Source organism: Artibeus jamaicensis, unplaced genomic scaffold, assembly GCF_021234435.1.
Source record: "Artibeus jamaicensis isolate MK-2021 breed Jamaican fruit bat unplaced genomic scaffold, CSHL_Jam_final contig_585, whole genome shotgun sequence".
Lineage (NCBI taxonomy): Eukaryota > Metazoa > Chordata > Mammalia > Chiroptera > Phyllostomidae > Artibeus > Artibeus jamaicensis.
In genome coordinates, this window is record NW_026521894.1 from 1,528,215 (window position 1) to 1,636,323 (window position 108,109).

Below are 108,109 nucleotides of genomic sequence, written 5' to 3' on the forward strand. Positions count from 1 at the left end.
GACTACCTCAGGCTTTGCTCTACAGATCATTTATTAAAACTTTCTTTTTCAAAAGATTATATTGTATTTTGAAGGTATAGTTGATGGACTGAGATATACCCTATCTTTCACAAGTAGTCCTGTACATATCTTGACCCATCTTTTGACATGCCTTCTTTATTAAAGTTGGACCGTTGGGAAATACATGGTTGTTTTAAAGACCTAAATGAAAATTTAACTGTACTTTGATTTAGGAAGGCTCAAATACAGTTTTTAGGAAGATTTTTAAATTAAAAATAAATAAATAAATAATCACCTTCTATTCTCTTCTCCAAGTTGACATAATTTACAGAGCTCATTTCAGGCTCTTCCTCCCCAGAATTCTGCCTTCAAGACACCCACCTACAGTCAGGGCAGCAGCTTGTTTGATTAGCATGGCCCTTTGACAAAGAGGTTTCTATCTTGGTATAGAATAACGTGAAACTATGCACGAGAAGCAAGCTTTTCGCTCTTCCTTCCCCCTCTAAAGGAAGTGGCATTTACCTCAAAGGAAGGTCCAGGGATTGTAGGCTGGCAAGGAAGCCGGTCTTTAGGAGAATCAAGGTCTAAGGCAGGGGGAGAATTTAAAGAAGGTCAGAATCCTATATAAGTGTGTCTAATAGAATGTTGGAGGGAAAGGAAAAGATTTCTTCTTGCAAAACTGGTCTAATGGGTCAGACTGCCTTGTTTGGTATAAACTTGTTAGCAGGTGCGTTGTGTGTGAATCAAAGGTAAAGTCCTCACAGCTCTTTTTGGGAGGGAGCAGCCACCCAAAGTGCCCAGATCAAAACACGTCTGTCCCTTGCTGCACCCAAAGGGCGGGCTCATTTTTTTTGCTTGTTTGGGTTTTGTTTTTTTGCCAGTAGCCGCTTCACATTGCTGCAGCTACTAAGAAGAAATCTGTCACTTACACTGCGGAAGGACAAACAGGAAGACCAGACAGGAGACTGTGAAACAGGAAAAAAAAAGCAAGACCAGCAGAGAAGCACCTGAAGCAAAAAATCTGTTTCTCGGGAGGTTAAGTTGCATGAACGAGATTTCAGAAATTGGATCCAATAAATGTTCTTGACTTATGTCCTCTTCAGCTCTGGGGACCAAGTGTGGTTAAAAAAAAAAAAAAAGTTCTGCTTCCAGTTCTGTGTGCCCCTCCCCCGAGGGCTCAGGGCCTCCTTGTGACTCAGCAGCCTAGCTTACAATGAAACTCGTGTGAGCCCCTCCCCTAGAGTATCTGCTTTGTGAAAAAAAGATAATTCCTGGAAAATATACAGGAATGAGTCTCCAACAGCAGACATTCAAGTACCCTGGCCAGCCAAGGGGGCAGAAAAGACACTTCTTGGGGTGAGTGGGCTGAGCAGCCCTGGTCAGATGCTAGTGCCCGGGCAGCTGTGCTCTAGCCCTGAGGCCCTGGAGGCTGGCTAACTCCTTCCCCAAACATCTGCTCACTGTCAGGTTAGGAAAGCCACACCTGCTTTCCACTCTCTCTCAAAGATGTTGAGAGGCTACATGAAGGGCTGTAATGAGGGAACTGGGAGATTCTTGACACAGATATGGTTTAATAGCTTAAGCTGTGTCTGAGTAAGCTCAGATGTGGAGAACTGACAATTGCCCGGGGTACCAGCCAAGGTCCTGGGTGGCAAAGGGCAGGCCCCAGATGAGGTCCCGTCCACCTCTGCCACTCTGCAGTGTGATGGACATTGAACTCCAGCCATCCTTATGTTAGCCTGGTTATGAGCAGAAGCAGGCAGAAGGAATGATTCTCAGACTTTGTGACCACGACCTCCCAAGACTCCTCACAGAGGAGAAGGCGTGTTAACGGGAGGCAAGGATTGATATCAACCTATGCCTATTACCCTTGTTTCATTTGCTCAGTATAGTAAGTTAAGGCTGGATAATTCAGTTTGGCAGTTGACATTTTTAGTTTTTCTGAATTGTTTCTTCCATTGATGGCTCACTTATTTATGTGGCAGCCAAAATCTATTTGTAAAACACTTTATGTTCTTTAGCTTCAGATGGCTCTAGAGTTCTAACAGTATCCAACTTGGATACAGTTAAACTTTAGGGACCCCCCAAAATGCAATAACTCAAGCAAAATACTTTATTTCTTCTTCATGTAAAGAGACTGGCTTGATAGGCCATTCTCCTCCCTGCAATTGTTCAGGGATCAGGTTCTCTCCATCTTGTTCAGTTTTGAGTGGGCATGTCATCTGGGTGCACCCAGTGGGAAGGGGAAAGCATATGGCCCCTCCTAGTCTCAAGACACCAGGATGGAGTGGAATGTCACTCTCGTCACACCTCACTGGAGAGAACTGGCTCATGTTGTCTGCACAGAAGGTGGTGAAAGGTAGTACAGCTGGTCAGCCCTGTGCCTTGCCACATTTCTATTCCTGTAGGAGAAAGGAAGAATGAAAGCCAGCAGGTCGGTATTAGTTCCCTTTCCACAGACAAAGAAACAAATTAAGAGAGAGAAATGGACTTTCTCAAAGACACACAGCATGGTAGAGGGTAGCACTGGAGCAGTAGCAGTGAGAGTTTGGCACCTCAGCTCTTTCCTTTCTCCTGACCAGACCAAAGTGCCCCTCTGGAAAAGCTAGGATGTATCACTGACATAAATATACGAAGCCAACAGTGCTAGATAGTGACGTAACTGTGTCCAACACTTCTGCCTTTCTCCCTACTCCTGGTCACAAAGTCGGAGATCGTAACTCCTCCGCCTGCTGCTCTTGCAGCCTGTGGACAGTGAATGTGCCAGACACACAGATCGGACAGAGACCGTGCTAACACTCTCTTTGCCCCTTTTTAAGGCATCTGTCTCTGCCACAAACATTTTCTATGACCATTCCAGTTTCTGATGGCTTCTATTGTTCTAGAATTCTACATACTCTTGACTGCTTGCTTCCCCAGTACAATCAGTCTATAAAGAGTAAGAATTCAAGGGGCAAGAGACCCAGATTGAAACAACTAGGTTCGGTCACCTGCATTGGGCTGTCTATGACCACCACCACCACGCAGCCGCACCCCTCCCACCTTCCACAGGAACTTGGTGATTTATGGTGAGGTGACTAGGTCTCTTCAAGCATCGCCAGCCTGTGGGCTCAGGCTTGGGGTTCCTTAAGATTCACACTTAAATCTTGTTAATTCTTGCTTTGATGACTCATAATTAATTCTGGTTCCTTATAAAATCCCATCTCCAAAGCTCTTCTGGGAGTTTGGGGTGAGGGGGATCTTACACGTGTTCAGGTTTGGGGTCCACTTTCTCTGGCCTCTATCGCTCCTCATGCACCCACTGTGCGGGCCCCTGACCGGCCAAGGCAAAGATACTCAGTCCCCACCGCCCCGGTCCTCTGTGCCTCAAGCCCTCTGATGTGCTTCACGCTGGACCAGAGAAAACCTTCCTCCACCTGTTTCACACATTTAGGGGACAACCATGTCAGGGTTGTGGCTGAGTCCAGTGAGGCGGCTCTTCAGTTACACTCACTTCCCACAGTGTGTGTGTTCCCCCAGGATGACTGGCCCTGGTAAGTCCAAGAGCCGAGGATGGCGCTACCTGCCCATCATTGATGGTGAGCATATGTTCTCTCCCCCGTGGTGCATTTTAGTGCTCTATCCTCTCTGTAAGTTGGCTCCCTTACAGTGTCCTCCCACCCCCAGTTTGTCAGACAATTCAGTGTGTATCTGACCCCTGGCACTGACATGGTATGAGCTCCTTCACCCCAAGAGGGACCTATCAGTAGAGCCTGAGCAATGAAGTGAGGCTGCAGAACCTTATTCAAAGCTGAGTACAAGTCTCAGCTCCAGTCTGTCACATCATCAGTGCCATCCCACAGGTTGCTTAGATGAATGATTTCTTTTATTAATCTATAATTAAAAGGCCAACCTTGGCTGGTGTGGCTCAGTGGATTGAGCACCAGCCTGTGAAGCAAAGGGTTGCTGGTTCGATTCCCAGTCGGGGCACATGCGTGGGTTTTGGGCCAGGTCCTCAGTACGAGGTGCACAAGAGGCAACCACACACTGATGTTTCTCTTCCTCTCCTTGTCCTTCTCTTCCCTTCTCTCTAAAAACAAAGAGTGAAATAAACAAAATCTTTTAAAAAATAAGTCCAAAATGAGAGACAACAAGAATTTATTCCAGATCCAAAATAATAGCTATTCAAGAAGCACTGATTCAGGCCTAGGTAGTGTTTTGGTAACAGACAAAGTCAAGAATTATTTATGACAGAGGGAAAAGGAACAATTATATCAGCGAAGGGGACAGATTACATCAATGAAGGAAGGCGTCTCTACAGGTGCAGATAAGCTAACACAAGGATGCTAATTCTAAAGATTTAACCTTCGGTCATAATATCTGCCATCTTGTCATTGTCAATGGTTGTTTGGGATACAATGTTGCTTTGGGCCCAGTGCAAAGTTCAGTTTTCTCAGTTTTTTTTAAAGGCCAATTTTGAGATTTTATTTATTTATCTTCAGAGGGGAAGGGAAGGAGAGAGGGAGAGAAACATCAATGTATGGTTGCCTCTCGTGGGTCCCCTGCTAGGAACAGGCCTGCAACCCAGGCATGTGCCCTGAGTGGGAATCAAACCTTGATCCTTTGGTTCGCAGGCCCAAGCTCAATCCACTGAGCTACACCAGCCAGGGCCAATTTTCTCAGTTTTAACATTCCAAAGGTTTGAGGCATAAGACATGCAAGGCAGTTCCTCTGGGGTAGTATCTCTATCTCCATTGAAAAGTGGCTTGGTGTATATTATTTTTTGCACCTTTAAACTAATGCTTTACTAGTGTGTTACATGCATGGCATTTCAATCACAGCTGTTGCTTTATTTCTAGGCCCCATCCTTAGATACATCAGGAGATAAAGGAAGTATTCATGCACAAACTGTATGGCTACAGAAATATCTCTCTTTATGGAAAATTATTGAATTATTCTGTCAATCCCCAAGAAGACCACCAGAAAAAACTTTTGATCAAGCAAAGCAAGATTTTTTAAATAATTATATTTTTTAACTTTTATTTATTTATCTTTAGAAGGGAAGGGAAGGGAGGGAAAGAGGGAGAGAAATATCAATGTATGGTTGCTTCTCATGCATCCCCTGCTGGGAACTGGCCCTTGCTGGGAACTGGCCTGCAACCCAGGCATGTGCCCTGACTGGGAATCGAACCATGATCTTTTGGTTCACAGGCCCATGCTCAATCCACTGAGCTACACCAGCCAGGGCCAAAGCAAGATTTATTAGACTCACTTCAATAAAGGAAGGTATCGTATTTACATTCTTAGTATCTCAGATGGGGGAAATCAGAGAAAGACAGTTTTTAGTATTTTAGGGACAGGGCTAGGTGGTTTAAAGCAAGTGTTTTGAGACTGAGAACTGATTAGGATAGAGCAGAGTTAATGACAGGAGAGCTTTGGGTGATGCACACAAAGCAAGAGTCTTAGTATGTCAACAAGCAAGCTATTATTCTTAACAAGTGAGCTATTTTTATGTCTTACAGTGCCAACTTGCAGAATCAAGTTTAAAAAAGAAAAGGAAGAAAGAAATAACAGGCCAAAATTGGAGTCACTTTTGCTAAGTCACATCACCAAACCAAAACTTACTAACAGAATTGCAGTTTCAGCCTCTCTCAGGAGTGGAATTTTAATACAAGCAGTCTGGAATTTTCTGACCAACTCCAGAGAGGTAATGTAGCCTTAGGAAGAGACTCGTAGTCCCACCTTCTTCCTGCCTATAAGAACCTTTCATTTTGTACAACTCATCTGAGTGCCCTTCTAGTTGCTAGATGAGATGCTACTCATTTCATGAATCACTTAATAGAGCCAATTAGATGTTCAAATTTTATTCTTTAACACCTGGAACAAGTAGCAAAGTTACTTTTGCTTCATCCGGCTCTATTACAGCACAGAAACTAGTAAGTAATTTCAGTTCCAAAATTTTTGACACATTTATATCACGCATATAAATATAAATTGTCTCACATCTTTTAAAAAAGATTTTATTTATTTTTAGAGAGTAAGGGAAGGAGAAAGAGAGGGAGGGAGGGAGACATCAATGTGTGGTTCCCTCCCATGCGCTTCCTCACTAGGGACCTAGCCGAAATCCAGTCATGTGCCCTAGACTGAGTGTCAAACCTACAACCCCTACTCAATCCACTGAGCTATACCAGCCAGGGTGTAAACTGTGTTGTATCTTTTATTTCAGGCATGTTTGTCTATCTCCTTGACTGAATTCAGAGCTTCTTCAGGATAGGAGCCATAGCTTGCCTTAGGTAATTTGATAGTATACAGCACAGCACTGAGCATAAATATCACATTTAAAAAATGTCAACTTCTCCACCCACAAGTTCTCAGTTATTTTACAGGGCTTTGTTCACCCCACTGTTTTGGTGCATGTTATCTGTGGCAAGACAGAGCTTTCTTCCCTCTTTCTTCTTGTATAATTTCTTGGGAGGCGTGGGTCTTTGGGAAAAGAGTAAAGAGACAAGGATGTGTTAATGCAATAATTCACAGTTAAACCTTGAGACACAGTTATACCAGGGAGAGAAAAGTGGTGTATTTATTTATGAGTGTGAAAGAACTAAACTCTCTCTGGCAATTCCAAAGCATTTAGGATTGATGTTGTCCTCCAGATGAAGCTGAGTTGTGGGGAAAAATTAGAGAAATAAAATAAAATCAAGGATATTGCAGGGAAGAAGGGCGAGGAGACTAGAGAAAGGAAGGTCATCCTGACAGGCTACTGATGGGTGACTCAATGGGTAAAGCAGAGAAATATTCTGCTTCATCCTTTGGAACTACATACAATTAACCTGTGTGCCTGCCTGTTCCTTTGCTAGATTATGAGATCTAAGAAGGTAAGCCAGGGCTATGGCTTCTTAGTTTTCATATCCCTACTGCCTACCAAGGCAACATCTCTTCACAATAAGTTTTGAACAGAACTGATGGTAAGGCTGAATTCCTTCATTCACGGAGGGAGAATCTGCCTTCCTGTCAACTGCATCACAATTAGATATATTTGTTGTTTAGCTGTCTAAAAGTTTGCAAAAATGACTGTACCTACTCCATTATATCTATCTTTGTGTTCTAAATTTGCCAGTCATGTATATTAGCCACCCTGTAATCCAACTCTCTTATCTCCTTCATTAAGTGTCTCTTCAAAATGGCTTTGGAAGTGCAGCATCATTATATCACTTTTTTACTGATACTTGTCTCAGGACCAGTTTTCCCTCTGGCAGTTTCCTTAATTGATGATTTGGCAACATTGTTTTTTTTTCCAACCTGCCAGTTGCCTTCATTGAAAGCAAATTCTGTCAAATGAATAGGTGCCCATAGCACAATTAGCAAGCACAAAACGAAACTGCAAATATGCATTAGCTTACCAGGGTAGTGCCTAGTATATTAAAAAGAAAGAGCCAAGCATCTGAGATTGACAAGAGAATGGAGCGCTACATTTTTCTATTCTGTTTTATTGCTGCAATATCCCATTTGATGGCCTCCAGCCTTCAGAGCATCAGCTTCCTGCAATGACACTAATGAAGAAATGCTGCTTTTTGTTCATCCCTTAACCAACTGTGTTGCTCTTTAATGGGAATACGGCACTTCCCCCTCCCCCCACCTTCATGCAGAGCTATGAACAGTTGAGTCTCTAGGGCACCTCTAATGTGCACAGCACTCTTTTCCCTTTAGATTTTCTCTGATTAGATGGTAACTACACTCTCTATCAATAAATTTAGTGTTCTAGATATTTTAAATTATGGACAGAAACATGGATATTTTTTTCCAGCTGAGCAAAAATGTAAAAGCTCAAGGGGGAAGAGTGATCATTTGATTTTTCATCAGATTTCTCTGCTTTCTGGGATATACTGTTTTAATTATTTCTTAATTATTTTCCTCAGCCTGTTCCTCATGATGGCAACCACATTATAACCATCTTGGTTAATCATTGGCTCATCACTGACTTCTAAATAGTTTCTCATTTAAGCAGAAAGTTATTCTGTCCCTTTGCCAGAATGTCCATCCAGTACGGTTTGATTTCCCATGGTGCTCATTTAGTTTCTTCTCTGTTTCCTTCTTTAGGTTCCTACCACTTGCCCAGAAGTATAGAATTTGATCTTTTATCAGTTCTCAGAGACTCCAAAATAAATGAAGTCTGGGTTTGAGCTGCCAGCACTGTGAAGGCAGCTAGCGGGGTGCAGTATTTTCAACTCAGCCTGATCCCATACCAGGAAATGTAACTGAATCCAAGGTTAGGTCTAAACTGCCTGGGACATAACCTAAAATCACTAACAGAGCAGACCAGCTTCAAGATCCAGGAACAAAGGGAACATCACCTGGAGAGTAGGAAACAGAGCAGATGCCCCACCCCCCTTTGGGAGCATTTTATTTCTAAGAATAAGGATTTTGATGTTACCAGACAATAGTGAGTATTACACAGTGCACCAAGTGGAACAGAAATGACTAGATGTTTTAAATGTAGCTTCTTGTATTATGTTAAAATACTTAACAAGATTAAGAAATTACTTTTCAGTTGTGAGAAAAGAAAAACTGATGTAATGTTTTAAAATAAAAGACCTTATTTTAAATATTACTAAAACTGTTGAGTATTAATGCCTAGCAAAAGTTTCCTAACATTATTATTGTGATTACTATTGCTGTTGTTAGCAATTCAAATTGATTTATTGAGGCACTATTATAAAAGATGAGAGGAAAATAGACAACAAAATTAAGTGACATAGTTCTTGAATTTAGTGGCCGGTAAGATCATGTAAATGGCTATTTATAAAGCAGGGTGAAATGACCTGAGTTCTAAAGAGGCACCCAGAAGAAGGAGCAGGTAGTTCTGACCTTAGGTGTATTGGTGAAAGAGGCCACTGCTATGCTTGGCATTGAGGTGTGTGAAGGGTTTGGAACAGTGAAAAATTCTTAGATTTTTAGATTGAAGGCACTGCATCATCAAAGCACTAAGGGCTGGAAAGTGAATCCACATGTTCAGGGGTGATGAGTAGCCAGCCTGGTGCCCCTGGAGCAGAGGTTGTAGAGGAATATACAGGAAACAGGCTGGAGACATAGCTTTGGGTTGGCCTGAGTGCCATTCCAGCACATTGTGTTTTAGGGAGATGCCATGATGTGCTACAAGGAGTGTAGCAGAGTGGGTAAGACTTTAAACCTTTTTCTGACATTTCATAGCTTCATGAACTTGGGCACCAATTTCTTGACCCATAACTGAAGATAATATTAGTACAGATGCTCTTTGTCTTACAATAGGGTTACATCCCAATAAACACATTGGAAGTTGAAAATCCCATAAGTCAAAATTGCGTAATATACCTAACCTAGTGATGATCATAGTTTAGTCTAGTCTACCTTAAATGTGCTCAGAACATAATATCCTAAAAACACTAGCAACACATACTGTGGAGTATTGATTAGTTACCCTCCTGATCACGTGCCCAGCTTGGAGCTGCTGATCACAACCTCTGCCCAGCACCATAACAGATGCTGGGCAGCATCTGTATCACATTATGTATTGCACTACATATTGCTAGCCTAAGGAAAGATCAAAATTTAAAGTACAGTTTCTACTGATGCATGTTACTTTTGCACAATTGTAAAGTAAAAAAAAAAAAAAACTGTAGGTCAAACCAATATAAGTTGGGGACCATCTGAAATTACCACCTAAATTTGTGAAAATCAAATACATATTGAAAGAACCTAGCACATTCCTAGGCACAGAGTGAGTTCCCAATAAAGGGTAGCTCATATATTATAAGTACTTTAGTAATATGACAGGTCATCGTAGCAGATATTAAGAATAAACCAAAAATAAGCCCTGGTTGCTGTGGCTCAGTGGATTGAGCACCAGCCTGCAAACCAGAGTCACCAGTGGTATTCCCAGTCAGGGTGCATGCCTTGGTTGTAGGCCAGGTCCCCAGTAAAGGGTGCATGAGAGGCAACCACACATTGATGTTTCTCTCCCTCTCTTTCTCCCTCCTTTCCCCTCTGTTTAAAATTAAAATAAAAATCTCTAAAATAAAAATAAAAGAGTAAAAAAAGAATAAACTGAAAATATAGAAAAGGTGAAGAAAAACAATTGCTCTAGCAGTTGTTGTAATGGCCAAGATGTTATAGGGAATCTTGGATAGATAGAGTTAACACAACTTGGTAGTTTATAGGATGTGAAGGGTGAAAAAGACTATAAAATAAATCCAAGTTTTTAGCCTGTATGATTAAAAAGCCTGCATGCAGACTGTAATGCTATTGTTTGAAAAAAAGAACTTAGGAGAAGCAAGTTAGGGTTTTTGGTGAGGAAAGGGGACGTTCAGTTGGGTTTTGAATATGAGTGTGTTCATTTCTTAGAGTTTCTGTAAAAAATACCACAAACTAGATGGCTTAAAACAACAGAAATGTGTTGTCTCATACTTCTGGGTACCAGAAGTCCAAAATCAAAATGGCAGCAGGCCCATGCTCCATCTGATATTTGTTTGGGAAAATCCTTCCTGGGCTCTTCTAGCTCTTGTTGTTTGTCAAAAATTCTAGGTGTACCTCGGCTTGCATGGTCATCATGCTAATTTTCAACTCCATTGTCACATGGCTGTCTTCTCCCTGTGCGTGTGTGTCTTTTTTCCTCTTTTAAGGAAAATGTACTATTGGGTAAAGGGCCCACCCCACTCCAATAGGACCTCATCTTAACTAATTATATCTACAATGATGCTATTTCCAAAAAAGGTCACAGTTACATGCACTGTTGGGTTTTGTGGAAACATGATGTAACCCATAACAGCGAGTTTCTGATATCTACAGCCCATCAGGTTAGAGCTGTCCAATGGGAAGTTGAGATATGCTGGCTGGAGCTCAGGAGAGAGGGCAGAGCGATAGAGGAATGGTTGAAGAATCATTACCTTAAATTGACAGTTGGAACAGGTGAGTGACTGTATGAAATTGGTCAGGGAAAGAGTATAGCATGAAAAGAAGGGGAAGGGTACAACCGTGCATAATTTCTCTCAAAATTAACACCAGCTTCTGTTCAAGGCCAAGGATTACTGAGGGTGGATTTGATGGTGGGTAGTTGTTGAGTAAGGACTGAGCCAGCATTGGCACAGGATAAGGGTTGACAGCAGGAATAAGCTCTTAGTGATCTACCTAAGTGGTCAATCCTATGATTGAATGTGGCATTCAGTTTTCTGGGTAATAGCAAAATCATATGAGATAGAAAACTGTGTGTACAACAGAAAGTCAGTTTCTGCTTCCTGGAAAGGGCTGAGATAGATGGTTATCCAGAGCAGTGTTTCTCTGTTTCTCACGGTGGGTCGGTCCCCTGCAGTTGCAGCAGCAGCACCTGGATGGTCGTTGGTGTTAGAAATGCACATTCTCAGGCCCCACCTCAGAGCCAAGGATTGAGAAACTGAGGCCAGGGCCCAGCAACCCGAGTTCATTAAGCTCTGCAGGTGATCATGATGAGCACTAAAATTTGAAAACCAGTGGAGAGTGTTAATCACCAGATCACAAACTAAGAAATTAAAAGTGGGAGGAGTACTGCTGGGTAGAACATTTTACAACAAATGCTGCCCAGAGGTAAAGTCCAGAGTCTTGAGGATTTTTCTCTTTAAGTCCAGGAGACAGAAGCAGAGTTTTAAGTCAAGATGATTAATAACAGCTGAGCATTAGTGCAATGGCTTCTAACTATATCTTTGTATTCCAACTTATTTTCATATAAAGACAATCATAGATATTATAGTTTAGTCTTTATTATGGTTTCAGTATAACCAAGACAATATTTTATTAGGGACATAGCATTTTATAATTGGGACAGATGGTTATTCCTTTAGACGAGCACAGGTGGCATATTCCAGGAAGTGTGTAAGATCATCCATTAGGGAGAAAATATGTTAGGACTTACAGATCTCAAAAATAATTAACTAATCCTTAATGTACAAATCAATTCTGGTGCTGTCAGTTACTCCACCTGTCAGGTGAATGCATTTCTCTGGGTTTCCTTGAGGGGAAGTGGAAATTCCATAAGGCCAGGGGTTCGACAATGGAGCCATCATCCATTCAGTCCCATCATTCTGTTGCAATGTACTGCAGCTTACACATGCCTGGTTAAATGGATTTTTGGATGTTACCTAGTTTTATCACACCCAAAATAGGTAAGCAAATTTCAGGTATTTCTGAAAATAAAGTGTGGACTGAAGTTAAATTCTAATAGTGAAATAATAATAGAATATCAAAAAAGTGGGAGAGGCAGGTTAGTTCAGAAGACAAAAACAAGAATTTTGGAGTCAGAGGTTGTCACTTAATGGCAGTTACCTAACCTCTCTGTGCTAGTTTTCAAATGTTTAAAAAGGGGACAATAACAAGGCCCCCGCTGGGTAGCTCAGTTGGTTAGAGCATCATCCCAATATATCAAGATTGTTGGTTTGATCCCAGGTCAGGACACATATAAGAATCAACAAATGAATTCATACATAAGTAGAACTACTACCGCTCTCTCTCTCCCTCTCTCCCTCTCTGTCTAAAAAGAGAGAGAGAGAGGATTAAAAAAGGAATAATAACATTATCCATTCCATGGGGCTTTTATAAAAATTGAATAAGTTAATACTTTTGAAATACTTAGGACAGTGCCTAGCATAGAGCAAATAATGAGTGTTAAAAATAAAATCAAAAATCTATTTAGGTATAATAAAAAGTTAGAAAAAACTTTTTAATGATTAAGAACACTGTTTGATTAATGGATTTAAATCCACTGTCACTAATTGTGAGCCTAGCCTTACAGTATACGAAGTCTGTCCAGAAAGTATTCAGTAATGTAATATAAAAAGCAGCTGGTCTCTCTTCCTCAAGGATACTGGGATGATCGTGCTGCACCTGCCTGTGTTTCCCAGAGAATGGTATTTTGGGTGAGAAGGAACTCCGGGCACAGCCTTGGATCAGGCTGGCTTGGAAGAAGGTAGCAGGGTTATTCTTTGGTATTGTAGAGGGACAGACTCAGGGGCAGACTCAAATGCAGAAGCCAAAATTGTGTGGCTTCTGTATTCTATATTGTTTTAGTTTGTAAACTAACCCAAAATTGTTTCAAAATTGTGTAGCTTTTGTATGCTATGTTGTTTTAGTTATTTCACTAAGCCTATAGAAATAAGATAATTACAAACTAAAAGAGCCCACTTCTGGCCACAATGGAGCTGTAGGTAGATGTACTTTGTTTCCTCACACAACCAAAAGAAGGACAATGAATTTAAAAGCAAAAAATAACCAAAACTGTCAGAGAATCAAAGTGTATGGGAGTCCAACAACCAAGGAGTAAAAGAAGAAACATTCATCCAGACTGGTTGCAGGAGCAGAGATGGACAGTTAGGGTGGAGAGGACTCACAGCAATGTAATGGCTGAAGGACTGGATGGTCCAATATTTGCATGTGGATAAACTAGGAGGAACAACTGGGGAGCTAGACAGACTGTGCAACCCAGGGTTCCCGTATGGGGAAACAAAGCCTCAAAACCTCTGACTGAAAAAATCTCTGGGTGTTGAGGTGGTGGGAGCTATTCCAAATCTCACAGGAGAATCCACTGGAGAGACCCACAGGATCCTAGAACATACACAAACTCTGCCACCCAGAAATCAGCACAAAAGGGCTCAATTTGCTTGTGGGTTGTGGAGGCAGTGACTGAAAGATGGTGGAGAGCTGAGCATGGGGCATGCTTCCTTCTCTGTCACCTCCCCCACATACAGCAGCAAGTGGGTTGCCCCACTCTGGTGAATATATAAGGCTCCACTCCTTACAACATAACAGATGTTCTGAAGACAAAAAATGTAGCCCAAATGAAAGAACAGGTTAAAACTCCAAAAATAGAACTAAGCAATGAAGAGATAGCCAACCTATCAGATGCACAGTTAGAACACTGGTAATCAGGATGCTCACAGAAATGGTTGAGTATGGTTGCAAAATACATGGAAAGGTGAAGGCTATTCGAAGTGAAATAAAGAAAAATGTATAGGGAACCAACAGGGAAGGGAAGGAAACCAGGACTCAAATCAATGGTTTGGATCAGAAGGAAGAAATAAAGTCAACCAGAACAGAACGAAGAAACAAGAATTCAAAAATACAAGGAGAGGCTTAGGAACCTCTGGGACAACTTTAAACATTCCAACATCTGAATCATAGGGGTACCAGAAGGAGAAGAGCAAGAGCAAGAAATTGAAAACTTATTTGAACAAATAATGAAGAAGAACTGCCCCAATCTGGCAAAGGAAATAGACTTCCGAGAATCCAGGAAGCTTAGAGAGTCCCAAAGAAGTTGGACCCAAGGAAGCATACACCAAGGCACATCATAATTACATTAGCCAAGATTAAAGATAAGGAGAGAATCTTAAAAGCAGCAAGAGAAACGGAGACAGTTACATACAAAGGAGTTCCCAGAAGACTAGCAGCTGATTTCTCAAAAGAAACCTTACAGGCAAAAAGGGGCTGGAAAGAAGTATTCAAAGTCATGAAAGGCAAGGACCTACATCCAAGATGACTCTATCCAGTGAAGCTATTATTTGGAATGGAAAGGCAGGTAAACTGCTTCCCAGATGCACTTTACCTTGAGTGCTTCTCAACTTAAAGGAGTTCATCATCACCCAGCCCTTATTATATGAAATGTTAAAGGGACTTATCTGAGAAAAAGAAGATGATCAAAACTCTGAACAGTAAAGTGACAATAAACACACAACCAACCACCACTGAATATACAAAAAATAAAACAAATTAAGCAAACAACTAAGAGAGGGACAGAATCACAGAAAAAGAGATCACATGGAAGGTTATCAGCAGAGAGGGGAAGGGAGGAGAATGGGGAACAGGTACAGGGAATAAGAAGCATAAATGGGAGATAGAAAATAGACAGGGGGAGATTAAGAATAGTATGGGAAATGGAGAAGCCAAAGAACTTGCATGTACAACCCATGGAAATGAACTAATGGGAAAGGGTAGGCAGGGCAGAAAAGAATGAAAGGGAGAAAAAAATGGGACAACTGTAATAGCCTATTAAAGTAAATATAGTTAAAAAATAAACTAACAGGGGGATTGATAGGAGAGCTCAGGTGTTAAAGAGTTTTAGCCTTCACAGATAGGTTTAAGTGATTAAAGCTCTAAGAGAGAGTCAAAAAGTTTAGCTTTAATTTATAGGCTTAAGTGACTAATGCACGTGGAAAGCTGTTATTCCAAAATTATGTACAGGAAAGGAATAAAGACTCCTTTCTTTTATCAACCCCCCCAATAGAGACATTTATTGAAGAAGATATTCGGTACAAAAAACACTATACATAGAATGATGATGCCTCAGTACCCTTCAAAGTAGGCATCTTGGGACCTCACACAGTTCTCACAATTGCCACCAACTGCCCTACCATCTTTTACTGAATCTCATCAATGGTCTGAAATCTCCTCCCTTTCAAAGGTGATTTTAATTTTGGGGAAGAGCCAGAAGTTGCAGGGCACCCAACCTGGAGGGGGGCTGAATCACCTGGGTGATTTGATGTTTCACCGAAAAACTCTGCATGAGATGTGATGCATGGTGCATGAGCAGGTGCATTGTCATGATGAAGCTGCCAATCACCAGTTTCCCATAGCTGTGGCCTTCTTACTCATCTGAATGGTTTCCACAGAGGAATGTTCAAGCTTAACACAAAATTTGATGCAGATTCATTGCTTTACTTGCTCGGTCATTTTTAATGTGATGGCCACACAGTACATATGCTCACTCAAAGGTTTCTACTGCTCCCACAGAGTACTACAGTGAAGTCATCATTCTTCACTTGTCACATTCCAGTCCACTCTCCTTGGCTGCTGTGGTTACATCAATGTGCACAACCATTTTTGCTATATTAACAATGGCTGGACTTTTTCCAGACAGACCTTGTTGTATGTTGTACTTTAGATCTTGGGTAATGACAGTATGAGGCCATCATAATTAAAACTACACTTGAAAGCATTATTGCATCTGTATTTCATTTTTAAAAGTCCTATTTATATGTATGTTTACACAATACCCTTGTATATACATTTATACATAAGTAAACATATATTGGGGGTATGTATTTAAAAGTGTATTTATGTATTTAAACATATATTGGGGGTACACATTTATGTGTTTATGTTTTGTTTTGTTTAAATCGATAGGATTCACAATCAAAAAATTTAAGAATAACTCCTGTAGATCAGGTGTTGGCACACTACACCTTATGGACCAATTCCAGCCCACAGCCTATTTCTGTAAATTAATAGAATAAAATTAATTGTAACACAACCACACTTATTCATTGTTTATAGCCATTTTTGCACACCAATGACAGAATTGAGTAGTCCCACGAAGCTGAAAATATTTACCATCTGGCCCTTTGCAGAAAAATTTTCTAACTCCTGGTCTAGGCTAGTCTTTGCCCGCTGGCAACTTAGCTGAATTGTAGACATAATAGCCGTGATGAATCAGATAACCTCAGAAAATCAAGCTTTGCAAGGACAAACCTGCAAACTAGTGGCAGATATCACATCCACCAGACATCAAGGCCGTGGTAGAGAACACAAACATCACTTTTCCCCCACCACCAGCTTCTCCATGAGGAGGAGAGCTATTCTCTCTGGTCAGTCGCAAAGAGAGCTCTGCACCATCCCGGGCTTTTCCCTGGGGCTGGGAAGGTCCTCCATAAAGATTACTTTCATAGTTGGCCTTCAGGCTGTCAGCCATAGTATAGTGATCTGCTTGGACCACACAAGAAAGTGCTCGAGTAGATGTGGTATGTTGAAAAAAGGTTTGTCCCTATTGTTATTATGGTACCTGAGGCACCAGACTAGAAAAACATGTCTAATCCTTTGAGTCACTTATTAACAGAACAGTTCACATCACAAATCAAGTGTTCTACCATTGCTTATGGATGAATAAAAATAAACTGGAATGATAGGAAGTGAAATTTTTGGCTATGTCTATGTGTATTTCAGGGACTCTACTGTTTTACAGTCACTTTTGTTTTATCAGTGGCCAAAGAAATCAATCAAGCACACAGCAAATCTGAATTAGTTGGTAAAAAGTTATTGGCAATTCAGTTAATTGATGTGCCAGGCAATGTGACCTTGGGGTGACTGGAAATATGAATCGGCAGAAGGACTTGATTCACTGATGTAATATCCACACTATAATTTCTCAGAAGTTGATTTTTTAACATCAGATAAATAAAACCACAGAAAATTCTCTTCAGAAAGTAACCACTATTGAAATTATTCTTAATCCCATCCTTCAAATGTTAGCGATAAAGGAGTTTGATTTTTATGGTCAAAATCCATCACTTATTAGACAACAGATCTACAACAGATTATTTTTTAATACACATGTCCCTTTTTAAGTTTAGCTGTGTAAACTGAAATGTTGAGAACCAAGACTTTACTTAGTCTCAGGATACTGCAGACAAGATTGTCTATGACATAAATGACAACTCAATACAGCTAATAAAGCATGAAAAATGAAAACTCTGGGACTTCCTGGGTACTGGCAGTGACAAGGATACAGTTTGTGAATCTTATAAACAACTATATCTCCTTTTCCACTATTATGGGGGCTACTTGTCTAAACACAGGAGAATACACCAGAGCTAGTGTGAGAAAAAGCTTAAATATCAGGCTTTTAACAATACCTAGAAGGAGCTCCATTCCTGTCAGCTCAGGGAATGAGCCTTGCTTCTGAGAAAAGCTGTTTGCTGTTGGTTCCTAATGATGGTTAATGTAGGAGCAAACCAAACTCCCAGAGCTCTGACCAATATCATCAATGATGCTGGTACACCAACAAAGATAGTAATGAAGCAGAGCCTTGTGGCTCAGGCTTTGAACACATGGGAAGAATTTGGCTACATGAAGACATTTTTAGGAGCAGTAGATAAAAGGGCAGTGCTAGAACTAAACAAATGCTGAAAACAATTGTATATTTAAATTCCCTTCACCCTGTGTGGCAGGAAAATTTTACTCATTTCCCCCTCTGACATGTCAAAACAAAAGCTTTCATGTGTTTAGGGCCTCTGTTCTCTGGTGAAATAATAAGAGGCCAGATGTCCATGGGGGCATTTAGCACCAGGTAATGGACAGGTGGGACATTCAGCAAAGAGCTTTGTTGCTTATCTTTCCTTTGTCCAAGGGCTGATCTCATATGTCACCTGTGCCTGTCTCTCCTCTTGGCTTCCTGAGTGTCCCACAGTATTGCTGCTTCAGTGGCTCACTCTGCCCAAAGACCATTAATGTTCTAGGGCTTCAGAGATGGAGCTGTCCTATGGGGGCAAGGGAAGGGGGCAGGGAAGCACAAATTGCTGCATGCTTTGCCACCCTCAGGAAAATGGCTGTCCCTAATTACACAAAATGATAAAGCAATTGACTGAAACCACCATAAATGACAGTTATTTCTCTGAATAGTCCAAAAGCATAGGTCACCCAAGCTAATACACTAACAGCATTCTTTTCTGTATATGCAATTTCCATCTCATTCTCTAAGTGCTTGCAAGCTGACTGACACCTGCACTGAGTAGGGGAAACAACTTTTTGTCTTTCTATGAAAACTTCTAGTAATGCATTTATGTATGAACTTCATGACTGGATCTTGTAAGTCACATGCCAATAGTAGGAAGACAGAAGACAGTTTTGAGTTAGATATGAGGGACTTAGGGGCAACATTGCTGTGTCCACCTACCAAAACCTAAAGAGTTAAGAAGGAGAAGATAAGCATCTTCTCTCTGAGTTGGTGCTCCATGTACAAGACGGCCTGGACCTGTCATTAACTGTTGGTTCCCCTCTGTCCTCAAGTGTTTCAGCTCCCCTCGTTTTCATATACTGGACAAGCAAGTAAAATTTGTATGGAAAAGCAAGTCATTGACTGAAACAAACATAGGTTATCATCTTATCTACAAATGCCTCACTGGTCCAAGTTACTACATGTGCTACTACTAGACCAGAACTTGGCTATAACTGAACAAAATCCAGTTCTGTCTCAGAAAAATGCAATTGAGGTGGGGTTTGGGAACCTCACCTCTTGTTCTCTTTAGGTCAGTGGCTCCATCTTCAGGAGTAGCCATGTTGGTCAGTCTGTGGGCACATAAGCCACCTTTGTCCCTGGGGTCAGAGGGCTTCAGTGAGGGAGCAACCTCCTCTGTCCTTAGAGCAGTTGTCACAGAATCCAATCTTGAGTACATCTGCTGCTCTTTAGGGTTGCACACAGGATTTTGCAGTAATGTTTATTATAGGCCAACCAGTTCAGCAAATGTGTCAGGCATCTGTTATAAACTAGGAATGGTAAGGGATTAAACAGTAAGTGTATTCTTTATATAGTGTTTTTCAAGTGGTATAAAGGAGGGCATATCCCACACACTCTCAAAATGCTGTTCTGTTCAGAAAGTGATACCTGTTCCCACTTCCAAGGTATGTGTTCCACTGTGTGGAGGATAGCAAAGAGTACACAGTACCTGCCAGCAGGAGCAGCAGTCCTATATGTCAATCCACCACATGGTTTGCAGGTGTCAGAGTTGCCAAGAAAGACATGACTCAGGCACTGGGTAGAACAACAGTTTACTCACATATAGAAGAGGAAGAGCAAGATCAGATTCAATAGTATTAGTCCCCCATGGCCAGCAGATTTCATCCCACAGCCAATGCAGGGAGATGGAGATGTGCATCCCTCTTGTGCTTCAGGTAAAAATCTTGTTTTCTCTCGTCAAGAACAAGTACAACAGGTTGCCCGAGTGCCATGTAAAGCATACACTTAAGCAGAACAAAGGAGTACACATCAAGCCCAGAATAGAAAAGATTCTCCCAAGCAAGGCAATATGCCCAGTATAGGCTATGACCAGTCCTCATCTCCAAGTAAGGAAATGTTTCAGGCCCCGGGCACATTCTGACACAACCATGCCAAGTAAAGCAAGCTGCATGACTGCCTTTCCCAACATTCTCCACATACCAAAAAGTAGTAGGTTGGCGGGGTAGGATATATGTGAAAAAGTACCTATTGTTTTTGCAATATAAACAACAGAGAGTAAACTTCAATATTAGCATCTCAGCTGGTGAGGATGTAAACAAAGTGCAGTGATTTTCAAAGGTGGTAGTGTATATGAAGCTGGAAATGTAGAAATGAAATAAAGCAAGAGAAGGCAAATTGAGATGAGTGTCAGAACTTACCTCAGGAAAATCTTATAATGAAGTATCAAGAAGTTGCCTTTTCCAATGGGTGATAACAGTGAATTTTCCAACAGTGACACTCATCATGGACTTCTAATCAAGATGGTGGTGGAGGTAAACATGGCTCACCTCCTCAACAAGCACATCAAAATTGCAACTAAAATATAGAACAACCATCACTCTTAACCATCAGAAATAGAGTTGAATGGATGTCTGACAACTACAGAATTAAAGAAACCACATTCATCTAGACTGGTAGGAGGGGCAGAGATGCAGAATGGGCTGCTCCAATATCCACATGTGGTAGACTAAAATTCAGGAGGAATACCTCAGGAGCAAAGGAGTCTCAACCCCACACCAGGATGCCCAGCCCAAGGTACCTGTGCTCCAGTGTCAGGAAGATAAATCCTCATGACTTCTGGCTGCAAAAACTAGTGGGGATTAAGACAGTGGAAGAAACTGTTGGAGCCCCAAGCAGTTACCTTTAAAGAACTGAAACACGGACTTACTCAGACTCCCTCCCTCTGAGCTCTGGCACTGGGGTAGCAGATTGAAAGTTACAGTGGCATATAGGGAGGAACTGAAGTATTTGGCATCAAGATGAGAGTTGCAGAACAGCTTTTTCCGAGACAGAGAGGTGGGCAGAGGTCCTTGTCCCCTCTCTGAGTCTTTCCCACAAGAACCACAGAGCCAACAGGTGGGTGCCATACCTGAGATTCCATCAAGCTGGCTAACACTGTTTGCCCCTCCCTGGAAAGCCCCTGAGGCTCTGTTCCACCTAATCTATGGGCCCACACAAGCTGTTAATAGTGACTTGTCCATAAGAATGGCTGATCTTGGCTCATGCTACACAACTTACTAAATCCTATCATACAGCCTACAGCTGGGGTTTGTAAGCCCCCAGTTCCCTATCTTGTTAAGTGGCTCCAGGCCTGACACTAGCAGCAGCCAGCCTAGATTCACAGCTTGACTTTGTTTGGGAATCTCCAAGCCCAGCACAAGTAGCAGCTATCTCAGATTTCTTTATAGCTCAGGCAGGGTGGCTCAGGGCAGAACATAGGTGGGGGTTGACCTGGCCCTGCACCATGCAGGAAAGCCAAGAGACTACACACCCAGTGGAAAGCTACAGACCACATCAGAGCACAACCGTCTTGACCCTGCACAGCTGATCCTCCATGGACAGCAGAGATTGGTGGTCAGTGGTCACAGTCAGTCCTTGCAGATGACTAGCCTGGGAAAATCCCTCCCATTGACCTGCCAACAGCGACCAAGAGGAGGGTATACTCAGCCCACTCAAAGGGCACCCTTCAAGTACCCAGCTTGGGTGACAGGGAAGACTGTGCCACTGGACTCTAAAGGATACTTACTACATTGGGCCGTGCTACCAAGAGAATGAGTCATAGCAGCTCTACCTAATACATAGAAACAAACACAGGGAGGATGACAAAATGAGGAGACAAAGAAACATGGCCCAAATGAAAGAAAAGACCAACATTCCAGAAAAAATAACTAAACAAAATGGAGATAAGTATCTATCAGATTCAGTGTTCAAAACAGTAGTTATAAGGCTGCTCAGGAAACTTAGTAAGGATCTCAACAGCATAAAAAATATCCAGTGAGAAATGAAGAATGCACAAATTGAAATAAAAACAATTCACGGGGAAACAACAGTAGAGTTAATGAAGCTGAGAATCAAATCAATTATTTGGGACATAAGAAAGCAAAAAACATCCAATCAGAAAAGCAAGAAAGAAAAAAGAATTAAAAAAAAACAACAAGGATAGTGTAAGCAGCCTCTGGGAATTTTCCAGATTTACCAACATCCTTCTCTAGAAGGAGAGAAGGAACAACAATAAATTGAATACCTATTTGAAAAAGTAATGAAAAAATTTCTCTAATTTGGCAAAGGAAATAGACATTCAAGTCTAGGAAGCACAGAGTCACAAAGAAGATGGCTACAAAGAGGGCCACTCAAAGACACATCATAATTAAAATGCCAAAAGTTAAAGATAAAGAGAGAATCTTAGAAACAGTAAGAGAATAGCAGTTAGTCACCTGCCGGGGATTTCTCATAAGACTGATAGCTGATCTCTCAAAAGAAACTTTGCAAGCTAGAAGGGATTGTTAAGAATTCAAAGTCATAAAAAGCAGGGACCTACAGCCAAGATTGCTCTATTCAGCAAAGATATTATCATTTAGAATCAAAAGACAGATAAAGAGCTACTCAGACAAGAAAAAAAAGTAAAGAAGTTTATCACCACAAAATCATTATTATGTGAAATGTCTTGTATTTTCCCCATTTGCCCCCCAACACCCAGCTCCCCACATGTTGGGGACCGCCTCTGCCTGGTTTCAGGAGTTGTAACAGCCTCCCATGGCTAAGACTGAATGAATGACCTCCAGAATGTGAGCCACAAGGAGATAAACCTTGTCTCTGCTTCCTCCCCTGCCCCCAAAGCTTGGTTTGTTAGTCAGAGATGGGTACGACTCCTCAGAGGAGGATCAACCTAAGCCAGACACGATCACTTGGGTTGCCATCATGGAAGGACTCAGGGGGCTGAAACAAAGAGGGAGTGATGGACCATTGCCCCACAGCCATCCTGACATAGCCCAGGTCCCCCATCCTCTGGAAGAAGCACTTCCTGGCTCTAATCCCCTTAAACCTGAAAACCTGTGATTGGGGAGGCAGTGCAGCCTCTTGCTGGCTAGAGCAGGATCTGGGGTGATTGGGCATAAGGAAGAATTTCTAAAAGTCCTGTGAAGCCTGCTTGGCTAAGAGTGCTTTCATTCATATGAAAAAGGTTTGAGCAGGAAATGAGTATGTCTCCCAAAGTTTCTTCAACCCCTTTTCCTGACAAACACTGACTCAGACTAAGCCCTCAGATTTCCTTGAAATGTTATCTACTGTTTGATCCTTACCGCCTGTATTCCTGTGCATTACAACCCAATAAAAGCCATTGAGGAAGGGGCTTCTGGCCCTTTTCCTCTGAGAGATTGGCCACCTCTCCTCCCCAAGCAGATCATGTCTTGGTAGTTTTACTTTCATCTGTGGTGAACGTGAGGACTTGCTGGCAAAGTTGCCCCCTCACCCACAACTCCTTCAGGCAATTCCCACACCATTGTCCATGTCCATGGGTCACACATATATTCCTTATGCTCTACTTTACATCTCCATAACTTTTCTTTAGCTACCATTTTGTACCTCTAATCCCTTCACCTTTCTCACCCATCCCCCCAAACCCACCTAATTTGGAAACCAACAAAACGTTCTCTGTATTTACAATTCTGTTTCTGTTCTGCTTATTCATTTATTTTGTATTTAGATTCAATTATTGATAGATACATATTTATTGCCACTTTATTGTTTATATATTTTATCTTTTCCTAAAAGAAGACCCTTTAACATTTCATACAATAAATACTGTTTTGGTGATAACTCCTTTAGCTTTTTCTTGTCTGCTAAGTTTTTATCTGTTCTTTGACTCTAAATGCTAACTTTGTTGGGTATAGTAATCTTGGTTGTAGGTCCTTGCTTTTCTTCGCTGAATATTTCTTGCTGGTCTCTTCTGGTATACAGAGTTGTTGTGTTTGTTTGTTTGTTTGTTTTTAGAAATAAGCTGACAGTCATAAGACAACTCCTTTGTAGATAACTAACTGCTTTTCTCTTGCTGCTAAGATTCTCTCCTTGTCTTTAACCTTTGGCATTTTAAATATAATGTTTCTTAGTTGGGCTTTTTTGCATTCATCTTGTTTGGGACTCTCTGCACCTACTGGACTTGTCTGTCTATGTACTTCACCAAGTTAGGGAAGTTTTCTGTCATTATTTTTCAAATAGGTTTTCAATTTCAATTTCTTGCTCTTTCTCTTGTCCTTTCGACATTCATGATGTAAATGTTGGTGTGCCTGAAGTTGTCTCAGAGACTTCCTACACTGTCTTCATTGTATTTGGACACTTTTTCTTTCTTGCTGTTCTGATTGGGTGTTTTTTGCTTCTTTATATTCCAAACCTCTGATTTGTTTCCTCGTAAGTTATTCATTTCAATTAGTATATTCCTTCTTTCCTGGCTGTATCTTTTTTATGCTATTGAGGTCCTCACTAAGTTCCTTGAGTATCCTTATAACCAGTGTTTTGAACTCTGCATCTAGGAGATTGATTGTCCTCATTTGTTTAGTTCTTTTTCTGTAATTTTGTTCTGTTCTTTCATTTGGGCCATGTTTCTTTGTCTCCTCATTTTGTCATCCCCCCTGTGTTTGTTCCTATGTATTAGGTAGATGTGCTACATCTCCCAAGCTTGATAGAATGGCCTATGTTATGGGTGTCCTGCAGGGTCCATTAGCACAGCATCCCCTATCACCCAAGCTGAGGTGTGCCCACCATGTGGGCTGTGTATGCCCTCTTGTAGTTGAGTCTTGATTGCTGTTGGTACATCTTAGTTTATTCACCTTCCGTGTTCTCTCTGGGGCTACCCAGGATAAGCTACAGAGTGGTTGCTACTTGTGCTGGCAGTGGAGTGGCCCAGGTAAGGCCCATCTTTAATCCAAGGCCGGTTGCTGTTAGTGCTGGGCTGGAGCCACTTATTGAGAAGTGTGGGCCTCATGAGGCCAGATGCTGCTTTTTTGAGAGAATTTAGAAAACATGTGAAGCATGAGCCAAGACAAGGCATTTATATGGATAAGCCACTGTAAACATCTTAAGTGGGCTGGAAAGATGGGTGGAGCAGAGCCTCAGGGAATCACCAGGGTGGGGCAAAAAGGGTGGCCCACCAGGGTGGGCCAAAGCCCTGGGTGGTGTAGCTCAGTGGATTGAGCACAGGCCTGTGAACCAGAAATTGCGGTTCAATTCCCAGTCAGGGCACTTGCCTGGGTTGCAGGCCAGTTCCCTACAGGCCAGTTCCCAGCAGGGGGTGCACAAAAGGCAACCCATTGATGTTTCTCTTCCTCTCTCCTTCCCCTCTAAAGATAAATAAAAATTTTAAAAAGTGTAAAAAAAAAGTGTGAGCCAGGTTGGATTCTCAAATATAGCTTCCACCTGCCAGCTCTGTGTGGGGAGGGCTCAGCAAAGGAAGAATGGCTTCTGCCAGCACTTCCTTCTGAGGGAATGTTGACACCCAGCTCTTGCCCTGATGCCAGATAATTCTCTTCCTCCCTGCATGTCTCTGGTGCCTTTCAAGCTGCTGCCTCTGCACTGGAACTCAGAGAGAGTGAGTATGAGTAAGTCCTTGCATGGACCCTTTAAGAGAAACTGCCTGAGACTCCAGAAGTTTCTGTTTTCCTCAGCCTCAATCCCCATTGGTGTGTACAGCCAGAAGTTATGAGGACTTATCTTCCTAGCACTAGAACTCTGGGCTGGGGGGCCTGGTATGGGGCTGGAACTCCTCACTCCTGAGATAACCCAATTCTTATTCACCACATGTGGATGGGGGACTAGGCTATTCCCCATTTCCACCCCTCTGACCAATCTTGATATGGTTTCTATTTTAATTCCATAGTTGTAGAACTTCCATTCAGCTCAATTTCTGTACATTCTAAATTGTGGTTGTTCTAAAATTTAGTTGTGATTTTGGTGTGGTTGTGGGAGAGGTGAGCTGTGTTCACCTACACTGTCATTGTGACCAGGAGTCTCCTCTGTAATTTAGTTTTAAGAAAAAACAGAAACCTCTAGGACTTTCACATCAGATCAAATTTCTGGGGAACTCTCACTAGAAGAAAAGGAAATAAAAATGAAAGGAAGAACATACCTTGTCAATGGTATTTGAATTCACAATTAGTTTCTGTGTGGTATCCAGTACTTTCTCTGATTCCAGAGATTTTTTTTACCTTTGATTCTGTCAAGTACTTCAGTATCCTTCCAATAAATTCCATTTGGGTCTTAAGCTACTTTGCATTCAATTTCTTTCTTTAAAACAAAACGTCCTTTGCCCTGGCTGGTGTGGCTCAGTGGATTGAGTGCCAACTTGCAATCTGAAAGGTTGCCAATTTGATTCTTAGTCAAGGCACATGCCTAGGTTGCAGGCCAGGTACCCAGTTAGGTGCATGTGAGAGGCAACTGATTAATATATCTCTTGCACATCGATGTTTCTCTCTCTCTCTTTATCCTTCTCTTCCCTCTCTCTAAAGATAAATAAATAAAATATTTAAAAATAAAAAAACATGCTTCATAACAGTACATTTTTATAGATAAGACTTTTAATTCTGGACTCAGACTGAAGACATTCAAATTCTAGTTCTATGCTCCTTCTCAGTTGTAGATCCTTGTAAGTCACCCAACATCTCTGTCAAAGTTTATTGCCTGAGAAGGAGTCCTCTCAGTTTCTTATAGATTTATAACTCTATCATCAGGAAGCCTTATGTACATATTCAGTTAAGAAATTCTGACTTTCTAGGATGGACCATTTGGAGGCCAATTTGCATAAGGACCTAATGTAGACTCAGTGAGAAAGTATCAAGAGGGCCTTGTGAAAGATGGTTAGGCCACTTAGATTAAAACTGTAAACGACAAGGTAGCTCTGAGCCAAAACTATTTTTATAATTCAATTTTCTTGGCTATCCTCCTTAGATTACTATAGTTTGAGAAAGTAAGGGCTATAATTTTTAATTTTTTTATTACAGAAAGTATAAGACATATACATATTAAACAAAAGAGTATAATAAACCCTCATTTAACCATCATTCAGCTTCAGCAATTACTATTTTGCCATTCTTATTTTATCTATATTGCTAAACAATTCTCATCCACAGTTAAATAATATAATTTCTATGTTTATTTTTAAAGTAAAATTTACATACATTGAAATGCATACATCTTACCTATACAATTTTGACAAAAGGATGCACCTGTGTAACCCTACACCTGTAACACAATTTGAGCCTTCCCAGAAGTTCCACTTGTGCTTCTTCTCAATCATTAACCTCCTAAAATCAGCAGCAATTATGTTGTTTTTATCTCCACAGGTTAATTTATTTTTTCTGTTCTAGAGTATTATACACATGGAATCAAACAACATGTACTCCTTTGTGACTGGTTCCTTTCATTCAACATAAGGTCTATGAGAGTCAACCACACTCTTGTGCTCACCAGCAGTTCACTTCCTTTCATTGTCATGTAGGAATTGCTTGTAGAACACAGCCCACTTTGTTTACCCATTCACTGTCAACGCACATTTGTGTCATTTCCACTTACTGACTAGTGTGAATTAAGTTGCTATGAACACATCACTTTGAACACATATATTTCATTTCTCTTGGGTAAAGAGGAGTAGAATTGCCAGCTTAAGAGGTACACGTATATGTCAAAACTTTTCTGTTGTTCATTCCCACAAGCAATATGTGAGAGTTTTGGTTACTCCATTTCATTCCCACATTTAGTATTGTCAGTCTCTTTAACTGTAGTCACTCTAATGGATATGTACTGCTATCTAATTGTAGCTTTAATTTGCAATTCTTTGCATAGTTTGATGACTAGTGATATTGGACACCTTTTTGTGTGTTTATTGGCCCATATACTTTTTTTTCAAAGTGTCAGCTTTACTCTTCTGTCCACTTAAAAATTTGAGCTGTTTTATACTTTGCCTCAGTTTTATTGGACTGTAATCGGCATACAGCACTATGTAAGTTTAAGGTGTTAGCATAATGACTTACATATATTTTGAAATGATGACCATAAAGTTTAGTTAACATCCATCATCTCATATAGTTACCACAAAAAAAAAAAAGAAATGAAGAGGAAAAAAAGCTTTTTTTTTTCTTGTGATGAGAAGTCTTAGGTTCTAACGACTTTTAAATATACCATATAGCAGTTTCAACAATAGTCATCATGATGTGTATTATAGCACTACTACTTATTTATCTCACAACTGGAAGTTTGCATCTTTTGCCCAACTTCCTCCAATTTCCCCACTCCCTGTTAACTTTGTTATTACATGTTATCCTTTATGCATATTATCAGATTTGATGTGTTACTATTTTGTTGAGAAATTTTTGCATTTATTCATGAGAAGTTTTAATCTACACTTTTTTCTTGTAATAAAGGCTATATTTTTATGAATAAGTAATATGAAAATGACTGGGCATATGGGGGAGTATATTGAAGTTGGTGGGTTTTTTGGTGACTCTCCAATTGTATGAGGAGATAATCAGCCCCTCTACTTCAAGACACATTTTATGTATATGGTTTTCTTAAACATTGCTTTGAAAATATAGTTGGTAAAGTATCTTAGGTGATTTCATTGACTCAATCCAATTGATTACACAGCAGATTTGATAAACTGGATGTAAAAAAATTATTAAATTAGCAAAAGAAAGGATTCAGACATATGTAATATATTCAGATAGATGGATAGATGATAAATAGATAGATAGAAGATAGATGATAGATAGATAGATAGATAGATAGATAGATAGATAGATAGATAGATAGGAGAGGGAAAAGAGAACAAGAAAATAGTTTTTTTCATTTCATTTTTATCTTCTTACATTTAGATCTGTAAATTTCAAAATGAAAAAATTCAACTTACTGGGATTTGAAGACAGAGTTTTCGGGTCATCTCAGTCATCTTTATGCAGAGAAACATCTTAAAAAGCAGTAAAATCTGGCTGGCAGGGCCTTATTAATGACAAATTTGGATGGAGTTTTTTTTGTTTTTTTAATTTTATTTAGTTATTTTTCAAGTACAGTTTTTTGTCTATTTCTCCCATCCCAGCCCCTCCCTGCCCCATCCCCCCACCTCCCTCCCATTTCCTCCCCCACCCCCAGTCCTCATTCCTGTGTCTTTCATACTTGTTCCTCAAAATCCCTCCCCATTTTTCCCCTTAAATTCCCTTCCCTCTCCCCCCTGGTCACTGCCCACTTGTTCTCTATTTCAGTGTCTTTGTTTTTATTCTGTTTGCTTGTTTGTTTTGTTGTTTAGCTTCCTGTTAAAGGTGAGATCATATGGTATTTGTCTTTCAATGCCTGGCCTATTTCACTCAGCATAATGCTTTCCAGTTCCATCCATGTTGTTGCAAAGGGTAGTAGCTCCTTCTTTCTCTCTGCTGTATAGAATTCCATTGTGTATATGTACCACAATTTTTTGATCCATTCATTTACTGATGGGCACCTAGGTTGCTTCCAACTCTTGGCTATTGTAAATTGTGCTGCTATGAACATTGGGGTGCATAGGTTCTTTGAAATTGATGTTTTAGGATTCTTGGGATATAATCCTAGCAGTGGAATTGCTGGGTCAAAAGGCAGGTCGATTTTTATTTTTCTGAGAAAATTCCATACTGTTTTCCATAATGGTTGTACCAATCTGCAATCCCACCAACAGTGAACTAGGGTCCCCTTTTCCCCACACCCTCTCCAACATTTGTTGTTTGTTGCTTTGTTTATTATAGCCATCCTGACTGGTGTAAAGTGGTATCTCATGGTGGTTTTAGTTTGCATCTCTCTGATAGCTAACGATATTGAGCATCTCTTCATGTGTCTCTGGATATTCTGTATGTCCTCCTTGGAGAAGTGTCTGTTCAAGTCCTTTTCCCATTTTTTAATTGGGTTAGATGTCTTCCTAGAGTGGAGTTGTGTAAGTTCTTTGTATATTTTGGAGATTAAACCTTTGTCTGAGGTATCAGTGATGGAGTTTTTTGAACAGTTCTTTGGCCTAGTTTTCATTTGAGGGCTTCTTTTGAAAATCCACTGTCCCACATGACTATCCTAACTGGGAAGGGGGGGGGAGATCCTTATATCTGATAAGAACTAGAAGGATAAAAGTGAACAAATTGAGGGAAAAGAGACAAGATAAGTGTTTCACATTGTTTTCAGATGTGAAGACAGGGGAAGAAAATGGCACTAATGTGTTAAAAACACGTGTTTCGACAAAACTGACACGAAGTCTTTGAAGTGGGCTGCCTCCTGAGACAAAAAGTGTCCTTGTCCTTACTAAAGAAGGACAAGTTTGAAACCAGAGATACAGAGGAAGACATATGTTCAAGACTGTGCTTTAAGAATGTAATTTTAATAGTAAAATCTCTAGTAATAATGGAACTGTTAAAAATCATAGAATGTATATAATGCAAATACTGAAAATCATATTCAGTAAGTATATGCAATGTCATAGGAAATGCTATGTCAAAATGTAACAATAAGTCCATATACATGCATCCAAATACTGTGAATCAAAGAAAAGTAGTTAATTAAAAATAATTAAAAATAAGAACCTTTAGACACTAGGTATATATGCATAGAATAAATTCTCAAAGGAAATTACTAAACTAATAGGTAATAGGTTTTGTCTCTGTGTGACAAGTATATATGTAATTTTGTCTTTTCAGAGTTTTCTGTTCTTTTGAATTATTTTTTAAAACTTGTATTATTTTTCTAATAATATTTTTTATTTGGCCTGGGAAATGTGTCACATGATAGAAGGGAATACTTTTTCACTGGACCTTAAATATGTACTTGTGAAATAGCCAGGTATTTAAAGTCAAGGGCTAGCTGTGTTTTAGTTCAGACAATGTACTTGGCCTCTTAGTGTTTTGGTGAAAGTTCCCATGAGCCAAGTTTGGGTTTTAAAGGGAGTTTCAGGCAGCCACATCCTAACAGCTTGACCACTCTCATCTCTGGCATGGAGGGCTGCCAGCTGCCTCACTCCCACTACTCTGAACACTGCAGGCTGTAAGTTTCCCAGTCACCCTGCTCTGTTGGTGGCTTCATAAGCAGGCTGTTGTGTAGTAGACCTTTGGCTCTGATAAACACTGGGTACTGTTTTGCACACAAGCCAGATATACTCTAGACAATCAACTCATTCTGAAGCCAGCATATACTCATTCAATCCTGCTATTTAGACCTACGTAGAGAGGAAAATACTGGGCGCTCTGCTGCAGAAGACCTGGGTGTGAGTCTGTGCTTGACACTGGGAAGATCTCTGACTACCTGTGGACTTCCATAGCTCATCTATGAACAGGTAAATCAAATAACCTTTTCCATACCTCTGCATCAATTGTTGTGAATTTCAAAAAGTGTATGTGTTATCAACAAACCAATTTTAAGTTCTATATAAAAAGGCAAAAAACTCAGAATAGCCAACACAAAATTGAAGAAGAACAAAGTCAGAGCACTGAACTATGCAATTTTAAGACTTACTATAAAACTAAGTAATCAAGACAGTGTGGTATCGGTAAAAGAACAGACAAATAAATCAATGGAACAAGAAAGTCCAGAAATACACCCACACAAATATAGTTAACTGATTTTTGACAAAGGTGCAAAGGCAATACAATAGAAAAGAGTCTTTTTAACAAATGATGCTGGAACAACTGGAAATCCACATACCAAAAAAAAAAGAGAGAGAGAAGAAAGAAAAAAAAGGAATCCCAACACTGACATTACACCCTTTACAAAAATTAACTTAAAGTAAATCATATACCTAAATGTAAAATGTAAAACCATAAAATTCCTAGATAAGAACATGGGAGAAAATCTAGGTTAGCTTGGGTTTGGCGATGACAAAAGCACAATTCATGAAAGAAAAAATCAGTAAATTCAACTTCATAAAAATTAAAAACAATGCTTTGTAAAAAACATTGTTAAGAAAAGAGCCAGCCAAGATGGAGGCATAGGTAGACACACTGTGACTCATCACACAACCAAAAGAAGGACAATAAATTTAAAAACCAAAAAAACAACCAGAACTGATTTAAAATGAAACTGAATGAAAATCGAACAACCAGGGAGTTAAAGAAAAAACATTCATCCAGACTGGTAGGAGGGGCAGAGACCAGCAGCCATTGTGGAGAGGAGTTGTGGCAAGGTGGTGGCTGGTGGACCTGGTGAGGCAGTGGATTGTGGACTGGGTAGTTCCACATTCACTTGAAGATAAACCAAGAGGAACAAATGGGGAGGAAGATGGACTGTGCAACCCTGAGTTTCAGCATGGGGAAATAAAGCCTCAAACCTCTGACTGAGAACACCTATGGGGGTTAAGGCAGCAGCAGGAGAAACTCCCAGCCTCACAGGAGAGTTTGTTGGAGAGACCCACACAATCCTAGAATGTACACAAACCCACCCACCTGCGAATCAGCACCAGAAGGGCCCAATTTGATTGTGGGTGGTGGGGGAAGTAACTGAAAACAAGCAGTGCGAAGCAAGCTGCATTGTTCCCTTTCAGACCCCTCCCCCACATACAGCATCACAAAGCAATGACCTGGGTTGTCCCACCCTGGTCAATACCTAAAGTTCCACCCTGTACTATGTAACAGGGACACATAGAAAAAAAATGGCCCAAATGAAAGAACACATCAAAGCTCCAGAAAAATACAACTAAGTAATGAAGAATTATCCAACCTATCAGATGTAGAGTTCAATACACTGGTAACCAGGATGCTCACGGAATTGTTTGAAGATGGTCACAAATTAGATGAAAAAATGAAGGCTATGCCAAGTGAAGTAAAGGAAAATGTACAGGGAACCTGTGGGGGTGACTTTGCCCACAAGTCCCCCCATCCACCACAGATGAAAGTAACACTACCAAGACATGACCTGCTTGGGGAAAAGAAGTGGCCAATCTCTCAGAGGAGAAAGGCCAGAAGCCCCTTCCTCAATGGCTTTTTATTGGGTTGTAATGCACAGGAATACAGGCAGTAAGGATCAAACAGTAGATAACATTTCAAGGAAATCTGAGGGCTTAGTCTGAGTCAGTGTTTGTCAGGAAAAGGGGTTGAAGAAACTTTGGGAGACATACTCATTTCCTGCTCAAACCTTTTTCATATGAATGAAAGCACTCTTAGCCAAGCAGGCTTCACAGGACTTTTAGAAATTCTTCCTTATGCCCAATCACCCCAGATCCTGCTCTAGCCAGCAAGAGGCTGCACTGCCTCCCCAATCACAGGTTTTCAGGTTTAAGGGGATTAGAGCCAGGAAGTGCTTCTTCCAGAGGATGGGGGACCTGGGCTATGTCAGGATGGCTGTGGGGCAATGGTCCATCACTCCCTCTTTGTTTCAGCCCCCTGAGTCCTTCCATGATGGCAACCCAAGTGATCATGTCTGGCTTAGGGTGACCCTCCTCTGAGGAGTCGTACCCATCTCTGACTAACAAACCAAGCTTTGGGGGCAGGGGAGGAAGCAGAGGCAGCATTTGCTACCAGAGACAAGCTTTGTCTCTTCTGTGGCTTGCATTCCAGAGGTCGCTCACTCATCCTTAGCCATGGGAGGCAGTTACAATTCCTGAAAACAGGCAGAGCAGTTCCCAATAGGAACCAATAGTGATGGGAAGGAAACTGGAACTCAAATCAATGGTGTGGACCAGAAAGAAGAAACAAACATTCAACCAGAACACAATTGAGAAACAAGAATTCAAAAAAAATGAGGAGAGACTTAGGAACCTCCAGGACATCTTTAAACATTCCAACATCTGAATCATAGGGGCTCTCCTTCTTTACCAGAAGGAGAAGAGGAAGAACAAGAAATAGCAAACTTATCTGGGCAAATAATAAAGGAGAACTGCCCCAATCTGACAAAGGAAATAAACTTCTAGGAAGTTCAGGAAGCTCAGCGAGTCCCCAAGAAGTTGGACCCAAGGAGGAACACACCAAGGCACATCACAATTAATTACCCAAGATTAAAGATAAGGAGAGAATCTTAAAAGCGGAAAGAGGAAAGGAGAGAGTTACCTACAGAGGAGTTCCCAGAAGACTATCAGTGATTTCTCAAAAGACACCATGCAGGCAAGAAAGGACTGGAAAGAAGTATCAAAGTCATGAAAGGCAAGGACCTACATCCAAGATTACTTTATCCAGCAAAGCTATCATTTAGAATGGGAGGGCAGATAAAGTGCTTCCCAGATAAGGTCAAGTTAAAGGTGATCATCACCACGTCCTTATTATATGAAATGTTAAAAGGACTTATCTAAGAAAAAGAAGATAAAAAAGGAACAGTAAAATGACAACAAACTCAGTTATTAACAAGTGAACCTAAAACAAAAACAATCAAACTAAGCAAACAACTAGGAGAACAAAAGAATCACAGAAATGGAGCTCATATGAAGGTTATCATCAGGGGAGTGGGTAGGGAGAGAGGGAGAAAAGGTACAGAGAATAAGTAGCATAAATGGTAGGTAGAAGATAGACAGGGGGAGGTTAAGAATAGTATAGGAAATTTAGAAGCCAACGAGATTGTAGGTATGACCAACGAACATCACTTGGAGTGGGGGATGTGGGTGCAAGGGGGTGTGCAGGGCAGAAGGGAATAAAGGGGGGAAAATGGGGCAACTGTAATAGCACAATCAATAAAAGAATCTAAAAGAGAGAGAGAGAGAAGACAAGCCACAGACTGGAAGAAAGTATCTACAAAGCATATATATCTGATAAAGAATTGTTATTCAAAATACATACATAATTCATAAAATTAAACAATAAGAAAACAAGCAACCCAAATAAAAAATAGACAAAATATCTGAATAGACACCTCACCAAAGAAGTTATACAAATAGAAGATAGGGTGTAAAAAGATGTTTAACATCATATGTTATTAGAAAATTGCAAATTAAAGCTAAAATGAGATACCACTACACATTTATTAGAAGGCCGCATTTATTTTTTGCCATCCAAAACACTGAAAACACCTACTGCTGGAGAGAACGTAAACAATAGAAGCTCTCATTCATTGCTGGTGAAAATGCAAGATGATTCAGCTACTCTGAAAGACACTTTGGACGTTTCTTACAAAACTAAACATAATTTACCCTATTACCTGGCAACCATTCTCCTTGGTACTTGCCCAAAAGGAGTCGAAAACATGTCTACACAGAAACCTGTGCACAAGTGTTTATAGCAGCTTTATTCATAATTGCCAGAACTTAGAAGCAACCATGATGTCTTCCAATAGATGGGTGGATAAACAAAATGCTGCATTCAATCAATGGAATACTATACACTGATGAAAACTAATGAGCTAACAACAAATGAGTTATCAAGACACAGAAAGGCACGCAGAGAGACTTAAATGCATATTTACTGAGGGAAGCCAACCTGAAAAGGCTACATACTTAATAACTCCAACTATCTGACATTCTTGGAAAAGCAAAACTGGGGAATCAGTACGAAGATCAGTGGCTGCCAGTGATTCCGAGGGAGGGGGAGATAAATAGGCAGAACACGGTGGGTTTCCAGGGCAGTGAGACTGTAAAGGTGGATACAGTGGATACACATTATACATTTGTCAAAAGCCTTAGAACGTGCAACATAAAGAGTGGCCCTTAATGTAAACTTTGGACTTTAGTTGATAATAATGTATCAATATTGGCCCATTAATTATAGCAAATGTACCACACGAATGCAAAGGGAAAACTGAAGTACAGGAAACATGAGGGGGTAGGAGGGAACTTTCTGCACTTTCTGCTCAATTTTCTGTAATCTTAAAACTGTTCTTAAACATAAAGTGTATTAATGAAAAAAAGTATGTGTGAAAGGCATTTCTAACTAAGTAAAGCAAAATCTGAGGATATTTTGACTGCTAGTAAGAGAGCACCCAATAAAAGTAGTTTAGCCCTGGCTGGCGTAGCTCAGTGGCTTGAGTGTGGGCTTGCGAACCAAAGGCTCACAGTTCAATTCCCAGTCAGAGCACATGCCTAGGTTGCAGGCCAGGTCCCAGTGGGGGCTGCATGAGAGACAACCACACATTGATATTTCTCTCCCTCTCTCCTTCCCTTCCCCTCTAAAGATAAATAAATAAAATCTTTAAAATAAAATCCATTCTTTAAAAAAAAGTAGTTTAAACCCATGTTTTTATGGGGTTTTTTTATATATAGCAAAAATCTATGAGAATCCACTCAACAACTCATACAACAAATATATATTAATTTATATATAAAGTAATACATTATCATATATTACCTGTAACAAAATATTTTGTACACTTTATAAATGTATGTAAAATAGAATTTTTAACAGTTTTAAGTAAAAGGTAAAAATATTTTTAGAACTATATTTTATTACTAGTTTTAGCAGTAGCACTTTGCTTTATAATTTTTTAAACTTGAAAAATATTTTAAAATGTGTGAAAAACATATTTTAGATGTCAAATTTGAAAACATTTTATAATTTATTGACTTTAGAGAAACATCTATTTGTCGTTCCACTTCTCCATGCATTCATCGGGTGATTCCTATATGTGCCAGGGCTGGGGATCAAACCCTCAACCCCGGCATATCAACACAATGCTCTAACCAACAGAGCTACCTGGTCAGAGCTGGAGACCAAATTTTAAGTTGCTTATTTTTATACTAGATTTTGGTGGCTATCAGTGTAGGAAAAGATCCTCACCAGTGTTCGTAGACATTTATTACTGGCCATGCATGACACCCCATACTTGGATTGTGAACCTGGATAATGTATCACCAACTTCCCTAATGAAAACTGTTGTTCTAAAAAATTAATCAGAGTCTTTGTTTTTATTTTTAAAAAATCAGTTCAAAACCTATTGATAATGTTTTGTTAAAGAAGATTTTTTAAAAATGTTGGATGACTCTATGTTCTTATGGATGACCATACACTGGCACAACTTTGAGCAACTAAATACATTTTCAAATATGTATTTTAAAAAATTGCTCAGAGTTTTGTAAAAATTCTATTATTTAGGAAATATAATCTTTGAATTCATGTCACTGGTCATTTTTAAATTGTAATATATCACAATATGCTGAAAGCAAAAGAAAAAAAGAAGGAGGGAGAGAGAGAAGACAGAAAGAAAGAGAGAAAGAAAGAAAGAAAGAAGGAAGGAAGGAAGGAAGGAAGGAAGGAAGGAAGGAAGGAAGGAAGGAAGGAAGGAAGGAAGGAAGGAAGAAAGAAAGAAAGAAAGAAAGAAAGAAAGAAAGAAAGAAAGAAAGAAAGAAAGAAAGAAAGAAAGAAAGAAAGAAAGAAAGAAAGAAAGAAAGAAAGAAAGAAAGAAAGAAAGAAAAGAAAAAGACAGACATTAATCTGCTTTGTAGAACTGCCGCTTCTGTTTCTGGGGTGTGTTTAGAGACACAGTTGTCTGACAAATCATGGACTGAATAAAGCTACAGATTTAATTTGTATTTTAAATGTTTTTAAAAATGTGTGTTCTAGAACAAAAATAGAAATTGATGTTCCATTATTTTCTTCCTTCCATTTTGGAGACTACTGGCTTAAATTATAAGAGGTTTATTATCTCAAGTAAATTCATCCTAATTTTAAAATGGTTAGTTCAGTGGTAAAGGACATCACAATAAAGCTGAGTTCTTCCCATTTTTATGCTCTGCCATCCTCACTACTTTGTCTTCAGTTTCCCTCCTCTCGACTGCAGTATGGAAACGTCAAGCATCTCATCCTCATTCCGTAGTATTCAAAGGCAAGACAAAAATGGGATTCTCTTTCTCTATCACCTTTCATAAATAAGGAAGCCCTTCCCAGAATCCCCCATGCAGATTTCTCCTCATCTTTCATTGGTCAGAATGCATCCACTTATTCATGCCTAAACTAATCACTGGCAAGGAGGATGAGATCAAAGACTAATCACAATTCATCTTCTGGGTTCAGTAGGAACCATTCAAAGGAAATAACCATTCTGCCAGAAAGGAATATCAATGGGAGCGCTGTTGGAAGGGAATCAACAGTGGCTATCACAAGCATGATGCTGATACAGTTTTCTAGAAAGAGAATGTACATGTTAAACATGACCAGTGCTGAGGTACTGAAGGAAAACTACTGAGTCTTGCATGAAATTATGGGATTATAATTTTCTTTTCTCTTACTTTTCTTCCATGTTCATAAAATACATATACCATGTGAGATGTTTGTTTATTTCAAGCATAAGTGTTTCCAAAGAAGAATATCCAAACATTGTCAAATTGCACTTAAAAATTCAGAACATTCCCACGAAGTTTAGTACTTTGCTTCCTATCTGTCACTAAAACACACAAAACAAAACAGCAAGGGAATCCCAGCCTGTGCCTGCCACTCATGAATTCTGCCTCATTTGTTTTTAGTATATTGTTGATAATTTCATTTATTGATTGCTGTTTCCTGCCAAAGCAAAATATTTGTTTAAATAGGAAATGCATCATTAATAGCAGGTAATAGTGGCCATAACCAAAGGAAAATATACTTCTTTTCTACAGATGTGGTAGAGCTGACTTCTAACTTGGATTAGTCACCCTCAAAAAGTGCTATCTTATTCTGTGATGTACTAGCAAAAACCCAGATTTAATTAAAGCAAACAGTGTATCTCCTGGGAAATACAGAGGGAAAACTATAAGATTCATGAATGCGGGAATCTTTCTTACCTCTTCCACAATCATATCTCCAGATCCTAGAAAAGTACCTGATACATAGAAGCAGCTCAATAAATACTTGCTAAATGAATAGATAAGTGAATATAAACTGAACAAAACTGTTCATCATATAAATATCATTAACCCAATCAATTACTACTTCACCATTATTGGAATTGTTCTATCATTATTAAAATAATGTAGTCATCTCTTAGAAGAAAGTCAACCGAATAATAAGAACATGTTAGTGTTTAACCACTATATTTCAAAAAGTATGAATTTTCCCCTCACTCCCTTTTCTGCAGAAATAGGCATGACTTCAGTCAGATTTCTGGCTTGAATGAAATCCCTCAAGACCTTTCAAGCCACAAACTAATTATTTGCCCACCAAGCATCCTTTTGACCATTGATGTCCAGGTACTCAATACTGTATGTAAGTGGGTTTCTTAGAAAGAAGTCGCTTCCAGTCACTAGAAAAGTACAGTCGCTACTTTAATTTGATAAATTGACAGTCTGTAGTAAATAAGAAGCATCAGGTAAATGCCTAAGTCTCTAATTTTGGAGAGCTTGCCTGGGTTGCCAGTTAAGAAGGGAGCTACCATCAGCCCTGGCTGGTGAGTGAGCACCAGCCTGCGAATCAAAGGGTCACCAGTTCGATTCCCAGTCTAGGGCACATGCCTGGGTTTTGGGCCAGGTCCTCAGAAGAGGGAGTGTGAGAGGCAACCACACGTTGTTTCTCTCCCTCTCTTTCTCTCTCCCTTCCCCTCTCTAAACAATAAATGTAAAAAGAAGGGAACTATCAGGCTCAGGGCTCTGAACTTGCTCATTTCTCAGAACTCTGAGCCCTCTTGTGTCTGCCTGAGAACTGTCCCCTGCAGTTTTGGTCAGAAGCCCAAAATCAGTGGCTCCACTTACTTGGACCCATCCCTGGGTGAGTTGCTGGGTGAGACGTTAACTAAGTTCTTCCATGTGCATCCCTCAGACCAGAGGAAGGCAAGAAGTTTTAAGTAACCTCTCAACAGGAGCGTACTATGTCTCAAACATAAAATAACCCATTTCTTCACTTCTTCCCCAAAGGTGCTGGCGACAGATGTTTATGATTTGCAGCTGTATGAGGAGGATAGCAAACCTTTCTAAGTTATCTTGATGTGCTTAGGGAGTTAAGGTTACCCTGAAGCCTGCACAACAGATATGAGGAGGAGAACCTGTGGGGCTCAGTCCTCACTTCTGCTAATTATCTAGCAAAGATGGCCACCTGCCCGTGGAGTTGGCTTTCCCCACAGCACCCTGTTTTTCATGTGCAGGGTCTACAGAAGACCCAGACCTTTTAATGCTTCCATGTAGATATGGCTCTACAACTGAAATATGTGGTAAATATCTGCAATTTCCTAGAACTCTGCTGGAAAAACACCCAGGGCTTCTTGCGTGGATTAGATCCAAGGAACCCTATGAGAGGGAGATCCATCCAGAGGAGGTCTGGAATGCAAAAGTCTGGTGTGGAGCCTGAGCAATTGTCTTTGAGGGAATTAAAATAGCAGCAAGTGGGGAAAAAGTGATGAGAAGCAGAGATGTTTACAACTTAACTTCATTGGTTGCTAAAGGCATGCAGTGTGCGTGTGCTCGTCCCACCTGCAGATCCAAGTCTGGTTAAACATTCTCAAACATCTTCTGTCTGGCCAGGAAGTTTCGAGACATTGCTGGGACCTTCCACATGACGTTTGTGACGCACTGTGAGGTACTCTTAAATAGTTGCTGGTTCCCAGGATCACTCATTGAGTAGAGCCCTACCTATTGCATCAGGTGATGGAGCTCATGCTGGCTCTGATAGGCATATATAGTTCTCATTCCATTGCATGCATCTCAAACTGTAGAGGATATTGAGTTATGGAAAGTGGCATCTGCTTAGGCCAGACAGAGCAGGAATGGTTTACTTACTGGGGTGGCCAAACTTTTGGTGTCTCTGGGCCACACTGGAAAAAGAAGAGTTAGTCGTCTTGGGCTATACATGAAATACACAAACACTAACAAAAACTGATGAGCAAAAACAAAGTTTTTAAGTAAATTTATGATTTTGTGCAGGGCTGCATTCATAGCCATCCTAAGGGCCACGGGTTGGACACCCTTGGTAATAGATAAGGCAAGCCTTCACAATTAGAGATAATTAATGATGAAATACATCAAAGAAAGGACATTTCTACAGGAGTACCCCAAACAGTGTTAGCAGTTTGACATTCACTCTTATTGATTGGCTTCTTGAGAGCCCGATCAACTGTGAGTCAAGTGACACAGTGCACTTTGTGGATATCTAGAACTAGTATTAAAACCTGGATCACTTCCTGTGACTCCATCCACATCCCTGCCCTTGGAAAGTCCTTCTGTACACTTAATGGCATTCCTAGTTAGCAACATTGATTTCTCCTAATTTTTTTCCTAAAAATCCTGAAATTTCCTCTGATATTTTAAAACTACATTTTAAGAATGTTTCCTTTGGCCAATTTATATTTATCATCGAAACATACTTGAAAACTGACCGTGGGAGAAGGAAAAATATCAGTAACGAAGCCACTAGGCATAGACCCAGGAGAGCAGGAAATGATCGGAAAGCTTAGCTGAGAAATTCTCCATAAGCAAAGACAAAAATACAACTAATATCTCAAAGCTAATAGCCCAGGAGGATAACTGAATGAGTAGTTTCGTGCAAACCTTAAAGAGTATAAGGCACTAATGGGGATGTTGAGTGGAGGGTGGTTACAAGCAGAACTGAGAATTGTAGGCATAGGCATATAATTGACTATACTAATAAGGGGTTAGGCTGGAGGGGACACTGTAGATAAACATTTTGATAAATGGAATAAACGATGTTCTGCGGGCTCCAAGGGAATTGACTAATAAAGGCAGATGATTTCTACTACCCATTAATTAAAAGTTAGAAGCTAGTATAATTGTGTCTGAGTTTGCACCCAAATAAAAAAGCTTTAGGACTGATTTAGAACAGTGGTTCTCAAGCTGGAGCATGTAGCAGTATCACCTGGAGGGTTTATGAAAACATAGATTAATGGGGAGCCCCACGCCCCCGAGTGTCTGATTCAGCAGGTGTGAAATGGGGCCTGAGATTTACATTTCTAACTAGTTCCTAGGTGGTGTGATTCTCTGCTAGTCTGAGAACAACCAATTTAGAGAAAGAGCAAAAAGATTTACAGCTCTGTCCTTCACTTACACCTTAATGTTCCACAAAAGTGAGGGATTTTTCATTTTATGCATCCATATCAGAATTAAAAATCATATTACAAAAATGAAATAAAATGCTTTTTATAACAACTAGATTATTTAAAACATGGAAGAAGTTCAAAGTAAAAAATAATGATGGATTGAATTACATAAAAATGTAAAACCATAAAATAATGAAATTCCACAAAGCCAAAACAATAACAGAATAAGAAAAATGTTTGTTATAAATATGGCTTTTTATTTAAAGTTTAATGGCTAAAATATGTCGAATCATTCAAACTAGTTTCCCAGTAGAGACATAGTTCAGGGCATATATAGGCAGCTCATACGCTAGAAAAGCCAACATAAAACCAACATTTGAAACACTAAACCCCAAAAGTGATTTTAAAAATCCACATTAAAACAATTATAAGAGGCCATTTAACACATATCCAATGAGTAAATATAAGGATAAATGATGAAATTCAGTATTAGTGAGGCTGGTGGGAAATGGTTGCTAGTGGAAGTATACATTGGTTGCTTTTTTGAGTAAGAGTCATAAAAATAATCATACCAGAAAATGTCCTATATAAGTACTTCAAAAAAGAACAAAACCTATAATTATAAAAATACTTATAGCAGAATTATTTATAATAGCTAAAAATGGGGAAATAGTAGCATGATGCTGTTGTATTAATCTAATACTCACTTATTAGGAATGAGCACACATGAGGACCACATGCAAGAGGAAGTGTGCACAGGAGAGCCCTGGGCTGGGAGCCAAGAGGCTTGAGGTTCAAGTGACCTTTGAGTAAAGATTCAAACTTTCTGAACTTGGTTAGTCTCTTAGTATTTTACAACCTGGCAGCTTTCAAATGTTTCGACCACTATCAAAATTAAGAAATTTTACAATCTGATTCATGTAGATGAAAAGGGGCCACATACTAAACCTGACAGGCTCAGGGGAGACTTGCGTGGTGGCCTCACAAACTCAGAGACCTACAGTAACCTTAGAGGATGGTCTGAAATTAAACCTTTCTAAGAGCTATTCATGGTGGGTAGTTGTGCCCTACACCAGCGTTTTTCCCTAACAAAGGTTGACCTTTACCTTAACTAAGACTGTGTGTTGTCTTTTTTTTTTGCATCTATGATAATGTACTCATAACAAAAACTTCGGGCTGTCAAAGTAATTTCCTTTTTTCTAAACCCCTCAAAGCACAACAGTCACCAGAGCAGAGACCACAAATCCCCTCATTACCATCACATTAACTGTTAACTATCCTATACCCACCTGTGTAAAATAAGTACCTGTATGTGTCTGTTTTACTTTTTATCTAATCCCAGAGGTTTCCCTACTTTGCTTTCTCCCTCCTCCCTCATCTATCACCAATGGATTTCATGTAACCCCCCCCATGCTTCCTCCTTCAATTGTAACGTATAAAAGAAGGCGCAAAACTGCTCTTCTCTGGAGCATTTTCTCAGTCTCAACTGATTTTGCTTTCTGGCAATTGCCATCAGTTTGACTCAAGTAAATTCATAAAAATTCTTACAGGTTTGAATATTTCTTTTTTTTATTGATTATATCATTACAGTTGTTCTATTCCCCCCTTCATTCCCCTCCACCCTACCCCCCCATCCCCACCATTACCTCCCCTTTAGTGTATGACCATGTGTCTCAAGTTCTTTATATTCTATATTTCCCATACTATTCTTGCCCCCATCTATTTTCTATCTACTGTCTATGCTACTTATTTTCTGTACCTTCTCCCCCCTTCTCCTCCTCCCACTCCTCTGTTGCTAACCCTCCTTGAGATCTTCATTTCTATGTTTCCACTCCTGATCTAGCTGTCCTTTTAGTTTGCTTTTGTTTTAGGTGTGGTTGTTAATAACTGTGAGTTTGCTGTCCTTTCACTGTTCATGTTTTTTTAACTTCTTTTTCTTAGATAAGTCCCTTTAACATTTCATATAATAAGGGCTTGGTGATGATGAACTCCTTGAATTTGATCTTATCTGAGAAGCACTTTCTCTGTCCTTCCATTCTAAATGAAAGTTATGCTGGATAGAGCAATCTTGGATGTAGGTCTTTGGATTTCATGACTTGGGATACCTCTTTCCAGCCCCTTCTTGCCTGTAAGGTCTCTTTTGAGAAATCAGCTGACAGTCTGATGGGAACTCCTTTACAGGTGACTGTCCCCTTAGCTCTTGCTGCTTCTAGGATTCTCTCCTTCATTTTAATCTTGGCTAATGTAATGATGATGTGCCTTGGTGTGTTCCTTCTTGGGTCCAACTTCTTTGGGACTCTCTGAGCTTCCTGGATTTCCTGGAAGTCTATTTCCCTTGCCAGATTGAGGAAATTCTCCTTTATTATTTGTTCAAATAAGTTTTCCACTGGCGGCTGTTCCTTTCCCCCTTCTGGTACCCCTACAATTCGGATGTTGGAACGTTTAAAGATGTCCTGGAGGTTCCTAAGACTCTCCTCATTTTTTTGAATTCTTGCTTCTTCACTCTTTTCTCTTTGGCCATTATTTGCTTTCTTCTGGTCCACTCCATTGATGTGAGTCCCAGTTTCCTTTTCATCGCTATTGGTTTCCTGTGCAATTCCATTCATTTCAATTAGTTTCGCCTTCATATGTTTGTCTAATTTGTGGCTATAATCAACCAGTTCTGTGAGGATCCTGATGACCAGTGTTTTAAACTGTGTGTCTGAGAGTTTTGCTATTTCTTCATCACTTAGATTTATGGGCTCTGGGGCTTTGAGATCTTCTTGAGCCATTTTTGGTCTGTTGGCGCCCGTTAAGTATGAGGAGCGGAGCCTTGGACTCCCAGGTCGCTGGGTTGTGACGCTGTATGTGGGGGCGTGGTCAGAGCGGGGAAATGGCGACCCCCTCTGCTGTTTCTCGCCGCTGGGTGAGAAGCAGAGCCTTAGGTGGTTTGCCAGGGCAGGGCCACTCAGGTTGCTGGGTTATGATGCTGTATGTGGAAGCAAGGTCATAGCAGGGATATGGCGGCACCCTCTGCTGCCACTGGGGTCTGCTGGGTCCTGTCCAATTGCCCACTCCCTCACTTGTCTATCTGCTCATGAATACGTAACCACAGTCAACCCGCAGCCCTGCTCCCTCGCAGTTTCCCTGCGGTCGTTCACTGGGTTGTTCACTAGGTCCAACCCAGCGCCTGGGTTTCGTGCACCTGAGTCCGTCTGACCGAGTTTTCCTGTGCTACCCCACTCCACCAGCTGCTGGTTTCACCCCTCTTACTGGTCAGGCTGAAGAATTTGTTGTTATCAGACTTCCGAAAAGTTCAATTTTCTGTATTCTGGCTGTGTTTTCTGTTGCTAATATTTAGTTGTCTCTAAACTTGTTTGTGTGAGAAAACAGGGCGTCTCCACCTATGCCTCCATCTTGGCGGAAGCCTGGATATTTCTTATGTTGACATCCATGTTAAATACACCCACACACGCACACATTCTTATGTGGTGGTCTGGTCTATTCTATTCTCTTACACATTTCATTCCTTTCCACCCCATTTTTAAATTAAAAATGCTGGTCGCTAGAATGATGTCAAACCCACCAATTTATCACAACCAGCAGCTCATAAAACACAAGTCTAATTAATAGGGGTACTGCCACTTCTCCCATCTGTCTCTCCAGCACCTATGCTCTCCCCCAATCACACACACATACATGACACACCCAAAGAAAAGCTCTAATAAAGGTCATGGCCAAAATGGAGCCATAAATAGCAGTAACTGTATTACCGTGAAGTTTTTATACCCAACTAAGAGTATGGTTTATATGTCAGGAGGAATAATAATTTCTATCACAACTGCACTCAGTTAACATGTTTCTCCGATGGTGTTACTGTCTCAAAACTTTCTTGGGCTATTTCTTCCTTCCCTCTTTTTTCCTATAGCTCAAAACCTAGAAACCATGACTTTTCACACACAAAAAAACCACATGAATAAACACATCTATTTATGTTGGTTTTGTTGTGGTAGGACAGGTATGAACATGTTTTCTGCTTAGAGAGGGTCTGGAAGCTTATCCAGCGTGTGGTCTTGGCAAAGTCTGTGGTGGTCTAGCCCCACTCAGAAGCCCCAGTGGGTAGCAATGAACATTTGTCTGTATGTCTTCTTTGATTTAAACTCTTTAAAACAGTGGTTCTCAAATTTTAATATACTGAAGAATCATCAAAGTATTTGTTAAACTTGCAAATGTCTGTGTCCCAGCACTGGAGATTCCAATTCAGTGATGTGATAGTATCCTGGAAATTACATTTAACACACACTCAGGTGCTTTATCGATATTTGGAAGAATCTTCTGTGGATCTGGTTGCTGAGATAGAAGTCTGACTGTAACTTAGGTTGTCCTGGCCACTGCTTTCCATCAGATATGTCCCACAAACCTTAGTTTTCTTGTCTGTAAAATATAGAGTCTGTACCCTATCTGTGGGCCTTCCCCATCTTTATTTTTGTATAATGTTTCTGTAAATAATATTAAATGAAAGAACAAACAATTTTTTGTACAGTATTTCCAACTCTAAAAAACTATGGCTAAAGACTAGCAAAAATAGAGAGAAATTGTGGATGTGCTTTAGAAAATAAGCTATTGCTTAAATAATTTGGAAAGAAATGGTGAACAACAGTAAAGGGATGTCAAGGAGAGTGAGAACAAAGAACACATTTGAATTTGGATGTGGTCACTATGACATCATGGTGACACTGGAGAGAGCGACTTAGTACAGCCATGGGCATGGCAATCACTCTGTGGTGAAGAAACAGGTTGGAGAGGAAGGGAGTGAAAAGAAGAGTGAGCAGTAGCTCAAGAGAAAGGCAGGATTAAAACAAGGTATCTTTCAAAATTGTAGAGCCCTTTGTGGAGACACCAAAGTCCCAGGAGACCCTGAAATTGAAGGCACCTTGTAAGAAAATTGACTTAGCAAGAAGATATGTTTTCCCATAGAAAAAGAAGAGAGGAGTTAATGAGGTGGGTTAGTAAGAAATTAGGAAAATTCTCGGCAAGTGGAATGAGGAAACTGAGACAAATAGTTGAACAAACAGGTGTAGCAGCTGAGCAATTAACAGCCAGCTGATAAATCACAAGACTATCCTCCCTAACAAAAGATATCTAAAAGCATGTGGTCTAAATTTATCTTCTCTAACCAAAGATACCTAAGAGCAGGTATTTAAATCATCTCAGTCAGGGAGATAGATCTAAAAAAATCCAATTACAGCCAGACTAATCTAAGACAGAGGTGAAACTAACAAGAGACTCACCCCTGACCCCCCTGTATGTTCATTTTGATACACCAGCATACTAAACGACACACTTGGAAATCTAATAGAGTAGTCTGTTGAGATCCTCTCCTGGGACTTCCCCTAAAATTCCTGCCAATAGAAAACAGGTAACCCCGGGCCACAGTGACTCTGTTGGGGCATCGTCCTGTAAATGAAGGGTTGCAGGTTTAATCCCTGGTTGGCACACATGCCTGGATTGCGGGTTCAATCCACAATCAGGGCCCATATGATACCCAGTCTGGAAGCATATGGGAGGCAACCAATCAATGTTTCTCTCTTACACTGATGTTTCTCTCTCTCCCCTCCTCCTCTCTCTAAAAAGGAATGAGAAAAATGTCCTCAGGTGAGGATAAAAAGAAAAAGAAAATAGAACCCTTGGGACAAAGGATGCCAGAGTGTGTTCTTATTTGAGCATGCTGGTGCCCCCCTTTCCTCAGGCATATACTTGCTTCTTCTGATATGGGAAGTTTTGAAGAACCTTTGTTTAACCTTTATTTGCCCAGGCCCCAGGCGCCCTGGGGAGAATGATGGGGCTGTCTGGGATAAGTAAACAACGGTGCATTAGCTAGGACTGAGATTAACACCCCTGCTGTTAAAAACTGACCTTTGACTTTAGCCTATGTACTTTACTTTCGCCTCCTATCTAGGACTGACTTCCAAATTCCTGCTTCTGTATCTTGCTTTACTACTCTGAAGGCTATATAAACCCCAAGAATCCTTTGTTCAGGGCTCAGAATTTGGAGACTGACTCGTTTGGGCCCATGCACGTTAATAAAACCTCATACTCTAGAAACCCTTGGTGTCTGGTTGCTTCATTTTCCTGCAACACTTCTATCCTAAGCAATAAGTGTCTGGACGAGACATGAACCCAGGAGAACAGTGCACACTGGCAGCTCATCTCCCAGCGTACCCACCGATCCTGTCTATCCTCCTTCGCTTCACTGTCCTTACTCTCACTTTCACCTGGATTTATGTCTTGAAATTTTTCCTGCACAAGTCAAGAATCTGAAAGTCACTTGACCCACGAAATGTCCCAGACAGTGCTGTGGTTGGGCAGCCAGCAGAGTGGAAGTGGCCCAGTAACACTACTACTAATTGTCCCCCCAAGTTGGAAATATCAGTCCCAACTTCTGAGCTCGTGCATGTATATTATGCCATTATATACTTTTATTCTAGTCACATCTTGGAGGAGAAAATCTCCCATCCTAACAGTCAAGGGGTCTCTGGAGTCGGAATGGCCCTTTACAGAACTGACATCCATAGGATGCAATTCCCAGGAGAGAGCATCACTCCTTCCACTGTCGATCTGGAGGCTAATGCCACCTTGCGTTTGTGTTCAAAGGTAACTTCTCAGATACCTTCATATGTATAATTTTACTCCATCTCTACCACTCTGGGATAGGATAGACCTCTGTATCTATTTCTACCCTTTTAACCCCCACCCCACTCATCCCCAAGTCCTCACCTGTGCTCTTGCCAAAGGGGCCACACACACAGAATAGCCAAATGGGAAGGAGTACTAGTGTTATTAAAGGGGGCAGGACAAGAACTCGATATTCTAGTACGAAAGTCTGCTAAGAGCTGATCTGGGAGTGCTGAGCCCAAGTCAAAGTGAGGGCTCCTCCCACCAAGCACATGCCCAAACTAAAAAGCTGCTCCCCGGGGGCCCCTGTGTTTTACAGAGCTGACCAGATCCTGAAACGGTTCTGTTCACGCTCACAAGAAGTGATGGTAAAGGGTATCTAGACCGACACAGGCCCTGCCTGGTGTGGTTGGGTGGGCCGCGGGACTGAGAGAAGGAAGGGGCGGGGCTGAGCGTGAGCGCTGACGTCAGCGCTGACGTGGGCTGGGCAGCCCGCCCACAACTCCGCCTCTGGGTGCGCCAGTGAAGGGCCGCTCGCGCGAGCGGTCCTACCCGGAGTTCCTCCGTCCTCTCGCGAGGCGCTGCTCTGGAGAAGAGGGAAGCCGGGGTAGGGAAGAGGGCCGCAGTTCCCGCTTTTATGGCGGAGACTGAAACATGGGACAAAGAGCAGGAACATTGCTTCTTCTTTCCACACGAAATAGGCAAGGGAGTTAGTGCGCTCCTATTATCTCCACATCACAGAAGAAGAAAAGTGGAATGATTGGGCTATTATCTATCATACAGAGGGCGAGCATTAATATTGCTCTGATGATGCTGCTGTCGCAGCGAGAGCGAGTCCCAGTGTCCTGTAGCACCGCCTGCGCGGGCCCTTTGCTGCTCCCGTGGGTGACTCCCAGGGCGCGCCTTGGTGACTCCCAGGGCGCGCCTTGCTCTCCGACCTGGCCTCCGAGTCAGGGGAGCCTTTTCGTCCCTTCAGCCCCGAGGCTGGGCTGCAGGCTGTTTCTTTTCTCAGGGCCTCATGCTGGGATCGACTGAGCCCCTGCGTCTTTCCCCGACAGGTCTGGAAAGGGAAAGCAAAGATGCTTTCCTCGTGAGGAAATAGCCTGTCTGGAGCCCTTTCCGTCCGTCTGCTCGGCCCGACTCGGTGGCCCACCCCCACTAAGGGGACCGCCGGCCCTGCACACAGCCAGCACCTGCGGCTCCGGCTCCGCCTTCCGCCCCAGGACCCGCCTTCACTCCCTCCAGGCTGTCGGTGGTCCCACCCCTTCGCGTCCCCACCGCTGGGAAGGAGCAGAAAACCCAACTGCGGTCCATCAAAAACACATTTTATGGAGGTTTCTGGGAAAAACGACTTCATTCTTTAGAAACTACTCAAGCCCTGACAGGCGTGGCTCGGTGGGTGGGGTGTCGCCCTGCAAACCAAAAGGTAGCAGGTTATATTGCGGGTCAGGGCACAGGCTTGGGCGCAAGAACCTACCAATCAATATTTTTATCCCTCTCTTTCTCCCTCCCTTCCCCTATATCTAAAATTAAGTAAATAATGTCTTTTTTTTTTTAATGAAAAGAAATTCTCGAGGGACATTCTTTTTTGACTGAACAAGGAAGTACTCAGCCCGCACGGCTGCTTGCCGCCACCTTGTGGCCACTGGAGGAACTCCAAGTGGTGGAAGGCAGAAAGGAAGGCCAAGGCTTCTTCATGCCCACCTGTTCTACATGAAGACTGGACTGAGTTGACGTTACTAGTTTTTTCAGGCATGTGAACCAATAAATTCCCTTTATTGTTCAAACCAATTTGAGTTGCATTTCCAGTACTTGCAGATTTATAATTTACATGGCTGTAACACATAAGCATGTAAGTTTGGGAAGCCTATTTCATGGTTTCCCTTAATCCTACTGGAGTTTTCAAAGGAAGAAATGACCCCCAGAATAGGAAGTTAGATTTTCCTGTGTCAGTCAGATAGGAGGGAAGAGATAACCAAGTTTAGAAAACAAAGATCTAAAATAACTTTCCTCCAACACACACCTATCCAAATGAAATAAGATAAGCAAAGGACCTTATAGAAAGTCACCACCAAAACCAAATGGTAATTTTACTATTATTACTATTATAATCTCTTTCAATTAATGTTGTTTGTCTTTGAAAATTCCATTTTAACTCGGTTATGGTACTTGAAAAGGAAAGAATAAACTTTCAATTACCCCTGTAAGTAAGAAAACATGATTAGTAGACTCCAATTATGCTATCATTTCTTCAAGAATAAGGACAGTTGCAAAAGATACAGAGATTGTGGGAACTGGTGTCATCCAAGAAACTTCATTTTCTGAATCTTTGAAAATGAAGCCAATGAGGAAAGCCTTATACTAGGAATCTCCAAATTCCAAAAATCAATGAGGATGACTCTTCAGCTTATCTTGAAACAGAAGTAGCCACCACAGGCATGCCAGGTTTGGTAAGGAGGCTGTAAGGGGTAGATAAACATCCCAGGGATCCTTTGTAGAGGAGGTCTCAGACCTCTCACCTTGTAATCAGTAATTTTTCTTACCGTAATGAAACCCAGATGCTTCTGATAAAAAGAATGGCTGGTATTCAAGCCATTTGCTAATTCTGCCTGGAGGTAGAGGGAAAGCAAAAAAAATCATGCCCCACATCATTAATTTTAAATATTTTATTTTCAGAATGAAATGGTATGGAACAGTGTAATGAGCAATAGAAACAAAGAACCAAGAAGCAATTATGTCTTCAAAGGAGCAGAATGAGAGCAAATAAAAGGCCCTGCACAAGGTAGCACACAAACAAGCAGATCCAGACATCATTTACAGAGTCCAAATACATACATGCTTTTTTATTATGTCTGTAAATTACCTTCCACAAACATGCTGTATAACTGGAGACTCACTTCTGGGTTACAATAAAAATTGGGTTTCTCAAGAGTCACTAAAACATCTCAAATTCTATTTCACCAATACTGGGTATCTCTAATCTGCAGCCATTGTGCTAGACACTGGGCAGCAAAATAAATAGGGCATAATCTCTACCCTCAAAGTGTTTATAGTCCATACAAACTATTTATAGACAGAGCTACAGCCAAATGACCATGATATAATGTGTGCTGGGTAACACAGAAGAGGGCACATTTAATTGTTTGAAAGATAGGGAAGGCTTTACAGAAAAGGAACTAAAGCCATGCACAAGCAAAGCTATAGTCAGCTGGAAGGTGGGGGGCCAGGTCTTTACATTCAGTGAGAAATGGACCTAAGTGCATCATACGGGAATAAGAATTCAGCTTCCTCTCTGAAGCCTGGGGCCAAGCCAAAGGTATCCACGAGTGAACTGGGACTAAGATAGCTCCAAGTAAAATTTTACAGACTTTTGGTTTAGTGGACAGGAAGCAGTGATTCTTGTATGAAAACAGAAATTGGGTCTATGTATGGCATCTGAAAATGGTGCTATGTATAATTGATCAAATATTGGATCAAGCAGATACAGTATATATAATTGAACCAAATGCCCAAATTCTTATGCAAAGATTTAGTTTAGAACTTTGCATCTCGGAAGACCAGGCTGATGTAATGCTGAAATCATTCCATAGGGAAGAACAAGCATGTGAAAAATACTCCATGCATGATCAGCTTTCACATAAAAATTACAAAGCACTTAATGCTATCCATAATAATAAAAACTGGTTGGCAGGTCCAGGAAATAGAAAAAAAATCACACCTAAGGAAACAAATAATGTAGATGTAACTAGCCAAAGTGTTTAAAATAAGTTTGTTTGGTATCTTCAGAGATAAATGAAGAAATAGCATACTCAAAATGACAAGGTTATTAAATTGGAAAAGGCATAATAAAAAAAGAAACAAAAATTTTTTAAATACAAAATTGAGTAAAAAATCTTAGCAGATGTGATAAATAATATACTAGGTAAGGTAAAAGAGAATCAATATATAGGAAAAGAGAACTAAATAAATGTGATAGAGATTTGCCACATATTCACCAGCTCCATTTCCTCTTCTCAGGCACACAAGAAAACCCGTATTTCCTGGATGCCCCTGCAGTGAGGTGAGGATCATGTGGTTGGAATGGAGATGAAAGTAAAGCGTATCTCTTTTAGGTCTGGTCACGAAATCAATCACCTGGATGATCATTTCCCTCCCTGGAGATCTGAAGAGCACATGATGATGGCAGTATCTCAAGTTAAAAGTCACATCTTGGAAGAGCTCTGTTCAAAGAGCCTCCCAACCTGCCTCAAATGGTGACATAGGTAAGAAATAAACTTTTTATTTTTGCTTTATGAGTTTGTTGTGCAGCACAGCATAGTTTATCAATTAACATATTGGGTTGCCTAAAAAGTTTGTTTGTTTTTTTCTGTAAGATGGCTCTAGTAGCATTTAGTTGTCTTGAAACAATTTTATTAGATTGTTTTGTGACAGCTGTCATATCAGTGTGCATTAAAAAAATCAAAATTGGTGAATTTTTGTGTAGCCATTTTAATATAGAAGATGTAATAAAATGTGCAACATTTTCAGCATTTATTCTCTATTATTTCAAGGAAGGTAAAAACACAACTGAAATGCAATAAAAAAGATTTGTGCAGTGTATGAAGAAGGTTCAGTGACTGATCAAACTTGTCAAAAGTGGTTTGTGAAGTTTCATGCTGGAGATTTCTCACTGGATGATGCTCCACAGTCAGGTAGACCAGTTGAAGTTGATAGCAATCAAATTGAAATATTAATTGAGAACAATCAATGTTATAACACATGGGAGGTAGCCGACATAATCAAAATATCCAAATCAATAAGTTGGAAATGAAAAATGTGCCTTATTTTATGGAAAAAACTAATCAGACTTTTTGGCCAACCTAATGTAATAAATCACTCTGAATGCACTAAAACAATATAATACATAAAAAATGAAAATGAATTCATAGAAGCTAGACTGAGAAACTCCAAAATTGCTCTTCCAAGTGGTGAGGACAGTTAAGAAGGGGGAGAAAAATGTTACAAGAGATAATAAACTAAGAATTTTCCAGAATTAAAGAAAAACATAAATCCTTAGAATAAAAATAAAAAGCCATTCAGTGTACTGATTTACTTTCAGTAATAATTTTCACAATAAGTATTTTTTAATTTTGACCAAAGCTTAGAAATACACTGTAATCTTTTTTTTTAAATTAAAAAAAAGTTTTTATCTTTAGAGGGGAAGGGAAGGACAGGAGAGAAATATCAATGTATGGTTGCCTCTCATGCATCCCCTGCTGGGAACTGGCCTGCAACCCAGGCACGTGCCCTGACTGGGAATCAAACTGCGATCATCTGGTTCCCAGGCCTGCACTCAGTCCACTGAGCTATACCAGCCAGGGATACACTGTAATCTTTTTATAACTCTCCATTCATTAATTATTTTATTCATCCATATAGGAAACATTTTTAAGAATTCATTATCTGTCAGACTCCTTGTTAGGAACTAGAGGTTTCCATTTAGTGGGAAATCACAGAAATCCTAGCAATTACTATAGAGAGCACAGTAGAGAGAAGGGAGGGATTGAGGGCATTGCATCATAAAATGGCACGATACATAAAAACGATGCTAGTAGTGAAGTAAGGTTAGACTGGAGGAAACATGTAAGCAATACTGTCAGGAGCCAGATTCTGAACATTTGCAAAATAGCTCGAAGCCTTGGAAACAACATGCTCACTACATGATTTTAAGACTAATAAAAGATTTTCCTAAAAAGAAACCTCTGATCTTCTCATCTATTTGAAATACCAGCACAGCTCTAAGAAGTCATAGATTTTGAGTGGGACAAAACATTTTGCAGGTGTCCCACCAACTCCCATGGGAGAAGCATCCTCGCCAGGAAACACCATTGCTGGGATCCATTCCTTTCTTTGTGACATACTGCCTTCCTTATCACCTCAGGACTTTTTCTTCTGTCTCTGTACTACCAGGCTTTTATTGTAACAAGTGGGAAAACTGTTGAAAATGCAAAATTGAAGAAGCCTAGAAAATGGGGCTACAGAAGAATGAATATCCAGAAGGCAGGAAAAGGGGATGATGTGGTAATGTGGGTAACTGTGCCACGAGGTATAAGTGACATACAGGGGCTGGATGCAGAAAAGCTTGAGGGGAGAAAAACAAAGAGAAAGGAGTAAAATCTGCTGTTGTAAGGGGGGACTTCTGGATATTAAAAAAGAATTTTTAGGAAGTCTTTCTTCATGTTGTACAATATATAAAGCATTGCGTTGCTTTTCAATGTTTTTGGGGTCAGATTTTTAAAATTTTCATTTTAAGGTAATATTGGTGGAGACTGGCCACAAGTTTTACTTGGGTTACACATTCATACACTTTTTATTACAGTGAAAGTTCCAATGGTAATATAATAGCCTGAACAGTGAAGGAACCTGGGTGAGAGAAAGTGAAGGCATAGTCAGCAGCTGCTCAAGAGCAGAAGGGAGTTCTAAAAGGTAGAGATCTGGGTGATGTGGGGATAATGGAGACAAATTTCATTCACTTCATCATTTTGACCAGATCTATTCTTGTACAAATGATCACCAGTCTGTAGGCCAAGGCCTTAGAGAAACTTGATGAGACCAGAATAAAATAAATTATGGTCAAGGGAAAATTTGTAAAGGTGAAAATGCTACCCACAGTGCTAGGCCTGTGCTAAGACTGTCACTGTCCTCAAATGGCTGCTCCAAGTGAGGGGGAAGTGGAACAGTGGTCCCTGGAGAGGGTCAGTTACTTTAGGAACTCTGGTGTGGGGAGGATGTTGGCCTTCCCCAAGACGAATTCTTCAAAGCAGTGCCAGGCAGGTGGGCTGTGAAGGGAAGCTGTGTGGAGGAGGTTCTTGATTTATGTTCCATCGGGAGATTGAGACAAATGCCAAGCACTCCCTCTGGCAGAAAAAGAATTTGTGCACGCGCAGTGGTTGTCCATTCTCTGGAGATCTTGGCCTTTCTTTTCCTGAAATTGTCTGACAACTTGCTCTGAAACATGGGAACTGCTCTCACTGGAGACATTTCAGAGTCTCCCTCCAGCCACAGACATCCTGAGCTGGCTCCCCTGGTCTCCTGTGACATTGCAGGACCTCAGGTGAGGACTGTGAGCCACTCATGATGTGAATGGTGACAATGTCTTTTGAGAACAAAGTGCAGTTATGTTCAGAATCAGAATATCTAAGCCACAAATAGGGCTTCAAGTCTCAGTTTCCCCAGAGAGGGAAGGAGCTCCTCTCTGGCCAGAGGAGTTATGGATGCACATTCCCAGCTGAGGCTGAACAAGATGATGCTCTGACTTCTTGTTTCAGTTCTCAGACTGTAAATAAGTGTCCTTTTCATGGTCTACTTAGTGCCATGGTTTTTATACTTTTATAACTTTTGTTGGTGATTTTCTGTTTAAAATGGCCCCAAAGCATGGTGCTGCAGTGCTGTCTAGTGTTCCTAAGCAAAAGAAGGCTGTGCTGTGCCTTACAGGGAAAATGCATGTTGCATAAGCTGCATTGTTATTAGTCATAAGTGTTGTTGGCTGTTTGAGTTCAGTGTTAATGAATCAATATATATCCTAATTAAGAGGTCTTTAAACAACACAAGATTGTATACTGGTCAGTTTGACTCAGGATAGTAAAAAGCTAGGAAAATTCCTTGGTAAATGGAATAGAGAAACTGAGACAGATAGCTGAACAAAATGGCCAAGCAATTTATAGCCAGACACAGAAGACCATATCCCTAGAGATGACATCTAGACCTCAGTTGTAGCTTAGTTCCAGGCCCAGGAAAGCAGCAAAACCAGGTAGGTAAGCTGGAACCAACTGCAATGACTAAAGACCCCCTGCCCTGGCACTGACCAATCAGAGGAGACCATGACCCTGATAGGGCACAAGTGGAGAATTGATGAATATCCTGTTGAAACACCCGGCCCTGAGGCCTCCCCTAACATTCCCACCTGCAAGAGAGGGATAAAAGCCCTCAAGACAAAGGACCTAGTACCAGAACTCTCTTTCTGGGGAGCAGCCTGAGCCTTTCCCTTTCTCTTCTTCCCTCTCTTCTTCCCCCACAGGCATGCATCTCCTAAACTCTGAGGAACTTGCGATCAGGAGCAATGGGCAGCAGCAGCTCATCCTAAACTAATCTCCTGAACCTGTCTCCAAGGCTGTGGGGACTACTTTCCTTGCAAGTCCCCCCTGCGTGCCACAGATGAGAGTAAACATAACTGAGACATGATGTGATCTGCTTGGGGAGGAGGGGTAGCCAGTTTCCCAGAGGAAAAAGGCCTTGAGCAGAGGCCACTTTCTCAGGGGAAAAAGACATTGAGCCCTCTCCCCAAGGGCTTTTATTCAGTTGTAATACACAGGAATACAGGGTGGCAAGGATCAAACAGTAGATAACATTTCAAAGAAATCTGAGGGCTTAGTCCGAGTCAGAGTCTGTCAGGTAGAGTTTTAGGGTTTCTTGCTCAAACCCTTAACATATGAATGAAAGCACTCTTGGCAGAGCAGATTTCACAGGTTTATCAGGAAGTCTTTGTGATGCCAGATTTTTTTCCCCAGAACACACTCTAGCGAGGCAAGGAGCTGCACCCCTCCCCATCAGGTATTCAGGCTTAAGGGGATTAGAGCCAGGAAGTGCTTCTCCTAGAGTACCTAGGGACTCGGGCTTTGTCAAAGCTTGGGGGGCAAAAGTCCATTGCTCTTTGTTGCATCCCCCCAAGTCCTTCCATGATGACCTCCCAAGTGGTCGAGTCTGGCTTAGGTTGCCCCCTGCTGTGAGAGGTCTTACCTGTCATTGACTTCTGACCAAGCTTTGGGAGCAGGGAGGAAACTGAGGCAGCATTTGCTATCAGAGACAAGCTTTGTCTCCTGTGGCTCACATTCCAAAGGTCATCTGTAGCCCTTAGCCACAGGGGGTCGAGTTACAATTCCTCAAACCAGGCAGAGTGGTTCACAACACAAGGCTTCCTTTTCCCCGACTTCCCAGGAAACTAAGTCAGCCCAGCCTAGGCTCTACTATTGCTTCTTCTATGCTAAGCCCTGCCTTGTTTCGCTGTCCCCAGCTTTAGTAAACATACCCTCATAGTCAGCTGGACTCACGTTATGAAATCTTTCCTATCTGAGGTCAAGAACCCACACACTACAGCTGGCCCTAGGCATGCCTTGATGAACATGCTGTGACCAGAGGCTCATAGGAAACTAACCCTGTATTTACCCCAGGCCAAGGGTTCAGTATTTGCAGTGACTTTATAGAACATAACTGCTGCAAATAACAAGAATCACCTATGTGTAGAAAGAGCTCAGAGAACTCACAGGAGGAGTTATCAGCTTAGCCAAGTAAAGAGGCCTCTCAGAGGAGACACTTTTTTATAAAGGCAACTTCTCTCAGAGGAGTTGACTTTGCAAAGGGAAAGTGAGAGCTTCCCGGTAGATCTGAGAGGGCTACAGTGATCTGGAGATGTGGGTCCACACATGCAAATGTGAAGGCCTAGAAGCGTGTTTGTGAACTACTGAAACAGAAGTCCAAAGACAATCTATCATTCTTCTATTTAATAAATATTTAGTGAACTCATCCTATGTGTCAGGGATGTATGGGTAAGGGTTGAGCATGGGTGACAGGATTAGGTGGGACACTGAGAATGGCCCTGGGTACCATGCTAAAGGGTCTAGAATTAGTCTGTGTGTGATCATCAAAGGCTTTTTAGGTAGGACTATGGAGTGACCCAGTATGGCCAGAGAACAAAGGCTTAGGTAAAACTAAATGCCTTCTTTCAGTTACACAGAAGACTAAATGACCCAAAGAAGCTATAATGACTGGTGGATCTAAGATGGCAGAGGAGTAAGTGGAAGCTATGCTACCTTCCTCCCGGGACCAATCTGGAATTATAACTAAATTGTAGAGTAAGCATCCAGAATAACCAACTAAACACTAGCTGCAGAGAAGCCTTATAACCATGGACAAATGGAAGAAACCACTTCACCATAGCACAACTGGTAGGGAGTGCAGAGGAGGCATGAGAGGGCTGGCCTGCTCCTCAGAGGGTGGCAGCTGAAGTTCTGGAGGGATATTTTGGCAGCCAGGGAGTATCCCCTGAGAAGTGTGGGGTTTAAACCACAAGCCTGGCTCCCCAGGGTACAACACCAGAGCCAAAAAGAAACCCAGATAACATCCAGCTGTGAGAAGCAACTAGGAGTCTGTCTGCCAGGGAGAGATGACTGGGTATTCAGAGAGCCTCTTAAAAGGGACAACACACAAAATTTCATTTGGAGCCACTTACTCTGGGTTCCAGCAGAGGGACAGCAGAGTGGACTAGAGACTTTTGAGGACAGTCTGGGGCTAGTGGCTCTGGAAAGAGAACTGCAGGAACAGCTACCAGGATCCCTGTGTTGAGTCATTCCCCATACTGCAGGAGCCATCTTCCTCTAGCACAGTACTCCTCTCCAAGTGGCATCAGCCTGAGGAGAATCAATATGTCTGCCTGAAGGAGTTACTTTGCCCCATCCTACAGTACTTAAGCCAGACTGCTGATTATAGCTTGATTAGATTACCAGCTGATCGGTTTAGCTACAAATTTAACACCCAAGGCAAAAAATACAAAGCAGCCAAAATAGGATGACAAACAGACCCCAAATGAAAAAACGAGAGAATTCTCCTGAAGAACTAAATGAAATGGAAATAAGCAATTTAACATATAGTTTAGAGTAATGATTATAAGGATACTCAACAGCATGAAAAAAAGACCTAGAAACCATTAAAAAGGATCAGTCAGAAATAAAGAATGCAATATCTTAGATAAATAATACACTGGAGGAAATAAACAGTAGGTTAGATGAAGCAGAGGACAGAATCAGTGTTTTTGGAAGACAAGGTAAAAAAAACAAAACAAAACAAAAAAAACCTCCCAGGCAGAGCAGCAGAAAGAAAGAAGAATTTCAAGAAATGAAGCTTAAGAAACATTTTGGTCAACATAAAACATAACAACTTTTGCATCATGCTAGTACCAAAAGGAGAAAAGAGTGAGCAAGGGATTGAGAACCTATTTGAAGAAATAATGAGTGAGAACTTTCCTAATCTAGTGAAGAAAAAATTCATACATGTCCAGGGAGCTCAGAGAGTCCCAAACAACTTGGACCCAAAGAGGCCTACATTGAGACACATCATAATTAAAATGACAAGGCTTAAAGCAAGGAGAGAATCCTAAAAGACCAACAGAAAAGCAGGTGATTACCTACAAGGGAGCCTCACTTGGACTGGCATCTGATTTCTCAACAGAAACACTTCAGGCCAGAAAGGAGTGGTATGAAATATAAAGGTGATGACAAGCAAGGGCCTACAACCAAGTCTACTTTACCCAGCAAGGCTATCATTTAAAATTAAAGGAGAAATAAGGGGCTCCACAGACAAAGAAAAGCTAAAGGAATTTGTTAACACCAAACCAGTACAGCAATAAATGTGAAAGGGATTTCACAGAAGAAGAAAAAGAATAATAAATAAATAAATAAATCAGGAAAACAGTCTAACAATAAAATGGCACTACAAATGTGTCTATCAATAATCACCTTAAATGTAAATGGCTTAAATGCTCTGACCAAAAGACATAGGGTAGCTGAATGGATAAGAAAACAAGACCCATATACATGCTGTCTCCAAAAGACCTATCTTAAATTAAAAGTTACACACAGGCTAAAACTAAAGGGTTGGAAAAAGACATTTCATGGAAATGGAAAAGAAACGAAGCTGGGGTAGCTGTACTTATATCTGACAAATTAGACTTTAAAACCAAGGCTACAGTAAAAGACAAAGAAGGGCACTACATAATAATAAAGGAAACAATTCAACAAGAGGATATAACCCTAGTAAATATTTGTAAGAGCATCTAAATATGTAAAACAAATCTTAATGGACACAAAGGGAGAGATCAATAAAAATACAGGCACTGTCAGGGATTTTAACACCTCATTGACTTCAATAAATAGATCTCCTAGACAGAAAATCAACAAGGAGACTGTGGCCTTAAATGACACACTAGAGCAAATGGATTTAATTGATAATCTTTACCCCAAAGCAGCAGAATATACATACTCTTCAAATGCACATGAGACATTTTCTAGGATAGACCACATTCTAGGACGCAAAACAAGTCTCAATAAATTTAAGACTGAAATCACATCAGGCATTTTCTCTGATCACAGTGCTAAGAAACTAGAAATCAATCACAAGAAGAACACTGAAAAACATGCAAAAACATGGATGCTAAATAACAATGAATGGGTGAACAACAAGATGAAGAAAGAAATCAAAAGGTACCTTGAAATAAATGAAAATGAAGAGACAACAATCTAAAATCTGTAGGAGACTGGGAAAGCAATCCTAAGAGGGAAATTCATAGCATTATAGGCCTATCTCAAAAAATAAGAAAAAGCTCAAATAAACAATCTAACTTTATATTCAAAGTAACTTGAAAGGGAACAACAAAGCCCAAATCAAGTAGAAGGAAATAAATAATAAAGACCAGAGCAGAAATAAGTGAAATAGAGTCTTTAAAACGATACAAAAAAAAATCAATGAATTCAAGGGCTAGTTCTTTGAAAAGATAAACAAGATTGATAAACCTTTAATAAGACTCATCAAGAAAAAAAGAGAAAGGATCCAAAGACACCAAAGAAATACAAAGGATTGTAAGAAAATATTATGAACAATTATATGCCAACAAACTGGACAACCTGGATGAGATGGATAAATTCCTAGAAACATACAATTTTCCAAAAAATAAATCAAGAAGAATCAGAGAATCTGAATTGACAGATTACACCTAGTGAAATTAAAGCTGTATTCAAAAAAGTCCCAACAGATGCTCTGGACCAGATGGCTTTGCAGGTGAATTTTACCAAGCATTCCAAAAAGAACTAACACATCTCCTTCTCAAACTTATGAAATGCAAGATTAGGGAAGGCTCACAAACTCACTTTACAAAGCTATCATTATCCTAATTTCAAAACCAGATAAAGACACTACAAAAGAAGAAAATTATAGGCAAATATCCCTGATGAACATAGGTGCTAAATCCTCATCAAAATATTAGTAAACTGAACAGAGCAATGAATCAAAAAGATCATTCACCATGATATAGTGGGATTTATTCCAGAATGCAAGGTAGATACAACATTTGCAAATCAATAAATGTGATTCACCACATAAGCAAAATGAAGGATAAAAACCACATGATCATATCAATAGATGCAGAAAAGCTTTTGATAAAATCCAGCACCCACTTACAATCAAAACTCTCAATAAAGTGGGAATACAGGGAAGATACCTAAACATAATAAAGGCCATATATGACAAACCCACTGCCAGCATCATACTCATTGGGCAAAACTACAAGCATTCCCCTTAAAATTGGGAACAAGACAGGGATGTCTGCTTTCACTTCTCTTATTCAATATAGTATTGGAAGTCCCAGACACAGTGACCAGACAAGAAGAAGAAATAAAAGACATCCAAATTGGAAGGGAAGAAGTAAAACTGTCTTTTTTTACTGATGACTTGGTACTTTACATAGAGAACCCCAAAGATTTCACCAAGAAACTGCTACAACTGATAAATAAATTCAGCAAAGTAGCCAGATACAAAATTAATATCCAGAAATCAGTTACATTTTTATATGCCAATAACAAACTAACAGAAAGGGAATTTAAGAAAGCAATCCCATTCACAATTACTTCAACAAGAATAAAATACCTAGGAATAAACTTAATTAAGAATGTAAAAGGCCTGTAAACAGAAAATTATAAGACACTGAAGAAAGAAATTGAAGAAGATACAAATAAGTGGAAGCACATAATGTTACCACGGATAAGAAGAATTAACATCAATAAAATGTGCATACTACCCAAAGCAATCTATAGATTCAGTGCCATTCCTATCAAGATTTCAATGATCTATTTTCACAGAACTAGAACAAATAATTCAAATGTTTATATGGAACCACAGAAATCCTCATATGGCAACAATGATCCTGAGGAAGAAGAGCAAACCACCTCATATCAAACTACGCTACAAGGCCATAATAATCAAAGTAGCCCAGTATTGGCCTAAAAACAGACACATAGGTCAATGTAACAGAACAAAAAGCTCAGAAATAAACCCACACCTTTATAGTCAACTAATATTTGACAGAGGAAGCAAGCACATACAATGGGCTAAAGATAGTGTATTCAATAAAATGTGTTGGGAAAATTGGCCAGATACATGCAGAAAGATGACTAGACCACCTTCTTACACCACACACAAGAATAAATTCAAAGTGGATCAAAGACTTAAATGTTAGATCCCAAACCATAAATATCCTAGAAGAAAACATAGGCAGCAGAATCTTGGATATTGCTCACAGAAATTTTTGATCAGATATATCTCCCCAGGCAAGGGAAACAAAAGAAAAAATAAAACTACATCAAACTAAAAGGATTTTGCATAGCAGAGGAAATCATCAATGATATAAAAAGACAACCCACAGAATGGGAGAACATATTTGCTGATACATCTGATATGGGATTAATATCCAAAATTTATAAAGTACTTATAAAACTCAACACCAAAAAATTAAACAACCCAATTTAAAAATGCGCAAAAGACCTGAATAGATGCTTCTCTAAAGAGGACATACAGATGGCCAATTGACATATGAAAAGATGTTCAATGTCACTAATTATCAGAGAAATGAAAATTAAAAGTACAGTGAGATACCATCTCACACCTGTCAGAACAGCTATCATCAATAAATCAACAAACAAGTGCTGGTGAGGATGTAAAGAAAAGGGGAACTCTTTTGAATTGTTGATGGCAATGCAGTTTGGTGAAGCCATTGTGGGAAGCAGTATGGAGATACCTCAAAAAATTAAAAATGGATCTGCCTTTTGACCCAGTGATCCCACTTCTGGGAATATATTTGAAGGAACCCAAAGCACTAATTTGAAAGAACGTAAGCACCCCTATGTTCATTGCAGTGTTATTTATGATCGCCAATATATGGAAGCAGCTCAAGTGTCCATCAATACATGAGTGGATAAAATAACTATGGGACATTTACACAATGGAATTCTACTTGGCCATAAAAAAAAGAAGAAAATTTTACCCTTTGCAACAATATGGATAGACCTGGAGAACATTATGCTACATGAAATAAGCCAGTCAGAGAAAGAAAAATACCACATGATTTCACTCATATGTGGCATTTAATGAACAAACTGAACTAACAAGCAAAACAGAGACAGATTCATAAATGGAAAGCAGTTGACAGTTAGTGGAGGAGGGTTGGATTAGGGAGTGGAGGACCTGAGCAAAAAGGAAACAGGACTCATGTATATAGACAACAGTGTGGTGATTTTTGCAAGGAGGGGATATGAGGGGACTAAACGGTAAAGGAAAAATACAACAAAGATTAAATTTCAGAAAAAAGGAAGCTATGACATTTCCTTCCCTGGAAACAGTGAAGGATAGTGGGAGCTCTAAATATCTCAAGGTCAGGTTTTGTTATTTCCTTACTTAACACCTTTGAGGGTCTCTTGCTGTGCTTAGAATTAAGTACAAATGCCTTCAGCCTTTCTGACTCAGCTGGTTTCTCTTTTTAGTTCATCTCTCACTGCTTCCTTACTTAAACCCTGCACACCAGCCACATGGAACTTCTTGGAGTTCTTCAGTGAACCATGATCTCTCTGCCTCAGGTTTTTGCTGCATTTTCCCTGGAATATGGTTCTCCCACTCCCTGCATACTACCTGCAACACATGCTTGGCTTACTCTATTCATCCTTTAGGTTTCAGGGTCAAAGTCACTTTCTCCCAGAAACCATATCTGTGCATGCTCCCCACATGATACTTTTCACACTGAGTTGTCTCACTTGATTTATTGTCCATCCTTGCTAAATAAACCATAATCTCTGAGAGGGCAGAAACCAAGTATGTCTGATTTCCTGTCCATATTCCTAGCACTTGCTGCCTGTGAGCCCAAAGGCAGGGGAGAAAACAGGTTCCTCTTGGGATTTTGCATCCAGCTCACCCAGTCTGTGAACTGGAGGGGTTTTGCATTACACTGACCACTACATTTTTCATTTACCACTGTGGGTGCTTGTGATCCCTGCAATCCAGGTTTTCTTAAGCTCCATGCACTGCTAAGGATAATCACGTGCATTACTCAGAGTGCTGAGTTTGCCCAGCCAGCCAGCAGGACCCTCTGTGAACTGTGAAACAATTGATTCTTCTTCAATGCACTAAGTAGATGTAAGTATCTATAATTACAGTTGCATTTTCTAAAGGACACCAATTATTCTTAATTCATGGATTATACTTACTGACTGGGAGCAGGAAACAAAAAAGCACATTGCATTGGCAGGGGAGGTATTCTTCTTCTTTGCTTCCCAGTGAGTCTTGGAATTCTTTCTACTCACCTGGCAGGGTCCAGCTCCCATTCTGCTGTGCTTTGGTAGGTCCTTCAACCTAATCTCTAGGGGATAAAAGCAGGAAGACATGAGACTATTTCAGGTTATGTCAGAGTATGTCTGGTCCTGTAGATTCAGAAAATTAATTTCATCACTGATTCACAGTAATCAGACTCGTAAGAGACTAAGTCATAACCAGAATAGAGTCTTTGCACCTGGTGGGAGGTTTGCACATTTCCTGAACTCAGAATATTGTTGGTGTGATCCAGGGCATTTTTGCCCTCATATCCCAGAAGGTCAAAGATGTTAGATACATTTTTGAAAGATTTTATTTATTTATTTTTAGAGAAAGGGGAAGGGAGGGAGAAAAAGAGGGGAAAAACATCGATGTGATAGAGAAGCATCAATAGGTTGCCTCTGGTGTGCCTCAAACCAGAAACCTGGCCAGCAACTCAGTCCTGTGCACTGAACAGGAATCGAACTGGCAAGCTTTTGCTTTGTGGCGGGACAATGCGGGACAATGCCCAATCCACTAAGCCACACCAGTAAAGACAATGATGTTAGATATTTTTTAGGTATGTTTTAGTCCAGTTGTATCCTGACAAATATTATGCTTTGCTGAATCTTGGTGTCCTTATTTACAATTTAGGTCAGGGCTATTTTAATTGTGATCTCAGTATCAGAAGTCTAAATAGAGATATCACATAAGAATTTTTATTGAAAATGGGAGTAATTTAAGTAAATCTACTGATGAACGGGCTCAAATTTGAACCAAGTGCATAAAGAGAATTCAATATCAACAATTTTCTCTGTGCACTGTCATAGCTTAGGTTCCTTAAAATCAGGTCAGGGGTTGGGAACATGTAATTTACTGAGGGAGCACTCTTCAGAGAACACTGCTTATGAAGGGAGGAGGAAGCTGAGCAAGGATTTGGTCTCAGGTAAAATTTAGCCTTGGCCTGATCCATGGAGGGGGAAGGAGCTTGGAGCATAAACTCATAGACAAGTGCACACTCCCCCAACACCCTACCCCACTTGCAGCAAGGACACCAGCCTTTTGAAGCCCCATGTCAGTCAGTCATAGGGTGTGAGCTACCCCTGGGGGTGGAAGAGCAGTAATGGCTTGTAACTTTCCAAATGAAGGGGCTCCTACCAGGTAATAGCTTCTCAAGAGAAGGGGGCAGCTGTGAGCCCTTAGCAGCCAACTCTCCTAGCAGTTAGGGCTAGGTGTATGACCTGAAGAAGGGGATCTGCGTGGGGCACCGCAGCATCTACTGCAGATACTAATCCTGTGTATTGTCCCTCTCACCTCCAGGCAGGTAGTGCAAGTTTCTGCCCGAAATTTGTTTCCTCTGCCAGCCCTTCAAAACTAGTCTAGATGCTCCTCTGTTTTCCCATCTATACCACATTAATACATTACAGCTGAACCCTGCTGGTTTGTGCCCACCTTGACTTGTAAGCTCCAGGAGGTCAGGGACCATGTTTGTCTTATGTTCCTCTCTGTCCTGTACTTAGAACTATTCCTGACACTCAGTAAATGGTTTTTGTGTGCAGGAATTAATAATGTTCTTCTACAGGTTTCAAACTTGAAAAGCTACAATTGCTGATTGAGCTAAACCAGGCATATCCAAGTACAGACAGGTAGGTGGGAGTAATATCTGCACTATGCCCCCAATTCCATGAACTGTGGGAGAGTTTACAGGGCCAGCAAAAATTTAACTAATACTGAATAACAGCTGTTTTGTTTTGAATTTATAAGTATAGTGCACCTTGTAACTGATATTTTCTTTCTTTCTTTTTCTTTCTTTCTTTCTTTCTTTCTTTCTTTCTTTCTTTCTTTCTTTCTTTCTTTCTTTTCTTTTCTTTCTCTCTCTCTTTCTTTCTTCCTCTCTTTCTTTCTTTCTCTCTCTCTCTCTCTCTTCCTTCCTTCCTTCCTTCCTTCCTTCCTTCCTTCCTTCCTTCCTTCCTTCCTTCCTTCCTTCCTTCCTTCCTTCCTTCCTTCCTTTGGGTGCCAGGGAGCTCAGGGCCCAAACCCCTGATTAAGCAAAGGGGACTGACCTTTCTAATTAAATACAAACAAGACACAAAACTTTTTATTAAGGGAAATGCTCTGAAGACTTGAGGGAAGTGAAATCCCGGGGGTGTGGTTGAGACCAGAAAAGGCAAGTGAAATGCAGAGATGAGTATGGGTATTTGTGAGTGGAGTCAGGAAGCCAATGAGGACAGAGCTGGAGACCAGTCAACAGAATGGAGACAGCAGAACAACATAGTGAGGGGCAAGTGGAGAAAGTGAGTCACTGAGAAATTCCCCAGAAGGTTAAGAACAAGGATACTGAGTATTTTAAGTTGCTGTGGTCCTACAGCAAGAACCCTTTCCACTCATTGTCTCGAAGCTTCAGTAGAGTCTGATATTCATGTATGTTAGGGCCAGAGGAATCTCAGAGAATGAAGGGTGTGTCTGGTTGGAGGCCATGTAATACAGAAAAGTATTAGCACATGCTTAAGGTGAGATTATTCACGAACTACAGCTCAGATCCTGGGGTAACCAGGAGAAATATAAGTCACTTTCCACCACCAGCCCCACAAATTCTCTGAAACAGTGGAGGAATCATGGGTTGCATGAAGGATAGGGTTTTTGAGCTAATTTGAATTCAATCTCTAAAAATAGGATTAGCTAGCTGGCATGTGTTAGAATCCTATTTTAACAAGTATTATTCTCTAGTTCATAAATCATAAAATGTTGGACTTTATAGGTAGCAATTCAATTTTTCATTTTACAGTAGAGACTGAGGCATAGAAAGGTGAAGTTCCTTGCCCCAGATCAATTTCAAAGTCTTCACTTATAAAACAGGAGATTTTGACTCTTAGTTTTGTAAATCTTAACTTATGTATAGATATATAAATGTAATTCTATAAGGTTAGAAAATATTTTAGTTAGTTAGTTAGCTAGTTAGTTAGTTATGTTTAGAGAGGAAAGGGAGGGGAAAAGAGCAGGAGAGAAACACTGAATGGCATGCCTCTAGTATGCACCCTGACTGGGGACTAATCCTGCAACCCAGACATGTGCCCTGACCAGGAATCAAACTGGTGACCTCTCGCTTTTCAGGACGATGTCCAACCACCGAGCCACACTGGTCAGGGCCACAAGTAAGATTATTAAATTCCATGCAGGAAAGGGTCATATCAAGTAACTGTGATTTCCATAGCATTTAACAAATATTAGAGAGTGATGAGAAGGGATAGAAATTGACCCTTGAGAAGAAAGGAGACAATAAACTGGAAATATCTCCTTGTAGGAACCTCTTCCGTCTTTCGTTGCACATGGAGAGTTTATCGCCAGGCTCTTGAGGAGAATACCAGTCACTTTGGTGGTGGGCTTCAAAGTGAGTCGTTCCTGCTGTTTCTGACCTGTGTGAAGACCCACCTACTACTTACTTATACTTTTTAAAACTCCTTTTCTATTTGAATGTACAAAGGCTTTTCTCTGAAATGGAGAGACAGTAAGTTACTAGGGAAGAAATCATTTCCTGGTCTTCAACACTGAGTCAGAACTAAAACAATATTAATTCACACCCATTTGTTGATGGTTTGAAATTGAACTGCAACCCTTACCCTGAATTCATCAGTCTCTATTAAAGTAAAATTAAACATTTTAAGCATCTTGGTTTGGCCAACAAACATAGAAGAACTTTATTTTTTAAATAATAAAAAACTGGGTTTTAAAAAGCACAAAAACTTCTTTTCCTTCTTTGAAGAAACAAGAAATACAAAATAATGGAAAGTTAACTGCATAATCTAATATTTAACATTTCTTATGCTAATATGGCTGAGAGCCTCTGTATGGTTTATTAAAAATTGCTTTTAGGTATAGTTCTAAAGGGGAGATTTTAAATGTATGTATCTATAAAACTAATTATAGATGTTTTTTATTAAAGAAAAGCAGGCGGAATCGCCCCCCACCCCTTTCCCCAGCAGCCTCATGAGTGGAGTGCACAAAGGGGAACACTGTGGCAAGGCTTCTAGTTTTGAAAGGCTTAACTCAATTTAAATTCCTTGCTGCATAAATGGGCAAATTCAGGAATGAAGGGCTCCGACAGTAGCCTCGCTCACCCTCTTCTGGTTATGGGAGGGCCAAGGAAAGCTTTTCATTTGGTGCAACACTATTGCAGCAAGGCAGAAGAGAGAAGGGTCGACTCAGAATGGAAGCCAACACTTCTCATAGAAATAAGCAGAAAGCTTTAGTGACTCCACTCATGGTGGTGTTTGCCTTTGTGATAATCTTTCTGAAACACCTTATCCATAGCTTGCTCACTTAGTTAATAAATTATTTATATATTTATATATGTATGTATGTATGTATGTATTTATTTTTGGAGTAAAGCTGATCTATAAATGAGAAGGTGTGGCTATAAGAAAGGTTTGTCTCATTTTGATGGGCTCTGTCAGAAAGGGCAAAGTTTCCTAACTGGCTGAGTTATGAACCAAAAAAATCTGGTACTTATTTTAAGGTTCTTAACAACGCATTACTCTCTGATCTCCATCCCAGGGACAGAATCCCATGAGGCCGTGTCACCTTCAGTGTAGCATTCTAAACCCCCAAGCCCAATGCTTGGCACACAACGGGGTCACAACAAATACTTACTGAATGAGTGAACACCTTTAAAAGTGCTTGTGGTGCTGACTGGTCACAGCCAGAGCCTCTCCGTGCCATGATTAAGGTTTTGAAGAATTTTACAAGAGTTTTTGAAGGCCATACTTAGGTCACAGAGGAATCTTAATGAATGTAGCAACATCTGGCATAGTGGCTATTCTAGAAAGGATTAGTAATATCAAATTTATCTAATAGTTATATATCACTTAACAGGTTACAAAATGGCCTCACAGGTACCTCATTTGCCTTCAGTAGTGCTGAGATATGGTTAGTAGAGGCAAGTGGAATGATGCTTCCATAGCACTGAAGTGATAAGGCTAAGATTCACATGTGTTTTCTGTCTGGCCATCTTGAGCCTTTCAAATCTCCTAGTGTCCATAGATGTAATGGTCACCTGGCATTCTCGAGTTGGCTGACACTAAAATCAGAGGAGGCAGTCACAGCTTTTAAAGATCAGCTTACTAAGTCATCCCTTGGACATCTCCTCTTATTGCTTTTGACAACCAGGTGATGGGAATTAGGAGGGCTGAGCTGGTCTGGCTACACAACACCAAATGGGTGAACAGCCTTTTTAATAGCTTTCCCTTCCCAGCTCAGAACATTACACACAGACTAGTGTCTTCCTGCATCATAAAAGTTTGCACAGGGTGAGACTGTTGAACATTTTCCCAGAAAGTGGACCAAAAACACCCCTGTGCTGGGTCAGTGGTCAAAGACATTTATAGGTTAGTGCCAGAGTGCCCCCTAGTCAGTGTTTGCTAGTGACTTGGTTGGTCTGTTTGATTTCAGGGAAAATAAACACAAGACCAGCAGCCAAATATTTGCTTAGGCCCCAGCTTCAGTTGGACAACAAACCTGTGAGCAGTGTGATTGCTCCCGTTCTTTTCCTGCCAAACACACCCCTGTGCAGCTCAAAAGACCCAGAGCAAATGCCACCTTTCTTGACAATCCCATTCTGGAGCACCCTGTGCTTACTCATCTCAGAGCCCTTATTGTGCTGAATTTTAACAGTTTGCATGTCAATTTCCCCCAGTGACTCAGAGTCCTTTAAGAACAGGACCATCCCTTTCATCTCTGTTTGAAAGAAAAATATTGGCTAGCAGAAATGAGTCCCAGAAGTCCAGAGTACAGTCTAGTGACTTTCAAATACTTTTTCATTACAACCTACAGTAATAAATACATTGTAAATAATGATTTTATTAGCAAATGTATATATATACATAAATGTAATTTTATAAAGCTTAACAAAATAATAACATATGAACTACCATTATCTGGAATTTTGTCTTCCAGTTTATTCTCTATTATTTTTCCAAATGTTTATTGTGGTACACTAAATTGATTTTATGACATGCTATTAAATGCCAATGGCAGTTTAAAAATATTAGTGTATTTGGCTTTATCTGCCCCTTCCACCCCACTTCTCATTTCCTTTTATTCTTTTTATCTTTTCTATTGTTGAACAAGTACATTGCCTCCATTCTCCACCACCACCACCACTCCCCCCACCCCAGCCATCCCCATCTCCCAACCTCAACCTACCCCTCTTTGGCTTTGTCCATGTGTCCTTTATACATGTTTCTTGACAACTCTTCCCCTTTCCCCCCCATTGTCCCCTCCCACCTCCCCTCTGGTTACTGTCAGATTGTCCTTAATTTCAATGTCTCTGGTTGTATTTTGCTTGCTTGTTTGTTTTGCTGATTAGGTTCCATTTCTAAGGGAAGGGGTGGCTTCCATTCTGAGTCGACCCTTCTCTCTTCTGCCTTGCTGCAATAGTGTTGCACCAAATGAAAAGCTTTCCTTGGCCCTCCCATAACCAGAAGAGGGCGAGCGAGGCTACTGTTGGAGCCCTTCATTCCTGAATTTGCCCATTTATGCAGCAAGGAATTTAAATTGAGTTAAGCCTTTCAAAACTAGAAGCCTTGCCACAGTGTTCCCCTTTGTGCACTCCACTCATGAGGCTGCTGGGGAAAGGGGAGGGGATTCTGCCTGCTTTTCTTTAACAAAAAGGAGGAGAAAGGAGTTGTGATTGGGTGATGCAGGGAAGAAAAGAGTAATGGAGCATGGATAGGATATTGAGAAATCAGTGTTCTCCTATTCCCCTTGCAGCTCCTTGGACTGGGTTTGAACTCTTACATGTAGAACTGAGTGTTAGAAACTAACCAGGAGAAACGTTATAAAACTTTGGGCACAAACAAGGCTGCTTCAGGTTACAACCCTTGTGCCACATGCCAAATCCACTCATTGGCCTCTTTTTGTAAATAAAGTTTTATTGGAACAATCTAGCCCATTTATTCTCATATTGTCTAGGGTCACATTCGCTATAACTGAAGACTGGGGTTGTTTCAATCAAGACCAGAAGACTTACAATATTTACTTTATGGCCCTTTGCAGAAAAAGTTTACCAACCTTTGGTATAAAGTGTTTCCTACCTCCCTGGGAGGACACCCGCATAGCTCTAAGGCAGCAACAGCAGACCCTTGGGCATGCCCAGTATCCTTCTCAAGGTAGCCCTTGTCATCCCATCCCCAGCATTTTCAGGCTGGGGACACAGACCAGCAGCAGCACAGCCTGAGCAGGAGAGGCCGAAGTGGGTAGCTCTGAGTGGGGACTGCAGGTGCAGCCTGCAGCTTCCACTGCCTGTGGAAGCCTGGGAACACTTGGGAAGTGACTGTGACTACAATGATGAGGCCCCTTGAGCCTGCTGACACTGGGGTTTTATTTGCCTTTTCAGTGCCTGGTGCAGGAAACATATATGGAAGATGCTAAATAAATGTTTGCTAACTCTTTCTTAAATGAGACAGGAACTGGTGGTACGTGGTATAGAAACTGAGATTTCCCAGAGCCCTCCTAAAGGCAATGCCTGTCAAGAACTGGGGTGCCTGCAGCCCAGAACTGAAATCATCTCTCCTACTTAGAGATCATGGTATCTATTCTTAGCTGCTTTGACTACTAATACCAAAGATAAAGATTATGAGAGTGATTATAGCTAACAAATAGATAAATATTATGTGCTTGTGAAGTGCTAAGCATTACTCTAGGTCCTTTATAGATAGTAATTTATTTTTATTCTTACTACAAGAAATTCTAATTTAATTTCATTTTATAGGTGAGGAAACTGAAGCACAGAGGGGCTATATAACTTGCCCAAGGAAAAACAGCTAGTTAAGTGGCAGAGCCAGAATTTAAAAATAAGATGATTTCATATTTGGAAAAAAAATGATTGCTAGGTTGACAGAGATGCTGGCTCATTGATTGGATCCAGTGGGCTTTCTTTTTTCTTTTTAATGTCATCTAAGAATGTATTCATTTGTTTAACAAACCTTAAAAGATATGCTCTGTGTCTTTCTGTTTTGTCTGTAACTGGTCTAGAGGTGGGTATGTTACTCAGTTCTAGTCAACAGGATGCAAGAAGCCTGCTGGGGCCTACTGCAAAGGATTTCCAACCATGAACATCTTACTCATGGGCAAAAGCAGAGGAAAAAGACTGTGTTACTGGGATGCAATGCTTGACGATGCTGTTGAGTACCATTTCCTCCCAAAAGTGCACACTGCTGAATTTCTTATTAGGCAGATTAATAACCCCCCACAGTTTAAACCATTTTTGTTTGATCTTCTTTCATTCAGATGTTCTCCACTCCATTATCCTGTTATATTTCTTTAGTAGATCTTACCACTATCAGAAAGTATCTTACTTATTGATTGCCTTCCTTATCTGACTATCCCCCCACTCCCTCTTCTAGAACAGAAACTCCTGAGAACAGAGCTCTTATCTCCACTATTTGTTGCTCTGTCCCCAGTCCTAGAATATGTCTGGCCAAAGCGTTGGGGAATCTCAATATAAATCAGAGGCTCACACTTCAGTGGAGAAACAGACAAAGTTATCCAACATAAGAAATGTCATCCTAGAAGTAAAAACTACAGAAAATGAGGTCTGCTTAGGAGTTGCATGAAGCTGTTGCAGCAGGTCTGCTTTCAGACTCACTCCCACCCCACCCAACAACCGCACACGTATCAGTGTCAAGCTTGTTTTAAAAAGAGACCACTTGGGTTTTTTCTTATTTATATTACTTTACTCACTTAATTTTATGTCCTCTCTTGTAAAATCTGTCTTCAGTGTAGCTAATTTTAACTGACAATCTGCTGAGTTCTCTGGGCTGAGACGTGGAGCAGGACTGTGTTTGAATTTACCAATAGCCTTTATATCAGATCACAACAAATGTGTTATTTGTTCCTAACTTTCAAGGACGCTATATTGAATTCAAAATGTTTTGAAGGAAATAGTCAATCCAAGGAGCTGTTTTCAGTAATAGAAATAAGGGCAGAGGTCACTTGTTTTTAAAAGAGCTTTAAATGAGGAAAGCCTGTTTTAAAGGAATATTTGTGTTTTTGTTTGCAGTTATGCAAAAATAAATAAGCAAGGGCTATTGTTTGGGGAAGTAAGCAAATATGGATGTTTTGGGAGAAGCCGTGAGTTTTGCTCTTGGTTGGTGAGGTGAATGGCACATGTTTGAGAGGATGCTATTTCTAAAGACTTAGTCACTTCTTGGGGGCCTGGGTGACTTGGGTGCTGGCTCCTGTGGAGTTAAGTGTGCTCTTCTGGGGGGCAGTTTCTTCCAGAAAGGATGTGCAGGCCCAATCATCACCACGTGCTAAAGGAACAGAGCTGGACTTGACCTTCTGGATCCAGGACTAGCCTGTTAGTGTCCTTCAGGATAGAATCTCTGAGATCAGATTAGAACATTGTGTTTCCATGTGAATGTACTATGAGCTTGAACTACTGAAAATACCCTAAAAATGGACCACAATATATTATGATACTATTGTCCTAAACAACCACATAAATAAAAATGTACTAACGTTGGACCCTTCTGCTCTGATGTGATTGTCCATGAATGTGAGGGGATTTGGGAGAAAGGACTCTCCCCTGTGGGAAGCAGAAAGGTCCAGTATCAATAATCCTAGGAAAGGGGAAATCTTGGGGTGTGAAGAATAAGGGAAACCTCTCTCCTTTACTGTAGGGGAACCCCCAACTTTTTCTTCATTGATCCAAATAGTAGGTAATTCAGACTCTACAAAATGTCAGCTCAGCTCAAAAGAGTCAGGAGTTTTGGCTAGAAATAAATGACAAAGGTTTAGTCAATGGTCTGCAGGTTTGCAAACCAGAAATATAACTAGGAAATAGCTAGAGTGTTCTGAAAGGGAAAGAATAGTTGAGGGTTCTTACAGTAAAAAAAAGTATATTCTTGAGGAAAATCAGTTTACATTCTCAATCCCAAGATTGGTTCAAGATGATAGTCATCATATGTGTGGTGCTAATCATCAGCTGTCCAGCGGAAAATTGGAAGATTTGCTTCTTGAGGTCATTCACAGTTGTTTGGCAGTTTGATGTATATCCATTCAGTAACATACAACACAGTGATATGTGCTCAGGTTGACACAGAAGTGGAAAATTAAAAAGTTTAAGTTCCCAGAGTCACTTAAAACAAAAGTAATTATTTCCCTATGCCTCTGTCCACTTGAAGAAGTTAAGAATTTAGCAGCTTGACTATAGTAACTCCATTTTATTTCTTCACTCTATTCCTCACAGACCATGCACACAGTTGCTGTCACAAGTACTTGACTCTGGCATTATAGCACAAAAACAGCCACAGACAATACATAAATGCATGTTCATGGCTGTGCCTCAGTAAAATTTTACAAAGCAGGCAGCAGGGTGGACTTGACTCATGAGCCATAGTTTGTCAACCTCTGTTTTAGAGCAATGTGGATGATGGTGCCTGGGAACCAGAGGATGTAGGCATGTCATCAGAGGATATGTTTCCCTCCTCACCCTTTCTCATCTGCATAACTTGGCCAAGACCTATGCCAACAGGATACCTTCCAAGACCCTCTAAAAATGTGGGCTCTGAAGACACTGTTTCTAATGGCTGCTGTAATATAGTGTCTGTTATCTCTCTTGATAACTCCTAAACTTCTCTTCAGGCAGAAATCATCGCTTCACTTAGGTGAGTAAAGGGGAGTAAGAGAAGGGCCTAACTCATTTTGGGACCGAGGAGCAAAGGGAACAGGTGTTCTCTGACTCCAGAGATAGTGGTGGTTCCAGTGAACCCCAGCAGAGGACAGGGTCCCTAGAGAAGTCAAGAGTTGAAGAGGAGGAGAAACCTGTTTGTGTAGAAAAGGAGGTAGCAGGCCCTCAAGGCCATGAATACCAAAAAACTTCAGAAATTTGTCTATAGGGATGTGTAGGCTTAAGTCATCACAACCAGAATGCTTAAGGGAAATGTATTCTCTTTTATAATCACGGGTAGTGAAGACTGGACACAGGCTTCAATTGGTGGTCAACCAATTACTCCTAGGTTGACTGACAGCTACAGCCCTGTCCTAGATAAACCATCAGGGCCCCAGTCATTACTCTCTACTCAGCAAGAGTTAGAACCAAGGACTGAAATCAACTGGGTTAGTCAGATTAATTGCCTTAGCTGTCTCCACAAAGTGTCACGCAGAGCTGTTCAGCTTCTGTCCCACCAGGAAGAAAATTCCTTCGTTGTCAGCTGTGGTGGGAGAATAACTTTGAGAGATCACCTCAAACTGCTTGATGCTATAGCCAGCCTCTCTCACGGAAGCCTCTACTGCCTCCCTGCCCAGGCAGAGGCTGGAGAACTTCTGCTCACCAATCATATAGTAGCTGCTCTTCAGGGCATCCACAATCACCAGGTAGCCCCCTGGCTTCAGTAGGCTGCTGAGGTTCCTGAGGGCTGTGCGGTAGGCAGGGAGGTCTGGACAGGCAGCATCTAGGCACAGAGTGCTGAGGAGGCAGTCAGCTGGGGGCAGGGAGATAGCACCCAGAGGCTGTCTCTGGGTCACATCACACTTCAGGACCTGCTTGATTGCCCGCCTCAACTTCTCCTCTTTTTCTTGCCCTTTCACTCTGAAACACAAAAACCAACATACATTTTGTGACCTGACTCACGGGGACAAAAAATCTCTGCTCAGAGCTGAAAATCAGAGGGTTGTCCCATGTGTTACCTTTTTAGGCCCTCCCAGTTGTAAAAGCAGAGAAAGAAGAAATGAGAAACCATTTTTGTATCTGAATGTGATCACATTATCCTGTGCTGGGTTAAATCTTTTATATGGAAATGATGATAAAAATACCCACCCTATCTGATTAGGGCATCATCCCTACATGCCAAGGTTGAAGGTTCAGTTCCTTCAGGGCACATACCAGAATCAACCAGTACACTTCCAGTCAAGACGGAGGCATAGGTAAACATGCTTCACCTCCTTGCACAACCATAAGAAGGATCACAACTAATTTTAAAATTAAAAACACCCAGAACTGCCAGAAAATTGAACTGTACCAAAGTCTGACAACCACGGATTTAAAGAAGCTAAATTCATCTAGACAGGTAGGAGGGGCTGAGCCCTCAGGATACAGTGTGTTGGAGTGAGGTAGTAGTAGCAGCCGGTGGAATGGGTAGTCCCATATTCATATGTGGTGGATAAAAATCAGGGGGACACCTTGTGAGCAAGCAATCCTAGCCCTAGGCCAGAACACGCAAACCAGGGTTCCAGTGCTGGGGAAATACAGCCTCATAACTTTTGGCTGTGAAAACCAGTGGGGGTTGGGATAGCAGAAGAAACTGCCAGTTTCTCAAGAGAACCCAGAATGTATGCCAACTCACCAACTCAGAACCACAACCAGGACAGGAGCTGGAGGGGTACCAGTCACATATGGGAAGTGAGTGAAGTGACTGGAAATGGGGCAAGTGCCAGGTGAGTCCCCAGAAGTCAGCCAGCAGTGGAATTGTCCCCTCTCCTACCCTTCCCCACACATGCAGCCACAAAGTGGTAAAGCAGGCTGTCCACTCTGGCAAATACCCAAGGCTCCACCCCATACAATTTAACAGGTGAGCTAAGACAGGGAGTCAAAGTAGCTCTAATGAGTACACAGACACAGGTAGGCTGCTACATTGAGGAGACACAGAAATATGGCCCAAATGAAGGAAGAGAACAGAATCCCAGAAAAAGAACTAAGCAACGTGGAGATAGCCAACCTGCCAGACACAGAGTTCAAAACACTGGTGATCAGAATACTCAGATATCTCACTGAATATGCCAAAATCATGAGGTAAGAAATAAAGGCTACATGAAGTGAAATAAAGAAAAATCCATAGGAAACCAACAGTGAAGGGAAGGAAGCCAGGATTCAAATCAGTGATTTGGAACATAAGAAAGAAATAAACATTCAACCAGAACAAACTGAAGAAACAAGAATTTTAAAAAATGAGGCAAGTTTAAGAAGACTTTGGGACATCTCCAAAAGGGCCAACATTGAATCATAAGGATACCAGAAGGAGAAGAGGAAGAGCAAGAAACTGAAAACTTATTTGAAAAAATAATGAAAGAAACCTTCCCTAATGTGGCAAAGGAAATAGACATACAAGTCCAGAGAGTACAGAGAGTACTCAAACAAGTACAGTGAGTCCCAAACAAGTTGAACCCAAAGAGGAGCACACCAAGATACATCATAATTAAAATGCCAAAGGTTAAAGATAAAGAGAGAATCTTAAAAGCATCAAGAGAAAGGAAGAGAGTCACCTACAAAGGAGTTCCCATAAGACTATCAGATGATTTCTCAAAGGAAACTTTGCAGGCAAGAAGGCACTGCCAACAAGTGTTCAAAGGGGTGAAAAGCAAGGACCTACCATCAAGATTACTCTATCCAGCAAAGCTATCATTTAGAATGGAAGGACAGATAAAGTGCTTCCCAGACAAGGTAAAGCTAAAAGAGTTCATCATCACCAAGACCTTATTATGTTAAAGAGCCTTATTTCAAAAAAAGAAGATCAAAACTATGAATAATAAAATGACAACAAATTCACAACAATTAACAACGAAATCTAAAAAACAAAAAAAAATTAAGCAAACAACTACAAGAGGAACAGAATCATAGATATGGAGATCATTTGGAGGAATATCAGCTTCAAAGGGGAAGGGGGAAATGGGTAAAAAGGTATAGGGGTTTAGAAGCGTAATTGGGTAGGTACAAAATAGACAGGGGGAGGTTAAAAACAGCATAGGAAATGGAGAAGCCAAAGAACTTATATATACAACCCATGGACATGAACTAAGCTGGGGGGTGCCAGCTTAGGAAGGGGTACCAGGCAGAGAGGGGCAAAGGTGGAAAATTGGACAAGTATAATAGCATGATCAATAAAATTTAAAAATCAACCAATGAATGCATAAATATGTGGAACAACAAATAGATGTTCTTTCTTTCTCCCACCTCTCTCTAAAATCAATAAAAAACTAATATTAAGAATACTTGGCAGGAAAGTGAGGTCAGGGGAGTTGGAAGAGGGTATAAGGGGGATAAACAGTAATTAAAAAATACAATAAAAATAACTAGCTGCCTGTTTTTACACTGGACTGCTCCCATGAAATTATTATTCTTCCACTGCTTAAAATAGTACCTGGTTCATTTATTACTATTATTATTAAATTATAATTAATTAATTAATTAATTATATTTGTTGTTACATTATTTCCCTTGTCCCCTCTACCAAATTGCAAGGTGGTAGCCATTTGACCCATACATATCAGGTAATAATGGATTTAAAATGCTGAAATGGTATTTCTGTTTCAGCTGCCAGTTAATGAGGGGAGTGGGGTCATCACGGACATTTTTAGAAACTGTTGATCACTATAGCAAAGCCAAGGCCAGGACCCCTCTAGAAAGAATAAAACTAGTTACCATTCTCAGGCTCTAAGCCGTATTGCATTAGTGTGTTTTCTGAAGGAGATCATTTTCTTGGTAGCCTTACAAGGAATGCTGTCCTCTTCACCAGATCAGTGGGGTGTCTTGAGAGGAAAGCAGTTAATAAAAGGAGCAGAGAAGGCAAGGGCAGGAGATAGAATAGAGTGCCTTGGATCCTTTTAGAATTTGTTAGGGGAGGAATGAAGGAACAGACTGACAAATTAAACACACACGTAGAATTCACAAGAGAAACTGGAGAAACAGACAAAGGAGAAAGAAGCAGCATCAAATCAGAGAGGTAAGAGAAAGGGAAGAAATGTGTGTACAAAGTACCCACAAAGCCTCTGAGCCCAAAGAATAGAGTAATGATTTGGCATCGAGCTTTTTTTAAATTTAATTATTGTTCAAGTACAGTTTTCTGTCTTTTACTCCCATCCCAGCCCACCTTCCCCAGTGCTCCCCACCTCCCCTCCCACGTCCACCCCCCTTAGTTGTTGTCCATGTGTCCTTTACACTAGTTCCTGTAAATCCTTCCCTTTCTCCCCCTGAAATTCCCTCCCCTCTCCTCTCTGGTCCCCGTCCCCCTGTTCTCTATTTCAGTGTCTTTGAGCTTTTTGAGGAAGTTAATTAACAAAGCACCAGGGTACAAATCAAGGCTTACATTTAGAGAACACAGTCCCTTGGCTCCAGGAGAAGAAAGTCACTTGAGCAACAAGGCCTGATGGAGAGAACAGAGGATGGCCCAACATCAGAGCAAGAGAGAGACTTAACTGCTACTATTTCTGGTCATGATGAAAAGTCAATGGTTTAAATGAAACTCGGAGACTCATCTCCAGGTGGAATAATCTGAGGAAATAGAAATTAGTTGTGGATATCCTATTTAACTATTTAGTTAAAATCTTAAGCCTATAGCATATAATTAGTTTCTATAACATCCTTTATATTTATTGTAATTTTCCACTTAAGAAACTTATCAACAAACATATGAAAAGATGCTCAACATCCTTGGCCATCAGAGAAATTTAAATCAAGCTATGAGATACCACTTCACACACACTGGAATGCCTACAATAAAAAAGATAAATAATAACAAGTGTTAACAAGGAAGGGGAGAAACTAGAACCTATACACACTGCTGGTGAGAATGAAAAATGGTCCAGCTACTTTGGAAAACAGCCTGGAAGTTCCTTAAAATATTAAATGTTGAGTTAGCACACGATCCAGGAATTCCACTCATAAGTTTTTACCCAAGAGAAATGAAGATATATGGTCACACAAAAACTCATACATAAGTATGTATAGCAGCAGTATTCACAATAGTCAAAAGATAGGAAAAGACCCAAATGTCCATCAACTTATAAGTAGAGAAATAAAATGTGGTATATCTATACAATGTACTATTCAGTAATAAAAAAAAGAATGAACAAATGATGTGTGCTACAATATGGAAGAATCTTAAAGGCATGATGCTAAGTGAAGAAATCCAGACACAAAAGGTCACATACTGTATGATTTCATTTACAGGAAACGTCCAGAAAAGGCAAAGCTATAGAGACTGAAAGCAGACCAGTGGTGGCGAAGTGCTGGGAGGATGGGGAAAAGGGCAGTGACTGCTAATGGGCACAGGGTTTGTGTGGAAAGTTTTGACAGTGTTCTCAGATTATGTTGAGAATTGAACAACTCTGTGAAAATACTAATAACTATTAAATTGCATGCTTTAAACGGGAGAATTTCATGTCGTGTGAATTTTATCTCAGCAAAGCTATTATATATGAGGAAGAGAAAGAGAGAGAGAGAAAGCTTAGCAAGGTGTTGGTTTCAGAGACTCCCTACCAACCAATAAACTAGTGTAGACAGGGAATAATCATTTTTGATTGGCTCTACTTGCTCTCCTATCAAGGATAAAAATGATAGTGGGATGACCAACCCGGTCTGGACTTTCTGGTTTTCTCACTGAAAATCCCCGATCCTAGGAACCCCTCTCAGTCCTGGGCAAAGTGGGAAAGTTAGTCATTCTAAAAGTAGGAAAATCAGTTACAAAGCTGCCACCCAGCCTAACAGAACATGGATAATGTATTTAACAGAACATATTAAAAATTAAAAGATAATAATTCAACATTATGGAAGTCTATGTAAAACACAAATTTGAAGAGGTAAATTAATCCAGAACAGAAAAACTTCAAATAACCTATTGTTGCATATGGATAACTCAACTGTACACAAAAAGCTAAAGAAGTGACAACATAGTGTTTTTTAATGTGTTTAAAGATGATCTTTTATATGGAAACATTTTGGGAATGTGTATATAAGTGATTAAGTCAGAAGCAAGTTGGACCTCTGTGGCCTATTATGTAGCAAGCTATTTGAAAGATACAAGTCACCACCAAACTAGTACTTGCCAGTCAGAGGATGATGACAATTGTTCCCCAACTGTGAGACACACTGTGAAGTCTAGAAAGCTCACAGAGAATGTGCCAATTTGAGAGGGAAATTCGTTAGAAACACCCACTGTTGTGGATGTTGCTTGTCCTTGGATGGATAGCAAACATTGGTGAACTCCTTAGCTAAGGCAGCTGTGTAAAGATTACACCTCAGGGCTCCTCAGGGCCTGCAAGCTCCCCCGCAGGGAAATGGACTCACCTACAGACACAGGCAATTACCACTCAGCTTCACGTTTAGCTCAAGGGGTAGGTAATAAACACACACCAGAAAAGTGTTATGCAGTTTTACAGAAAGCTAACAGCAGTGTGGCCATTTCTCTGTTCTAAAGATGTACTCTTTCAAATGAATCAATATGCGAAAAAGGCAGCTATTTCCACTATAAATATACTATCTATAAGCCCAGGGGAGCAGAGGAAGATGGGGAGGAATGAACAGATAAAGAATAGCACTCCTGGGAAGAATAGTTCAAAGAATGGCTTTCCATACCCCAATAATTATCTGAGATTTAGAAGAGGTTCCTCCTGTTCTGTCTCTGCAAGGCAGGTGGTGGATCAGAATCTCTGGGACAAGCTTTTTTCCCTTTACACTCACCTCTACCAAGCCCCACCCCAGACATTCCAGCTGGGTCTCCTGAGGAAGAGCCAGAAAAATATATAAAGGAAATAAAAAACTAAATAAACTTGTGATGGGGGACTCAAGAGTTGGGAAAATTTAGTAAGCCTAGCAGGTAATGCATATGAAAAGCTATTGTTTCAGGAACTGCAGGTAAGGCCCACCCTGACCCCAGGAGACCATAAGCAGTTCTACCTTTGTGCCTCTGGAGGACTGCAAGCATATCAAAGCCATTGCAAGCATGTCTGAGCCATTGTGTTCCACGGAGGGACAGATGACCACCTGGGGCACAGCTAACCGACCTGAGTGAGAATGCTGCAGGGGTTTTTTAAAATCTATTTTCCCCTGAATTTTAAACCCTTTACCTCACTTTGTTCTCTGTCATAAAAAGGCTGGCTGGAAAGGAAATGTAAGAGGGTCTGTTAGGGTACAACCCCTCCTTCCTATCAGATAGCTGGCCATCTGAATAAAGTGCCCATAAAGACTGAATCCCTGTCTCTGCTTATTGGGTCTGGTAGGTGACAGGCAGCACAAACACCAGCTTTTCCAGTTTCACTTGGACGTCAATGTAAAAATTGTAAGAGCAAGGAATAGTGACTAGTAAACCTTTGATGTGGCCTCAGCCTCATCAGGTGAAAGCCAGTCTAGAATGGAGCATCTGGAATGCAAAACACATGCACTTATTTATTTTACAAGGATCTTTGAACCCCTGTTATGTGCCAGGAAGAGTGATGGGCAATGGGGCCCCAGGTGGAACCAAGGGGAAACAAGTCCTATCTTCATTAAGATTACAGTCTGGTGGGAGAGAACAAATTAATCCAATGATCCTCCACAAAAATGAAACATTAAAGCTGTGACAAATGCTAGGAAGGGGAGGAACATGGCACTAATGAGGAATATTGGGAGCTTGAGTATCAGGCAAAGCTCCTCCACAAAGAGGTCAGGTAAGCAGAGGTAGGATAAATAAGTAGGAGTTAATTAGGCCAAGAGAATAGGAGGGGAGGAGAATATTCCAGTGAGAGGAAATAGCAAGTGCAAAAGCATTCACTTGCAAAGCCTACAATGTAGGCCCTACATGCAAAGGCCATGTGGTGGACAAAACATGGAGAGGACAATGCCAGTGAGGCTGGATCTGGGAAGGCAAAGCAGAGCATGGGGGAAGTGAGTCAGACAGGGTCAGCTGGTGCCAGAAGAGGCAAGGCTTTGTGGACTGTATTAGAAATTTTGCTTTTTGTCCTGAAAGCCATGGGAAGTCATTAAGGGATGCTAAAGAAGGGAGCAATATGAACAGATTTACATTTTGAGTTAATTATGTTGGGTGGAGGTGGAAAGCCATTTTGAAGGGAGAGGATAATAGCTTAGATCAGGGCAATGGAAAATATTGAAAGAAAGATGCTTGTTCTAGAGAAACTCTGGAAGTAAAATAAAACTTAGTGCTAGTCATGGAACATGACTAAGAGGGAGAAAACAAGATTGACTTCCAGACTTCTGGTTTGTCCAAATATATGATGGTATCACTCAAGGAGATAAGAAAACCAGAAATGGAGCAGATTTGGGGAAGATCATAGCTTGATTTGGAGTACATTGAGACTGAGATGTTTTGAGACAGACGAATAGAATGTTTACAGCTTGAAGGAAATGACCCATTGAAGGTTTTTCAACCCCCCTGTTAATTTTCCCCAAGAAATAATGCATGAGAGTACTTATTTAAGAGGAAGGCATTCTTATAAAAGCCAGAAATTTTTTCTAGGTACCCCTGAAGCAATTGCAATAACCATCAAGATCCTGATTTTGAAACAGAATATCAATCAATCTTTTACAAGACATGAAAACATAGACACTTTGGAATTGAGTCATTCGCTAGTTCATGGAAGAAATTGGGCACAACTGTAGCTGTCTGGGGAAATAGCAAACATCTTTCTAAACAGATTAAATATTTTTGTATAGAGAACATTTACTTAAGAGAAATGCCACCTCAACAGGTGCTTGAGCTTTCTCCTCCCAAGCACTCTGCAGTAGGTGGAGGAGCTGCCTTCTGCGGAGGCAACCAGGAAGGGCTCTAGCCTCCCCAGGCCCCTCTGGCTGCCTTGAGGGCTAAGAAGAACTTGCAGAGCAGACCAGCAACTCATTCCATTCGCCAGTGGGCCCTCGTATACCTATCAGGAAGCTCTGTTCTAGACACCAGTGCTTCTTAAACTGTAAAATGCATGTAGTTTCCTGCAGAGCTTGTTAAAATGCCGATTCTTTTTCTAAAATATATTTTATTGATTATGCTATTACAGTTGTCCCATTTCCCCCCTTCATTCCCCTCCACCCTGCACACCCCCTCCCCCACCATTCCCCCTCCTTTGGTTTATGTCCATGTGTCACAAGTTCTTTAGCTTCTACATTTCCCATACTATTCTTGTCCTCTTTCCTATTTTCTACTTACCGTCTATGCTACTTAGTCTCTCTACCTTCTCCCCCCTTCTCCTCCTCCCACTTTCCTGTTGCTAACCCTCCATGTGATCTCCATTTCTATGGTTCTGCTCCTTATCTAGCTGTCCTCTTGGTTTGCTTTTGTTTTAGGTGTGGTTGTTAATAACTGTGAATTTGCTGTCCTTTCACTGTTCTTTTTTATCTTCTTTTTCTTAGATAAGTCCCTTTAACATTTCATATAATAAGGGCTTGGTGATGATTAACTCCTTGAATTTGATCTTATCTGAGAAGCACTTTGTCCTTCCATTCTAAATGAAAGCTTTGCTGGATAGAGCAATCTTGGATGTAGGTCTTTGGATTTCATGACTTGGAAAACTTCTTTCCAGCCCCTTCTTGCCTGTAAGGTCTCTTTTAAGAAGCCAGCTGACAGGCTGATGGGAACTCCTTTGTAGGTGACTGTCCTTTTATCTCTTGCTGCTTCTAGAATTCTCTCCTTCATTTTAATCTTGGCTAATCTAATGATGATGTGCCTTGGTGTGTTTCTTCTTGGGTCCAACTTCTTTGGGACTCTCTGAGCTTCCTGGATTTCCTGGAAGTCTATTTCCTTTGCCAGATTGGGGAAATTCTCCTTTATTATTTGTTCAGATAAGTTTTCCACTTGTGGCTGTTTCTCTTCCCCTTCTGGCACCCCTATAATTCAGATGTTGGAATGTTTAAAGTTGTCCTGGAGGTTCCTAAGGCTCTCCTCCTTTTTTTGAATTCTTGTTTCTTCATTTTTTTCTGTTTGGTCATTTTTTTCTTCCTTCTGGTCCACTCCCTTGATTTGAGTCCCAGTTTCCTTTCCATCACTATTGGTTTCCTGTGCATTTCCCTTCATTTCAATTAGTTTAGCCTTCATTTGTTCCTCTAATATGTGACTAAAATCAACCAGTTCTGTGAGCATCCTGATCACCAGTATTTTGAACTGTGCATCTGATAGGTTGGCTATCTCTTGGTTGCTTAGAAGTATTGGCTCTGGGGCTTTGAGCTGTTTTTCTTGAGCCATAATGTTTTGGTCTGTTTGTGTCTGTTATGTATGAGGGGTGGAGCCTTAGGTGTTCACCAGGGTGGGGCAACCCATTTGCTGGGTTGTGATGCTGTATGTGGGGGCGGGGTCAGAGAGGAGCAATGGCATCTGTTCTGCTTTCTCTCAATTTCTGTCCCCTCTGCTGCTTCCCGCAAGTAAACTGGGCCGCTCTGGTGCCAGCTCCTGGGTATGTGGGCCTGTGCACCCTCCAGGACCCTGTGGGTCTCTCCAACAAACTCTCTGTGGGCCTGGGAGCTTTTCCCGGCACCTCGACCCCGAAAATTTTTCCAACTGGTGCTTTTAGGCTTCAATTCCCATTTCTGGGGCCCTAGCCTTCGTGGGGCCCTAGCCTGCTCACTCCTTTGCCTGGTTTATCTACACGTGAATGTGTGACCTTGGTCAGCCAGCCTCCTTGGGCCCTCACTGGGTCCACCTGTTGCCACCCCACACCTGGGATCTGCCAACCGGCGCCTGCTCGCCTGGGTTGGTCTGGCCACTTTTTCCTGCGAGAACCTACTCCACCAGCTGCTGACTCCGCCCCTCTTACCGGTATGGATGAATGGTTTAGTTGTTGTCGGACTTCCATGCATTTCAATTTTTTGTGTTTTGGTTGCATTTTTGTTACTAAAACTTTGTTGTCTTTAAACTTGGTTGTTCAAGGAGGCACAAAGTTTCCACCTATGCCTCCATCTTGGCTGAAAGTCCAAAATGCAGATTCTGAGATTGTATAAAGGGAGTAGCAACCAAGAGTCTACATTTCTAACAAGCTCCCAGATGATGTGGAAGCTGATAGGCTGGGGACCACAAGGCTGTGTTCCAGGCTCCAGGAGCCAGAGGTTAATTAATGCTATTTCTAGGATTTCTTAAAGTAAAACCTCATTTTTTTTTTGGTTTATGTTAGTATCTGACATTCTGACTTGATAAATGAATACTGTGATAAAAGAATTTGCTACCAATGTCTTACAACTTTCAGGATAGTTGTAAAAATGAGTGGTATCTAAATGTCTGAGTCACACTCCAAAGGCAGAGGAACAAGAAACAGCTCAAATTGTCTTTGGCAGCAGTCAGCACAAGAAATAGCTTCAGATAAAGAGGAAATAATCTCAGGGGAATAGGTTGTGGGTTGATAGAGGTACCTGAAGATTCAAGAAAGACATAAGTTGAATAGGATCACTGTCATTCTCAAAATAGTTAAAGCCATGGGATCTAGCATGAGGATAAGGCTGAGAATGCAGAATTTTCCTACCAAAATACAGTTCTTTTGTCTACCAGAGCAATCGGGAAGGGATAGTGTCTTAGAGCCAATTGTTACATGCTGATGATTCTGGCATGAAATAAGTAATGTTTTTAGTGTCCTGCCAGATTTTAATGGTTCATTTCTGAATGAGATGGAAAGGCTTGTGGTGGCTAGGTAAATTAAGAAAGTTATAAAAGCTTTCTTGATACATGAGGTGGACTTCAGAAGGGTGTGTTGTCTGACAGCAACTGAGAACTTTTTTACAAACTGTCTCTGAAATTCTGTAAGTCTAGGGAAATATTTTATTTATTACATAATTTTATATATTACACAAATCTTCATAGCTACAGTTAGTTTTCTAGTTAATACTAATTTAATTCTGTGGAATCACATAGTTAATAGAAAAGTTTTTAAATTCTTTTGTTTTGAAGAATATATCTTTAGCTCAAAGGCTATATAGCCAGCACAAGACTCTAAGTAAGGGGTTTACAAGATAAAATGGCATACGAAAACAAAAGACATATTGAAAACAAAAGGGAGGGAGAAGGTATACTATGTATATTAGTTATCTGTTGCTAGACCATAAATTATCACCAAACATAGCAATTTAAAATGACAAATGTTTATCTAACAGTGTCTGTGCATTAGATATCTGGGCACAGCTTAGCAGAGGGCCTCTAGTGCAATGTCTCATCTGAATGCCCAGCTGGGAGGACATTTGCTTCCCAGCTCACTCCTCAGGACATGTGAGTCAGAGTAAGAGAGAGCACCCAATAGGAAAGCATCCAAAGTTTGTAACCTAATATCAGAATTGATGTCCTATCATTGTGCTGCATTGTCTTTGTTAGAATCAATCTCTAAATCCAACAGACACTCAGGTGGAGGGAATTAAACAAGAGTTGGAATACTTGAAGAGAGGATTATTGAGGGCCATCTTGGAGGCTACTGCTAGCCCAACACCAAGCATAAGATAGCTATTGTGGCCATATTAATATCTAAGTAGACTTCAAGACAGAGCATATTACTGGAGGAAAAGTGAGATATTTCATAATAATAAAATGGTGAATTCTGACTAGAAGATATAGTAATCCTAAAAATATGTGCAGTTACTACAAAGGCTTAAAATACAAGAGCAAATGTTGACTCAATGATGGGAACAAGAGATAAATCCACAATTATAGTCTGAAATTTTAATGCCTGTCAGTAATTGTTTAAAAAATCATGCAGAAAATTTGAACAATAGTATCATTCTACCTGGCTTAAAAGATATTTATAAAAACTAAACTCGCAACTGGACAATATACGTTCTTTTCAATCAGAAAGTACATAGGTTGTTCACCAAGGTAGACTATATGCTTTATGCTGAAAAAAATTATAGCTTTAAATGCCTACATTATAAGAAAAAAAGTATGAAATCAATTATTTAAGCTTCAATTTAAGAAGCTGGGGAAAAAGAGCACATTAAAACTAAAGTAAGTGAAAGAAAGAAAATAAGAACAGAAATCAATATCATATAAAATGAACAATCAAGAAAATCAACAAAGCCAAATGTTGTTCCTTTGAAAAGATTTATAAAATTTATCAATCTATAGCAAGGTTTACCAAGATTAAAAAACACGAATTACCAATTTCAAGAGTGAAAGAGGGAAGATTACCACAGATTCTGCAGACATTAAAAGTAATAAAGGAGTACAATTAAAACAAACAAATAAACAAACAAACAGAAAAAAACACCTTGTGCCAATAAAGTTGACAACCAGGATGAAAAGAACAAATTTCTTGAAAAATAGTACTTAACAAAACATGCAAAAAAGAAATAGAAACTCCAAATAGCCATTAAAGAAGCAGTATTCTTAGTAAAAAAAAAAATCCTCACATTCATGAAAAAACTTCCAAGTACAGCTATCTTCACTGGTGAATTCTATATATCATTTAAGGAAGAAATAATACTAATAGAAATTCTTCTAAAAAACAGAGGAGGAAGAAGCACTCTCAACTTGCTATATGAATCTAGCATCATGCCGATACCAAAACCTGCCAAGCATATTTAAAATCAAGCTCAATCTCCCTCATAAGTATAGATACAAACAAGGATAATACTTCATGGACAAGGGATTTAGGTCAATCTGGTTTAAACATTCAAAATCATCTAGTGTAATTCATACCTTCAGAAAAAAGGAGAAAAATTATTTGACTATCTCTCAACAAATACAAACACTTGACAAAATTCAACATTTGATTAAAATATCCCAAGAAACTAGGAATTATAAGGGAACGTAGTCTAATAAATAATATTTATGAAAACCCCAGAGCTAACATCATTCTTAATGATGAGTCATTGAACATGATTTCCTACTATATGAAAAGACACAAATGTTTGCTCTTACAATTTCCACTCAACATTGTTTTGGAAATCCTAGACAGTGCAATAAGGCTAGAAAAATGAATAAGGGCATCAAGTTGGAGTAGAAGAAGTAAAACTTTTTATTTGCAGATCGTATGAGTGTACATAGAAAACCCTATAGATCCTGGGTGGGCTCTGGCTAACGATGGGGTGGGGGTGGTGTGGGCAGGGGCTATTGGGAGGCCACCCAGAGGGAGCCCAGGCTGTTCGCCCTGGGCTTGTCTCTACTTGCCTGTCCTCTCATGTTCTGGAGCTCAAGCTGGGACAATGGTGTATATTCTCACTCTGGTTCTGCTGTGGGTCTACAAACAGTTCCTGGAGCCATACATATACATTCAAAAATGTGATTTTTTATTTCCCCCTTTGAAGAAGGAGGATTCCTATGATTTCCCCCTTTGTTAGCCACAGGCAGCCTGGAGAAGCTATACAAGAATCCGATGATAAAAGCAAAGGCGAAATAGACTGTAAGGTTGAAGACATAAATGGATTTACCAGCAGAAATCTCTGATAAAAAGAAAGACTAAAGTGGTTGTGCCAGAGGACCTCACTGTTTCAAAATGGATCTGATAATCGAAAGCATCTTCTTCGTAATTGCCTCTTTTTCCTCTAGACCAGAAATTGGAATAGACAGTTTAGATATTTACCTGATACTAATCATGAAATACATGCTATTTATATTTTAAAATGTACTTAGTTATATTTAATGATCTCATTCCTGAGATCTTTTTTCATTATAGTAGCTTTCATGTCTATTATTTCAGTTTTAATAATATGAATAAATAGAAGGTTTGTGCCAGTAGACACTGAGACCAAATCAGCACCTAAACATACCTGGGCCTCTAGCTTTCACTCAGGCTCTTGGAATTTGAGTAGAGTGTATTTTTACTGTGAGGCAGTGAAGTGAGACTGTGTGGTGAAATGAAAGGGAGTTTTTAGAGATGATAATGACTTGAAATATCAAGTTATAATTACTGCCCAACACAATGGAGCAGCTTGTCTATGAGAGTAGTCATTACTGTTTATTGCTCTAAAGAAGAATAGCAAAGAAAGAAAATAGAGAAAATTTCTTTGAAAAATGGAACACCTTTTACATAAATGTCTAATATATATTATAAAATTGTAAAAATAAATAAAGAAAACCCTATAGAATATACAAAAACACTCATAAAATTAATTAACAAAGTCAGCAAGATCACAGGACACAAGGCCAATATACAAAAATCTATTGTATTTCTTTACAGTAGCAAATAAAATAAAAATAAAATTAATAAAATGAAATAAAAATAAAATTTAAAATACATTTAACAATAGCATTAAAAATGTGACACACAGGAAAATTTTAACAAAACATATGCAAAATATGAACTACAAAACACTGTAGAGAGAAACTAAAGTCTTAAAAGGAGACATAAACCATGCTTATGGACTAGAAAGTCACTATATATATTCTTGTAAAATGATCCGTGAACTCAAAGAAAATACAACCAAAGTGTTAGCATGTTTTTTTGAAGAAACTGATACATTTCTTCTAAAATTAACGGCACCAAACTTGCCAAAATAATTTTGAAAAAGAACAAAATTGGAGGTCTTATATTATCTGGTAAAAGGTATAAAATACCAGTGTAAGCCAGCAGAAATGTAGTCACTGCATAATAGCAAAAAAGGTTAATTGAGAGCAAGTTATAAAACTCCCAATGTAGTCATACTGCTATATTAATAAAAAATTATACCACCACCAAGTCACCTTGATTACTTCCATTTAGCAATATGTGTTTACTAACAATAAGCCAGTGTAATAATATGCAAAGAAATGAAGATAAAGTTTATAATACTTTTTCTTAATCTTTATCCAAGACATTTTTTCATTTGTTTTAGAGAAAGAAGAGGTGGGGAGAGAGGGAGAAGGACAAGGAGAGAGAGACAGACAGACATCAATGTGAGATGAAAACACCTTTTTGGTCTGTGGGATAACACTCCAACCAACTGAGCCACACTGGCAATGGCTAGAATGCTGTTTAAAAGAAAAACAAGTTTATTTATTTACTTTTAGAGAGAGGGGAAAGGAGGAAGAAAGAGAGGGAGAGAAACATAAATGTGCAAGAAGCCCCCAAGCACCAAACCATGGACCTGACCTACAACCCAGACATGTACTTGACTGGAAATCAAACCAGTAACCTTTCAGTTTGCAGAGTGACACCCAACTACTGAGCTTCACCAGTCAGGGCTAGAATAAGCTCAGAGTTAGCAAACTATTCAAAGACTATGGGAGGGTTAATGAAATAGAAGAAGACTTGAGAGTTAGTTTCAGAAGGCAAACTGACTCAGGATTAAATCCAGTTGGTGACCAGATAGGAACCAAATGTAAGTACAAGTATAGGAAAGTGACCTTCACTCCAGAAGAAGAGTATGAAGGCAGGCAGCATGTTCCTTTTGGCCATGTTAAGACCACATGATCTTGTATTTTCCCTGAGATTCAGGAATATTACCTCAACCCTCCTGTTGTTCAAGTTCAGAAATATGGAAGCCACTCTTGGTACGTAATACCAACTCTTATCCATCCTATTTCAATAATACATCTTAAAATCATCTACCTCTCTCTATTACATAGTCCAAACCACCATCATGTTTCATCTGGATTTAAGTTGCTTCCTTTCTGCATCTCTCATTCTCCTCTAACCCCCTCTAATCCATTCTCCAAACAACTTCCAGAGAGATCTTTATAAATGCAAATTGGGTCACAGCATTCTCTTGGTTATACCTCTAATGTGGTCCTGTTACAGTTGAAGTTCACAATCTTTAACTTGATTTTGAGGACCCAAATGATCTGACACTCATCTGCCTTCCCTGATGTAAATTCTAGGAGACAGAAAGCTCTTCTGCCTTGTTTACCATTCTATCCCAGTCATTAGAACCATGGCACATCATAGGTGATCAATATAGGTTTGCTGAAAGAATGAATAAGTGAATGAATGCTAGTTCCTTTACCCATGTGCAAAAAAAAAATGTGAGCACTTGTTTCTTGAGGAGGATTACCTTACCAGGAAACTAGAGTCTGACCAAGTCATGAGATATGTTCATTAAAAATATACATGCATTTCCACTGTGAAAGAAAAGAAAAGACAGAGGATGTTGTGTGAACACACAAAGTGTACATTATATGAGCAAATGGGGGAATATAGGAAGAAGTGAATTGGGAAAGGTAGAGAGAGATTTCATGTAAAAGTTAAATCCTGGGTAAGGGAACTAGTAAAAAAAGAAAAAAATGTACCAAAAAAATCTCCACAACAGCAGAAAAAAAAAGAGTAAGTATAACTGAACATATAAGACGTAGCAGACAGGGCCAGCCAGCAAGATCCTAGACAAAACATTAGTCTTTTTATGAAGTTTACAAAGGAGTTGCTAGGCTCTCAGCTGTATGCCTACCAACAAAGACAAGATAATCCAAGAGCTGATGGTCAACTGGAGTTGGAGGCACATCAGGACAAGAGAACAAGTCAGTGAAATGTAGAACTGGTCACCTATGCCTAGTAGACTATTGTCATTTCTCATGTGGGGAGGAATAGTAATTTAAACTAGACTTGTCTGCATAAGTTTATTTGTAGATGGGGTAGTGTCAGATTTTGGGCATTAATTGGGTTATGTAAAGCTCTAATTTTATGCATGGTGAAATAACAAGTTCCTTTCAAATAATCCCTTTATGATGATGATCTCAGTTTAAAAACAGCCAGTGTTCTGTTGTGTCTCATGGTGACAGCATTAGCCACCCTCACAGCACAGTCCTATGTTCTTGGATGGCTAGCAGCAGAATGGCACTAGGAGGGGACCAACTCTGCCCCCCAAAAGCTTACAATGAGGAGCTGGTTTCATCTCTTGAAGTTGTCCTAAAACAAGGTCCTAGCATACTTGGCCATCACACAGAGCCCACACACAGGCCTGCCGAGGTTCAGCATCTATCTCTTCAGCTCTCCCCCTGTATTCAGGTGTGTGCACACACACACATACACAAGTCTGCCTTGTTCTCATCCTTTCATTCTCCATTTGGATTTTCCCTTCATTTCTTTCTTTCTGTCTTCCTTGCTTTTCAATTTGGACTCTAAGGATAATTATTGTTTCTCAAAAACAAACTCAAGTCCCCTCAGAAAGCCCAGAAATAGAGCCCAGGTTCTCTACCTGTTACCTTCGAGCTCACACACGTAGTTCACTACTGGGGACCAGTCAAAGGCCCCTGGCTCCTTCCTCAGCCACTTCTGCAGCTCCTGCAGGTTCTGGTCAGTGTAGTCAGTAGCAATAATCTTCTTGAAGGATTCACAAGCAGAGAGGAGCTGATAGATGGTGGGACCAGAGCCAATGTCAATCAGGAGATCTCCCTTTAGGCCACCTGGTGTAGAAGAGGGGCCAGGAGGGGATGTCAGATTTTACATGGCAGCAAATAGAGTTGCTTTGCACTGTCTTTAATAGCATTGCAATGGAGAGCCCCAGTGAGAGCCCCAAAGACAGACCATCTCTCTCACTGGTAGACTATCACAACTCACTACTCTTACATCAAAGTCTTTTTTTTAATGGCTTTTCATTTTACATTCCCCACTCCAGGCTGGAGGCATGCTGCTAGGATATTTTTAGGTCTAGGAGAAGGAAAAAATGATCTGCATCTGGTGTACAGGCCCATGATCCAGGAAAACTGCTACACAGAAAATGTTCAAACTATTAAGGAATACTTTGGGGGAAAGTTAAATTAGTTTTTAAAAATTGACTTTACATAATGTCTTTATCCAAAAAGCATCCAGTTATTCATTTATTGAGAGATCTTCATCTCATGCATGTTTACAACATTCCTTTGAGTGAGGAACACAGTATTAGAATCTCCGTTTCTTAAGTGGCCTATTACAAGGGTTAAATGGCTGACTCTGTCACATAGCAAAGCCATGCAGAAACAAAGGCAGCACTCCCACCCTCTGGTTTTCCTTTTATATAACCATACAAGGTAATGGACATAGAAGCACTTTGCAAACTTTAAACTATCCACACCAACATTAGTTTTTTATCTTAGCTACATAAGTAGGTGATACCAAAATGGCTGTCAAGTAGCAATGACTAGACAGAAAACCCAGGCCTGCCCTGAGAGCCTATTGACTCATGTTTGGGAAAGGGAGGGACAGGAGACACAGATAACAGACAAACTTACCCACACAGAATATATTGAAAAGATTTTTCAGAAGAAGCCTAAGAACCTGGTTTTCTGCAGAGTGTCTGGACCCAAAGCTGTAATATTTTTCTAGATAATCTCGAGGGTTAAAACGGCTCAGGTAGGTGTCCTTGGAGGTAAAGTCGGATTCCATCGTGTCTCTCACCACTAGGCCACCCGTCCACTGCCCTACCTCTCTCTCTTCCAGGAGCCAGGGAGCCACCCTGCAGAAACTATCCTCCTGAGTCTCTGGTTTTCAACATTTCTTCTGTCAGTTCAGGCCACCCCTTAGGGACTTGGTTAAACACTAACTGAGAGAAATATACCGAAAGTGTTTGGCTGTTTTAGAAAATGATGAAATTCCTGGAGAAGGCATTCTAGGATAAGAGGGGAGGGGCAGGAGAAAGAACATGAACTGCATGCAATGTTGGCCAGGAGTCGAAGTTCAGCATGTAAGGGATTATAGACAGGAGAGATCAACTGGACTCATCAGGGAAATGATTGAACTCATGGAAGAACCACTAAGTTCAGACAGGTCATCTCACAGCATTCATTCTTCTCCTCTTTTTAGAGTGATTCTCCCAGGAAAGAGAGTCACGAAGGATGATTTAAATTTAAACATGTTAAAGAAAGAAGAAAGGAGAGGACAAGGATAAGGATAGGAAATGTGTTCGGGGCTGAGGAATGCTGGCTAAAAAAGGAACCTCAGATGAAGTCTGGAAAAAGGAAAGGTGAAGAAACAAGCTAAAAATCCTGAATAAGGCTTTCCCTCATGTGTAGGCCAGCCACAATCTGTAACCCTCTCTTCATGCTTCACCCGTCCATCCTCTCCCTGTCAATATACAGCTTCGTCCCCCACTCCATCTCTCAGATCTGGCAAGCACTCCTTCCTAAGCCTCCCCACTCCTTTCAGTCAATCTGAATCCTGACAGTTCTTTCAAAGTGAAGCTTAAGCCTTCTACTTCCTGTAAGAACTCCTTAAATTCCACTTTCTGAACTCATGCCCTAGCACTTTATTTTGTGGTATCAAATATTTGTTCTCTGTTTTGTTGATATTAATGTGATTTCCCAAACAAAATTTTACAAGTATGATAGACTAAACTACCAGCTCTTTTAGACCAAATACCATAGTTTTGTTTTCTTTTCATTCCCTATTAAACATCACATGCTGATCTACCTAGTAGGTGTTCAAAACACTGGTTGAATAGCTGACTGTCATATTGCACCAAATGCAGTTGCATTTAGTGCCTGGTATTCCATGGATGATGATTTAGGGATCATTTGGTCACAAGGCACAGAAACTCACTCAAAGAATCTCAAGTAAAAAAGGAATTATTAATAGGAGTGTGTAATGAAAACAAATTGCAGGTTGTCTAACAAGGTCTCATGAGTCAAAACATCATTAGACAACTAATGTCTCTTTGTCTCTATCTATCTATCTATCTCTTTCTCTCTCTCTTCTTGCCTCTCTTTGGCAGGCTAGAAGTCTACATTCTCTGCAAATTGGCCTTTTCTCTTACTCATCTAGTATATATGGCTCTATTCTGCCCGTTCCAAATGATGGGTATACTAGTAAAGAGGAAAAAATAAAGTTAATGAGTTTATGAACTTAGGAAAAGAACAGCAAATAGACATAAGTAGAAATAAAAAATAATAAAAGAGAGAAGAAACTAATGAAATAAATAACTAAGATACAATAGGGAGGATCAGCAAGGCCCAAAAGTTGGCTCTCTGAAAACACTAATAAAACTCACAATTTTTTTCATTTAGAATGATCAAGAAAAAACAAAGAGAAGTACATATACCCAAAGTCAGGAATAAAAAGGGGAACTTCATGTCAGATTCTGCAAACATTTAAAAGATAGTAAGATATTATGAACAACTTTATGTCAATATACTGAAATTTTAGACTTACAAGGTCCTAAATAAATATACAGCACTTACAAAACCTGAACATACCTATAACTATCAAAGAATTTAAATAGAAAATTATTCCCTTCAGGGAACATAAAACCTTCAGGGCAGATGGTATAACTATATATATATATAGTTATACACACATATATATACACACATATATACATACACTTGCAAGTAGCCTGGCATTTTATTTAGAATTCATAACTTTGTTTAGATTAACCTGTAAACTACTTTAGGTCACCTTATCTACTATAAAATTTGTGTAACCACATCCTGCAATTTGCTGAGAGCTTAACAGACAGGCTGAGACTTAATTACACTTTATCCATGCCTATGTCCTCCCTAACATTGACAATTGCCAGACCTGTCTTTTCAGAGAGAAGCTGAGGATGATTTGCGGAACCAGGAGGCTAACCTGGCTCAAACCACTGTGGCTGATCAGAGCAGCCTGGAGGAGTCTACACTGATTGCTTCACAAACTATTCTCATTATACCCTCATTATATTAGTAAAATCTACTCCCTGGGGTGGAGATTCCCAACTATTTTTTAACATGCCATGTATGCATAGGCATGTTTTCTCACTGTGCATGTGTCAGGATTGTCCCCACCTATACATGTGATGATGAAGCTCACCTTCATGTTCATGCCTGATTTCCCTGGCTGGCAACTACTGAGTCCCTGAACCCATTTCAATCCAGTAACAATAGCTTCACAAATCAGTTCTACCATATATTTAAGGAATCAGTAATACTAGTCTTACACAAACTTGTTCAGAAAATAGAAAAAGAGGAAACATCCCTCAATTACTTTTGTAAGTTCAGCAAAAGCCTACTACCAAGGTTATTTAGGAGAAAGAAAAATTATAAGCTAAAGTCACTCATGAACAAAAGTACAAAATTCCTAAATAAAACTAGCAAACACTTATATGATACCTACTATGCTCTAGGCCATGGTTTAAGAATTTTAGACATATTACTAAAGCTTACAGTAGTTCTGTGAGTTAGGCACTATTATTATCCCTATTCAAACATATGAGGAGACTAAAGCACAGAGAGGTGGAGGAACTTGCCCAGGTCACCCTGCCGGATAGTACCATAACCAAGTTTCATAGGTCGGACTCGAGCAGTCTAACTCAAGAGCCTGTTCTTTTAGTAATTACATTTTGACCAAGGTGGGTTTATCCCAGGAATACAAGAAGATTTAACATTTAATAATCAATTAATATATATAATACCACTTACATCTTAAAGGAGAAATACATTCTGATCCATTCAATAGGTATATAGAGAAAAAAAAAGCTCAAACTCAACATCCATTCATAATAAAAACAATTCTGGCAAACTGAGAATAGAATGGAACTTCCTTACTGTGATAAGGATTATCTGTAAAAACTTCAACAAACGTTACACTTTATAACGATTCATTTTAAAGCTTTTCCTTAGACTTGAGGACAGAGACAAGAATGCTGACCAATTTTATTCAACATTTTACAATGCCACAGGTCTTGGACAGCACAGTAGATAAGGAAAATAAATAAAAGTTATAAGGACTAGAAAGAAAAAAGATAAAACTATTACAATAAGCAGATAAGATAATTATGGTATATATATATAAATATAAATCTATAAATAAATTACTAGAACTAATATGAGTTTAGCAAAGTTTGTGGATATAAAATCAGGATAAAAAATTAAATTCATTTCTAACAGGTAACAGGTTTTTTGTTTTTAATCCTTGCCCAAGGACATTTTTTTCCTTTTCATTGCTTTTAGAGAGAGAGGGAAAGGGAATAAGAAAGAGGAAAACATTATGTGAGAGAGAAACATCAACTAGTTGCCTTCTCTCATACGTACCCCAACAGGGGATTGAACCTGCAGCCTGTGTGTGTGTGTCCTGACCAGGAATAGACCTGCAACCTTGTGGTCTATGTGATGATACTCCAGCCAACAGAGCCACACCAGTCAGGGCTAACAGGCAACAGTTATAAAGTGAAATTTAAAATAGACTTCACTCAGAATGGCATCAGAATATGTGAAGTACATAGGAATAAACCCAACAAAATATGTATGAGATGTTAATGGAGAAAAGTACAAAATTTTACTGAAAGACATTAAAGAAGACCTAAATAAATGGGGAAATATACTACTTCATAGATTGGAGGATTCAATGTTGTAAAGATGTCCTATCTCTCCAAATTGATTTATAGACTCCCAGGAATACAAGAAGTAAAATCTCAATTAAAATACCAATAGGTTTTTTTTTGAACTTGACAATCCAGCTCTAAAATTCATATGACAGTGCTAAGGGCCAAGAGTAGCTACTCCTGAAAAAGAAAAATAAGGTAGGAGGACTTGCTCTACTGGGAATAATACTTACTATAAAGCTAAAGTAATTAAGACTGTGTGGTATTGGTCCAAGGATTGACAAATAGACTAATGGAACAGAGTAGAGCCCATAAAGAGACTCACACCTTTATGAACATTTGATGGACAACAGAGGTGATATCTCAGCTCAGCAGGGAAAAAATACTTTTCAATCAGTAGTGCTGGAATAATGGGCTGTCCTTGGGGATAAAATGCAATTAGGACCTTCCATCACACATAAATCCATTCAGAAAGATTTAAAAACTATATATAAAGGGCAAAACTCTTAGGACTCAGAAGGTAATATAGAAGAATATCTTCATCATCTTGTGGGTAGAAAAAGAATTCAGACCTGAAGAGACCCTTTATAAGAAAGGTAATTCAAATAGCCAATAAATCTATGAAAATATGCTTAATCTAGTTATTGAAATGCAAATTAAACCATAATAAGATATTGTTACTTGGCCATCAAATTGACAAAAATAACATCTGTAACAGGGAATAAAAACTTTACATTACTCTGACTTACCATGAAATAGAATTAGAGTAAAATGTACTAGCAAACTGATAAAAAGTACCCACATACTGACAGATTCTCTGTAAGCATATTGTAAGCACCAGCAGTTCCAGTTCCTGCTTGTACAAGAAACGGCCTTGACCATGATTTCAGGTGACGTAGATCACCCAGCTACAGGAATTTGGCTGGCACCGATCAGCTCCAGGATGCTGACATTAAAGATCCATGTCAGGACCAGCAAGGACACTGCCGGCATGTCCACAGCCTCTACCCTGATCACTTTGTTCTCCTCGTCCCTCTCCCTCCTTATAAATACCCCTGCCTGCACTGAGATGGGGAGATGGGCTTTGGGACGAGAGTCCCCCATCCTCTTGGTTGCAGGCACCTGAATAAAACCTCTTTCCTTTTTCACCAGCACCTGTCTCACAAGTTTGGCTTTCATTGCAGCAGGCAGCAAGGCTTAGTTTCAGTTACATGACCAGCACCAAGGATCACAGATATTCTCATTTATTTGTAGTGGGCATATAAATTGGTATACCATTATGGAAAATAGCATTAACTAGTAGAGTAGAGTTTGTGCATACACTATGCTCAGCATTTGCACACCCAGGGACATACCTAGACAAAATTTGGCACATACACATGCACATGAATGTCCTTGGCATCGTGTTTGAAATTGCCCACAACTAGAAACAACCTAAGTGACTAGTGTCAGTAGAATGAATAAATTGGTGTGTGCAGCAATGAAAACAAACCTGCTAGCACTATAGACGTCTACATATGTGATTCTCCAAATGATGTAGACTGGAAGAAGACCTACACTTTTGTTCCACTTATATAAAGTTGAAAACAGGCAAAAGCAAACAATATTACTCAGTGAAGCACAAACAAATAGTAAATTATAAAGTAAAACAATGAAATGGTCACTTTAGACATCGGGATAGTGGCTGCTTCTGGAGGCGCAGGGGCTGTTCTCAGGTGGGTGAAGAGGTGCTTCTGAGATCCCGCAGTGTTCTGTTTCTTCCCTTTGGGGAAGTTACCTAGTGTTCATTTTATATTAATCTTTATAAGATATGCAAATGTCTTATGTACTCTTCTACCTGTATGGCATATCTCATGATTTAAACAACACCTGCATGACTAGATATAGAGTTGCTTTTGAAACAAGCACAAATTTTGACATGATCACATGAGGTCTTCCCAAATTTCCTGTGTGGCAGATCCTGGCACTGCTCTTTTTACTCAATTTTATGCAATGAGGGTAGGTCAAACCACTCAAAGACACTAAAAGATACATGGGTATCCCAACAAAAAGGGGGCAAGGATAGCAGGGAACATCATTGAAACTGCTACTCAAGTTTCACTCCAAGCTCCTCTAACCCAACCTGCAAGAAGTCACCTATGCTTCACATATCTAGGCCTACTTGAGATCAGAGCCCTGGATGCTCCAGGCATGAGTCAGACTCCAGTAGGCAGTGATCATTCCTTTAACACGCCATGGCTTCTGCTTATCTCCAAGAAAGAATGGTTCATGCCGTTGACCACAGCAATTGAGAGCCTGTTCCCATCACCTTGGCCTGGGGCAAGGAGGGCGGTGCAGTAGAGAGGCCTCACCTGGCCTCCTCCTGGCTCTCTGCTCAAACCAGACCTGAGGCAGCTGTGAGCCCCCAGGTCAGAATTCAAGGCCAAGCCAAATTAAACAACTCCTGGAGTAAGAGGAACCAGCACCTGGGGAGGCTTTCATGTGCTCGGTAATTAATAATAAATAAACAAAATTGCAAGCAAAATGATAACTCATCAAATCTGATCCCACGGGGCCTGCTTCAGATTTTAATGAATACATATGGTGAGTCCTGGGGTCATTAATCTGAGCCTTAATTGCAGGGAGGCAGGGAGCCCTTTCTTGGAGTCCACAACCTCTTGGCTTTCCTCCTTTGTTAATAGTCCTGCCTACCTATGGAGAAGAAAGAAGGCTATCCCATCACATTACGAGAGGTGTACATGTACAGATACCCACGCTTCATATGGTCTAACAGTGCATACATTCACAGAGTGCTGGGTTGAAGACCACAGCCACACAGGTACTGCTTCAGCCAGAAACTCTAGTTGTCTAGTTGTCTGGTTATCTACACTTGCATGTCTCCAAATTTTAAGCCAGCCACTGAATCCATTGCCCAGGTTGCAGAAAGTCTGGAGAAGGATGCCAAGGAGGGAAAGAAAAGGCAGGGCATGTGGTGGCGAAGTGCTTGGCTAAGGCAAGAAGGGTGATGGGGGAAAGATATAGGGGGTGTGTCTGGCTAAGGGCTGCTTGGAAACAAAGCAGCCTGGGCTAATTCCATACTCCAGCCAAGAGGTGTCCATCCCCAGCCCACCCCCATAACAGGTCTGTGGACTGAAGGGAGATGGCACTGGGGTCTTTGGCAGAGTCAGGGGCCAGCGGCCCTGCTGTGGCAGCTGGCCAGCTTGCTGGAGATCAGCGTGTGCCCAGCAGATGTAATGGCAAAACTCAGTGAGGCTGAAAATCAGCGTGGGGCTTCCACACGCCCACCTGGCAGAAGCTGAGAACCAAAGTGGCTTTGTGCTATTTGCATTATTTTGCTTTGTTTCCTTTCCTCCTTGGTGGGATGTTCCTTTGTCACAGGCTTACTTATAATACTTACTAAGATATGATTTAGGGCTGCCTTCACTGGTCCACTGATTTTTTTTCTTGCTTCCTACTAATTTTGTAGTGGTATATTATATATATATTCATTTAGAACACTTGTCACTCATAGTACTATGCAAACATAAGGATAATGCATTTCCCTCTTTTCTTTGTTTATTACATATGTAAAAAGCAAATAGTTTTATGTTCTGAGCTGTTTTATGTTCTTAGTCCAAACAGGTAAAGACTGGACCTTGTAATTCTGTCCCCCTTTTATTGTTTCATTTAGTTGTTGGAAAAGCATGGGGTCAGGCAGTGAAAAGAGACTGCTTATGAAACTGGGAAAATAGCAGTGAAGGCTGAATATGGGCTTTAAAAAAATTGAGGATAGATGTAATAACCTCATGGAAATCAGATTCTGTAAAGGAAACCAAGCATCAGAAGTAAAAAGCTATAATTGTCAGTCCTTCAATCTTTTGTCGGAAGCTTTTGAAATTAGTCTGCTTAGTGGAAGTGAAGTCATTCATTCAATTCTATTTCCTCTCCTGTTTTCCACCCTCATTCTCCCCATCTAAGTTGTTTAGTGTAGATTCTTTTCTCTATGTGTATTTTTGTAAAATGCATACTGTTGTTTTGTATATACTTTTATTTACGTCATTTTCACTTTGCCGTGTGTATGTGTGGCCCGTTACTTCTTGCTACCGCACAGTTCTGCACCACTTGTACGTATCCCCTGATTTACGCACCTGCTCCCACGATGACACACCCAGGTTGCCTCTAACTCTCCAGTGCATTACTTCTGTAGCTATCCACGTCTCCCCTGTATAAGAATTTCCACAGGTATGTTCCCAGGAGTAGCATTGCTGAGTGATAAGATATCTACATGTTCAGTTTTAATAAGAACCACTGGGTTGTCCCCAGCAGTGCTACACTGCCTGCACCCCACAAGCAGCGCATGGAAGTTCCTGTGTTACCACACACAGACAGACCTCCAACCCAGAATTTTTGCAATATTTTTGCTGGTCTAATAAAAATAAGTGAACTGTACTCTTTTTAAATCTTTCCTTTCTCTGATCAATTTGAGCACATCTAAACATGTGTAAGAGTGAGATAAGTCCAAATGTCAGTGGCTTAACAAAATAAATCTTATTTTGGGTTCACATCAGAGTCCAGTGTGGTAGAGGCCAGGGCAGGTGTCCTGCTCCAGTGGTCAGACTTCTGCATGTGTCTCTGTCATCTCCCGGGCCCAAGGCCTCCACTGATTCTTTGCATCCAGCTGGCAGGCCAGGGAGGCAAGATCCCACAGAGAGTGTCATGGGAGATTTGTGGGACCATCTAAGTAGTGCCACACATTGATCCATTCGCATTCCTTGGGCCAGAACTCAGTCACCTGGCCTGAGGCAAGGGGGCTGAGAAGTGCAGGATAGCTGTGGGACAAAGAACAGAAGACGTGAAAATTGGTAAAGAGTTAGACAATTCTTGCCACAGAATATTTGCTAACTTTGGAGTTTCCTCTTCTACAAATTTCCGGGTCACATCCTTGTTCTTTTTTCTTTTTGTATGTTCTGCTGTTGTGGTTGTGGATTTCTGTATTCTAGAAGGTTATGTTCCTTGTTGGTTTTATCCATTGCAAATATTTCTTCCAACCTCACTGCCTGATCACTCTGCTATGAGGTCTTTCATTGATCAGTAATCTAATGTTGATGTAACCTAGTTAATCAATTTTTAGCCTTATGGTTTTTGTTTTTGAAATTGTGTTTGTTATTTGTTTACAACTTTAACCTCTGGATCCCTCTTGAATGTACTTATCACTATGTCCTTTGTCATTTTCCACATTAGTCTCCATTTTAAAGCGGAGTCATTTGTTAAGGCACAGGGAAGAGGAAGGTCCCCAGAAGGAAAGGTCCAACCAGAAACTAATTTCCCAGCCTCCAAGTCTTCATTCCAGCATCCAACATACCCTGATCCTGTAGACCCTAGCCAGGGAAAACGCAGTTTCCAGAATCTCCTATGGAAATGTAGAGTTGTTCGGGAAGCTCTTTGAATTGTCTTGAGTGGTGGGCAAGAGCCAGAGCACTGAAGCATGTGCCTATTAAATGTTGCAACATTAACGGATGTTCAGTTAGAACTTTGTCAAACACACTGGAACTCCTTTTGATCTCCTTCCCATGTTGCTTCTTAACTTTGATCTCTTGCTCACACTGCTCCCTTGCCTGTAAAGCCCTCTCTACTTTTGTTTGGTTAAACCCTTTTATCCTCAAGTTAGCATTGGCATTATTTCTGGGAAGCACTCTCTGACCTCCCTCTACCCCAATTCCAAGTCTAGGTCAACATATGTGTTTTGTGTTCTCCAATGCCCTGAACATCTCTGTCTCTCTGAATTTACCACACTATATTGCAATGGCCATTTGCCCACCTGATTGTGAACTTTTTGGAAGAGCCTGAATCCAGTTCCCTTTGTACTCCTATTCTAACATGGGACCTAACACATGCATTGGCCTTAACAGCTGTCAAGCAAATCTGATGGGCTTACTCTGCCCTATCCATTGCACTTGGCTTTCTTGTCCCTTCATCCTGGGCTTTCTTTTGGGGAGGTTTTCAGTACAGCAGACAGAGTGCAGAGGAATTCCCCTCCAGGGACCAGCCAGGGTACCTCTTCACTCAGTCTGTCATCCTGGCTGCTACTTACGGGCTAGTCGCTAGCCTGGCCCTGGGGCAGACGGATGTAAGTTAGCCTTCCTGAGCCTTAGCTTTCCTTGCGGAGGAGGAGGGGCACTGTATATAACATATGTTTGAGTGAAAGTCAGTGAAAATCAGGGTGCTCCGTGCTGGCAGGGACCCTCCTCTCCTGATTGTCACACTCCTGAAGGCTAAGTCCTCTTGAACGGGAGAGCAGGCCTCAGGCAAATGAGTGGGTGGTGGATGAGTGAGGTTGAGGGAAGAGTCTTCCCACCCTGTTAGCCGTGCAGTCTGCCAAGCTCAAGGCTCTGCTGCCCCCTTGTGTCCAGAGGATGAAGGGCAAGCGAAACGTAATCCGGAGAGGTCTAGGACTGGCCCAGAGGGAGCCATGCAGCTGACTTCATACACCCCTGTGAAGGGCACACGGACGCACCCAGAGACGCTTTTACCAAGATGACCAGTCTTATGCTCTAGGAGTGTGCCACCCATCCCCCTCGCTGCCTGTTATTTACCTGGAGGTCTGAGTGCCTGGCAGAACGCGGGGCGGGGCGGGGGGGGGGAGGCGATGAACATTTCTGAGGGATTCTCCACCAGAGGCCTACAGACAGAATACAAACAGGCAGGGAGCAGCTCCTCTCCGCCTGTAGATTCTGCTTCCAGAGGCAATCTCCGCTCCGATTTTGGAGAGCACTGTTACAGAGAGAGGGAGGCTGCTGGGCTTGGCTCCTGCTCCCCCAGGTGCGCCTGCTCTCACACCACTGTCACTGTGCTGAGTCCTGGTCTAGGTCTGTCCTTCCGTGTGGAGCCCTCCTCCTATGTCCTCTGCCCCAGTTACTCGCCACAGGATCAACCTGCTTGTTTCCTTCAGAAGGCTTCTTGCACTCTGACAGTGCCCCTATCTTGTCTACTCTTGTCGGCCTTCCCTTCTCCTTCCAAAGAGAATGAAGGCAGGGCCTCGTTGGACTCCTTGACTGCATCCCCAGATTACAGAGCAGGGCCTGACACACAGTGGTCACTTAGTACATATTTTCTGGTAAAATTCCCCCCAAAGTGCCGATGTCCTCCAGGGCTCCCACTTGGGCCTTGCTGGTCTTCCACCTGCAATGCATTCAACAGCCCAGCCCACCCATCTCCACCTCACTGTCTGCCTGGCAACCTGGTGCTTTAAACATTATCTCTTGTGACCCCACTCTAATCTTCCCCCACACACGTTAGGCAATCCTTTCTGTGTGCCCTCACCTCCCGGAATACTGCTGTCACAACTGTTTATGAGCTCAGCAAGGGCACAAATTGAGTCATATTTTTTACCACATTCTCAATGCCTGGCAGATGCTAAATAAATATTTATTGATGAACTCTGGTTATCCCTGGAGAGGCTTTCAGGGCGCCCAAGGCCCTGAGTTACCTTCCTACCCTTGTCTCCTTCTACTGTCTCACAGGGAGCCACCCTCTAGGCAAAGGAAACAGCACTTCATTTACCCACCATTTGCTTAAGGTCACATTTGTAGCAACCTCATACCCTCCAGTGGAAATGCCTTTCCAACCATCATCTCCTTTTTAACACATCTTGACTGTCACTTCCTCCATGAAACCCTTCTCTGTTCCTGAGCAGGAAATAATCCTTCCCTCTCCTGGGATCCTATCATTCTGCCTTGTAGTGGAGTCCTGTGCCTGCTCCGTGGGTGTTTAACAAAGTGTGTTGCTTGTTATTTCAGCGAGTTGTAAACCCTTTCTAGTCACTAGCACATCGTGCCCACATTGATATCTTTCTATATTCCATGTAGTCAATGCCCACCTGTAGTCAGCCCACAAAGTGTATGCCGTAACCAAATTCATGTAAAGGAGCCAATAGCTCCCTGATGTGAACACCTGTGTAACTAACATCAGAACCCCAGAAAAGTCTATCCGAGGTTGCACACCCATGACTCACGCAGTGAGTGGCACTCTGGGATACGCGATCCCGTGGAGAGCACCTGCCCTGGACACCCTCTCCACTGGCCCACCCATCTTGTTCTTTGCCTTATACATTGCCAGCCCCTCCAGATTTCTGACTGCACATGCCAGTGTATACTTGGAGCCATCCTTGGATGGGGTATTACCACTCAGCCTCTGGATGCATCTGCTGCATGCTTTTCCTGGTAGCTGACTCCTGATCTGGTCTCAGCCTTTGGGAGTCAACCTCATATATAACTCATGTGGTGGAACCATGGATAGATCTCACCCAACCTCTACTATCAGTAGTTCACACATGCACATGTGTGCATATACCCACATATACACACAAGAATACACCTCATGGGTAGAATACACACAAGATACATACCAAGTATGCACATGGGGTAGGCAGAATGTGGCCAAGGACAACCATGTTTAGTGTGAGGGCCTGAAAGATTCTGACACTTAGTACAGTGCCCCACTTTACTCAGGCAGTCAATAAATATTTGATGAATAACCAAATTATTTACTTTCCCACCTCTCACCCCCTATCACTCTTACTGCTTGGACACTTCTCTGCTCACTTGAAACACTGGCCTTTTTACCATACCAAGTGACCAGCATATTAGCAGTGCCCTTTAGAAATAGGGCCCCAACCTTTGTACACAAGTGTCTTCAGTTTTTCTTGAAGTTCACAAAGCACAGTCTACTATTTCCATTCTTGGTCTCAGCACACGTTACTGGCAATCCCTGCTCCTCACCCCAGTCCATCCCATGCCTTTGGCTGCTTACTCTGGGTCACCTTGTTGAGCTGATTCATCTGCTGCTGCTTCCATTACAAAGTCTTTCCCAAATTCCCCATTCCTGTCTCAAACTGGGTTAGGTGAGTAGGTTGCATGGGACAAAACAAAAAAAGGAAAATAACTTCTCTACCTCTCTTTACAATCACTTATTATATGCATATATAAAGTTGGCCAAAACTTATATATACAACATTGCATGTGTAGTTATTTACCAAGTGCACTCATGTTATACTTTAGGGTCTCACAGAATCCTGGGAGAGGTGTTATTATTTCCATTTAGGAGTGGGGGAAATTGATGCTTTGAGATATTAATAACTCACCTATAGCTGGTATCAAAATCCATGTTTCCTGACAGCAAAGCCTGTGTTCTTTTCATGTCATGGCTGTGCCTGCAGGGTGAGCAGGGTGAAGATGAAGGTGGTGAATGAGCACAAATGTTGTACAGTCTCCAATGCCTAAAATAAAAGATCATGGGGGCTCTGCTCTCTTCACTCCATGCAACCCTGAGGACCCTCAATGAGGGATAGCAGAGCTTTATTTCTCTGTCCAATTCTTTTCCCTAACCCTGAGCCATCAGTGGAATATACTATAAACCTCTGTTTGAGATAAACATCCCTGTTTACCTGGCAATCATGTATAATAAAACTCTAAAAGCAGTTGCCGATAAGGGTTCTAAATAAAACCAACTAAATAGAAAGGAATCAAATGAGGTGGTAGAATGGCAGCTATAAGCCCTGTCCCTGGGTTCTCCCAGCT

At 40.7% G+C, this 108,109-nt stretch overlaps 1 protein-coding gene and 1 long non-coding RNA gene across 3 annotated transcripts; one reads left to right on the plus strand and one right to left on the minus strand.

The window, feature by feature from the left end:
• Nucleotides 1–23,763: 23,763 nt before the first annotated feature.
• NNMT (nicotinamide N-methyltransferase) lies at nucleotides 23,764–94,791 on the minus strand. Of its 2 annotated transcripts, none has more exons than XM_037143644.2 (5): nucleotides 94,492–94,791; nucleotides 93,480–93,687; nucleotides 64,729–76,301; nucleotides 28,692–28,780; nucleotides 23,764–26,289 (listed from the first exon to the last, which is right to left on the minus strand). In XM_037143644.2, exons 1-3 carry the CDS (start codon nucleotides 94,643–94,645, stop codon nucleotides 75,869–75,871), a joined length of 795 nt encoding a protein of 264 aa, XP_036999539.2. In that variant the 5' UTR covers nucleotides 94,646–94,791; the 3' UTR covers nucleotides 23,764–26,289; nucleotides 28,692–28,780; nucleotides 64,729–75,868. The 2 variants fall into 2 exon arrangements, with proteins under 2 accessions (XP_036999539.2, XP_053526459.1); XM_053670484.1 differs by having other exon boundaries at nucleotides 64,633–76,301.
• LOC128628193 (uncharacterized) lies at nucleotides 48,817–50,076 on the plus strand. The gene is made up of 3 exons (XR_008392527.1): nucleotides 48,817–48,905; nucleotides 49,357–49,693; nucleotides 49,864–50,076. It is a non-coding gene; the product is annotated as an uncharacterized LOC128628193 (long non-coding RNA).
• Nucleotides 94,792–108,109: the final 13,318 nt, after the last annotated feature.

What these genes read in the sequence shown, in the direction of transcription:
- NNMT (XM_037143644.2), bottom strand. Translation starts at nt 94,645, where the DNA reads ATGGAATCCGACTTTACCTCCAAGGACACCTACCTGAGCCGTTTTAAC. An exon ending in TTTCAATATATTCTGTGTGG is followed by an intron (nt 93,688 to 94,491) that starts GTAAGTTTGTCT and finishes CTTCTACACCAG; the next exon opens with GTGGCCTAAAGGGAGATCTC. An exon ending in TGTGAGCTCGAAGGTAACAG is followed by an intron (nt 76,302 to 93,479) that starts GTAGAGAACCTG and finishes TTTGTGTTTCAG; the next exon opens with AGTGAAAGGGCAAGAAAAAG.